The following is a 140,305-nucleotide window of genomic DNA, read 5'->3' as shown; positions in this document are numbered from 1 at the left end:
CGACTGTGTGCTTTTCGGAGCAACCAGAGTGAAAGAATGGTTAGAAATGCAAGAAATGATATTGAGGTATGAGAAAGCTTCTGGACAGTTTTTGAACAAAGAAAAAACTGCTATCTTTTTTAGTAGCAACAGAAGAAATGATGTTAAAAGGGAGATCCTAGAGGACGAGAGGCAGTAGTGTGTTGAAGTTATGAGAAGTATCTAAGATTACCAGCCATGGTTGGAAAATCAAAATATAACACTTTCAAGTGCATAAAGGAGGGAGTGTCGCAAAAAATAGATAATTGGAAGAACACTTTCCTTTTTTAGCAGGTAAGGAAATTTTGATAAAGGTTGTGATACAAGCAATCGCTACTTACACCATGAGTGTGTTCAAGCTCCCTAAAAATCTGTACAAAAAATTAAATGTAATGTTTTCAAAATTTTGGTGGAGAAATCAACAAAAATAGCAATGGGCAGTGGAGAAGTTGGGAAAAGATGGGGAAGCATAAAGGTAAAGGAGGATTGGTCTTTAGGGACTTAGAAAGCTTCCATTCAGCCTTGTTAGCCAAGCAAGGATGGAGATATATCCAGAACCCCAACAACTTGGTTGCAGTGATCTTTAGAGAAAAATGTTTTAGAACAACATCTTTGCTCGAGGCAAAACTAGGTGATAAACCATCTTTGATATAGAAAAGTGTGTGTGTAGGATACAATAGGGTTACTAATAGTGAGTCTGAGATAGAGGGTTTGAAATGACAACATTATTCAGATACAGTGCCAAAGGTAATTATCCTCCCCAACATCTTTCAACGTACAATCCTTGACCTCTATCGATTTTGAATGGAGATGCAAGAGTAAAGGAGCTCTTACTATAGCAAAAATGTGAGTGGAATGGAGAACTGATAAGAAGTATTTTTAAGAAGGAGGAGGTAGATCAAATATGTAGTATTCCACTTAGCAGAATGAATGTAATAAAATATGTACAAAAAGGAACTTGTTTAGTAAAAAAGTTGTAGAAGATCCTTAATGACCTATCCTACAAGAAGACGAGACTGTGATGTATGTTTTATGGCAATGCCTTGCAGCAAATGATGTTTGGGCAATGGCTTTGAATCTATTTCAGAAGTGGAGAATTGCATAAGATGATTTGCTTAATGTTTGGGAAAAGCTAATGGTGAAGCTAAACAAGTCAAAACTAGAAGAAATATCAACAATAATGAGAAGCCTATGGATTAGAAGGAATGGATTCATTTTCAAAAAGAAGTTCCACAATTCTATCATGTTTGTTGTGGATTTCTTGGTGGTTATGGTCTCCCTGTGGGTTTTATACTATATTGCACATATACTAAGCAGCTAGCTGATAGGAAAATAAAAAGAGTGCATGAGAGAAAAAAAGTACTCCAGAAAATAAAACATGGTTCTTTTTTTGGTAGAGAAAAATAATTTGAGTACCAAAATGTTTTGTTTTTTAAGTCTTAATGATATATCTCTTTAACAAGGGTGCATACAAAGCTCATAGTTGTGTTCCTAATTTTAGCCATGGAATTGGTTGTGGTTCACTGTCTTAACAAGGGTGCATGCTAGTGAATAGAGTGCAGGGACCAATAAAATCACGGTATATCTAGTTTCTTCATCTTTAGCATGTACAGTTTTGAAAAATTTTGTGCATTCTACCTATATTGATTATGGTTTGGTGCCTAAAAATAATATTCTTTGATGCAATTGATAATAACAATGTGGATAATAAAGGTATTGATCAATTATTCTAAGCAAACTAGGGTTATAACAATTCATGTCCTCACCATTTTTAATGTTGTATTGCTGCTGGTAGTTGTCTAGTGATCATGTCCTCACCATTTCATCTTTACCAGGATGCAATGATTCATTAAAAATGGGATCAGGAAAACAGCTTGCATGTCAACTTTCCCATCCCTCTGGAGCTGTGGAGGAATGTATTGATTGAATGAAGCAGACTCATTCTAAGCATTTAAAGACAGAGTAATATTATAAATGTTGTTAGTTTTTGTTGAACCAATAAGAAAGTGGAAATGCATACTCTACCAGCAGCTTGATCATATGCTAGCCATCTAGCTAGTAACCAATTCTTTCACATTTATATCATGGAGTTTGTACTCATAACTTATTCAAGTCGAATGACTGCTGGTTTTTGGCAGTGAAAGCAGTTGCTTTGGTGTTAATGTAAATGTAACTTTGCTTCTATGTAATTGTAAATGCAAATGTAAATGCAACAAGTACTTCTGTGCAACAAGATGATCAAATAGTTAAAAATTAAAAAAAGGAAAAAAAAATCCAGTTCAAACTCGGAACCCGGAATTCGGGTTTTTAAAAATTCGAATTCATCCGGGTTCAGGACCGAGTCTGACCCTAGCTAACCCGATTCGGGTTTCGGCCCGGGTTTGAAACTCGGGTTCCGGTCTAGGTATACCTATGTTCCTGGGTCGAAACCTGGATAAACAGTCATACACATATGGTTAAGTGTGTTGGCCAGTTAGACAAGTCAGCTAATCTAGATAAGTTAGATAATTCAAATCAGTCAATATACCATAAACATTTTCAAGTCATGTATGTCATTAGCATATTTATGAACAATCATGATTTTAATTCTCAGCATGAAATATTTTATGAAAACTTTATATTAAATATGTTTATGTTATGATAGGTTTCTTATTGAGTCATTGATTCATTTTAGTTGTTTTTATGTTTTTAAACCACCACATGTTAGAATATTTATAAAAGTAGAGCTACAGGACTGGACTTGGTCCAGGGATGCCTGACAGAGGCTTAGATCATGTATAAATATTTTAAGTCATGATTTTGATAGTAACAAAGTTTGAAAAATTTTAATAGATCCTTCTGCGTATTCTCATTTATGATTTCAGTATTTTTATTAAAGAATAATTGTATTTATTATATGGAATCTTTGTATCTAGAGTTTCATTAAGAAGAAAATTTTTAAGTCACAATCAATATTTTAATTCAAAACGACTCTATTTATTATAAAGAATTTTTATACTTGGAGTCTCCTTTAGAAAAAAATATTTTTAAGTCAACTTCAATAGTAGCACTCCAGCTCCCGAGAATTTTCTGAAGTGACTTTATTTTTATATGTGGGGAGCAGGGTGTTAAATATCTTCTTGCTTCACAGGTATTTCAGGCAATGGTATAAAATCATGAAATTTAATTTCTTGATAGATGAGATTGTTTACTCCGTGCATGATGTAAAAAAAATGATGTTGTTCTTGAGAAGTTTACCATGGATTTCCAGGGATATCTTTGGCCCTCGTGTTGTGAAGGTTTTATGAATGATACAAGATGAAATACCGTTAGTCATCTTGTCAGCATAGTCTTTTAAAGATGGTCATCCACCATGGCAGAAGTATGTTGATCCTTGGGGGGCATTTTCTTCATAATTCTCTAAGTATAAAAAATGTCCCTTTCCAATTTTTTTTTATATAGAAATGTCTAATACTTGCAGCCACTATGTGATGAAATGGGAAATGTCCAAACACCAGAATGTATTAAATGGAGTGGTGCAGAGCGTTGTTGAGTAGAGTTATGAAATGGTAATTGTTTGTGCTTTGCAAGTTGCATGACAGGAAGAACAAAATGGAATTTTATTAATTTAGTGATTGGAAGACTGAAACATTGCAATATTTTTCTGGTTACAAAAAGATGAAGGTGGCCTAATCGAAGGTGCCAAACTGAAGTAGAGGTCTTGATGCCAAGTATAGCAGTGATTTGACTAATCTTATTTTTGGAGATTCTTCCCAGTGCATTGGATAGAGTCCATTCTCACTCCTTCCTCGCAGTAGGATCTTCCCTGTGGCAATGTCCTTAACAAAAAAATATCATATGTGAGTAAAAATTAGCAAGAATTATCTATGCAAAACTTTTGGATGGAAAGTAGATTTGCAGATGCTTTTGGACAATGTAATATGTTCTGTAAGTTAAAAGATGAACCATTGGCTTGAAGGGTAGCAGAACCAGTGTTTGCAATGTAGAGATTAGAACCATTACCCACAGCTAGAGAGTTATTGCCATGGAATGGATGCTGTAAGGTCAGATTGTCAAGTGAGGCAGTGATATGCTGATAATTTGCTCCACTGTCTGCAAACCAAGAATCAGTTTCTTTAAGCTGAGCATTGGTTTGAGCAACCATGGCAACCCGGTCTGTATTCTGAATCAAAGTTCGGAGTGCTTTCAAATAACAGTCCCCATGCAATAGATGATCATAGAAACTCGCACCTCACCTCAAAATCAGGTGCCAATTTTCTTAAGAATTCAAAGGCAACTTGATCTGCATCATTCTCTCCAGATTGTAGAAAACCCTGCCTCGAATTCAATCCCCATCTCATGAATATCCATCCCATCAATGGGACAACAAAACTTTGGAAGTTGAACACATTGGACCTTTGAATATGACTTAGGAAGCTTCAATCGATAGTTATTGGATCGATCGTTTCAATAATGTCTAGCAGCCGAATCTTACTACCCCATTCAAAGTCATCCTCTTTGTTGCCATTCGCTTTATACATAGCCACAAGATTTTACCACTTTCAAAGATCCACCATCAAGCTTCGAAGTAAAGCTCTCAACCTCCATCTTTCCAATAGTTTGAGGTTTCTGTGTGTTACAAAGGATTAGAAAATTATTGTGCCTATTCATCAGATGTGGGGCTCGAATCCAATATTAATTCCTGGTTTGTTTTCTGTTTCTGTTGGTCAAAACTGTTCGATCTCCCCCACACCCTGATAAATATATGCTCTTTTCACTTTTTCTTGGTGCGTCTTTTACGAAACTTTCTTCTCACTGAACACTTCAGACGAGGAAAAATACACTGAAATACAGGATCCCTACTTATCCCACGAGTCACGACATATAAAACATACATGATATGGGTGGTGTTGCTTTGCATCCCGGCCACGTGCTATACGAAGCAATTTATAGCTGTCAAATTGGCCGTTTTGTATCAGGCTCACGAAGTGGCACCTGAAACCTCTTTCAAAAACTAGGCAATCCACGCTTAACGAAGAGACCATCTACTTACCACAAAACTAGCTATCTCTTCTTTCTCCCTTCTCTACTGCACTCTTCTGATCTCTTTCGGCTCTGAACCCATGGCCTCTCCCAGACTAATTATTACTCTTCTTCTTTTTGTGCTTGTTCATGTCTTTGTTTTGCTTTCTCCCCCGGTGCACTGTAATGGTATTTACTCTCTCTTTCTCTCAGCTTCTGGGTCTGTAGTTGTTATGATATTAATTGAGTTGTTATGAGATCTTATTAACTTCCTTGATATAATCAGAGTAATTAAAACCACCCCTTCTTCATATAAAATTATGTTTATTATGTTCAGACTAGACTTTTTACTTTTTCATTTTATTAAAGCTCAGATCAACAAAGTGCTTGACAATAATAGTCTACAATGGCTTCTTAATTGCCTGAGGTCTTCTATTATCATTTTATTTGCACAGAGAATGAAGACAATCTTCTTCAGGGCATTAACAGTTTCAGGCAAGCAGCAATACAGCCGCCCCTCGTAAAAAATGGGAAAGCAGATTGCCTCGCCGATGAAATTGCCAACGAGTTAGAGGATGAGTCTTGCACCAGCACCACCAACGGCGCCAGCATTGTGCCAAGCTCCAACACCCGACTTTCCGATTTCCCCAAGCACTTAGACAAGTGCAAAATCAACGCCAACTCCACGGCAGACGCAATCATAATGTCTGTTTGTGTGCCCGATTTGGTCCCAACTCTTGTGCTTACTAACTATACGCACACACCATTAGCAAAGTATCTAAACAATTCCAAGTATACTGGAGTCGGGGTTGGTTCTGAGGATAATTGGATGGTGGTCGTTTTGACAACAAACACCACGACAGGAAGTTTTTCTGGGGCTCTCTCTTTGGTTCCAAAGGTTGGTTTTGGTCACTACATGGTGTCTTCGTTGTTGGGGTTGTTTTTCCTCTTTGCAAACTGAAATTGCTCTGTTGGGGAAAAAGGGTATATGTTTATGCAGTTTCTGGTTGTGTAAATTTGTCATGACTCATGAACTTGGACTTACTACAATCTCTTGACATCTCCTCGATCGTAACAGACTATTTTCCCTTATGAGGTGTGTCGGAAAGTGATCAGGCTAGATGTGTGAGAAAAGCAGCACAGTATTATACGTTGCAGGGCATGTCGGTGTGGAGTGTTCAAAGCCAAACACAACTACTGTCACAGTCGTGGAATTCGTTGGTGAACTGATTACTTTCCAGGGAGAAAACATAGAAAATACTAAGATGGCTTGGTTTTAATTTGGGCTATTTTTTGTTTAGATGAAAAACATCAACACTGGACGAAATGCAGATAGCTTAAGAAATGTCGCTCTGAGATGGGGTGTTTTGAGGTAATTGATGTTACTCAGTTGATTTCAACTGAGCGAGTGCTCGGCCCGTCAAGTTATTTGTCTTAGGCAAATTGGGATTCTGTTTTTTGAAAGAATTACGAAATCTAATAAATAAACTGAATAAATTTATTTCCTTGTACTTACGAAATTCAGGATATAAATAAATTCGATGATCATACGATCGGTATTTGAATTCAATAACAACAGGGTGCCTGGCATTCACACACAGAGGGCTCCATCGCTATGAAAGGACTGTGTCCACCGGAAATTAACCCCAATACAATTCACTTAGAATGCATATTGTGGCCATGCATATGAATGCTTTCCAAACACGTTTCGGATTTTTAAGGATTGAATTTATACTTACTGGGATGCTGCTCTATTTAATTCGATTAAAGGTAGTGAAAGAACCTTTGATATAACAGGCCGTAGGAATTCTTTTGAAAGGGGAATACTTTGGAGAATACTATGAATTTTGTTGAAAGAGGTGATGGCTTTTGAGAAGGCAACACGGACGGACAAAGGTAGTGTGCATAGCTGTCGCCTGCCATATGGCTCCTGCTAGAAGTCTTTCTATGCACAAGTGTGCAGCACTTTACGCTCTTAACTTGAAGAATCTATCCATGAAGTAGGCAACACTATATCTCGTGAGTGCGGCAGGCTTAATGAAGAGCGATAGACTATGTAGGTTATCAAAGCGACATTTTTTCGCCTTTGGTTGCTATTGTCGTCGAAGAGACTTCAGTTCAGTCTTTACCAAAGAACAAAGATATACAGCAAAAGTTTCCGAGTCGAAACAAAAAAGATATAGCACCTGGAGAACCCCTTGACACGCAATTACAGCAACCCAGAAAAGGAAGACATTCCAATACCAATTATCTCCAACACTCATCTTTTGTTTATTCTCTTCTCTTGAGTTTGTATAAATCGCCCTCGTCAGGCTAGCTCTTTCGTTGACACTACTGAACCATGGCCTTCGTTAAACTTGGCCTCTCCCTCGTTTTGCTCGTCCTAATTCATGGCCTTATGTTTCTTTCTTATCCAGTACATTGTGATGGTAATCTCTCTCTCTCTCTCAATTGCTTTTCTAAAGTTTAATAAATGTTCGAGGGAAATGATCACTGTTGTAAGATTAACATTTGTTCTGTCACATCAGAATTGATTACCTCGTGAAAGTATTAAAGTTGGTAGGTAGTTTTAGAGCCACAAAGAGAATTATAATACCTATTAAATTGCTAGTGTGATGTATTACTCATCATCTTTGCTTTAACTTTGGGCTATAATCAATGCAATTTCTACACATCTGCATGCAGATGAAGACGCCACACTCTTCGAAGGCATTAACAGTTACAGGCAATCACTGAATCTCCCCAATTTCACTGAGAACGACAATGCAGGGTGCCTAGCTGATGAAATCGCAGATCAATTAGAGGATCAACCTTGCAAAAAGGCCCATGACTACAGCTCTGGTCCCGGCACCAACCCCAAGTTCAGCAACTTCAACAAGCTCCTGCACTCGTGCGACATAAATGTCAACACCACTGTAGATGGCGTCATAATGCCTGTTTGTGTACCCAAATTAGACCCAACTTTAGTGCTTTCCAACTACACCAATTCTCAATATGCAAAGTATCTTAATGATTCCAGCTACACCGGTGCCGGGATTGCCTCTGAGAACGACTGGATAGTGGTGATCTTGAGCACCAGCACATCGACTGGAAACTTTTCTGGTGTTGCTTCCTTGGTTCCCAACATCATGGTTAACTACATGGTTGCTTTGTTATTCAGCTTGCATCTTGTTTTTCTGAGCTGAAGTGTTCCGGTCGGGTGTGTTGTCATATAAATAAATGTACCTTTTTTTTTTCTTTTTTTTTGTACCCTGTTTGTTTTTGTTCTTGCTTTTTTCTTTTTTGGCATAAGTTTCATTTACTCTTTGTTTGAGTGAAGCTGTGAAATTGGCAGCGATTGTGTTTGATTCTTGCTGGAGATGTATAAGATCTGCAAAACAAAATCATGCATTGGATTAATACGTTTTTATGTTTGGTTCTGATGATCTAGTACACTAGTACTCACTCTTCTCGTTTGATTTTATGTATCTAGTAGATTGATCAAGTCAAAATTTCTTACCAACGTATTGATATGGGTACTTATCTACAAATGATTTTTCATTTTACAATTTTTTAAGATTCTGTTTTGTTTTGTTTTATTTTATAAGTAAATTGTATTAAATTACAAACAAAAATACAGAAGGATCGGAGGAGGTGGGATTTTCCGAACAAATGCCTAGTTACAGTGCTTGTAGCAGTTGAAAGAAAAAAGGAAAATGAACCAATAGTGGTCCGAGCCCTTGCTCTTTGGTAGAAAGGAGAGATCCCATTAAGTGGTTTGGTGATGAACTGTTGTTCAACAAGTGGGAAAAGGTTATGGTCAATGGCGACAAATGGAGCATTACAGGCAACTATTTTGACGCATTTGTTGGGAAATTCTCATGTCCACTACTTCCATATCCTCGTTCAAAGAAAGTGAGAATATAGTCAGATATCTAGAGTTACAATGACAGGATCGTTGGCTGCTCACTGGTACTGGCACACGACATTGTACCCGGAGGGGTGACGAAGACTGTTTAAGAAATATTGGAGTCTGGAGAGTCGAACAATACAGCGCGTGTACTATTTAGATGCGCTTTGTCTGACATGTGCCTCTTACCTGCTGCTCTATTTGCCAAGAGTACGTGGCTTACATGGTATATCGAGCCTAAATTTCTATTCACAACAGGAGAGTACAGCAAGAAGAGGAAAGGGAGAAGGTGAGTAGTTTGGTTTGTTTTTATAATCTATCTCAATTTAACTTATTTATTATAATTTTTTTAAATTTTTATATAAAATAAAATAAATAATTTAATTTTTTTAAATTTAAAAAAAATAATAATATTAAAAAATATATTTTAATAATATTTTATTTAATTTTTAATTTTAACCTTTTAAATATCCTTTATCTCATGCGTGAAACCAAGCTAGTCATTCCCTTCCCTTCCCTCTAATATAGTGTTTTCTTGTTTTTAGTAGAGTGCACGGAGAAATTTTTGGATCAAAGAGTTCTGAAATGACACTGTCGTTTTCGATTCGCGTGTTACTTTTGTCCATCTAGGCCCAAAAAAATTCCATAAAAGCAATACTTAAGCTGAGTTGGGTTGCGTCCACGTCAGACTGCAGTGCGTTCTAACTTCTAAGTTCTAACATGCACCACGCGCGCACCGATTCGCACCAAAGAAGTCTAAGGCCACCCTCGGACAGCGAGAGAGAGAGAGAGAGAGAGAGAGAGAGAGAGAGGACCAGAGCTATGGCGGAGGACGACGAAGACGAGAGCTTCGGGGACTTCCATTCAGCATCGTTCCCTGATCCCACCGTCCATTCCTTTTCAACCCTAACCAGCCTCCGAAAATCATCCTCTTCTTCATCATCCTCCCCCGTTGCGTGGGGTGAGTTCATCACCACCCCCAAACCCAAGCTCCCCGGCTGTCCTGCCCACACTCTTTCCCCTCGGACCAATAATCCCAATGAAAAAGAACCCCGTGAACCGGGTTGGGTCAATCCAGGGGAGGCCCGCTGGGTGAAGCCAACGGGAGCTCTGCCTTTGTCGATATTCGGGGAATTTGAAGAGGAAGAGGAGGAGGAGGGGGGATCTGCGGCCGAAGCTACAGTTCCCTATGTCGTGACCGTTCTATCTAACCACAAAAGGACTGATCCTGGGAGAAAAGGATCGGATTTGAATCGTAATAATTTGATTGCAAATCTATATAATCAGAATCAGCAAATCAAGAACCATTACGGGTCGAGTTTGAATTCAAATGTATCAGAGCTGAATACAAATGGGTCAAATTTAAATCTAAACGGGTTGTATTTGAATCCGAATGGGTTAGGTTCGGACTTAGTGGAAGGGAATGATCGCTTTGATGACGATGATGAGTATGGCGAGTGGGAATTCAAAGCTGCGAAGGCGGAATCTCTTATCGGAAATGGAGATTCTATAGTAAAGGTACTTATAAAAGTTCCTTTGTTTGGTGGCGAGAAAACAATCAAGGAAATATTTAATTGAAGAACTTTACAATAAATTTCAAGTTGTATCTCTAGATAATTAAAGTTTTGCATAGAGTGAAAGTTTGTGGATTAAAACTTCGTCTTTTTCGTTTGTTTTTAAAATTTTATCAGGGACAATGAGGGGGATGTTTTTGTTTCGTTAGCTCCTAAAGAATTTGCAACCTTGAAAAGACTGAAAGAATCATCAGGGAAACTATTTGCTCTTGAATTTTGATTTTTTTTTTTTCCCCCATTTATATCAGGGAGTGGGGGTTTTTGAATCATCAGGACTGAAAGTGGAACCAACAGCGTGGATTGACCAAGGAATCCAGGCGGGTATTGTTCATGTTTCTGTATTTGTAGGTTGATAATGTTTGTAAACTATTGAACTTTCCTTGGGAATTCAGAAGCAAGTAGCTATCTTTAAGCTACATGGTTTGACAGTAAACTGTGTTGTGGACTTGAAATAGGATGTTATATGTGTAATAATCATGCCCTTAAACGTATACAAATACTTGTGCTTGCATGGGGTTGGCATTCAGTCTAAATCAAAGTTTTTCTTGTGTAAAGTCTGAAGGGAAAGTACTGGAAAATACTGATGGCGCCAGACTTACATTTGCGCTTGGAAATGGCGTCCATGGTCCTGGTGATTTGCTTGTGAAGTCAAAGGGGACTTCTCCCAGTAGTGGTGAATCGGATCTTGGGTCTGATTTCAACTTGAGCCATATGTCTAAACAAGATGGTTTTATCTCGGGTTTCTTCTCCAAAAGCAAGGACAATGTTAATGCAAAAGTTGAACTTCAACAGAATTTTTGGGAACTCAAGGATGCATTCTTGGAAACTGGATCAAAGTATAAGTTGGTGAGTTATTTTATTTCGTTTACTTATGTCATAATGTTGATATCAAAGAATGTGCTTTGTCAGGCTTTAAGTTTGGCTGCAGGAAGAGCCAAAGTTTACCAACTCATCTCTTGATGTTGGAGAAGCGCAAACCTTTGATGGTAATGGTGTCGTCGGCCGTGATGATTTATTTGCTGTATCAGATGGGATCTCTCCAAGTTCTAGAAAATGGGCCTCTGGATTTACTTTCAACCAGAGTTCTATGAATGGTAGCGTCTCAGATTCATACTTTACAAGCAACCAGAATGCTTTCGTATCCTCTCTGGGTGATGAGAATATCGGTGGCATAAATAACTTCTGGGAATTTAAGGATGCATTTACAGAATCTGGATTGAAACATAAATCGGTGCGTCAGTTCGATTTTAACTTATTATGCCATATACAATGTTGAAACTTTGGAAAAATGTGCTCAAACTTCCTTTTGTTTGTAGGAAGGGCCAAAGGCTGCTGATATTTCTCCTGCTGGTGTAGAAGCACTTACCTCTAATGTCAATTGGGCAAGCAATTCTAAACATCCTTTGGTAGCATCAGATGGGATATCTCACCAATCTGCAGGATGGGAGGTTGAATTTAATTTCAATCCAACTTCAACTCAAGAAAATATGATCTCTGGATCTTACTCTAAAAGTAAACAGAATGGATTTAAGTCCTCTCTAATTGACGAGAATGATGAATCTGATGAGAACTTTGGGGAGTTCAAGGATGCATTTTCAGAAACTGCATCAAAGCATGAGGTGTTATATCCTTGTGATCTGATTCTTTAATTTATTTTATATGATAAGATATGTAAGAATGTGGATAATACTAAATTTTAGTTTAGGATGTAAAAGAGTACCTGTACAACGTTGCTGATTATTCTCCTACTGGCGTGGAAACACCTGCTTTTAGTGGTGAAATCCACGTAGCAGTCAGGTTAACAGGCTTATTTTATTGATTAAAATCCACATATTAGGTTTCCTGCAATTCAAAATGTCAATTTAGTAATTATGGTGGAATCCTTGTTCTCAGTTCTCATCTTCCACTTTCTTTTCTCTTGTTTTCCGTTTTTTTTTTTTTTTTTTTTTTTTTGGGGGGGGGGGGGGGGGGGGGGGTGGTTTAAAATGATATAAGATACTCATTGATTTTGACTTCAATGTTGCTGGTATACAAAGGCAATCCTTAGCATGTATGTCAGATGATGTTGGTTTTTAAGCATATATGTGCTGCCTTTTTTCATAAGTACGTATATGTGCTGCCTTTTCTTGATCAGTGTATATGCGTGCCTTGATGTTGGCCTGTTTTCTCTTTTCTTTATCTGATTCTTGGTTGCAAAATTATTTAGGTCTGTCTTTTGAGATTTTGGGTTGGCAAACTCCTTTTCTTCTAATTATGTGACCATCCTTCATTCTATTCTTCCCAGAGGAATGAGATAGGGTTCAAGAATCACAGGGAACCCTTGCCCATGTCTATTTTCAGTGATGGAAACCTTGATTTGAATGAATCCTCAATCCTCCAAGACATTGCTTCTTTTACACCCATTTCCAACCCAAGAGATGCCATTAAAAGTCCCAATTCTAATATGTCTATCAATGATATCATATCAAGTTTATACAGTCAAGCTGAGCAGAGTGCTTCTTTTAATTATACATCACCAGCAAGTGACTATGGGATGCATTCCAACACAACAGTGTTTGAATCGGATTTAGTGAACGGTGATGATGATTTTGATGATGGTTCCTGGGATTTTAAAGCTGCTGGTTCAGAAACCGGAGCTGAAGATCGAACTTCTGATATTGATCTCGGAGATTCACAAAAAACACTTTCTACTGCATTAGAGCTTAATAATTGTATGGATCTTTATAGCAAATTAAAGGAGGGTTTAGTGAACGGTGATGATGATTTTGATGATGGCTCCTGGGATTTTAAAGATGCTGGTTCAGAAACTAGAGCTGAAGATCGAACTTCTGATATTGATCTCGGAGATTCACAGAAAACACTTTCTACTGCATTAGTGCTGAATGATTGCATTGATTTTTATAGCAAATTAAAGGATGAACTGTGCTCAATTGCACTGTATCATCTTGACAATCTGAAGGTTGGTAAAGTTAATACATTTTTTTTTTAAATGTTAAATTTGTTTACCATATTAATCTTGTGAAAATGCAATTTGTTAGAAAGCTCAAAGTATTGCTGTTCTTTCTGGCGAAGAGGCCAAAGCGAAATCTCTTGATGAGGATGTTCAGGTTGGTGACTATACTTGGTCTTATGCTTTCATAACATGCCTTATCATTCTTCTCGCAATTCATATTTAGCTTTATGCTTCGAGTATGCACGACAAAAGAGCTTAAGAAACTTGCACAGAAGCATGTTAGGTTAACATGGCAACCCTAGGGGTTGGCTCAAGTGGCAAGGGCCATGGTCTCGGTGGCATGCTCCCTCCTGGTTTAAGGTTTGAACTGTTAGGTGCAAACAATTTCTAACAGTGCAAACAATTTCAAGGGCTTTATCTCATTGGTGAAAAAGCCGATTATTTTCCTGACTTGTGTGATGGGGATGCATTACATAGGTCTGGGGTTTATGCACGGTCATCGGAATTCCTCGTCATAAAAAAAATTAGCATGGCTTTTTTTTTTTTTTTAATGAATAAGAAATTCATTTGATACGATCAAGGCTTTAGAGATTGGGTCCTCTCTCTAGTTGATTCACACAAACAGTTTAGGAGTGGGTTTTTTTTCACCTCTTTTAACCTTTTTTTTCATAGCTCTGGTTCTCTCTCATCATCAAGAATGGAAGAATGATGAATATTTTTCTCCTTATTTGGATTTTGTTTTCTGATGCTCATCTTAAATCGTGTTTAGAATTATGATTATAAATTCTTTGATGAGCCAAATTTTAAAAGGGTCTTAACTTCGTTACTATTTATTGTTGCTCTGTTGTAGAAATTGTATAATGAACTGCACAAAGATAATCTGATATCTACTAAAGAAGTCCATTCAGAGAATCTATCAGCAAGAGAGATTCACTTGAATGAAATTCTTGAAGTGTTGCTGGAACCCAAGTTCCAAGTGCTTGAGTCAGAATTTCAGATATCAAGAAGATTGCCATTGGTATGCATCTTTTGCAAGGATCTGGAATGAACAACTGGAAAATATCCAATATTACAGATTACAGCTTAAAGCTTCCATATTTGAAAGTTGTGTGCTGGTTATATTCTCATCACAACATGCGTCTTGATATATGCTAGTAAAAAACATGCATCTTGATGGATAAAATTGTTAACACAAATAAACCTGTGCTTCTACTGATAGTATGATATAAGCTGCTCGGCTTATTTTTCAGCCTATGTTAGGATGTGCTTATGCAAAAGTATATCTGCTGGTGATAGATATGTTGTACAGAACTGTTCACTTGCCAGCTCTAGGAACTGTTCTGATCTTGTTTGCTGTGATTGTTGCCTCCCCTCTGATTGTTTCTTTCATTTGGGGAGAAAGTAATCAGTGTTAGATTTTCTTATCATTTTTTGTTAATTGTTTAAGTTGGTATTTCTTATGTTTTGTGGGAGTTCAATTTCCAGTATGACCTTAAGAAAAATATTTGATGAACTTAAAGTTTAGATTTATAAATAACTGTGCATCTCAGAATAAATGCAGTTCCAAGTGAGGTAATAAGCTTGGTTCTTACTAATAATGCTTACAACCAACATTATGTATTTGATCTCTCTCTCTCTCTCTCTCTCTCTCTCTCTCTCTCTCCCATAGCTTTTTTTCAACACAACAATTCAAGGAATACCGAGTAAAACTCAGAAAATACTTTTAATTTTGAATTGGTTGCAACACTTTGCATATTGGTGCCTATGGCTTGTAACCTCCTTGTGTATTTTGTCATAATAGGCAGAAAAGGATGCGAGATCAGCTATTGAGCTCCTAAAAGATGTGGCATCAACACTAGCAATTCTGAAATTGGGATCAGTGGAGGAGCAAGAATATTATGTTTCTACATGGTCTAGTATACTTTCTGTTTGTGCTCAAGAGCTGAAACATGGAGTCTCAATTTGGAAGCAGTCATTGCAAAAGAACGTACAAAGTCAAATACTATCTGAACCTGAAGGTACTGGTTGGCTGTTGTGGCAGATTTATTTTAGCTTGTCTTTTCCTTGTAAAAAAAGTTTCTTTTTGTCCTTAAATTTTATCCTTAAATGCACGGGTGGTGTTGTGTATTTGGGTTTTGCTCTTTGATGAGATTCTGTGTCATCAAAATTTTTTTATCCTTAACATAATATTTCTTGCCCTTGGGAGAGAATACAGGGAAGCGGTATATCCTTGCCCTTGGAGAAATTTACAGAGTGATTGAAGTTCTCGGAGCCTCAACCAAGCTTTATAAGCCATGGATTTTAACTTCTGGAGATGCGACTGGCTTGTATGGTCTTCTAAGCGAGTGTTATAGCATATGGTCAGGTTCAGGACTTGAAGATGCTCTCATGAGTATTCGTGATGATATTGGTGTTGAGTACGATGAAACTATAAAGGTGCTACAGGAATCTATAAAGTATATCCATGATATTGATGTAGTTGCACTTCGAAATCATATTTTCTCTGATCAACCTATATGTCGGTTATCAGCCTTAACTGCAAGCGCTGTGCCAGGTACGTATTGAGTGTATGAGGAATGCTACACATCATCCCACACCACACACTTTATATATTAAAATATTATTTTTTATTATTTATTATTTTTTTATTTCATTTTATTCGTATTAAACTAATTGAATTATTCTATTTATCATCCACACACTATATATTTATTATAGAAAAAATAAAAATAAAATAAAAATAAGTATTGTGTGTGAAGTGTAAGGATGACAAGAAGAATTTTCTTTGAGTGTATAGCTCTCAAGGTTTAATTAAGGTTATCGTTTTCCTCTACTCGGGGTTTTGGAATTATCACCGGATGCTGTTTTATATATCATTCTAAAATGCATGATAAATTTAATGAGAAAACTTAAAAGAACAATTTCTTTTTATACATGCTGCGATGCAAATTTCCTAGTTCATTGAATTCAAGTAGTTTGAAGGGTTTTTTTTTTTTTTTTTTTAATCTTCTTTCATTGTGGTGGGTGTGGGCTGCGGGGGAGCCTGGCGTTTTTTAACCTTCTCTAAAACTGCCTGAATCAGGCTTGAAACTGGTGGTTTGGAATGGGGAGCACTACTTTGTCACGCTTGCAAACTTGTGGGCAAATCTAATATGTCCAGATCCTCCTAAGCTGCCTCAAATACATCGTAGCTGATGAGAAGGAACTGTACCAAAACAAGTTTGGATGCTTTTTGGTAGCTCTTTTGCTGGGATCAAAATCTGAATTGTTTCCTCTGGAATGGGGCTTTTGAAGCATTAACTGCAGCTGCTTAACCATAATGATAGCACGAGAGAACTCAAAAAACAGAGTTTTATATTCAAGATCCAGGTGGGCTTTTTGATCAGGAGAAGTATACAATTCATTCTCTTTCTTTTTCTTTATTGATTACCATTCTTTTTGGGTACCAATTGTAAGTGTAATTATTGTATTATTTTGTTGTTTAGTCTGTGCAATGTTCAGAAAATGGGGAGAGGAAAAAAAGGAACAACTCCCATAAACATAGATAAAATAGAGCTGTGAAACATTGAGGACAATCATTGTTTTCTTCCTCCACCTATTTTCCCAGTTCCATCAGAGTTCACAGGCATTGAGAAGGAATAATGAGAATGTTGAATAATACATTTGTGCAACATGTGGAATGAGTAATGGTACAACTCTTTTATAACTTTTTTACAATTAATCAAGCCACCTCATTAAAATTGAATTTTAATATTACGAAATTATTTTTTAATTATTTATGCCTCCACTTATTTAATGAAACTGTCCAAATAATAACTTGTTTTTGGCATATTTAGTGACAACTGGCAAAGAAGTAAAGAAAATATTTTAAGATGTATTGGGAACTAAAAATTATGGTCAGACTTTAAAAGAAAATATTTTCTTGTTACATTGTTGAACTTTTTAGTGCAAATGGTATATTTGTTCATGATATAAGGTTTAGTTTGGATATAGAAACGGTTTTATCTCATCTCATTTTATTTCATTATTAGAATTTTTTTAAATCTTATAATAATAATAATAATATTAAAAAAATAATATTTTAATAATATTTTATTTAATTTTTATCAAAAATTAATCTATCTCGTCTCACTATTCAAACTACGCCTAAGTTCCTCCTTGACTCATATTAAATCATTGCGGCCTTTTGTCTGTTTTTCTGTTTTTTGTCGCTTTTGTTGGTTATTGGAAAGGAAAATGTTCCCATGCTGCCTGAGTCTAAGTGTACCGTTCAGATAAAAAAAAAAATTTTTTTTAATGATTAAGAAAATAATTTTAAGTGAATTGATGTATTTTTTATATTTAAAAAAAAAAAAACTGAAATTTAAGAAACCAACGATAATAACTGTAAACGAGATCCGTACATAAACCCAGCCCGGTATTGATGCCCCGGATAAGGTTTAGCGTCAACCCGCATCCCAAACAAAACCTCTTTTCTCACAGCTAGGTTTTGTAACTTTTGTTCTCGGCTAGCGAAGAGAATACCCACTGCTCCTGCTTTGTTCTACAGTTCTACCTTTCCATCTCCGCAGTTGCAGAGACACATTCACTTCGAGAGAGAGAGAATGCTGGACATCAATCTCTTCAGGGTAGAGAAAGGCGGCAATCCCGACGTCATCCGTGAATCTCAACGGCGTCGTTTCGCCAACGTCGACCTCGTCGACGAGGTCATCAAGCTCGATAAAGAATGGCGTCAACGTATTGTCCCGCGCCCCTGCCCCACATATCTAGATTATGTATACTTATTAATGTTTCTTATTAGTTTAATTTAGCTTTTATTTCGTTATCATTTTTCAGTTCAATTCGAGGTCGAGAATCTTCGCAAGGAGTTCAACAAGATCAACAAGCAAATCGCTCAACTTCGAATTGTGTGTCTTTCGTACATTTCCCTTTGTCATTTCCTTACGATTTTTTTTTTTTTTTCCGATTTGCTTGTTATTGTTTGCTTGCAAATAAGCCAACTTGGAATTGTTGAAAACATCATTTTCTGTAGAGGAGTTTTGAACTCCAGAATTCAGGTATTGAATCAGATTAAGTTGTGTGATCATAATATGTTTGGATTGAATTTTTGAGTATTTCGGTGATTTAAATGTTGTCAATTTTTACTTATAAAAAAAAAAAAAATGTTGTCAATTTTTTTTATTACTTGATTATTTGGCTGGTTTGATGTGAAACCAAATTGTGGGCTTGTTTCTAAAAAGGCGGGTAAAGACACCACCGATATGATTAAGAATACAGAGGAAAATAAGAAGTCGGCAGCAGATAGAGAAGCCGAAGTTCGGGAAGTTTTAAAACAATTGAATTCAAAATTGGAAACAATTGGAAATCTCGTTCATGATTCAGTTCCAGTTAGCAACGATGAGGTATATAACTTGGAACTTTTCGTTTCTTTTCATTTTACCTAATCCTTATTCTGAAACTTCATGGATTTTGTAAATGTGCTGCAGGCAAACAATGAGGTGATCAGATCATGGGGTGAGAAATGGTTGGAACCAAAACTAAAGAATCATGTCGAGCTTGTTGAGCTCCTTGGGATTGCAGATTTGAAGAAAGGTATTAATTACAGTCGTCCAGCTCTAAGGCAGCAACATTTATTCCAGGATTGAAAGCATTATGGTTTATTGTAGTACACATATGTTGGTGCCATGTATTCTTGCGTCTGTTACCATTTCTAGCTAGGTGTTCGTCTTTTATACTTCCAATGTCCTTGGACCACCCCTTTTTCCTCCACTTTCATCTGTATACTTCTTTTCCCAATAAAATTTTTAATCACTTATAGGAGAAACAAGCGCATTGTGGGGGATATAATGGTATAGAACTTCACATTATAATTATAAAAAAAAAAATGTTATAGAACGTAATTGATGCATGACACTGATGTGACATTGATTCTCCTGTGCATGCTAAAGATTCTTTTTTATTTTTATTAATGCATTGATTGAGCTGGTTACATGTTTTCACTTTGTATTACAGCTATTTTTGTAAAACCTAACTATGGCTTTGCACACTTTTAGTACCAGAATAAATATATACTGTATAGAAAAGCATCTATATCGACATGAAGTGTCTGATTTTATTCAATGTAATTTGATCATCTTTCAGTTTTGAATATCTGTAATTCTATGAAAAAAGTAAAACTCCTAAGATTCTGCAATAGGTTGTCACTAAGATTTATGATTCTATAACTGGACAAAACTTAAATATATGCTTCTTCATTTTGATCTGAGTTAGGAGGTTCATTCTCAGTATTGTGGCTAACTTGTTTCCTCTTGTCTAGGATTAGAATGGTAAAGTTGTCAACAAATTCTTGTATATGTCCCGTGTACTTGGGCTATGCCTATTTATATCATCTACAAAGTTCTTGTTTACTGATAAAAAAAAATTAAAGTAAAGTTTTCAACAAATTACCCTACTTACTCATCTAATGTGGTCAGCCTCTTGAATTTGTATAATAATATTCACCGAGTCCAGAAAGGTAAGGCATTAATTGGTGATTTTAAGTTATACAAGTCTCATTCACATTCTTTTGTTCCTTCACTCTTCTGTATGGATTTATAACTCTTCTGCACTGTGATAGCTGGGCTTCACGGCACTAAATCTATCTCAATCTGTCATCGAACTGGTTTGATTGTTAATCCCAGTATCTCAATGTGTAGGTGCTGATGTAGCTGGAGGTAGAGGTTTCTACTTGAAAGGAGATGGAGTGCGTCTTAATCAAGCTCTGATTAACTTTGGTCTTGACTTTTTGGAGAAAAGAGGATATACAGCATTGCAGACTCCATTCTTTATGAGAAAAGATATCATGGCAAAGTGTGCTCAATTAGCACAATTTGATGAAGAACTTTACAAGGTAATGTCTGTTTACTTCTGCAAATATCTTTAGTACTATGGTTGAAAAGAATTATTTAATGTCAGCTTATTTATTTTGCATTTTAAGATTTAGGCCCCGTTTGGATTCGGAAAACATCTCATCCCATCTCATCTTATCTCATCATTACAACTTTTTCAAATTCCCACACATAATATAATGAACAATTCAATTTTTTCAAATCCCAATTCAATTTTTTCAAATCCCAAAACATAAATAATATTATAAAATAATATTCTAATAATATTTTATTCAACTTTCATCTTTTATCTAAAACCATCTTATCTCATCTCATCTCATCTTTTGGTTTCATTTGATGGGTATCTACTTGGAAATTTTACCTTATACTAAGTTGGTTTCTTCAAAGATAGTGTCTCAGTAGGTGACTTCTTATGCACATCTTATTTTTTGGGCTCTAATTTTGTCTCTTCGATATTATTAATTTCTTGGAATTTTGGAATTTTTCTTTTCTTTGTTTTTGTTTTAACATGGGAAGTTGGCTCTTGTATATTTTTGTGTGTGCTCGCCATCCTCTCGGTGCCTTTTCAATGTAAGTAATTATGAGAAAAGATGAGAACAAAAGAAAAACAGAGACTGTGCCAGAGAATCTTACATCAGAAAAAGATTAATCATCCATTAAATTCTTTTCCGACAATATATTTTCCAGTGTAAGAGCTAACTGATATAGTTAGCATGTGATAGGTAACGGGTGAGGGAGATGACAAATATCTGATTGCTACAGCTGAACAGCCACTGTGTGCGTATCATTTGGATGATTGGATCCATCCCTCTGAACTACCCTTAAGGTTGTAATATCTCCTTGAAGCTTGTTCCAATGTCTAGAAAAGTATGGTTGTTGCCTCTTGCTCATGATTATTCAATTTTTCCCAGATATGCTGGATATTCATCCTGCTTTCGTAAAGAAGCTGGTTCACATGGTCGAGATACTCTGGGAATATTCAGAGTTCATCAGTTTGAGAAGGTGGAGCAGTTCTGCATTACTGGCCCAGATAACAATGAATCCTGGACAATGCATGAGGAAATGATCAAAAACTCCGAGGATTTCTACAAGACGGTATCATTTTCGTAAATATGAGAATGTATTTAATTTTACATCATTTGAAATTCTTGATTTGAATACTAATGATTAGGTTAGTTGTGTGCCTACCACTTGACCTTTGGGATCCACAGATGAATTGATGGTCCAATTTCTGTGTTTTCCCTAGCTTTAGCTTCTAAGATTTTCTTGACCTCTTACTTTCTCTAGTCAGGTGTACCTATGCATATCCCATGTGTAATCAGATCGTGAATTTGTGATAATTAAAAGAATTTAACTATCTTAGAAAAAAATTCTGTGGTTTCCCAGTTAAGAGATGCCATCAAGTGTTTAATCTGTGGACATGCTTTTTTCGGGGAAAATTCCATCAGTCAAAAAGGGATGGTCTTGGGAGAATGCTGCTTTAGAAAGTAAACAATGAAGAGAAAAGTAATTCCATGAATTAGGAGATGGAATGCCCTGACCCAAATTGACTTATTATGGATCGATCTTTGGACAATTCTAAAGAAAGGTAAGATATGGATCTGGATTCAGTCAGCAGTAAATCTCAAGCTTTGTTGTTGTGTCCTGCTTAGGAATTCCTCTTGCTAGTGTGATGGTTCTCAATTTAAAATGCCTTGCTTTTTTCTTTCAAAATCTGATTTGGTTGTTCATATTGCAGCTGAACATCCCCTATCAAGTTGTTGCTATTGTTTCTGGTGCCCTGAATGATGCTGCTTCAAAGAAGTATGATTTGGAAGGATGGTTTCCTGCCTCTCAGACGTACAGGGAGCTGGTGTCCTGCTCGAACTGTACAGACTATCAGTCCAGAAGATTGGAGATTCGATTTGGGCAGAAAAAGGTTCATTATGCTAACTCTTAATAGTATCTTGGAGCCAAGCCATAGGGTCATTATGCATTCCTCATTATTAATAAAGATACTTCTTTAAATAATAATATGGAGTATATTCATGAAATAGAGTTAATGGAAACATACAATTTACTTGTAAGTCTTATTTTTATTGACGTATAAAAACTTTAGAAAGGAAAAACTGGGAGTCTCTAGTAATTCATGACATTGTTCATATGATGTTGAACTTTCTCTTTTAAGTTTCTACTATCATCAGAAATTTTAATCATGTGTAAGAAGCATAGTTGAAATTGCTTTGCGATTTTTGGGTTGATCCAAAATGAGGATTATCAAAGAATGAGGGAATACTTTTGTATTGGAACTGTATGCCTTGGACCGTGTCAAATATAAGAAACATCAGGGTGTGCTTGCTGCTACCAGATAGATTATAATAATGTCTTGTTGATAAATCTTACTTTGGAAAGTGAATCCCATTCTTAGATACTGAAAAAAGACGGTATGCGAAAGAAATATTTTGGCCATTGAACCTAGATTGACATTTTTTCCTTCTTAATATGATGATTTCAGCATTGAATGCAATCAACTACTTCTATGATATGGCTTTATAAGATTTATTTATTTATTTTGCCCATTCTTTCTTTAAACTGTTGCAGAGCAATGAGCAAGCAAAGAAATATGTTCACTTATTGAACTCAACACTCACAGCAACCGAGAGAACAATATGCTCTATACTTGAGAACTACCAGAGAGCGGATGGTGTTGAGATACCAGAAGCCTTGCAACAATTTATGGGTGGAAAGACCTTCCTACCTTTCAAGAACAAACCGGCTGATGAAGCCAAAGGGAAGAAACCGAAGGCCTAGTTTCTTGCTTTACTAAGCTTTGACTGAGATATTATCCACGCCACCCTCTTTCTTAAAAAAAAAAAAAGGCAAAAACGAATGCATGTAAACGCCACTAAATTAGATCGTTTTAATGCATTTTTCAGAAATTGAAAAAACATTTTTTTTTACCTTTTATTAAAGTTTTATTTTAATTTTTGGCATTGTCTTAAATCTGATTTTGCAAGGAGAATAGTTCTCACATTTATTATATAAGTGTTTGTACTATTTGAATCTGGTTTGTAAAATATACATGCATTTTTCACCATTTTTTATGCGCCTTCACAGCCTTGGCTACTTTAGCCTATCTAAGCATAGAGTCAATGATTGATGTGTAAATATGGATTTGTTGGGTTCTTTTGGTGTTTGTGCAAACAGGATGAGTGCGATCATTCTTACATTTCTCCATCATTTACCTAAACGGATTGAAAATTTGATGAGAAATCTTGGAAGGTTGTGCTAGGGATGGTGTGAAGAAATCTAATTGCCTTAAATTGATTGAACTTGGAATTAGCATGTTCCACTTAATTGTAATGCTAACGATCTCTTCAATTTTTAATGGAAGAAGCACTCCAAAATTCTGAAAGATCCTTTGTTTTTCACATTTTGCAGGATGCGCAAACCCATTCACGAATACGGTCAAGCTGGCAAACAATTCACTTCAATTATGAAACTGTTTCAAAAGAGGAAAATGGTTTGGAACTTTGGGAATAAAATATTAGGCAAATTTTTGTAACGAGGCAGTACTCGTTCTTTAAAGCCATCTTTTTCTAAAGCGTTATGCTTTGACTTCTTGCTAGCTAGTAACATATCTAGCTTACTGTTGAAAGCGAGACTTTTTGAACGAGAGTCCACAACGTTCTAGCGTTTTGCCCTCCAAGGATCATATATATCCAAAAATCTCCATATCTTTCCCTATGTTGTATGCTCAGGGTCGGAATAAGGATGACATTTGAAGCATTGCTAGCCATGTAATTGCCAGTCTCTCGTCAATATATTTGGACAACGTACACTTCGTGGTCCACAATCACATTATCTTCAGATGATGGAGAGATCTTTAGTTATCTCAAAGCCTCTTACCTCTTACGTACGTGTTCATTGCTTCTATTTTTTTATTTTCTAATATTGCAGTCAATATGAAAAAGTATACTTACAAGCATGCTGATATGGCATGACTTAATTTATAAAAAATAAAAATAAAATTAATTTTAAAATTTTCTTATAAATCAGATTTTAATATGTTAGAGACTCACAAGTAAAAAAAACTCCCATCAATATTCAAGTTTTTACTGTTGAAGATGCTGTTGGACATCCTCATTGAACAACTTTGAACATTAGGCATGCATACTGCCAATAATCTTCTGCACACACAAACCCAAAGGCAAGACCATTGCTTCTCCCTCTCCACAACTCCCTGTTCTGTTTACAACAGGCAGGCACTTGTTGAGATCTACTGAGATCGCTTTTTGTCTTATGTTTCTCATAGATCATCAAAGGTACTGCGCATTAATATCACTTCTATTCAAAAAGCCATTTCTGAACTGAGCATAAAAAGTCCTACAGATCATAGACTGCCGTACTAGTTTATGCAGTGGCTTGACTGGTTTGAGAGAATAATTTGCATGTATATATGATTTGAAACCCAATCTAACACAACTATAAACAAATTAAGTGATCGATCGAAACTACAAGTGCTGTAGGCAATATTATTAATTACACTGTTATTTTGCATTGACATAACTCATGCATCTTCGAACTTCAAGTGTTATATGGAAAAATAAACATCCCTGTTTCCCTGTATATTCGTTGTTGTATCACGCAGAAGCTCTCGACCAATCTCCCATGTAAGCAGTACTTTTATATATATACATGAGCTCTGATATAATCACTTGTACGCAGACTTACCTGTTGTGTAAAGGGTCGGGAGAAGAGGGTACTTCTCTATTTATGGTTGCAAAGAAGTCCTGATCATCTTCTGTATTAGAGCCTTGTTTCGAAACTTGAGTCTTCTCTAAATTCTCCGCCTTCTCTTTTGGATGTCTAGCCCCCAAAACTTCACGGTTTAAGGCTGAAATGATTAAAAAGGTGAGTAAAAGACACCCTACTTGACTCCTTGAGATAAACATGGCTTTCCAAGATCTAGAAAAATGTCTTTCTTTCCCTTGCTTTTGTCCCCTCTTTAACTTCCTCTTCGAGCTAAATCTAGAGATCAAGGATGAAGAGTTGGGGGGAGAGAGAGAGAGAGAGAGAGAGAGAGAGAGAGAGAGAGAGAGAGAGCTGAACTTATAGGGCAATTTGGTTAGGTTTAAAGGAGAAGTGATGGGTGCTATTCAAATGGGTGTTAAAAAGGGTAACCATTTCAGTCAAATCCCCAAGCATGGATTATTGGGGATAGGACATAGGTGATGCACCCAGTGTTTTGACTGGTGTGTTGGTTATTGCTACGTAATATACTTGTCCGACTGATCTAGATTTTTTTCCTATCGTTCTAATATTAAGAAGGTACGTTGTGCAAATGGTTAATGATGTTAATTCAAATCGTTCATTGGGTACTGTTATTGACTGATGTTTTCTAACTTTGGACGGAAAAATGGTTCAAGTTCGATCCTCAACAACCAGTCCTCTCAAGAACTCTGATAAGTGCTGCATCCAAATTGTATCATCTCCGATTCTCCAAAAGTACCTCAATTTCAGGATCTTGGATTTGACTTTTCCTTTAGATGTTACTGCCTTTCTTCATTTCTCTCTTATAATGTCTGAAATGCTGATGTCCATGTTAATGCACTTATCTAGGGCTAGCTGTTTGTACGTACTTTTTTCTGTTTTCTTATCATAGTTTAATTTGTTAACTATGTTTTTCTTTCACAAACTTCGGTGCTTGCCTTTTGAAGTAACAACATGGTCTTGTTCAAAATTATTATTTGCTTTGGCTTTGTTGGGATTTAGGTTGCGTGTAACATATTTTTCTCTACTTTGTTTCTTGTTTTTGGACTGCCTTATGGCAGCTCTGCTCTCCTTTCTTTAATATTTAACTGGGATCTCTCTCTCTCTCTCTCTCTAATCTAAGTAAAGTCTTGGATCAAAAAAAAAAAAAAAGTAAAGTCTTGTGAGTTACTCTGCTACATTTAGTATTTTTTTTTTAATACAGTTACCGGCAATTTGTTGACTTTCATCGTTTGCAGTAAGAAAGAAGTATATGTCTGTATCAAGCTGGCTGAATCCTGAAAAAGAAAATAGAGAAGTTCATGCAAAAACGCGGGCTAGCTTTTCAGGATACGTTGTCGGTGTCGGTGTCGATCGACACGCTTATATGAGACAACTTTCTGAAGCTCAAATTGAAATATCAAATGGCCATGCTTTTTCGTGTGAATATATCATCAAGAATGGGAAGAAAATATTCAGTTGAATGTACTTGGATTCAGCAATTCAATAATAACTGTTCATGCCGTCTTGTTTACGTAGATAGTTGGTTTCTAAATTGGCCGGTGGTCTCTAAACTAATCCATTTGCTATCTCAATTACAATTCGAGCAAGAAAATGAAGAAAAGGAAACATGACAATTTTCAGACTAAGAAACTGTCGCCACTTTTGCAAGATAGACTCCAGTCAATGTAGAATTTTTCATACAAAGAAAAGGAAACACAATTTTCTACCTAATACAGGGAGCCAAACGCTTTTAATTGGACCTTGGAGATATGAATCTATGGTCACTTTAGGGTTGGTAATTTGACTCTAAAAATTACAAGTCAGGCAAAAGTTAGGCTCCTGTTCTTGACAAGCATTAACAAGATGATCATGAAGTTGGTGGGCAGCGTCAGGCAAATTAGTCCAAACTGCCGCCAACATCTTCATCATGATATTAATTGCATGCTTGGACTTTAAAGATCCCTAAGAAAGATTAGGGACCCAAATTTTGACAAAGTGTAGTTATTAAATGCTTTCTAATTACGTAGTGATCACTCCCTTTTGACAAAATGATTTCGAAGTTACTATGGGGCTTTACTTTCTTCAAATTCACCTGTGATGCATGGGGGCAAACTCTTCCATTAGGTCTACCCAAAATTCAGGCAAACCAATTCCGGCTACTGCAAATGCCTATGACCATAAAGAGCCTTCAATTCATGTGAATCATGCATGACTACAGCAGGCCTTCAAATGAATCCGATGCAATTGATCAAGTAATGAAAATCCAAAACTTATCCAGAAAACTGAGTTATGCTGGCACCTTTCAGGAAGCCCTCCATCCCCTTTTTTGTTTCCATGCCCGAATTGTCTGCTATTCAATATACCCAGGGAATTGCATTCATCCTTGTACCATGACCCATCCATTTTATTCATCTAAAAGGGCAAGATCCAAAAATTTCCGTTATGTTTATAATATCCTGAGGAACACATCCATAGGCTCCAATGCAATCTCCAAATTATATAAGAACGTGAGAGAAAAAGCGATTAACAATTAGTCTTGAGGCTCTCATATTTGATCTAAGAAAGATACCCGAAAATACTCGTAAATGTAAACATTCAGAACATTTTTTTGAATCAGTACATGCAGAAAAATATTCCCGCACTGCATTATTTCTATCACTTAAAATACGGCTCCGTAGAGGATTGGCATCTTTCATTTCTGATGCATACGTAATTGCTCTCTAACTTAGAAGAGCCCCACTTTTTCCAAAATAAAAAAATGATTAGTAAAAGAGAAGTTTCTACCTGGGAAATTAAACCCACCTCTTTAAAGTACAATTGTTCCAACAAAACTTCATAAAAACTCACTCTTTACATCTGATATTATGTGAATTCCCATCCATATATTACCATCTAAGTACTTTTTTGTCTCCCCCTTGTGAGCAATAGATACCTTCTGGTTGCAAGTATAAGAACCCAAGTAGTTGCAGAGATTTTCTCCTTAATCATCAAAAGTACTGCTGAGCTCAGAACAGTCTTCAAGATCTGAGCATGCAAACCCTTGAAAAAGCCAGGTACTCCTTCACTTTTCCATATAGCGTAGATAACTCCAGGAACTGTTTTTCTGGATTTTTGCTGAGCTGTCTTAGTTCCATCATCATTTGAGTCCACAGCTTGGATCATGACCTTACACCTGTATGCAGTAAAAATCCCAAATAGTTCTTAACACCCAGGTTTAACAGGTAACAGCATGAGTGAGGGAATATTTACATTATTTAGAGAGGAGTGAGAAGCAATTTTCTTTATAAGTAGGAGTGAAACAAATTATGCACCTTATTGCGGGGTATGTCAGAAATGTCGCAATACTCTTTGAAATTGCACCTACCAAAAAGGCCGAGAAGGCAGAAAGGGTTTCTTGGGACGAATCATTCCTGGCTATATTGTGTTTTCCCTTCAAGAGTCTTTGTTTCAACTGATCGAATACTGTATACTGCAGTATTACAAAATTTTAAGTCTGTTTTATTCTCTCAAACCAAATGTCTGATAAGGTAATTCATGAATGACACATCCATGTGAAGTGAAGTATCAAGTGTTTGAGATGATATTAAATATACTTCTAAACCAGAGGGCCACGTCAAATACCTGAATTGCAGGGTTTGAGGTCAGCAGAAGAGAGATGCCAAGGCCATCAAATGCATCACTCCAAGTGCCCTCCGCAAGGGTCTTCCAAAGCCCTTTGGATTTACCAAAGGCGCTTGTCTGCATCCTAGAGGAAGCTGTATCCAGGGGCTACACAGCGATAAACGAGATAGTCTACCATTAATCTTCAAGATATCTACATGTTTCAGCTATGAAGGAAAGACGAGGAAAATGAGAGATATGAATGTTGGCAATAAGATAACAATATTCATTATCCCTCCCCCTCCCTCCTCCTTTCTTTATTTCATCCAGATTTATGTAAACAACATTTGTTTAGTTTTTTTTAATAAGTTAAAAAACTATTGACGTGCTGTATATTCAAAATTATGTAACACAAGATAAGATAGAAGTTGAAGTGAACAAGTGCTTTGTCTTCATATCGAACTACAATCCCAGGCTATATATTCCAAAACCAAAGACCAAGGTTGAATCCGTAATCTACTGGCAGAGACTCATTTGTGTCCCATTTCTTTCCGTATTCCAATTATCACACTTTGTTGTTTCCACCATCTTTATAGCAACCAAATGGAGCATTATGTGAAAATATAAAGCATACATATTTCTTCATATAATTGATTTTGGTTCCAACTCCAAATGCTATGATCATGATGTGTGTATATCATATGATGGTAGTTTTGATGCATATTAATTTTAAATTTTAAATTGTTTACTAAGGGATCATTCTCAACCAAAATCAAGAAGATCTGCAGTAACAATGGGCTTACCTGCGTTACAATGGCAGTACAAGCTCCAGCTGCAGCAGCAAGAACCAAGTTTGCTGTCGTTCCAATTCTTTTGGCACCACTCCTTACCAGATATAGTCTTTTGACGTAGCTGTACCCATAAAAGTAGACAAACTGTGCAATGAAGGATTGCAGGTTTTTTGTACCTAGGCCCTGGTACAGTGAAAGAACCTGATGGGTAGATATTGCTTCCCTTAAGACATCCAAAAGGTTCCTGCATAAACCAGAAAAAGAACAATCAATATAACTATGAGCCACTTTTGACTATAGAATCCTTTGCTTTCATGATATATTTTTTTTTATGAAAGCTTTCATGATATATTTGATCTGAGCTTTATCCTATAATCTACCAAGGACGCTGAAACTATGGAATGATCCAGATGCCAGATAAGTATAATTGGGGACCACAAAACAGACTTTGTGGATGCATTGCTACTAGAGCATGAAATAAGCATATTCCATACCCATCTTCAATTCAGCTAAGAAAACAAATAATAACAAGAGCAAAGAGAATATTGAATGCTAAACAGAAAAGGTTCAAGTCTATTAACTTTTCTAAGAAAAGAACAGTAATAGAACTGAACTTAGGTTGCATTCGCTGATATAACTGTAGAAGAGCCAGAAGAAAATGAGAGTCTGGCAAGCAAAAGACAATTTAGAAAGCAACCTCAATACGAATAATCTATAGATCAAAGCAATGTTACATGCACTTGGAACGAGTGGTTAACAACAATTTATGTGTTTTAACACGAAGATAGGTGTCGTTTAAAGAGTCAAAAGTTTAAGAATTTACTAGATACAGAGTTAAGAGGCAAGAAGAGTAAAGTCTAGAAGTTACGTTGTATTTGTAACTTGTTTTGTCACAGGACCATCATGGATCTACAGTGCACCGGGAGAGTCATTTGAAATCAAATGATAACCATTGGTGTCAAACCGTTTTCCCATTGAATGCCAAATTTTGGGACCATAGGCATATGACCTAAAACTAAACTTCTCCAGCATAAAGCAACTGACATGATATCAGTAGAATGGCTTCAGATGGGGAAACCATAAAGTGCAACTATAGAGAAAAGTAAAAACCAGACAAGATGATATCACTCTTGAAAATAACCAGATGAAATGGCTTTGGAACAAAGTCTTAATGTCAAAGCTTATCACAGAGCAATAAAAAACATATGAAAAAGAGGAGGAGAGAGAGAGAGAGAGACTATGAGTTACGGGTTGCCTAACAAACAATACTCACAAAATAATGGAATGGTCCACTATAATCTTAATACTTTTTCCTTTTGCTAGTTAGATGGATGTATTTCTATGTTTCCTGTGTACCAGGATTACCTCTCTTTTGTTATTAATAATATTTGTTTTGCTTGTAAAAATTATATATAAATATATATCTATACACACAATGTGCGCATGTTTTGTATTCCAAGCAACTGCATCATAGGATACAACATAACTTTAAAATCACTTATAAATATAAAATCAAAGCTTGTTTGATCGATCTAGGAGACCTTTTAATTCCACCAATAACATCACAAACACACGGAATTTCTTTCATTTGCTCACCGATCATACAAAAAAATAAGCATGAAAAAAAAAAAACAGCGTACGAGCTTAATTGGAGCTATAAACGAGTTGCATTAACACATACATATAGAGGCAAAATCCAAACAACACAATCGTAACAAATAAGCTAAAATAAGATCTACCCAGATAAAGAATTTTCGGGCAATGATGACAGGAAAGATTAATGACAAATTATGATGAATGATTCATGAAACAAGGAAATGATAGATTGAGAAAACGCAGATATGGGTTACCTGTATTTTTGCTGGCCATGGGCCCGAACCTCGGCTTGGTACTTGGTCTTACAAGTGTCAAGTGGGTACAAGATGGTAGTGCTCAATAGGGATCCTATGGCCCCTGAAGTTGCCTCTGATAGAGATTCCAGATCAAGAGCCATCTCCAATGTTCAATATTCCACAATATTCGAGATCAAAAAATACACACAACAGTGCATGTTTACATTTGTAGAGAGAGAGAGAGTGGGGGTAATTGGTGGAAGAGCGAGAAGCAAGAGCAAAGGAGGATCGCTTTTCTTGGGAACTGGAAAACATCTTATTTTTATTTTATTTTATTAAAATTAAATTATAACTAAGGAGATAAGAAAAAATATTCAAACACTTAAGAATAATATTAATAAATAATTATTAATAAATGTTTAAGAGGATTAATTAATAAATATTAAAACTTTTAAAAAACTTGACACGATTTCAAAGTATCAAATTATTAGTTCGAGTAAAGAACAAAGAGTACGAAAATGCCGTGCTTTGAACGCACGCACGCTCAAGCTCGAAGCCAAGAGTTTCTCCAGTTCTGAAGCTTCTCCCGGACCCTCACTCGCGGTCGGGCTTTCTTTGACAGAGATTTTCTCCGTGGACTCCACTACAGAGGCCAGAGCTTTCTAGCTACTGTCTTTTTGTGCTTCGCTTATTTTTCTTCTTCTTCCAGCTCTCCAGCATAACGCTCGGCACCAGGTATCATCAATCTTCAACCCCTCCCCTCGGTTCCACGTTTGTTTACATCTGTGCCTTTATTGCCTTTCTTTCCGTGTAAATCTTCAATCTGCTCAAATGCACAAGGGTTTTTGCACTTTCCCTTCTCTACCGTTTTACTCAATTCTCTCGCAATTTCCATGTTCCAAGGCTCTGTGTCTTCATATTTCTGACGTCGTTTTTGCGCGAGCTTTTTTATGCTTTAGGGTTTCTTGGGGACGAGGTCTGTGAAGCTTCTTCAATGGCAAAAGCTTCGGCCGGACCTACAAACCCGTTCGGCCGGACCGGTGTGCGTATCGTGGTTGCCGGAGACAGAGGTACCGGGAAATCTAGCTTGATTGTGACGGCCGCGGCTGAGAACTTTGCAGCAAACGTACCGCCGGTGTTGCCGCCGACGAGGCTTCCAGAGGATTTCTTCCCCGACCGCGTGCCCATTACAATCATAGACACTTCATCTCGGTATCATTTCCTCCATTAATGATTGAATTTCATTTTCTAAATCTATATTTGGTTTCCCAGAAATTTCAGGAAATTAAAGGAAAGGACAGGTGTTATATTGGTGTTCGATTGTAAAAGTTGCATATATTATCGATGTGATTCAGCTTATTCATGCATTATTCGAAATACCTGTATGGTTGCTGAGGAATTGCAGTGAAAGGAAAGAAAAGAAAATGGGATTCCAAACCATGGTTAGGTTTTTATTATTTAGTGCACGTGAAAATTGTCAAAACTGCAAGAATTTGGGGCTCGTGAGTCTTGCTATCAGTTTGTCTTCTTGTCAATTTGGAGAGTGGAATATGTATGTTCTCACTTAAAATAGGAAAAATGCCTTGTTCAATCTTAAGTTGTGTGATTTAGGAAAGAATGTTGAAATGGATTACAAGGAAAAATCTTGGTGGCATTTTTTTTTTTTTTTAATTTTATATTTTTGGTCTTTAAGAAAAAGAGAACCGAATCTTATGCAAATTTTCATTTTAGTTTTGTTAGTGTTCAGAGTATTGGAGAGGCTTTGAAACATTGCACTAAGTGGATTTATTATGGCCCTCCTACTGATGCACAACATTTTCTGGAACCAGACAGCATTAAGGTTTACTTGATGATTTTGTCCTTTTTTTGCTGTTACTGTTATTTTTTAATATCAGGGTGGTTACTGTTATTTTTTGCTGTATTTGACATATGGAAAATAATGCCTCTGCTTGACTGACCTTAGTACAATTGGCTTGATGTGAAGCTGGAAATTGTAAAATCGGAAAAGAATTATATCATTTTGGATTTTGATGTGGCAATCACACAAATTTTTCAGCTTGATATTGAATCACTAATTTTTTTTTTTTCCCTGTTTTTTCTCAATCAGTGTGGAGGATGATGGTAAGGTGGCCAAAGAATTGAAGCGGGCTGATGCAGTCGTGTTTACTTATGCGTGTGATGAGCCTTCTACACTTGAACGATTGAGTACTTTCTGGCTTCCTAAGCTTCGTAAATTAGAGGTCTCTATTTTTCATTTCATTTAGTTTTCATTTAGTAAGAAATCCGCTGAAGCACTACGGCAATTCGATGAATCTTATCAAAAAGTTTTCATTTAGTTTTCATTATCCTCTTTGCTATTGCATCATGGAGAACTTATCGTGGAAGATAACTTTTATAAAAAGAAAGAAATACCCTACTGGAAACCTTGAGGTTGACTACATGATTGTGCATTGTAATAAAGTGAGCCCCTTTGGCTTTCTTGCTTTTGGGGGTTTTTTGGAACTTGTTTTGCATGAAAATATGTGGAGTCACCAGAATTTTGCTATTATTTATCTATGATTTGTCCATGTGAAATCAAATGAGCAGGTGAAAGTCCCAGTCATTGTGGTGGGTTGTAAGCTGGATTTGAGAGATGAGAACCAGCAGGTGAGCCTGGAGCAGGTGATGTCACCAATAATGCAGCAATTTCGGGAGATTGAAACTTGTATTGAGTGTTCGGCACTTAAACAAATTCAGGTGTTATGCATTGATGGCTCCTTTCTGTTATTTTTTGTAAAATTATTTGGCACCTGTGTTGTTGATTTTGTTTGTGGTTTAAACACACAGAAGCATAGCCCTTCTACTTGGGCCAAGCCTTGGCACTCTTTGATAAAAAAATTTATTGGTTTTTAAAAAATCTACAGAGAGGAGTAGAGCCACATATGTTTGTATTCCATGCATATATTATCTCCTGCTTAATTTTCGGTATTGGGAAACATATTTTAGGAGATGATAATGAGACAAGGTTTTGGGTCATAAGACCACTATGTTTTTTTGTGCAAAATTTACTGTGGAAGATTGGTTTTTTAACTCAAAAACCAATATGCCAGCTGCTACTGAATAGAACTTTAATGCTAGACTCAAATCCCTTATAGATGTTATTTTCTGATTTGTCGAGAATTTTCCTCCGATACCATGCTCTAAAAATTTATATGGTTCCAATGGGCTTTTGAGCACAAATCTACTTCGTAAATGAAATGGAAGCCATGCTAGAGGAGAAATTTAGATATGTTCCTTGTACTGTTGTTGGGAAAAAAAAGTAACGGTTGAATTTGAGAAATTGACTTAAAGATTGAGTATCAAGGATTAGAAAATTTTGAAGTAGTCTAATTTATGTAGTTTTTTTTTTTGATAGGTAATAAGTTATTATCATAACTTTGTTATATTTATGTAGTTAATCACAACAAATATTGTTATATGAATTCTGGCTTGAGTTTGGAGTAGGAGTTTATATTGAGTAAGTTCAATTCTAGGAGAAATTTAGCTATGTTCCTTGTACTGTTGTTGGGAAAAGAAAGCAACGATTGAACTTGAGGAATTGACTTAAAGATTGGGCATCGAGGATTAGAAAATTTTGAGGGAGTATAATTTATATAGTTAATCACAACAAATATTTTTATATGAATTCTGGATTGAGATTGGAGTAGGAGTTTATATTAAGTTCAGTTCTAATAAAGTATGAAAATCACTCTCATCATCTGAAGAAATGCATGGAATTCTTACTTATAAAAGAAAAATATATGGAATTCTTTTGTTGTCATTATAATTTTTAGAGTTTAATGTCAAAATATTTCTACTTGTAGATTCCCGAAGTTTTCTACTATGCACAAAAAGCTGTGCTTCATCCAACAGGTCCACTTTTTGATCAGGAAACACAGACTTTGAAGCCTCGATGTGTGCGAGCCTTGAAGCGGATATTTATTCTTTGTGACCATGATAAGGATGGTGCCCTCAGCGATGCAGAGTTGAATGATTTCCAGGTTTTTTTTCTTTTTCGCTTATTTGCAACTCTTGCAGCAGGTTTTTCATCTATCAAAGTTATGATAATTTTTGCTTAAGATAAATGATGGATCTAAATACTTGTAAACAGGTCAAATGTTTCAATGCTCCTTTACAACCTTCAGAAATAGTAGGTGTTAAGAGAGTTGTGGCAGAAAAGTTGTCCGAAGGAGTCAATGAACGTGGGCTTACCTTGACGGGATTCCTCTTTCTTCACGCTTTATTCATAGAAAAAGGTCGTCTTGAGACTACATGGACTGTCCTCAGAAAATTTGGATATAACAACGATATTAGACTTTCAGAGGAACTCATCCCGTCCTCTTTCAAACGAGCCCCTGATCAGGTAATATCTTGTCTATTCAAATCACATTTTATACAATAACCACAATTTTATTTGGAATATGGAAATAACTATATTACATGCGGAAATGATGTATTTGTTTTCTTGAAGTTTTAGACTTTGAAAGGAGGAAAGGGAGTAATAATATTTTCTCTCCGTACATGTGTGAAAAAGTTTTGGTTTTTTTCTTGCCATCGAGGATGGTCGTTAGTTAGGGCTTTTTTTTTTACGTTGATCTTCAATGGTTTTTGCTCGGGAGCTTGTGATTGAAACTAAAATATTTTCTGTTGTGAGAGAAGGTGGTTTGATACGCATTACTGAGAGATGTAGGAGGATCAAGCAGGAGCTTTTGCTAGGTCTTGGAGGATTGTGCGACGGGAGAAAATAATTTTTACTCGTCTAGGAGGGAAGGCTATCGGAGTTTTATAGTGCAGAGAGGCTCAAACGGCAGAGGTAGATTTCTGGTGGTGTTCGTCTACGGTGAGGGCAGACGAATGAGTTTTATCCTTATTCCAGAGGAAGGGGGGGTAGGGGTTGGAGAAGATTGAGTGAGGTGTTGAGGGAGGGTACTCAAGTGGAAAGAAGCAAGAATTTGATCTTGTTCCCCTCTCCTAAACGAAGCTTGGTGAACCGAGAGAAGACCCCCTATCCTTACCTGATATGTTTCCACAATCCCACACCATGCGCCCCTCTCACTTCCTTAGTACACCATTCATCCCATAATCCACCGTACTTACTCTCAATCACCAACTTCCAAAGAGCTTCTAGTTCTATATGGTATCTCCATAACCACTTTTCAAGTAATGCCTGATTAAAGTTCTCAAATTTCTAATGCCCAATCCACCATTCGAAAGAGGCCTACACACCTGCTCCCACCTGACTAGATGAAACTTAAACTCCTCACCCATTCCACCCCACAAAAAGTCCCTTTGAAGTTTCTCGATTCGAAGTGCCACCCTTGCTGGAATAGGAATCAGGGACATGAAATAAGTCGGAAGGTTAGATAAGGTACTCTTTATTAGTGTAGTCCTTCCCCCTTTTGACAGGTACATTCTCTTCTACCCTGCTAATCGATGCTCTACTTCTCAATCACTGTATCCCAAAGAGCAGCTGCTCTCAAGGGGGCCCCCAACGGAAGGCCCAGATAATTCATAGGGAGTGAGGCAATCTTGCACCCCAAAGTATTAGCCAACTGTCTTAAATGCTGAACGCCTTCGACAGGCACCATCTCTGCTTTGTCCAGGTTCACTTTCAACCTTGAAGCTACCTCGAAGCAAAGTAGGAGTACCTTCAGTACTCGAACTTGGATTTGGTCCGCCTCACAGAAGATAAGAGTGCCATTTGCAAACAATAAATGAGAAATGTTAATGCTACCCCTTCTCGGGGGACCAATTGAGTAATCGGTCATTCGTCCATTTGCAACCAGGACTTGAGATCATTTTGCTTAAAGCCTCCATCACAATGACGAAGAGTAGCGGGGACAACGGATCTCCTTGTCTTAGACCTTGCGTGCTATTGAAAAAACCAGTTGGGCTTCCATTTATTAGAATTGAGAATTTCACTGTAGATATATACCAACGGATCCAAGAACGCCATCTCTCCCCAAAACCACACTTCCCCAAAATGTCAATAAGAAAGTCCCAGTTAACATGGTCATACGCCTTCTCCATGTTTAACTTGCATATAATCCCTGGATATCCAGCAATCCTTGGATATCCAACTTTCAGTATACTGTCCAGACATTCGTTAGCAATGAGCATTGCATCTAAAATTTGTCTATCCTTTACAAATGCATTTTGGGACTTTGAGATTATCTTTCCCACAGCCTCACTAAGGAACTATTCCCGACATTGTTCAAGGTTGCAAGTGCCAAAGAGGCATCAGTGGTAGAGGTCATGGTGTTAGTGGGGGAGCAAATCCAATGGAACATCAATTTTAGCAGGGTAGCACAAGATTGGGAAATGGATAGTTTTGAAGCCTTTTTTGTTTTGTTATATTCAACCATACCAAGCAACCAACCCCTAGATTTATTGTGGTGGATACCCTTAGGTAAATGCATGTTTTCGGTATGTGCGTTTTACAAGTCTTTAACACAAGCGCATCCTTCTCAATTTCCATGGAAAAGGCTTTGGAAACACAAGTCGCCTCTCAAAGCGACTTTCTTTGTGTGGTCCCGCTGCCTTGGGCAAGATCCTCACAACAGACAATTTGAGAAAACGAAGGGTGATCATTTTATATTGGTGTTGTATGTGCAGAAAAGGGGGGGGGGGGGGGGGGAGAATCTGTGGATCATCTTCTACTACACTGTGAGGTAGTTCGAGGGTTATGGAATGGGGATTTTAGTAGACTAGACTTGGGTTGGGTTATGCCTGAGACAGTAGTGGTGGCACTAGCTAGCTGGACTGATCTAAGAGGCAACAACCAGATTAAGGCTTTATAGAAGATGATTCCAATTTGCATTACGTGGTGTGTGTGGCAGGAGTGCAATGAGCGGACGTTCGAGGACAAAGAGAGATCGATGGAGGAGCTGAAAGCTTTATTTTTTAGAACTCTTTGTACTTGGGCCATTGCCGTTAATTTTAATGGCCAAGATTTACATGATTTCCTTATTTCTAGTGCTCCTACGTAGCTAGGACATTTTTTGTACTGAACGTGGCTTTTGCCTATTCTTTTATTAATGTACTTCGTACTTTTCTCAAAAAAAAAAAAAAAAAAAAAGGTTTTAGACTTTGAGGTGAAATTAACTGTCACGTATAGCCAAGCTGGGTCTGTCAGTAATTAGCTGACCAAACCCCACCCTTAAAATATATTGTGGCTCCCAAGTCTTGTTGGCCTTGGCATTGACATCCAGGATTATTCATCTTGCTAAGGTTTTGAGGTGGGCAAGCCCTGAATTTCCCACCCTAATCCCCTTATGTGCACATAATTTGAAGTTCTATGAAACTTCTTTGCTTGAGTATAACATAAAATTTAGTTCTAATATCATGTAATATGTCACTAAATCATACACGAACCATATCCACCCTCCACCCCCAAAAAAAAAAATCTGTGAAGCATACAATGTTTGTTAAAAATGCTTACTGCTGGTTCTCTTTTGTAGAGTGTGGAGCTGACAAATGAAGCCATTGAGTATCTAAGAGGAATCTTTGAATTGTTCGACAGTGATCATGTATGTCTTTTTATGTACTGTCTGAGTATTTTCTTTTCCAAGTTTGTTAATTATATTATCATATAACTTGTGCAATCAGTATTTACTGTGGTAGCCACATTTTATTCAAGTCGGTCTTTATCGATCACCAACTTGAAATCATATATGATATTTATTTTTTCTACTAGGATGGGGCCCTTCGACCTCGTGAAATTGATGACTTGTTTTCCACTGCTGCAGAAAGGTAGTTTTGTTTCTGTTAAGATCATTTGTGGCTATGTGGCTTGTTTTACCTTGTTACAACTCTTATGAAATCCTGTACAGCTTCATGTTCATTTAATTTACCTGCATGGGGTTCTTTCCTTTGGTTTATGTTTATTAAGTGGTTCATCGCGATGACCCTCATCAATCTTGTTACCAATGCATCTTCTGTTAATTTTCAGTTACTATTGATCACAGTCATTGTAACTTCACAATGCTTATGGCTTGGTTACTTTTTGAAGTGATGCTTTATGGCTAACAATTAGTTGCCTTGCATATATGCAAGATGCATTATTTATTTGCATGCACAGAAGAAAACATGCTCATTTGTTACACTAGAAATGTAATTTCCTGGCCATTTTAAATTGCTTGTCATTTTCACATATTTTATTTCCATTTACTTGTCTTTAGAAATATTTTTTCAGAAAGATGTAATTATTGTCTAAAATTCCATCATTCGGAAGCTTTCATCTCATAAGTGAACAATTAGGAATTGGAATTTACTGCTTTGATTATGAGTATAAACCTTTTACTTCAAATTCTTACTTTTTTTTATAAGTATCTTCTTTTCTTCTCTCTCTCTCTCTCTCTCTCTCTCTCTCTCTCTCTCTCTCTCTCTCTCTCTCAACTATAGTCTGGTCATTTCAATCTTTCTGTGAGTTTGAGATAATTCTGATATGAACATATCCATATGCATATCATCTGTCTGCATCCTCACATCCCATCCCCTGTGAAGGGCCCTCCTCCTCAGGGTGTTCTGAGGTTTTGTAATGTTTAGAGGGATTTTTGGTATCTTTGATTTATTTCTTTCTTAACAACTATTATGATTAGCATCTGAAAGGTTTGGATGTTTGACATACTTTTTTTTCCAGTCCTTGGGATAGAGCCCCTTATGTGGATGCTGTAGAGAGAAATGCATTTGGTGGGCTATCACTTGATGGGTTTTTGTCAGAGGTATGTCTTTCATTCGTTCGTTCTTCCCTTTTTCCTTTCTGTTGTTCATAGTGGGGGGGTTTGGATGGAAATGTTCCATAATCATACAAGACAACTTCCAATTTATTATGTTCTCAATGTAGCTATTTGGCTGCCTATTCATAGGTAAAGTTTTAGATTTAATATTTTTCTCTGGTGACCTGTGCTTAAATTTTGTGACACGTGTGGTTGCAGTGGGCCCTTATGACTCTTATAGACCCAGCTTGGAGCATGGAGAATCTGATATACATTGGTTATCCTGGTGATCCTTTGTCTGCGTTCCGTGTAACCAGAAGGCGGCGTGTGGATCGCAAAAAGCAGCAGACAGATAGAAATGTTTTCCAGTGTTTTGTTTTTGGGCCCAAGAAGGCTGGAAAGTCTGCAGTACTGAATTCTTTTCTTGGAAGGTCTTTTCACACTTTTGAATCATCCTTTTAAATATAATATATCTCAATAATTTTAGTTGGTGATCATATAATATCACTTATCTTTTATGAATTGGAAGTGCAGGAGTTTCTCTGATAATTATACTTCAACCACTGATGAGCTATATGCAGTGAACGTTGTTGATCAGCCTGGGGTGAGTGCAATTGCATTATGCACCCCCAAAATGAGTGTTGAACATGTGCATTGGTCCGTCCAGTTTTGATAGGTCGCATAGTGGAGAAAATATTCTTAAGCCACACCATGATATAAGCCCCGTCCACCATTGGTTGGTTGCAGAATTAAATCAAACAAAAGAACTATTTGAATCAATAACTTTTTTGTCTGAAATATGGGGAGCTGCTGTCACCAATGTAATTCTTACTGAGTCTTATCAAGTTGGCGTTACATAATTATGCTATATCGATAGCCAAATCATGTTGAGGTGTATGTAGATTTTGCGTAAGCTTTTCTAGATGTACAGACAGCAATTTTATGAGAGTTTTTGCAGCCTGAATTAATTCACAACTGATGTCTGAATTATTTCTCAATGGAAAAGTTTATTTTGTGTTTTATTTTTGGCTGGTTGAAGAGGGTTTCAAATATGTAGTCATTGTTTTCTCTCTGATCAACCTGAATTGCTGACATCTGATCGGAATTTGTAGTTTGATTTTATTACTAAATTCTGTTTTCCCCTTATCTGATGTTTGCTATTTCTTTTGTGTAAATCAAAATGCCGTCAGTTGCCATAATCACTAATCTTGTTCATATTTAAATTATTTATCTGAGTATTTGTTTGTTATTTTCTGTCATAAAAAATAAAAAACTTGTTTGTTATTTTCTTCCCAGGGAGCAAAGAAAACTCTTGTGCTGAGAGAGATACCTGAAGATGAAGTTTCGAAACTGCTATTAGAAAAAGAATCTTTGGCTGCTTGTGACATAGCAGTGTTTGTTCATGACAGGTAAATAAAAGGCTGCAAGTATTGTCGTATTTAGTGATAAGATGAATTATAATTGTCATTTCAGTGTTCTGCATGGGATGAATTTTTATAAATGTTGTAAATAGGGGTTAAGATGAATTTTTAACCCCTTTGGGGGTGGTTCAAGTGGTGAAGGCCTTGGGTTGGGGGTATGCTCCCCTCAAGTCTAAGGTTCAAATCCCCTTGGATGCAAACAATCTATAGGGGCTATCGGATCGGGGGGATTTTTCCCTTGAATTACCCTAAGTGCACTTGCGGGAAACTCCTTACCGAGGGCCTATGCATCCCCGGGATTAGTCGGGACGCTATTCCCGGACACTCGGTGCCAATAAAAAATAAATAATAAAAAAATAAATTTTATTTCAGTGTTCTGCATTGGATACATGTTTAATCATCTTTTTAATGAATACTTGGGCTTTGCCTATTCTTAGGAATAAAGTTTCTTATTACTTATAAAAAAAAAAAATCATCTTTTTAATGAATTTTTATTACTTATCTTTGAAAAATAAGCGTTAAATTTTCACACTCTGGATTCATGTTTTTTTATTCCACTGTATTTTTTAGCTTGATATATTCTTTTAACATTGTTCTATTGTATGTCAGTTTAGGCCTGTATATTAATATTACTGGTAATCTTGAGATGCCTTTAGTGATGGTTTACAAAGTTTTATGGATGGGGATGCTGGATAGCTACTATCTTTTTGTTATCCTTTTTATTTTCTGAATTTCATAGGAAATTAAATTATCTTTACTGGTTGTGTAATATATTGTCACCCCCAGTTTTTTTTTTTTTTTTTACAAAAATTTCTCCATTGAGATAATTCATATATATATATAGTTAATAATTATAAGGCATTTCTTCCCAGCCTACATCCACAAACATCTTCACATCTTCTCAGCAACATGACCAATTGGTCAAACCAATTATATGGCCTTACGTTAGGTTTTGAGCCAACTTTGCCATGTCCATGCTACTGTTACAAACAAACTTCACATCGTATTTTGAGTTGAACACTGCTACACTAACAAGGCTATTTGAGTGTTTTTTTTTTTTTTTCGTTTTTTTTTTCATGGATTTTTTTAATTCCTTCAGACATTTAAAAAAAATACAACATAATTAAAAAACATTTATTCAATCATTAAGTTAAAAAAAAAACAATCAGGACCCATTGTCGAGACCCAAAACATTTTCCTTTTGAGTTTCTGTCCATTTAGTTGCTAGAAAGGGAAAAAAAAAAAAAAAAAAAAAACATCAAAACATTCAAACCAAGAAAAACAAAAAGAAAAACTGGGTACCGCCTTTTAAACCCGGGTTCCGGGTTTAAAACCCTGTACCTGAACCAAGTGTACCCGGGTTTTTCTATGCGGGTATCGGCCCGGGTTTGTTCCGGATGAACAGGCCTAATGTTATGTGGATTTTGGGTCTCTGACCATCTACCTTGGAAGCTACTAACTCTATTGACAAGTGAACTTTAAGTTTGCTCTAATTATATTTCGACGTGTATATATTTATGACCTGTTTTACAGTTTGCTGCCTTTGCATTTGGAGATTCCAAGGATTGCCTTTGCATTTGGAGATTCCAAGGATTGATTCGTTTTACTTTTACAGTACTGATGCATTCTCATGGGAGAGAGCGACCGAGTTGCTGGTAGAAGTTGCTAGCCATGGTGAGGATACTGGCTTTGAGGTGCCTTGTCTCATAGTTGCAGCTAAAGATGATCAGGATTCATTTCCCATGGCCATACAAGAATCTACCAGGGTATTTATTCTGTTGAAAATTTTGCTTATGCAAGCTAAATCATCCCTTAAAAATATTTACTGAGGTTAGTTGTTAGCTTGTTCTGAACATAATGGTTTCTATCATTGGCGTATTGGTGTTACTACCCTTGTTTATGCATTCTTTTTTTTTTTTTTTTCTCTGTAATGGGATTGTAAATGGTTGAGTGTTGGTGGCAAGAACTTGACATACATGGACAACATTTTATCAATTCTAAATTTTACATAAAATTGTCATAATTAAAGGACTTGAGCACCTAAAATCTGAGGTCTAAATAATGACATAGTATTACTGTAATAGTGTTTTTCTTTCCCTAGACTGTCAACATATTTTCAATGCAATTTTGTATTTGTAGGTTAGTCAGGACATGGGAATAGAGGCTCCTATACCCATCAGTGTGAAGTTGGGTGATCTAAATAATGTTTTCCGAAGGATTGTAAGTACTGCTGAACACCCACATTTGAGCATACCTGAAACTGAAGCTGGGCGAAGCCGAAAGCAATACCATCGGCTTCTAAACCGCTCACTTGTGTTCTTTTCAGGTTCGTCTGAAACTGTTGTTTTACTATTATATCAGGTCTTGTCATCTTTGATATCTTATATGAGTTCTCCAAGTTTGTGATATCTTTCCAGTCACGCATTTTCCCATGCTGCTAAAATTTACTTTATCCTTGAATCTTTTCCTTATGGATGATCATTTTCCTATGACAATGAAGATGAGTTATGTTGTTCTGTGATCTTCTTGTTTTAGTTTGTCTCTCTGAATTATCTTGTGCCTTTGACAGTTGGAGCTGCTGTAGCCATTGTTGGGCTTGCAGCTTACCGTGTCTATGCCGCAAGGAAAAATGCTTCCAGCTGAGGGTTTGAAGTTTGCACGTCAAACAGCGTACTTGTCCTCTCACCAGTTTATATTAAATTGGCTGTTCAACTCTTGGCACCTTATTGGGCTTCTTGATAAAGTTTCTGCTGAAAAATCACCACCTCAATTTTAACTTATGTTCTTCTTTGGCTTGTACTTAAAGAGGGCTGTGCATCCTGCTCCCTGAATTGTTCCTTGAAGGATTTTTTCTTCCCCTTCTTTGGGAGGCTTTTCAAAATTTAGAATTGAATAGTAGTAGGAATTGTGTAAAATATGAAGAGTTTTGCTAAAAATCTTCCAATGTGTATATGAAGCTTCCTAAACCCATTTTGTTGATAATTTCATTTTTTATGTTTCAAGTTTTTCTGGTTTACCATAATGGAAAGGCATTAGGGCTATTGCCGTGAGACCCTCTATGCTTGGGTATTGGAATCAGTTGAAGAAAAAGGAAGCAAATTTCCTACACTATTAACGAGCTATTTCCAGGATGCATAAAATTTTAGGAAGCTCCAACACCATCATCCTCAACCTCTCCAAATTGGTAGCAATCTTTGATCCACAACCGCCAAAATGTATCTTTGGGTTCCATAGTCATAAAAAATCAGCATTGGTAGGTTGTAAAATAGTGGAAGAACAAGGAAAACCAAAAATATAAATTATTCCTAGCAAAGGTGTTAATTTGTTTGCTTTGTTGTCATTGATTTTGGTGAAATATTGCAGCACTTTTGTAGGCAAATTTATAGATGATTTCTGCACGCAGACTAGGGCCCGCTAGCTGAAGGAGAAAGCTGTTCTCTAAATAATTATTCATTAAACTTTGTTGCCTATACTATAGGGCCTATATAGGAATAAAAAATTTAAATAAAATTAAAAAAGAAAAAGGAAAAAGGACATACCATATTAATGTGTACCATAGAAGCCTTTGCAGCCGGAACCGTCAGGTACAAACTTGGTGTCAAAAATCGTATAAGAGGCCGGAATAGGAGAAAAAATCATTCTCCGCCAACAGAGGTGGCCCAGGTCTCGATCAAGTGATCTGAAGCCCATGGTGGTGGTTGAGGATGTCGGTATGCATGTACATTCATATTAACAAATAGAAAAGAGTAATGTTAGATACAAACTCCAAATAGACAAGTTTCACGCAATCTCTTTATAAAAAATTAGATTTCACAAAAAGAGGATGAAACATGATACTAACAAGTAGGGCTGTTAAAAAAATGGGGAAACCGGTGAACCAAATGGATTTGGTCTAGTTCTAAATCGGTCTGGCTCAATGCCAGTTCTTATTTAGCAAAATCGGTTAAAAATCGATCTACTTTCTGTTTTAATAATTAAAACACTAATTCGAACTGAATCAAACTGTACACATATATATTATTTTAAACTTTTTATATTATATATAAAATATTTTGTATATGATTTTTTTATATTATATTATATATATTATATGTTAAATTGCTAATTAATACAACATGAAATTTTAAAATTTTATTATTCATGTCTATTAATCTTATAATATAAAATTAAAATAACATTTAATTTTAATATAACATAAATTAATCTTATCATTTTTAATATAACGTTTTCATTTTGATATAACATATAAATTTTAATTTTATAACATAAAATTAATATAACATAAAATGAGAAATATAGGTCAATCACTTACTAAAGTTTTGTTGGAGTATGATTTGTTTATCCATAAAATCGAAAAAAGGGACCGAAATCGAAATAATCGAAAGTTCTGATTTTGGTGGTGAATTGGTCTAGTATCGGTTCTTAAATTTTCAAAATGTGTATGCCGATTCAGTTTTAAAAAATATCCAAAACCGAACTAGACAAGTTACACCCATACTAATAAGGCCTAGGGGTTAAAGGGAAGATATAATAAAATATTTTAACCCAAATTATTTTCACTACAATTCACAAATTATTTTACTACTATTTACAAATTTCTCATATCATCTTAATATATAAATGAGACCTACTGTTCTAATATAAATTATAAAGTCATCCCTCTTCACTAAATGAGACTTATATAGTTTTAATTCCAAAGAAGCGGAGACCTCAAAAGATGCAAGATTTCAAACCTATTAGTTTATGTTAATGTAGTTTACAAAATTATTGCAAAAATGATAACTAATAGGCTAAAACTTATTTTATCACATGTTATCTCCTCTAGTCAGTGTGCTTTTGTACCAGGGAGGCTCATCACAAATAACATATTTATTGCCTATGAAGCTGTACATGCAATCCAACGTCGAAGAAGGGGGCATCGAGGTGTTATGTCAATAAAGCTTGATATGAGTAAGGCATATAATCGCATAGAGTGGAAGTTTCTTGAGGCAATAATGTTAAGATTGGGTTTCAATCCTAGTTGGGTGGCGCTGGTATTATCTTGTGTTAGCTCGATATCCTACAAGATCTTGATGAATGGGTAGCCAACATCAAAATTTTCAGCAACACGTGGATTATGACAAGGTGACCCATTATGTTCCTATTTATTTGTCTTGTATACTGAAGGTTTATCCCCTATGATCCAAGATACAGAAAATAGGAGATTGCTAAAGGGTTTGAAGTTGTGTAATGGAGCTCCAACACTGAGTCACCTATCTTTTGTTGACGATTGTTTGTTATTTTGTCAGGCTACTACGGATGATAATTCTGTTTTAAGGCAGTTATTAGAAGTATATGAGGTGGCATCAAGGCAACAATTAAATACAGAAAAGATTTGAGTTATTCATTAGCAAAAATGCTATGGAGGAAGAGGTAAATAATATCAAGACGGTTTGGAATGTGTAATCAGTACACCAACATGAGAGGTATTTGGGACTACCATCTTTCATGGGTCGGGCTCGATCTTCAACATTTCAAGAATTGAAGTCAACTTCCAGCTTATACAATGAGTTGTTTCGTATTGCCAAAGTTGTTCTGTAAAGATTTAGAAAGCATTTTTATGAGATTTTGGTGGGAATATTGTGCATCAGAGCGAAAAATACATTGGGTGAGTTGGACAAAGATGTGTGCTTCAAAATTGTGTGGAGGAATGGGTTTTCACAACATGGAGGCTTTTAACCTGGCTTTATTGGATAAGGATAAACAAGGCTAGAGATTGATTACTAATCATGAATCTTTGTTGTTTAGGATATTTAAGGCAAAATATTTCCCTCACACTACTTTCTTTCAATCATAACTTGGTAGTAATCATTCCTATGTGTGGCGGAGTATTTATGCAGCAAAGGATATTCTCTTAAAAGGTTGTAAATGGCGATTGAGAAGTGGTAATTCAGTTGATATATGAAATGATAGATGGCTTTCAAGTGATTTGCAGCCGTTTGCTTCTATAGCTTCTTCTTTCTTACCTTTGGAGGCAAAGGTGAGTGATTTGTTTTATCCAAATTCTAGAATTTGGAATGTGGATTTGCTTAAGAGGGATCTTTCCTCCATATGCTGTTGGATAAATCGTCCAACTTCCTATTCATTCTTGGTCTGTTGATAAGCTTATATGGGGTGGTAACTTTGCTGGAAATTATACTATTAAATCTGGGTATCATTTTGCAATGGGGTTGGCTCAACAAATGAATCCAGCTACTAGTTTATCCTCTTCAAATCATAGTGTTATGTGGCATAAATTATGGAATTTGAACCTCCCTAACAAAGTACCGAATTTTGCAGGAAGAGCATGTTCAAACAGCTTACCTACAAAATCCAAACTGCTGAGAAGAAATGTGACCAGCAAAGGTTTTTGTATCCACTGTGATAGGAAAAATGAAGATGTCCCTCATGCTATTTGTTTGTGTCCCATTGTTCAGCAGGTGTGGTTTTCACAATGCAGTAGACTTGTGAGGTTGTTTTAAAGCAACCCGTATGATCATGAGAAACGAAACTGTTTTACAATGGAAACTTCCACCATGTGGTAAGCAGAAACTGAATTTTGATGCGGCATTATTTCATGATATAAATTTTGCTGGTGTTGGGGTTATTCTTAGGAATGAAGTTGGGGAGGTGGTGTTTGCTTTAAGTAGGAAGGAAATTGGGGTTTCTGCAGTAGATGGTATTGAAGCTCTAGCATTTTTTAGAGGGTTACAGATGTTACTCAACATGGGTTGTAATGGGCTGATTATAGAAGGAGATTCAATGCATGTAATTGATGATATTAAATCAAGGGAACCAAGGTTTACATCACAGGTGCCTATTATTAAGGAAATACAGCAGATTCTGAGGCATTTGTCAGATTGGGAATTAAGCCATGTGGGTAGATGGGGAAATGAAGCCGCTCATTTTGCTAGCAAGACATGCTTGTACGGTGGATGATATGGTTCAATGGTGGCATACATGCCTAGAAGTTACATTTAACAGGGTGTTGATGGAAGTTAAAACGTAATAATGTGTTTTATTGTTAGAGTTGGTTGAGGGGTTCTCAAATATTACTGTATTTTTTTGTTGGCACGGGATTAAGGGTCCAGTTTTTTACTTGTGCATGTATTTGTTTCTTGAACTTTCAAGTATGAATGAAGTCTTATCTTTTATCAAAAGAAAAAAAAAAATTAAGTCATGATTTTCTATGTAGTTAAGAAGGGTTTTCGCCTCTTGTTTTGGCATAAACATCTTCAATTCATATTTCTTTCCAATACAATTCCGCAATACAAAGATAAATTTATGAAATTTTAATTTTCTGAAAAGGTTGCATTTTTTCATTCAATATGGCTCATAATAGATGACACGGTTGTTGAATCTATGCTCACATATTCCAAGTTTTTGTTCAAATTTAATCAAAAGAAGCTCACTTTAAAAGAAAAATGATAATGATACGCTTACTCCTCATTTATTATTGGTTTGCTACTCAAGTATTGTTTTTTCTCTTTTTGCAATTTGAATTTAGATTAAAAATTTCAGAACATGACCTTCTTGTATAAACTAAAAGAAAATAAATTTAATCAATCAACGTAATCATGTAATTTAATTAAAAATAAATTCAATTTTATAAAAATGAACTCGAATAGAAAAACTAAGTATTAAAATAATAGTAAATGAGGTGTAAGGATATCATTACTTAAAAAAATATGGAGATGTCTATAATAAATATTTGAATTTAATAATATTATAGTCTTAGATAGTTGATAAAATTCAATGTCAATTCCGACATTTTAATCTAACAAATAGAGTTCCCAAAATTGATGAATGATGAGTTCTGTAATGAGAATACTTCAGACCGGTCGGGCTGTCCAACCTAAAAAAACAGCCCTTCAATGACAGCCCTCCACATAAGTTGTTTGATATACATATCTTGCGCCTGCCAACAGCTGATAAAAAAATCACAAGCTCTCCAATCTCTCCAATCTTTCTCCCTCTTCGATGGACTCTGAGAAAACCCATCTGCGTGTTCCATCTGGAGATTCAAAATGAGGGGAAAAACCCATGTTCCATCTCAGCTAGGAACCCATTTGCAAATTATTATCATCTTCATTTTAGCTGGAAGGCATGAGTTTTGAAAGCAACCATGCCGTAGGCAAAGCAACTTGGCTCCTCTGCTCCAATTTAACTCTTTCCAGGATTTTTAACATTACATTGCTCCAATTTAACTCTTTCCAGGATTTTTTTTTCCTGTTCTTTTTTTTTTAAGCAAAAATATTCATACTCCCATCATTGAACTCATGTTAAACATTACATAGAACTAAAACTAAAATCAAGACGTTTTTCACACTTAAAACCCACAAATCATATCATGCTTTAGCCAAAGCATTCGCTCTTCTGGAACAGACGGACGAAACCCATCAACAGTACCTAGGGAGGAGTCCGGTCTAGTCTCGAGAGATTTTGTAGACCGGATCGGACCTATTCAGTCTAGGGTTTTCCCATCCTGGATCGGACTGAATTATTTAAGGACCGGGTCAGGCCGATCGGTCCGGTCAGCCCACCCTTTTATATATATTATATATATATATTTATATCCAATGACATTTTATTTAATATCTATGTAATTCTATTGTGATATATTTAATATATATACATGTAGTATATGTATATATATTAGTAATACACTAATACTATTAGTCTGTTAGTATGTAGTAAATTAGTAATAGTTATTAACTTATTTACTATAACTAATAATACATTAATACTAATATTATAACTAATAACTATATGTAATATACTAGTATTACTATATCTCTTCAAATTCCACACATTTATTAATACTTTATATAATACTATATTAAATAATAGTAATACTCTTATTACTAATACTCTATGTAGTTATACTATAGTTATACTAATACTCTATATAGTTATATTAAATACTATATTACTAATACTCTATGTAGTTATAGTTATTTAATACTAACATATTACATATTAAGTTAACTATACTAATACTATTATAAATTTATACATATATGATATATTATAATTTATATTATAACTCTTATAAAATGTTAATATATTAATATATACTAGTACTATATATTATAGTTATACATTAAAGAATATAATAATACATCCATAATAAACATATGTAGTTATAGTGATTTAGGTATTAACTTATTATGATTACAATAACTATATAAATTATAATAGTATTAGACTATTAATATAGCTATATATTAGTAATATTAGTTATGGTGAATTAGTGATTTAATATAACTATATAAGTATTAATTATAGTGATTAGTATAACTATATAAATTATAGTATAGTGATAATTATATTAATTAAATATAAGTATAGTGATAATTAAATTATATTAATTATAGCGATAAGTATATTGTATACCTATACATAGTATTAATTATAGTGATTAGTGTAACTATATAAATTATATAATAGTATATTAGTATTAAGAGTCGTGCTACAGAGCAGCCACTGTAGCAGTGCACACATTGCACACACTACGTGGATGCTTCTGCTGCTTTCTTTCTTTTTTTCAAGCAGAACGTGTTTCAAGCAAAACGGGTTTTACTTTCTTCCTCCGTTTGAATTTTGCATCCATCCCACCTTGAAACTTACCCTCTTCCCTTGCCAGGAACCTGCGTCTCTTCCCAGCGCCACCCGCGACTCGTGTACTGGCATGCAATCCAACTCTTTTGAAACATAGATGCTTAGATTTTCTCAACTCGTGTCTATTTAGTTTTGTAACCAATAGATTAATAGTATGTAATGAACTTCATAGAAGTTGAAAGAGATATAACTCAAGATTCTCATATGGAAATAATGACATTGATTGAACTTGATCTCCACGGTGAAGCAAAATTTGTGAGATTTCTATCACTAATGACATCTACTCCGCACATCAGCTAGTAATACGATCACTAAATTCAAATCATAGCCAAAAACCCTAAATTATTATCAATTTGGGACAAATTACAAAAACCAAGAAATCAGTGAAATCACAGAGAAGTCGTAGGTGGGGTGGGGCAAATCACAAACAAAAACCCTAGATTATTATCAATTTGGGACAAATTACAGAGACATTCAAAGAAAAAAAAACCAAGAAATCACTGCGACGGGGAGCTGCTGAAGAAGGGTTGCGGGCACCGTCGCGGGACTGAGGGGACACCGTCACTGGACTGAGGGGGCAACCGCGTCGCCATCGCGAGATTGAGAGAGCTACTGCGTCGCCATCGTGAGACTGAGGACGTTGAAGGCTCGAGCCGCCATCGTGAGACCAAGGGAGCAACCACATCCCCATCGTGAGACTGAGGACGTTGAAGGCTTATGGGTGAAGGGAGGGGGAGCCACAGAAGAAGAGTCGTGCCGTAGACGACGAGTCGTGGAACTGAGTGGGCAACGCGAGATTGAAGGGGTTGAAGGCTGTGAAGAGAGGGGGAACTACAAACGCTTGGGTACGTGCTGTATCTACTTCTGCTCCTGATGTATCTGATCCTCGTGTTCTTGACGGAATCTGGGTTGTGCTCGAAGGGATGGGGTCGGTTTAGGGTAGAGCCGGTTCACTTGTTAGTGAACCTAGTTTACACGTAATGAGTGCAATGGTTGCTGCCAAATAGTGGCTCCTCTCAAGATTTATTCTAGTATTAATAGTAGACTATTAGTATAGCTATATATTAGTATTAGTTACAATGATTTAGTATAACTATATTAGTATAAGTATAACTACAGTCTATATTAGATTAATTATTAGACTATTAATATTTTTTTTATACCATATATAATTATATAATTAATTATATACAACTATTATATAAATAATATATTTTTTTTAATTTCGATTCGGGGTGAAAAACCCCTAGACCGGACCGAATGAATTCGGTCTCTTAAAAATAAGACAATTTGGTCCGATCTGGTCCAATCAATTTCTCCAATACGGACCGACTGACTCTCAACCCTAGTTATTTAATCAAGTAAAATCTGAGTTGGTGGCAGGAAGTGAGATATGGGATACAAAATGAGTGCCAAGAAATGCAAGGAAAAATTCGAGAACGTCGACAAATATTACAAGCGAACAAATGAAAGCTGGGCTAGTCATCAAGATGGGAAGAGGTTTCGAAGAATCGGAGCTTGGGAAGAAGGTATTTCAGATGAGTTTTAAGATTTGGGTGTTGAAAAATATTGAACTATGTTGTGAATATTAATGAAAAAGTAAGTAAAAAGTAATAATAAAATATTGAATAATAGTAAAAAATAATAAATAATAATAAAAATTAGGTAAAAAATATTAATAAAATAATAAATAATAATAGAATATATTGAGAAGTGTCGAAGTATTCTCAAAACATACTTATATAAAATATTTCTAAAATAATAAAATATTTCAGAAAATCAGGTGTGATTTTCTGTAATGTTTATTTGTACATATTTATAGGTCCTCTTCTGTAATACTGCAAGAAGCCCCATTCCTTTCTGAATTTCATTTAATTATTATTTTTCTTCCTTTTGAAAAAACAATCTTCTTCCACCTTTTTCCCTCCTCTCTCTCTCTCTCTCGTTTTCTCGCTCTTGACCAGGGACTGAAAACCCACCAATCCCAATACTCTCTCTCTCTCTCTCTCTCTCTCTCTCTCTCTCTCTCTCTCAAATGCAAGATATATTTGAATCAGTACGCCGATCGCGAGTATTTCGAACAGCCCCACCAGACAATGAAGAATCACCACTGTCACCATCACCATCAACATCACCATTGGCTCCATCAACCATAGTGGACAAGTTCAATTCTTGCATTCGCAAATCCAGAGTCTTCTCGAAATCCTCTCTTCCACCGCCACCCATCCGATGGCGAAAGGGCGAGTTGATTGGATGCGGGGCGTTCGGGCATGTCTATATGGGCATGAATCTTGATTCAGGGGAGCTACTAGCAGTGAAGCAGGTTCGTTTTCTTGTTCTTGTTCCGTTCATGGGGTGTCATTTTTGGTTTAGGAGTGTGGTTTTATGGTTTTTGTGGATAATGGCAGTAGCTTTTTGCTAGTTATGGTTTCGGTGGGAAGTTTTGGGGTTTTTTCTTGTTAATTATATCTTGATTTTTGTTGGTTTTTTTTATTTGGGAGCTCAATTCTTAGTTCTTTTCCTTGTGATTTTATATCTGATTTTTGTTGTTTTTAAGTTTTGGAGTTTGGTTTTGAGTCTTCTTCTAGTCGGTCGAAAGGGGTTTTAGACCGTTGGTTAATTTGATGTTAAGAGCTCCACTTTGAGGTTTTTTTTTTTTTTTCTTTTCTTTTTTGATACGTAAGAAGTAATTTATATTGATATGAATGAAATAAGTATAGCCCAAGCCCATGTACACAGGAAGTATACAAAAAAACACCTAGATACATTCTAGATTAGGGAGAATTTTTTTTCTTGCTCGATTTTAATGGTTTTTTTAATAGTTTCAGCTTCTCACACCTGTTGCTTCTAATTGTGTTCCTTACTTTTGTGCCTGAAGTTGGTGTATGTAACGGTTACTTGGTGGTGTTTCTGGGATTTGAATTAATTCTGGGTTTGGGGTCTGAATTTAGTTGTGTTGTGCTAATTATTTTCCAGGTTTTGATTGCAGCAAAAAGTGCTTCAAAGGACAAAGCCCAGGTTTTCTTTTCAAGTTCCTGCGTTTATTGTGATGACTTTAATATCAAAGCTAAGATTATGACTGACATCAATTCTGTATTGTTTGCGACTCATTTCATTTCTGTTTGGTTGGCATGAAAACGGAGGGGAAAGAAATCTAACTAAATTTTTAGATTTCATTATTTCTGACTAACTGGAGATCTTAAGACATCAATGCAGGCACTTAGATTAGCTGCATTAAGTTCAACTGATTGGTAGCCCTGGTCTTCTAGGTTCCACGAAATGCAGTAGTTAACATTCATAAATATTTGTTTGTTACTGATCTCTGTGTTTGATTAGCTTCTTCCTGACCCATTTACTGCATTTTGATTGGTTCTTCTCTAAATTGCTGTGAGATTGTTTCATATTCAAACTTCATGCTCCATATTGATTTATTCTGAAGAATGACGAACTTCTATCATTGAAGGCAAATGGTTGTGTGAAGCTGCACTAAGTGGAGGTGGTTGATTTTACTTTTGCATTGAACTTTTTTTTCAATATTTAAAACTAAAGACAGGATTTGACAAATAGGGCATTTCTTTATTTATGCTAATAAATAGAAGCATTGCTATTTACTTAAGGCCTCGTTTGGTTATAAAGATAAGATGAGAAATTTGTGAATAGTAGTGAGATAGTTTGAGAATAGTAGTGAAATGGTTTGATTTAAGATGTTTTATGGGGTTTTGGAAAAGGAAAGAGAAAAAGTTGAATAAAAATATTATAAAGTTAAAATATTATTAGAATATAATTTTTGTTTTGGGATTTGAAAAAGTTGAATTATTTTTTGTGTTTTGTTTGGAAGTTTGAAAAAGTTGTAATGTTTAGGTAATGTTTAGATGGACAAATTGAAAAGTGTTTGTGTTTAAATGGTGTTTGGATGTTGAGATGAGATGGGTTGAGACCATTTTTGAAACCAAACAGGGCCTTACTCTTTTAATAGTTAAGAGAGGTAAAAAATATAATAACAAAAATATACAATTTCAAGTCTGAAAACTGAAAGTCAACATCATGTAACAGAATATTTTGTGGTTGACGTTGTTGTTGTTGTATTTTTTTTTTTTTACTAGTTTCCTTCCTCAATTAATTTTTTCAGCAGCCAAATGGAGTTCATAGCAATTTAGAAATTTGAAATGTCTGGGGTCTTTTTGTTTTGTGAAGAGTTTGGGATTTGTGATGATTGATCTCCTTATTTCGTTGTTTAATATCGATTTACTGAATACTAGTTTTAATGTTATAAGTAGGCTCACATCAGAGAGCTTGAGGAAGAAGTGAAGCTTCTAAAAAATCTCTCTCATCCAAACATTGTTGTGAGTATGATATGCTAGTATGCATTTAATTGATGAATCCTATCACTCTTCTGATGGCGTGCTTTGTTTGAGTTTATTAGAGATATTTGGGTACAGTGAGGGAGGAGGAAACCTTAAATATTTTATTGGAATTTGTGCCTGGTGGATCAATATCTTCACTTCTGGGGAAATTTGGATCTTTCCCTGAGGCTGTAAGTTCTTGCTTGCTAAACTTAAAAATTAGGTGTTTCAAATGCAAACTTTATGGTCTAATTTTAAGCAGGTTATAAGAACATATACAAAGCAGTTATTACTAGGGCTGGAGTATTTGCACAAAAATGGAATCATGCATAGGGACATTAAGGTGCCATTTCTAACCCTAATTGGGATATACATGTGAAAAAGCATCCGTTTTCCTTGACTCATTATTTCCTCGATTTCAGGGGGCAAATATTCTTGTAGATAACAAAGGGTGCATTAAACTTGCAGATTTTGGTGCATCCAAACAGGTTGTTGAGCTGGTACTACTGCTGTCTTTCCCATCACTTTCTGTTTAGATATCCACTTTTTATTTTGTGGAAACACTCATACTTCTTGTACTATCTAATTGGAGATGTACGCTAGTGTAGGCTACTGTTTCAGGTGCCAAGTCTATGAAGGGTACTCCGTATTGGATGGCTCCTGAAGTCATTCTCCAGACCGGGCATAGCTTGTAAGCACAATCAAAACCTTCTTGTTGTCTAAATAGTTAGCAGCACACAAATTTATTTTCCATATGCTTTGAAAAAGGGGGTTTCCTGAAGTTGGTAGTGAGAACTTTTTTATTGCTAAAACTACACGTGCACCTGGTGTGTATGGAGTCCATGGTTACACCCTTCACACTGTTAGATCAAGGTGACAAGTTATCGGAAGTCTTCTTTTTCCTTTTCCTATGTTGATTTAATTTTTAGTTTGACAGTTTATTGAAAGAGTTAGAAGGCATAGGAAGGTAAAGAGGAAAGCGTTCCCCATAAAAGCTGCAAAAGAGGTTTGGATATACTTTAAAAAAATAAAAACTTATCCCTTGCTGATAAAAAGACCTCAAGTGGTAAAGGCCTTGGTTTTGGGGGTGTGCTCTCCCGAGGTCTAAGGTTCAAATCCCCTTGAGTGCAAACAATCTCTAGAGGCTATCGGACTGAGAGGTTTTCTTTTTGAATTACCCGAGATGTACTTGCGGAAAACTCCTTGTCGAGAGCCTATGCAACCCTAGGATTAGTCAGGACGCTGTTCGTGGACACCTGGTGCCAAAAAAAAAAAAAAAACCCTCAAGTTTAAAGGCATTGATTTACCTGACTGATCCTAAGTAAATGCAGCATTGCTAACATCTGTAGGCACCATGATGGCTACATTGAGAAGATTTGATTAACACAAAGTTTACACTCTATGTTCAACAATTTATTGACGTTAGGGTTATATCCTTTCACAAGAATCCATTTTATTTAATGGTTCACCTCTCTCTGTCTTTGCTCCGTTGTTGTCTTTCTCTCTCTAATACATAAGAGATCAGAAAAAGTCTACCTTATTCATAAAGAGCATTATAGCCATCTCGTATAGATTTGAGAAACCAAAATCTTTATATATATATATATATAAGTAAAATAAAAAAAACCATGGTTGTAAGCAAGGAAAGACCTTGGAAAGCGAGGATGTGTCGTTCTTTGACAAACAGTAAGTACTCCGCTTATTGGACCAACTCAGTTTGGCTGGTAAAACCCTTTCTCATTTGGTTGCTTAAAGACATCCTCGCAGAAGAAGCACATTTATTATTAGTAATTAATTAGACTTTCCTTGGTCCTCTGGCTCTAGGAGAAAATGGAAAGTGGATTGGGAATGAAAATAGGTTTGTCTATTTATTCTATTTCTGTTAAGCTTCCAAAGATCTCACTCCACCTCTGGATTTTGCCTAACCCAAACAAAGTATACTCTTGAATTCTTATCTCGTCCATCCTGCCCTGCACTACACCTATATCTCCAGGTGCCAAGCTATCCGTCCCTATGGTTATTACTATACCAGTTTAACATCTAGCAGAACTGGATACTTTATATCATACATGCTCCTCTATATCAATATATAGGAGGTTTTTTTTGGACTTTTAATTGAGTAATATGTATTAGCTTATGCATGCACCCTTCTCTGATTTGGGTCATGCTTACTGTATCTGTAACTCTGTCTTAGTCTTAGTTATATGGTCTGGGTCATGCTATTATATTCTTTATAGTGACTCTTTTGGCGATTGAAAGTTTCTGATGTTGTATGAGAACACTCTCTAGCTCTGCCGATATATGGAGTGTTGGATGTACTGTAATTGAGATGGCCACTGGAAAGCCTCCTTGGAGTCAACAGTACCAAGAGGTATTCCTTCTGCTAGATTGTAGTAATTTTTGTGAGGGCGTTCTCACATGCATTGTTTTAACAACATGTTTGTTCAGGTTGCTGCTCTCTTCTATATCGGGAAAACAAAGTCTCATCCACCAATCCCTGAACATCTCTCTGTTGAAGCAAAAGATTTTCTGCTGAAATGTTTGCAACAGTATGTCATCTTGGTTGCCTTCAACTTCTTGTCTCATTCAAGTAGTTTTGGTCTGAATTGAAGATGTCCTTAACCTATGTTGCACTTGAAAACTTTCTTTTTCTTGACAAAAATTATTTCTTGAGTAAATTTTGTGGGATCTTTACATTGAGAGGGGTAAAACTCCAACTGCAGATTTGAGTTTCTTCTTTTTCTTATCTAATACTTTGTGATGCACAATCAAATGTAGGGAGCCAAATTTGAGGCCTTCTGCGTCTGAATTGCTGCAGGTTATTTTAATTTTATTCACATATCCTGGTAATAATTGCAACATTGTAGGTTGCAGTATCTGTGGTAACTTATCCAGTTTACTGTTGACATGTGCTTCTGTTGATTGCCACAAAGTTGACCATTTCATTGTTATATTTCACTAAGGTTTGTTCTTATGTGCTATTTATAAGCAGCATCCTTTTGTAACTGGTGACCAAGTCAAATCTCATCCTCTTCATTCTTCTGTTATGGTCAGTACTGCTCAATGATACCATGTTATTCATACGTTTCTCTGAACCATTTTCATTATATTCTTTTTTCCATCGTCAGGAAAATTCCGAAACCCCTTCTCTGTCTAGCGTCACAAACCTGGAAACCTCGTATGTTCTGTAATTTCATTTCCTTTGAATTCAGAGCCATGTATAGTGTCTTTTATTATGCTAGTATTCTCTTTGACATGATAGCAATTACTCTGTCACCAGTAAAATGTCAGCCTGCCCTGGCTCAACAGATATTTGTAATTTGGATATGCTGCGCTGCACAGTTGAATATCCTGTGAAATCTCCAGAAAATAAACATATTTGGGGACTGAATAACAGTGATGATGACAAGTGTCAGATTGACAAAGATAAATTTACCATGGGGGAAATCAAGTCCAGTTCTTTGATTCCTGAGAACCTCAAGGTAACTGCTTTCTATGTCCTCATTGTCAACTTTGTATGAGCACTTGAGAAATACAGATTTAGTTGTTTAAGTTTTATTCGGATGTAATCAGAGTTTTAACCCCATTTCTGAACCCTCCAATGACTGGGGGAGCAAACTGGATGGAAGACCAGAATTGGAACAGAGGGGTACAAATTTGGACACCGATGAACAGATTTCTGAGCCTGCTGGCTGCTCTGGAGTTTCTGGCAAGGGTGACAAAGATTTTTCCTTTCCCTGTGGACAGTCACTTTCCGTGGATGATGATGAACTTACCGAGTCAAAAATTCGAGCCTTTTTGGACGAGAAGGTACTGCTTTCAGTTGAAGAGTCAAAATTAGCAATCGTGTTTAACACTTTCAAGCACTGTTATTGCGTGTTGAACTTGAATTCAATATGTTAGGCTCTTGAGCTGAAGAAACTGCAAACACCTCTATATGAAGAGTTTAACAACAGTTTGTTAACCTGCTCGCCAAGTTTTGTCAAGAGCACATGTGATGAGGCTACCCCAAAGTACTTGAAATTACCCCCAAAAAGTAGGTCACCGAGTCAAGGTTCAACTGGTGTTCCATCTCCAGCAGTTGATGCTCTTAATACAGGAAGCCCAGGAAGTAATAGCAGGTGTGTGTCAAATAATATCAATGCAAGTGATCACAGTTCACAGGACATCGCTTCTTCTCCACTCAATGATTGGAAAAAGCGTCTAGTTGATGGTCAGCAAGAACCAAGTAGCCCAAGGTTTGTTCTTCAGTTAGTGGTTTCCATAGCATGTCTTGGTGTGATGTTCTGTTAGATGTGGATTAACCTGAATTTCTATATGCTCACAGTATGAGCTTTTCAGAGAGACAGAGGAAGTGGAAGGAAGAGCTTGATCAAGAACTTGAGAGAAAACGAGGTAAATATTTCCTGCCTTGCTTTGTATAATTTCAAATGTGCTAAATATTGTTCCTCCCAATGATTTGCAGTTTTGCAATTCGTTGGTTTACTTTTGGGGGTACCATCTTCACTTTCAGTCACCATTGCTTTGCTTCAAAAGAAAAAAAAAGTGGCTCCATTGTTTAATTTAATTTGCTCAATTGTTTTAGGAAATTGTACCTTTGGGGTAACATCTTCACCTCAGTATGCTAGCACTAAGTTCTGTTTTGTTTTACTTTGGCTTAAAGGTTTCAAAAGTCTCTGGATTTCTGGTTGGCGTTGTGTTGAAATAGATGTACCCTAGTCTGTCTGAAGTTATTTTGTAGGATAAGTTTATGTGCACAATGCATAAAAAAAAATTTAACAAAAAAAAAAAAAAAACTGTTTTGTATACTTTATTGGATAATTTCGAATCTGTCTTGCAGAGATGATGCGCCAAGCAGGTGTGGGAGGGAAAACGTCATCACCAAAGGATCGAGCTCTAAATCGGCAGAGAGAACGGACGAGGTTTGCATCCCCGGACAGATAATTTGTGCCTGAATGTTTGTGCTGGTTCATTGATGGTTGAATTTCCCCACCAGGCGTTCCACAGGAGCTGCAGTTTTGGCCAGTGGTACACTAATACTAGATGTTGCCAGTTTGCCAGCTTTGAATGAATCCATGATGCATCTCGTGTACTATTCAATTACCGTTGTTCATACCATGAATCAGTCCTTTCATTAGTGAGGCCTGGCTAGTGTATGTTGATGCTCCATGTAAAGCATTGTTGAAGGTGGCGTTTTGGAACAATTGTGTTTTGTAATGCTGGTTGGTCCTTGATAATTGTCTTTTTTCTGAAATTTGTCTCAAATGCATAGAAATTGTAATACTAATATAGAGATATAATATGGTCATAAACAGAATGGCCTAAAAAACATTTTATTATGCCACTCTTTCTGTGATAACTTGTGTTGAATGAACTCCATTTGATTATAATCTATTACGTTTAGTAGAGATACATGCACCGCCTGCTTACATAGTTACATATAAGCTAAGCAGGATATATTAACAAATAGAGTTTTCGAAGCAAGAGTTGTCCTTATTGAGTCGTATTATCCATTCATGTGTTAAATAATCATAAATTTAAAACTATTTGGTGTTACATTTGGCATTGTTTTATCTCTGTTTCATCTTTTTTCCTTAATATTTGAAATGGCAACTTTGTTCATGTTGGACCATAAATGTCGAATAATTTGAAAGATGGTGGAATTTAAAAGGTCTTGCACTACTAACATCTTTCCCTCTATATAAAGTTCATTAAAATTAGTAATAAAAGAAGCCACATGACATCTTTCCATACATGTCACTTCAAGTTGCCTCAGGATTTTGAAGACAAGGCAGTTTATATGGTATGAGTGATTTACTATTCTTCTTAACATTATTGGCCAAAACTGCTTTCTAGTTGACAGTAACAATTAAGAACTATATATGTTATTGATATCGGTAACTCGTTTCTTTCTCAGATGAATCAGATCCTTGCAAACTTGAACGTCAACCAATACAATGGAATGCTCAGACACACACCACACCAAAGTGAAAGAAAAAAACTATGGACAGCAAGAAAGAATCACAAACCAAATGCTCCAATATTCACACGCAAAACAAATCGATTACTCGAACAAGTTTATAATCGCATTGTTGTCAAAGTTGGACGCTGTCTCAATCCACTCATTAGCCCATCACTCTTCTGGGCACCTCCTTTTCTACTCCTCAATGGAGACGCCAATTTGGTTGCCAGTCTTGAAGGAGAGAAAGAACGGACACCCTTTGTGCTCCTCAATGGAGACGCCAATCTGGTTGCCAGTCTTGAAGGAGAGAAAGACCGGCGAAATTTCGAGGCAGCTGACATCTTTGGTGACTTCTGGGTCAAACTCTTAGGCCTTGTCGGAGAAAGAGACCCCACCACCGGCAGGCTCTTGATCTTGACTTGAAACTTGGAAGAAGCCGAGGACGGGGACTTAATCAAGAACTTATGTGGTGTCTCTTTGTTTCTTGATATAACGGGAGACCCTGTCTTGCAAAAATTCTGTTGCTTTGCAGAAGCTGTAGACAGGAACAATGGGTTGGGGAATAGAACAGTCTTTTTCACCCACGGCCTATTCTTTGGGGATACCCTATTTGCCAAGTATCGTTTGTTTTCTTTTCCCAGTTCTCTGACCTTTGGAGGTGAAGAAACCTTGAAGTTGATTCGTGATCGAGCCCTTTGGAGTGATGGTGAATCAGACTCCGATCGAATTAATTGCAACTTGTTTTGCTTCTCCCTCTTTCTTCTGCTCCTTAATTCTGTGTTTTCGAGTTGAGGCTTCTGGTTTCTCTGATGAGTTACCGGAGTTTTTGGATCGTCAAGGGTGGTTTTGTTGGCAACTGCTGCTGCTATTTCCCTCGCAAATTGGCTTGCTTGTAGAATTTCTCCAACTGTTTCTCCTACAAGCATTGCTGGTAATGACATCCTGCGCCACTCCCCTGTTAGGAAACATTAAGGTTGTCAAATCCAATTAGTCCTCAACTTTGGTTTTGTGAAAAGTATATGAAAGAAAGGAGATTTGAGTATTTGATTTTGGTTTGATAACCAAGAGAATGTATTCTCAACATAAATGGGCTTATAACAACGCATTCAACTTCAGTTATTTCAATAGGAAATCCAAACAAAATAAATTCTAAGAGGAAAAAATGTTATTTTCCTCCGCTCTCTAAGCAACCAAAGGGAGTCTTAAGTTCACATTTTGGGAAAATCCCCGACATAAATTATAGACATTAGTTCACATTTTGGGAACTAATGTCTATAATTTATGTGAGAGAGAGAGAGAGAGAGAGAGAGAGAGAGAGAGAGAGAGAGAGAGAGAGAGAGAGAGAGAGAGAGAGAGAGAGAGAGAGAGAGAGAGAGACCTGCTGATTGAGGAGCTGGAAACTTCCCTGGAGATATCTTGGAAGCAGCATTCTTGATCCTGTAAATCCATGGGAAAAAAACCCAGAAGAACACGTTCAGAGTATTGCTAAATAAAATAAGAAAAAAACAAAAGAAAAAAAAAAAACTGTATTTCAGATAGACGAACAAAACCGACGCAGACATAGGTGTACCTTACAGACTCTTGCTTGCATCTGAGACTAGTCTTCAGATAGCCTCTGGTACTTCGAGGGCTGAGACTCACCCCGGAGATCACCTTTGTCCCGCCTGCCACAGTATACTGCAGCTCCTGCAACCTAGCCATACACCTATCCACCTTCACAGACCCATCAGTACACGGAAACCCATCAGTTTGAAAGAAGATCGTCCGCCGAGAAAATGAGGGAAATGGAAAGAAACTTGAGCTTTTGAGTTGTATGGGTTAAATGGAGCTGATTTTTCCTTGATTCAAACCCGATATACCATTAAATTCGATAACCAAGATCAAGTTTTCTTGCTACAGTATCGAGGATTTGCACTAACACCCATCGATCAATCAACAGCTAAAAGAAAAGATCGTTTTTCAAAGCAAAATGATTTTTATATCGTATCGTTTTCCACTTATTTATCAGAGACAGATGTAATCTGACCTTTTTTACAGTTTCTCTGAGTAGGACCGGATTGAGAGGGGCTACCATTTTCGTCTGCTTCGGTGGGGTTCTCGCTACCATTTTGCAGTACTGAAGAAAACCCGAAGTGGGTCTCAAACCTATATCTCTATATGACCCCCCATGAATGACCCAGAGATTGGAAGTCGATTACTTTCAGCTACACACGCTCTCTGTCTCTCTCAAACTCTTCTTTTCCTCTGCTTTTCCTCAGTTCGTTTCCGAAGTGGAGGAGTCAAAGCGGGTGGTTTCGACATAAACTCTTTTAACGGATCTATGTTGGTCCAACGGTCGACTCTATCCTCCGCAAACGTAAGCACAACGGCTACTTTTATTTTAAACTCGGGCATTACTCTTACGTTACTTTAATTCTCATCCTTAAATGCAAAGGACTAATACTTTTCGTATTAAAATTGAAGTATTTTATAGTACTAAAAAGTTGAAATTTACATCAATCTAACCACAGATTTGACTGTCAAAATCATATCACATTCACTTATTTTTGTCAAAATCACAATGGATCACATCAATATGATATCGAAAATGGAAATGCTTTATCTCTCAATAAATCATTCTGATGGTATGTACGATAAAATATTTTTATGTTTTTTTATTTAATGATTAGAAAAGTATTTTTAAATGATATTGTGAATTTTTATTTTTTAAAAAATATTAAAGGTGATTAAAAAAATATACGAAGAAAAAGAAAAGAAAAAAAAAGAAAATATGATTGTACTAATCTGGAAATTGAGAATCTCTCGATAGCCGTAATGTTGCTATAGCGAAAAAATGAGTTTTTTTGGAAAACTTGATAAATATGAAAAATAATATTTGCAATTTTAGATTGTGCAAATTCTGCGTACTCTTTTTGAAAAAAGTGAGTACATCTAAGACTCACATGAAAATATTATTTTTTTATTTTTTACTAATAAACCATATTTTTTTAAAAAGAAACACGAGATTTTTATTATTGTACACTCTATTTATAACACATTACTCTAAATAAATATGATCAAGACTCTAATAACTTACTGGTTTGGTGTTGCAAAGTAAATTTAACTTCTTTTCGAAAGTTTGACAGTAGTTTTAAGATGTTTTTATTGAGTAATTTTATATACAATCCTGAAATGCGTAAAAGTAACGTAATCGCTTTGAAAAATAGTAATGTTTGTTATTAAAAAATTAATTTTTTTCACGGTTGCAAATATCTTTTAATGTTTTATAACGTGTTAGTTGGTGAGCACAGAAGGATTGTACATGAGCTTCTAAGTTTTCAACCAACTAAGAAAATCCTTGAATTAGATACAAGAAAAAAGAACTGACAAGTTAAGGAGAACAGTAGGAGATACATGAAGGTTAAGAAAATGCTTGATATAAGGGGGAGGGGACAGAAAATGCAGTCCAACCTCATTGGTAAGCAACCAGCGTACATTTGCAATGATATCCAAAAGAGAACTAACAAAAGAAAACGATATTTGACGACTGTATGAGCTGTGAAGAAGCCATGGTTCATTATTGCATAGAGGGCCGAGAAGGCAATAATGAGGGTTTCCCGTTAGTTTTCAAGCTTCTTAACTTCAGTGGACTCCACACCAATGCCTTCCGTTGTAGTGCAACAACTGTGGGATTCCTAAATTTCGATGAACCAGCATGTGTTGGGGGACTCCCCATAAACTTACTACTGCTCCTCAAGGCAGTCGGCGTTGTCTCTACTGCTCTTCTTGACTCTGGCAATGGAGAGAACAACCTTGAATATCGTGCCTTCCGTGGGTCCCTCACAAATGACTGCCTGCCTATTGCACTACCATGTTTGAATCGAGATGCAGAGGGGTGGAGTGGTGTTGTCATGTGAGAGCTGGATTCTGGACGAAGGGTAGCAATGGATACCCGTCTCCTCGGCTGAAGAACCTGTGTTGTTGTTGTCGTCGTTGAAAGAGGAGGTGGCCTCACGGCAACAGAAAACCGTCTTGGTTTCATAAGGCTTTTACTGTTTGTTGCCACCATTGTTGTTGTGTAAAAGTTCTCTTTTCCAGCAGTTGAAGCTGGGACGATAGAAGTGGTTGAGCCAGTCTTTCTGGGTGGTTTCGGAGATGGTGGGGGCAGGAAATTGGTAATTCTTCGCAGTGGCAACCTCAACTTTGAAGGACCCAATGGTGGCTTCTTCTCTGTTATAGACTTCCGTGCTGCTTGTTTTAAAGATGACAATGCAGACGGCTGAGCAGAACCGGTAGACAAAACTCTAGCTTCCTGTTTTAGTCTGGTTTTCCTTTCCTCTGCCAGTTGGTTCTCAAGGTCCCGAACCTGTTAAAAACCCAGTTGAAACCGGTCAAGAATCAACAAGTAGAAAAAATCAGTAAATTAATAACTTTACTACTTTAAAAAAAAAAAAAGTAGTTACCTTCTCTTGAAGATTCCTGCAGATATGTTCTCTGGCAGAAAGCCTTAACTGCATAGACTGCAAGTTATCCTGTAATTTCTTTGTTTCCTTCTCATCATGCTTGAGCTTTTCTGCCTGTTAGTTTAAAAATGTTACATAAGCAAATCAAAACTATAAAGAAGGTCAGCTTTTTCAAAACTTGACTTATTGAACATGAAAAATTATACTCGTCATCCCTACGCCACAGTTGTTTTTTTAATTTTTTTTCCTTTAGCAAATGTGTGACATATGGACGATAAGTAGAAGAATTCCCTTAGTTTAACAGGTATAAAACAAAATATTTAAAAAAAAAAAAAATTAAATCAAGTGTGGTGTAGAGTGTAGGGATGATGAGTAGAAGGGCTCATTGAACATACCATTTGCTTGTACTTGAAAAGCTCATTAATGTCCACCTGTTTGCGAGCGGGGCCACTCTCGATGCCACGGACTCGGCTGGCAAAATTCAGTGAACAAAGAGTTTCTCCTAGATCTGCTGCATTTGGGCTGATCTGGACAAACATCAGGGTCTTGCAATCTCCTCCTACAATTCAAGCTTCAGTTGGCATGGGAGTTGAAAAAGAAAGAGTATTGAAACACATGAAAGTTTTCAATCAGAACATTAATTTTTATTTTCTTTCTTTTTGATATCGAGCAGCTGATCCTGGTGATTCCAGGACCGCAGGATTAGAAGCAAAATTAACCCTCATGGATTGAGTCGCAGTTAGCTAATATGATATGATAGTGGAAAAAAATACTAACCTAGAGAGCTTTGCAGCATATGAGTAAGCTTGGAGTTCCTGATTTCAATCAAAAAACATCAGATATCGTATGTCAATAGAAGATTGATAAACATGTGTGTGTGTGTGTGTGTGAGAGAGAGAGAGAGAGAGAGATGCCTGTAAGGAATGTGAGCTGTTTTTGAAGCGAGGGCAGAAATAACATCGCCAAGCGCTGAGAGGGATTTATTAATGAACTGAGATTCTTTCAATCTTCCACCTTCAACTTCAGTCTTCCCCACACGCTCACTACCAGCCAAGTCTACGAGCCAAAGATGACTTTTTGTGCACTGTCCATTTATTAAATTTTCCGCCTTAACTGTCACTCTTAACAAGCTACAATAAAAGAAAATTCCGTCGATACCATAATAAAAGGAATATAACACAAGGACTGCATCGGAACAGCATGAAAACACATTATAATATTCATTCCCATTATAAAATTCAAAGGAGTGCTCAAGTTCTATAGATGAATTTTTATTGAGATTCTTTCTCTTTCTTTTTCTTAAAATCACAGACAGATATTAAAAAAAAAAAAAAAGGAAAAAAAAAAAGAGAAATCAAGATAACCAAGGGTAGAAAATTTACCAGTGGGAACGGCTGCTGAGCTCATTAGCATTGGTGGACCCAACAGATCTCACTTGGCTTCCAGACTTCAGCATGTCCCAAACATCCTCAGTACTATAAACACGAGCTTCAATGAGTCCTGGGACTTCCTGTGTTCCCTCTGCTGCTTGCTTTATCTCCAATCTTCATTCAAACATTAAATATCCAATAAAATCACCTTATAAATCATGAAAAAATCTCTTGGATTAGTTTCTAAGACAATATAGGAGCTGGGGGGGAGGGGCTTGCTTTGGATATTTTTTTCTATTACACCGATCTTATTTGCAAAGTAAATATTCTATATAAGGTCGATCAGTATAAAGATATGGCTGCTGGTTAAGCTTAAGAGATAACTATGACATCCATTCTTTTTTTTTTTTTTTTGATAGATAACTATGACATCCATTCTTTGAGCTCATCATTATGGTAATCATCATCCAAGTCCACTGTCATGGCGATAATACTATTCTTTTCTTATGCATAATTTTTCATCTGGCAATGCAATATATTTTGGTAGCACCGCAGCTTGTAATAATCAAATTAGTCATCTGATTCAAATGAAAGTTGCAAGGCCAAGTCAATAGATAATAAAGTTGAGAAGAACTCACTTCTTTACAGGCTGATGGGCGTTTTCAACCAGTAGGTCCCGTATCTTCTCATTGTAAACTTCTAGCATGCTAACAAACAATCCATATCTCATAATGCCACCTCTCTCTTCAGAAATCCGAAACAACTCCTCTAGTGTCCTGTAGTTTACTCCCCTATCTTCAGGTGTTCCCTCCATTGTAAATGTCTTCCCCGTTCCAGTTTGTCCATAGGCAAATATGCAGACATTATACCCATCCAACACCGAAGCAACGATAGGCTTAGTTTGAGCGAAAACAGCATCTGCATATTGTAAAAGCCCAGAATAAAAAATTCAAACAATTAAAACCTATTAGATTATCTGTACAGTAACATGATCAGAAAATTTTATTTCTTAGCAGTGACAGAATCATCAGTTATTTCCAAGGTACCTTGGTTGTCCTCAGGCCTAAAGACATGATCAAACTTAAATTGCTTTTTTGAAGAATCAGAGCAAATGACCTGCAGCTCATTTTCTTGAGATGAGTCAAATTCAACAACAGAGGTACACTCATCACTAATTTCATTTTCGTTTAATGGTCTACATCTGCAGAAGACCCTGATATTGCCTTTAAGCTCAATGAGTTCATTGTAAAGCCTCTTACGTTCGGATGACTCCTCAGTGTACTTCTTCTTTAAACGCTCATAATCAGTACCTAATATACCACACAAGGCAGCAAGACAACCTATTACATCTTGATCGAGAAAAAGTGTTGGAACAAAGATTCCATGAATCAGTATTGAAGGCTTACTTAGAAGACGAAGAGTGTTCTGAACTTCACGGCCGGGGAAAGAATCTGTAGTGAGCTTCACTTGATCAGATAGGATAGTGTGCTCTTTCTTCAGATCCTGAAACATGAAGAGCAGAATCAAGCGACAAACCAAACAGTACAAAAGTCTTCTAATACAAATCAAGGCCAAAGTTTGGTAGCTAAGAAACTATGATGAAATTTTAATCAAACCAAACACATAGATGGGCACGTTCTTATGAGTCACTAATAAAAAATTAGAAAAACATAATTTTTAAAAAAAAAAAAAATATTTTATAAGCAATTTTAAAAAATTATATTTTCTATTCAAACTTTGATTTTCTCATAAAAATAAAGGGGAGTTGCTTGTAACTAAATTTACCTGCACTTTGGTGCTCAAATTTACGATTTTCTGCAATATGGGAAGTGTCTGTCCCGGGTCTGGAGAAGTTTCTTGGATTCCATTTGACAAGCTATTCTCATCCGGGAAATTAGAATTTCCCTCAGTTTGTTCTAAAGAAATATTTCAAAACCATCTCAATTAATAAAATAAAAACTATAATCACTATTTTTTATAAGAATAAAGCAAAAATTATCGAAGTCAAATAATTACTACATCCAGTCGTTGAAAAATATTTTAGATGTGTATATAACACATATCATTTTAATTTCAACATTAATCGCCAATTAACTTTTATCTAGCACAGCAGATTGAAGCAATTCTAACTTTCAGGGAACAATAACCCCAAGGAACATAGAAATTTATTTACCATTTTTCAGCAATCAAACTAATAGTTTAAACAAAATGACCTTGTAGTGGCACTTCCATGCTCCAGATGCCAAGTAAAAATAAAGATGCTTTAAACAAAAACATCACAAATGAATTTTTATGGCTTAATGTAAAAGGAGGCTATGGAAATCTAAATACCCAATTTAATGTGTTAAATAAAGCCAAAAAAAAAAAAAAAGTGAGAGAGAGAGAGAACAAAATACAAACCGTCATCAACGCCTGATTCGCTAGTTTCAGTCTCTGGAGTTTGCTCTGAAGAAAAGAAAAATACAAACACGTTGATTCTATATTTCTTGAAATTTATTTATTAATAAGTCATTTTCTTGATAAAGAACAGAAATACTAATAGAAAAGGCCTAACCTTTGACACAATTTTGAGTTTCTTGATCTGAAATGTAAAAATAACCTGAGTTAGAGATTGAATCCCCTAGGGTTTTAACTCAAACCAAAACAGATAAACTTCAAAGCAACGTTTTCTTGAATTTAAAAAACCAAATAGAGAGAGAGAGAGAGAGAGAGAGAGAGAGAGAGAGAGAGAGAGAGAGAGAGAGAGAGAGAGAGAGAGAGGAGAGAGAGAGAGAGAGAGAGAGAGAACGAAGTGAACAGAAATGAGAAATGATACCAGAACAGAAGAAGGCAAAAATATTTTTCACACAATGCTACTAGCGCTTTAATTAAACACAGATTTGCTCGAGAACTCATCTTATTTTCTAACATTGAAGAAAAGAAGTAAAAGCAAACTTGAACCTGAAGGAGATGGCGACGAAGGCTTCAAATCACAATTAGATGCGAAGTAATCACAGTTTTCTGAGACCATTTCCACGCTTCGATCTGATTATAAAACACCGATTTTTCGCAATTTAAACAAATCGATCGAGAAAAAAAGAAGTAATTAACCATGGAGAGAGAGAGAGAGAGAGAGAGAGAGAGAGAGAGAGAGAGTACCATCCATGGCTTCAAATACAAAGCAAGAGTGCAGATCTCAGAGAGACAGAGGGAGAGATTAAAGAGAAGCGAAGATCTACGAGAGCAAGAGCGTGAAAGAGATCGAGAGAGAGAGAGAGAGAGAGAGAGAGAGAGAGAGTTGGTGCTTTAGGCGTTTAACGAAGACGAAGGGTTTTGATTCAGTTCAAGTTTGAATTAAGAGAAGTGTGAGCCGTTAGATTGAAATATGGAGGAGCTGCTTGTAACGGCTATAAAACTTTCCGGAACGTTGCCGTGTAAATCATCGTTTAGTTGAGAGAGCGCGACCCGGGAGTCAGCCGGAGCCCCCACCCACTCGGGCAAAAATTCTGCCGCTCTAACTCCGTTCGATGCTCGCTCCGATTTCAACTCTAACGAAGTCAGAAAAAGAGTTTTGAGAATCGAAGTCCCAACACTTAAAATAGTCAGAGTCGGAGTTTGAAGTTCAAAATTCAATAAGACTTTGGGTTATCGACTTTGATTCTGACTCCGATAATTATATTTAATATACTTTAGAGAAATGTTACTATGTCGTCCTAGTTATACTGCTCACTTTGCCTCATAAACGTAATACTATTTTTATATTTTAAGATACTATTTTATTTTAAATATATATATATATATATATTTTGTTTATTATAAACTATAACACCATATGTTGGTATGTCACTAGGGCAAAAGGAATTTAGATGGTCTAGTAGCAATACTCTATATTTTATATTATAACATAACTTAGAAGGTCGAGGAGCCTAATGGTTGAGCTAATTTTTGTTAAATGCATGAATGGTTTTAAACCCCCATGAGATCAAAATCATGCCAAATTTTTATTATATTTAAAAAAAAAAAAAAAAAAAAAAACCTCAAAACGACACCGTTTTGATACTCCTATATATTAATCTCATTCAATTAACCCTACCTCTCTTTTGTTCGTCCTCAACCGTTATTCCCATTTTGCTTTCTCTCTCTACTTGGCTGCCTCTACTTTTCTTTGTTCTCTCTCTCAGCTCCACCTTCTCTCTTTTTGAGTCTCTCATTCTTAACATCTTGATTTTTGCTCTTATTGATCAGGAATGGGGTGCAAAACCATTTCAAACTTCTCATCCAAAATTCATATTATATAAAAGTAAAGACTATCGATTTTTAACTCAAAGGATCGAAACAACGAAGGAGGGAGTGAGAGATAAGCTAGTTGAAAGTAACAACATCCGTATTTTCATTTCCTCATTTTAATTATTGCCCTTAATAATCTAGTGCTATATTAGAAATGTTTTTGGTAGTGTAGAAATTTTTTAATTTTTGTTTGGATGCTGGAAAGTGCAAGTAGGTTAAAAAAGGGGATAGAAAATGCGAGTCAGTGCGGGCAAGAAAATGAAAAAAAATAAAAAAACTTACTCCGAATAGGAACTCCAACTCCATTCTGATATCGATCAAATAAAATGGAGTATGAGTTAACTCGCATTCATAATCAGAATCGAAATTATTTTTAGACTATGATTCTTATTGAAATTAGAGCTTAGAATTGAGAAATTCTGACTGCGTCGGAGTCGAAGCCCACACCTACTCAAATGGTCCATCTCACTCTACTAATTTCTTCTTTGAAAAATACTATTCAATGAATTCTTTAATATTATAGCTTTTTCAATACATATGCTGTGAAATTTAAACATTTCTAGTCCCACCGTTAGCAACTTATTAGTAATTCATTATATATATAATCCGTAATGTCAACATCAATAATTCAATGACACGTGTACAAAAGTTTTTAAAATTATTTTGACACAAAAATTAAAAATCGAAACATAAAACACCTAGGGCACTGACTTGTTTGCACCCAAGCAGCGCAACAAAGTCATGCTAATGCATTGTCTTAGCATGACTTTGTTTTTAAATAATTTTGAGATTTAAATAAATTAAATTATTTTTTTATTTTTATTTGAAAATTGAGAAAAATTATAATTATTAATTTAAAAAAGTTATAATGATTAGTTTGAAAGCGTTTGAGAAAAAGATGAAACGGAACGAAATGAAAAACTTTTCCAAACATCTCTCAATTAACCAAGGTTGCATATGGGTCTCATGGCCTCGGTCATGTCCGAACGCAACTCGAGCTCTATTTTTTTTTTTTTTTGAAATACAACTCGAGCTCTATTGAAGTCGTATGTTTAAGGTCTTTTTTTTAAATGATTTAAATATATATATATATATATATATATGATTTATTAATGATTTACTAACTTGAAAGATCAAAATGTTCAAAGTTTAAAACACACATGTTGTAACTCCTACACCAGCCCCATGATCCATCTACTTCAGAAAGAAACCCTCCAACCATCGTTTGACTTTGCCGACTATCTGTAACCTCCGGACAAAAAAAGAAAAAAAACCTCATGCCCTTCATCTTTTCTTATGTACAGGTTACATCGAGGCCATATCAAAATTGTAAAAAATTAAAATAAAATAAAATATAGAAAAGAGAAGGGAGAAAGAAAGAGAATGAGAAAGATTTTGAGGATTACATCTTTATTATTCTCTAGTGTCTAAATACATAACATGTGTTACTATTTATAGGAGAATGAGGCTAGAAAAATAATGGAAATACAATCAATCAATGATATTAACTGATATTGATTGATTTACATAATAAACTAAATATGGTAAAAAATAATTCATGTTACCATACTTATTAGAATATTATATCTTCTAAGTATGATAATATTCTAACATAATATTACAACCCCTCCCCTTTAAATTAGGGGTGAATACTGATATTGTTGGTGTGGTTTCGGTCCAATAGTACCCACACCGACAGATTTCTCAAAAGTTTAGAACCGGCTGAATCGGCCAATTAAGGGAGAGCAAGATCAGTTCTTCGGTTTCTTGTCAATGAAGCTATGAAGAAAGAGGGGAGTGAAGGGTGTTGGGACTATGTATGATTGTGTGAGAGATATTTTGAAGAAAGAAGAAGAATCGGGAAGAAGTAGAAGAGGGAGGGAGGGGGTGGGCTTATTAAACCCTAGTTGAAACAGAGTTGTTTTATATAATTTTTTTTGTAAACATAAAGTCTAAAACGACATTGTTTCACTCACTTAAATGAAACGACATCTTTTTATATACATATAATCGGCTAGTTCTAGGACCGAAACGTCCGACATCAATTTTCATATTTTTCTGCTGTCAGTCAACCAATTCTTTGCCAGTTTCGACTAATTCTAGACTTTAGCGGCCGGTTTGCTTCAGTGACGACCGGGGTGGTTGGTTTTTGTACAACTCTACTTTAAACTCAGCATGAAGAACTTTAAAATATTGAGTTTAAAATTTGAGTGTAGCCTTCATATTCATTATAAATTGATCAACAATGAGATGGTGAAGTTGGAAGCAAGGTAAGGTAAGATTGTTGTGCGTGTTGGATGCGTGAGTTTTCTATCATCTTTCTCTAGCTTTCGGTGTAAAGAAAAAGTCGATCCCACCAACAGTGCTGACTGTTAATGCTAAAAATTGCACAACAAGTCGAAACAGGACAAATAGTCATTCCTAGCCCACTGAAATGGTCTAGGTCTCGATGAGGCGGTATATAACTCATGATGGCGGTCCAAAACGGTGGTACGATGCTCGTACGTACATCCATAGCAGTGAATAGAAAAAATATAGGAAATGTAAATAGAGTAGACACACATATGGCACTAGGCCTACATTCATAAGTCTTTTGGAAGGAAAATCACCATAATATGAGTATTTTATATTCTCTTATTTTTCTCTATACAATGAAGGTTGAATACCTCTTTTTTGGAGAAGATCCATTCTAGAGCTCTCGTCGTCCGATTGAAGATGATGCTATGTATTCTCGTAATAGTCGCTCTTCCCTTCTCTCAAATCTCAGTCCATTTTATTATGGTTGTTGAGAAAATCAGCTTTATGTCATTTCATCATTTTCTTTCCGTTTGGCTTTACTAATCATCCATCTTTTTCGTTTTTTTCTCTTTCCCGTCACCTCCCTCTTTTCTATCTGACACTTGCTTTTTCTTATCCCCTCCCTATCTCTTCTATTCTAATCTCTTCTAATATCCTTCTTCCTTCCAAACATTCTCCAGCCTTCGTACCACCGAAGACATGAGTGGTCGTTTTTGTGGATCTTCCTGTGTGCACATCAACCCTGAGTCAAGCATTTCCACGCAGCATTGCTTAAACCTTTGTAAAGCACAGCTTGAATCCCCTGAATTTGCCTCCTGCTTTAATGAGGTGTCCAGAACATCCATAATATGATCTGGAAATGCAGAATCCACCCAATTCCTGAGATCAACCCCATCTGAAAATAATTCACTTGTGGGCTTCTTTCGAGTCATCATCTCTAGCAGCATGATTCCAAAACTATATACGTCTCCTCTAGTGGACACTTCAATTCCCTGTCCATACTCTGTTTGAAAGCAACTAGATTCGTTAGCGGAAAGTGTTTCACAATTTAGTTCCTAAGTTACTGTGTAAACAATTTTGGAGCCTTGACAAATATTTTCTTCTTAGAAACGATATGTTGCTTAGGATTCTTGTTCACATAGATCTTGTAGTAATGGACCCTATTTTGACAGTAATCTGCTTGAGAAATCTAAACAATTTTTGAAGTAACGATAATTTGAAAATTGACTAATTTCTACTTAGAAATTAAAACAGATCATCTGTACTTTAAAGGTAATATGTTGGGAAGAAATACGAGATGAAAAGCTTTCTTGAGTAGAAAGAAAATAATCGAAATCATTTACTATAGACGACGCATATAAAGAAACGACATCATCGTAGCTCATCACATGCACACCTGGGGGTATATAACCAATAGATCCTCGTAGGAAATCTGTTGTGCTAACATGTTCTCTTAGTTTGTCAGCTAAAATGAGCTTTCCAACCCCAAAATCTGCAACATGAGCCACCATATCACTGTCCAGAAGCACATTTTGTGGCTTCAGATCACAATGTATGACTTGAACTGAACAGTACTCGTGTAGATATTCCAATCCATGGGCAACATCTATAGCTATTCCCAGCCTCTCTCTTAATTTCAATTTACAGCTGCCTATCTCTGATCCCTTCTGATAAAGATGCTGTTCCAAGTTCCCATTGCCCACATACTCCAGAACTATAGCCATGAACTGTGAACTCCAGGCGGACCCAATCATTCTGACCAGATTGCGGTGCTTGACTCCAGATAATATCTGGCATTCTCTTTTACAGCTTTTCAAACTCTGAATAGACTCTTCATGCAAAACCTTTACCGCCACAACAGAATTTCCATCATCAATGATTGCTTTATAAACTGATCCATAGCTTCCCCTTCCCAGTAAGTTTGCCTCATCGAACTCAGCTGTTGCAATTTCGAGTTCCCTTTGAGTAAAAGTCCGGTTTCCAAAGTTTATTGGAGAAGACATTAGTTTTGAATGTGATAGATTTACAGTTTCTTTCTTGAAGAAGAAACGGCAAACAAAGACAGCAACCAACACCAAAAATAATAGGGTACAGCTCAATGTAATTGCTAAGACATGGTAAAACTTTTTGTTTCTCTTTTGCTTTTGCTTCTGAGCTTCACAGCGAGGAAGACCAAGTAGTTCAGAGCCACCACACAACCCCAAATTCCCCATGAACGAGCTTCTATTGAACCTTCTAGTATTTGGAACTTCTCCTGTCAAAATATTGTAGGATAAATTAAGATGCATGAGAAATTGACCATTAATGATCCATATTGGAAAATCCCCAGTTAATTGATTGTGAGCCAAGTCCAGCACTTTAAGATGCGTGATCAGCTTCAAGGCCTCAGGGATTGTCCCGTCAAGCATGTTATGGGACAGGTTCAAACGCTCCAATGATATGCAACTTCCAATTAAACTTGGTATGGCACCGGAAAGCCTATTCTCTGACAAGTCTATTGCCAGCACATACACCAGTTTCTCGATGCCTGCAGGAATCTCTCCTTGAAAGTAATTGTTTGACAGGTTGAGTGAGAGAGCCAACTTGGAAAAGCTGCTGATCTCTCTGGGAATTGACCCTCGTAGGGCATTGAAGGATAAATCAAGAAGCATCATAAGAGAACATTGGGTGAGTTCAATGGGAAGGTTTCCTGACAAGTGGTTTTGAGACAAGAAAAGATACCTCAGTTGAGAGAGATTACCAAGTGTAAAGGGAATCGACCCAGTAAGCAAATTATCACTAGCATCCAGCCAACCAAGATTAGTCATGTTCCCCATGTCCTTAGGAATTGTCCCCAAGAGCCTGTTTCTTCCCAAGTCTAACGTCTGCAACTGCCAAAGCTTTCCCAGTGTTGCTGGTATTCTTCCATCCAAAAAGTTGTACCACAAATTTAAGCGCACAAGGCCGCTCAAGTTACCAATACTTCCTGGTATCTCTCCTGTTACTTTGTTATTCAAAATGTTGAAGTAATAAAGTTCTTTTGAAAGCGCGCCAACGGAAACAGGTAGATTTCCTGTGAACAGACATGAACCCAAGTGCAATTTCTTCAGAAACGAACAGTTTGTGAGTGCTGTTAAGAAACTGAGGGGAGAGTTGCCAGATCTGCCTCCCAGATTATTGCTATGAAGGTAAAGATTCTCAAGGTTCTTTAACTTCCCCAATTCGTGTGGAACATCCCCACTGAAGTTGTTCACGCTAAGATCAAGGAGTGTCAGATGGGATAGATTCGAGAGGGTCACTGGAATTTCCCCAGAGAGACTGTTATTTAGCAAGTACAACTTCTGCAAGTTTTGGAGCTTTTCACCCAATTCTGAAGGGATGTCTCCACTTAAAAAATTCTCAATCATCGAAATTTCACGTAATGAGGTGCAGTTACTCAACGAGTTAGGTATCGTTCCCTCAAGAGAGTTAATGTGTAAGTACAAAATCTCCAACTTTGCGAGAGCTCCAAGCTGTGGAGGGATCTTCCCAGTGAAGAAATTTGCGGCCAACTCTAATTTTATTAGGCCTGTCAGGTTTGATAGAAATGATGGTATGACTCCAGTGAGGCTGTTTTCAGCGAGAGCCAAGTGCATCAGGTTCTTCATCCACCCAAGTTCTTTCGGAATTCTAGATAGATAGTTGCTACTCAAATCCAAGATTTTCAAGCTTTCACAGCCTTGAAGTGAGGGTGGTATGTTACCTTCAAGCAGGTTTATGCTGAGATTCAAATATGCTAATTTCAATAGCCTTCCCAAGGTAGTTGGGATTTCTCCATGGAAACGGTTACGGTACAAAGACAGGTGCTGAGAAGGGAAAGATTGGAAAGGAATGGTGAAATAGTTCCCTGTAAGCCCATGTTAATGAGCTCAAGAGCTATGACACGATCTTCGAGATGTGGATGGCATGTAATTCCAGTCCAGTTGCAGAAGGAATTGGCTTTGTTCCAATCTTGGAGATAACTCTTGGGATCACTTGTTATGGCTTCTTTGAACTTCAGAAGAGCTAGGCAATCGGTGAGATCTTCACAGACAGTTGTAGATGCAGATGCAGATGCTGATGGAAGAACATGAGAGATGACTAAGATGAACAAAATCTTTGCTGTGGTGATACAGAGCTGATTGCATTCCATACTTTTATCTCTCTTGTTGGCTTATGTTCTTGTGTTTTTGGAGGCTTCTCTTTAAGGTACTTGGGAAAAACTATCAAATTCTTATCCGAATTCAGAAATTCAAACAAACAAGAGAGAGAGCTTCAATTTTGACTTCAATGTGAATGCTTGGTACATGTATCAAATGCGATATACAATTTGTATTTACTCTAGTTTTAGTGGGGTTTTTTTTTTCAACCAAATGCATTGAAGCCAGATAAAAAGTGCATTTAATGGGAAACAATGTGATCTGATGGCTGGCCAACTTTGCTCAAATCAACTAGTCTATTTCCCCTTCTGGCAGTTCAAAGGGGTAGATGAAGAACTGGTTTTAATCAATGCATAGAAGCCTTGGGAGTTGCCGCACAAGGATAGTCTGCTGCCTTGATATTCAACTCCAGACTACGAAATGAATGGTAATGCCAAAGACCCAGGGCATCTAGGCCACTTCTTGACAGCGAAGTCTGAATAGCTCCACCAATTCCCAAATGCCTGATAGCCCAAGTCAGTGTGTGAGGTCGACCTCAAATCAACTTTTTTTTTTTTTTTTTTTTTTTTCCTTTTTCTTTGATGCTAAGTTGATTTTAGATAATCCGGAAATAGTAATATTTTGTGAGTTCTATTGAAATGTATTTAAATGTAAATACGTTAAAATGTATTTAAATGTATAAAATAAAAGGTGATGATTTTAACTTTTTATAAAAAATTTAAAAAGTAATAACTCGTATTAATAGTTTTTTTTTTTTTCTAAAAAAAGTAATGAATATTATTAATAGTTAATTTGAGATAAATTGAAATAATCTTGACATCCAACATAACCTAAATCTACACTCTACACATTCCTCACCCACTACATTGTCGTCGTTGACTATCCCTTGTTGGGTTGGAAAATATCTACCAACATCCACCTACGCCACGACTAAAAACTGCCGTAGAGAGACAATTATATGATTACCCTATGTTTGAAGTGAGAAATACCTTAATTATAAAGTAAGTACATAAAAGTAATCTCATAAATTGATATGACTTGATATGATTTATTAGATTATAAAACTATTTTTATTGTAAAGTAAATATGATGAATCACATAAAACCATGTCAGTTTATTAACTCACTTTTATGTAATCTCTTTATAACACTTCTCTTTTAAAAAAAAAAAAAAGATCTTCCAAAATTTGGAAGCCTTTAACATTAACAAGAGAAACAGAGCAAATTCGAATCCTCATAATGAAGTAAAAAAATTTCAAAAACAAGTAGGCTATTCCAAGAAATTCTCAAATGATTTGCATATTTACGAATTTGTATGGAAAATGTTAGATACATCCTATGTAATGCCTCGCACCTAGATAGGTCAGGGAGTTACTACCTGTTACCTATAATCATGCTTTTCAAATACAAATATAATCTCTAAAGGCTCCAAAACGAAACATAAATTCATCTAATTTGGCCAACTACACAAATTCATCTACTAGGTCATCAATACAATAATCCAATAAAATAGATCAATTACTTTACAAACTCCAAATAAACTCAATATAATGCACTAGTGTTTACATAAGTGTCCATAAACCACGTAGACATACTAAAATCCAAACTACTAGATAAAAATTCTCCAATATCAATAGTTCTATAAGCCACTCAACTCCCTATCCTCGGCTAATATCGTCCATGCATTCTATTCCTGATCATTAGCTGAACTATCAAAGTCATCTAAAAATATTGTGAAGATAAGATGTGAGTTATCAACAACTTAAAAAGTAGTGCACATATACTAGTATGTAAACATGAACATTTACAAAGTATCGAATACTGAATGTCATATCTTATCAAAATTAGGGGTGACAATATGTAACACGATCCGTTAACCCAACAAGAACACGAGACGATAAAAGCGGGTTTGAGTTTAGCCTTATTGGGTTCAGGTCAAAACGAGTTGACCCGTTAAGACACAATTGCTTAACGAGTCACTAACGGGTCAACCCGTTATGTATAGTTAAGAAAATAAAAACTACACTTCTACCCTTCTATCTAAAAACATAAAAAAGACAGAACAAAAAGCTTTTCTGATTGGTTTGTAACCCCTTCTTTTTCCCTTCAACCTCTCCATATATATCTTCCCATCTCTTTTTCTTCCTTCTTTTCTTTATTGGTTTTTTTTTTTTTCCTTTTCCTTTGATGCTAAGGTGATTTTAGATAATCCGTAAATAGTAATATTTTGTGAGTTCTATTGAGATGTATTTAAATGTAAATACGTTAAGATGTATTTAAATGTATAAAATAAGTGGTGATAATTTTAAATTTTTATAAAAAATTGAAAAAGTAATGAATTGCATCAATAGTTTTTTTTTCTATAAAAAAGTAATAAATATTATTAATACTTAATTTGAGATAAATTGAAGTAATCTTGACATCCAACATAACCTAAATCTACACTTTACACATTCCTCACCCACTACATTGTCGTCGCTGACTCTCCTGTGTTGGGATGGAAAATATCTACCAACCTCCACCTACGCCACGACTAAAAACTGCTGTAGAGAGACAATTATATAATTACCCTATGTTTGAAGTGAGAAATACTTTAATTATAAAGTAATTATATAAAAATAATCTCATAAATTGATATGACTTGATATGATTTATTAGATTATAAAACTATTTTTATCGTAAAACAGATATAATGAATCACATAAAATCATGTCAGTTTATGAACTCACTTTTATGTAATCTCTTTATAACACTTCTCTTTAAAAAAAAGATCTTCCAAAATTTGGAAGCTTTTAACATTAACAAGAGAAACAGAGCAAATTAGAATCCTTATAATGAAGTAAAAAAATTTCAAAAACAAGTAGGCTATTCCATGAAATTCTCAAATGATTTTCATATTTTCAAATTTGTATGGAAAATGTTAAATACATCCTATGTAATGCCCCGCACCTAGATGGGTCAGGAAGTTACTACCTGTCACCTATAATCATGCTTTTCAATACAAATATAATCTCCAAAGGCTCCAAAATGAAACATAAATTCATCTAATTTGGCCAACTACACAAATTCATCTACTAGGTCCTCAATACAATAATCCAATAAAATAGATCAATTACTTTACAAACTCCAAATAAACTCAATATAATGCACTAGTGTTTACATAAGCCTCCATAAACCACAGGCATACTGAAATCTAAACTACTAGATAAAAATTCTCCAATAGCAATAGTTCTCTTAGCCACTCAACTCCCTATCCTCGGCTAATATCATCCCCGCATTCTATTCCTGATCATTAGCTGAATCAACAAAGTCATCTAAAAATATTGTGAAGATAAGAGGTGAGTTATCAACAACTTAGTAAGTAGTGCACATATACTAGTATGTAAACATGAACATTTACAGAGTACAGAATGTTAAATGTCATATCTTATCAAAATTAGGGGTGACAATATGTGACACGATCCGTTAACCCAACACGAACACGAGACGATGAAAGCGAGTTTGGGTTTAGCCTTATTGGGTTCAGGTCAAAACGAGTTGACCCGTTGAGACACAATTGCTTAACGGGTCAACCCGTTATGAATCGTTAAGAAAATAAAAATTACACTTCTGCCCTTCTATCTAAAAACATAAAAAAGACAGAACAAAAAACTTTTCTGATTGGTTTGTAACCCCTTCTTCTTCTCTTCAACATCTCCATATATATCTTCCATGTCTTTTTCTTCCTTCTTTTCTTCATTGGTTTTTTTTTTTTTTTTTCCTTTGATGCTAAGGTGATTTTAGATAATCTGTAAATAGTAATATTTTGTAAGTTCTATTGAGATGTATTTAAATGTAAATACGTTAAAATGTATTTAAATGTATAAAATAAGTGGTGATAATTTTAACTTTTTATAAAAAATTGAAAAAGTAATGAATCGTATCAATAGTTTTTTTTTCTATAAAAAAGTAATGAATATTATTAATAGTTAATTTGAGATAAATTGAAGTAATCTTGACATCCAACATAACCTAAATCTACACTCTACACATTCCTCACCCACTACATTGTCGTCACTGACTCTCCCTTGTTGGGATGGAAAATATCGACCAACCTCCACCTACGCCATGACTAAAAACTGCCGTAGAGAGACAATTATATGATTACCCTATGTTTGAAGTGAGAAATACTTTAATTATAAAGTAATTGCATAAAAGTAATCTCATAAATTTTTATATATGACTTGATATGATATATTAGATTATAAAACTATTTTTATTGTAAAGCAAATATGATAAATCACATAAAATCATGTCAGTTTATGAACTCATTTTATGTAATCTCTTTATAACACTTCTCTTTAAAAAAAAGATCTTCCAAAATTTGGAAGCCTTTAACATTAATAAGAGAATCAGAGCAAATTAGAATCCTCATAATGAAGTAAAAAAATTTCAAAAACAAGTAGGCTATTCCATGAAATTCTCAAATGATTTGCATATTTACAAGTTTGTATGGAAAATGTTAAATACATCCTATGTAATGCCCCGACCCAGATGGGTCAGCGAGTTACTACCTGTTACCTATAATCATGCTTTTCAAATACAAATATAATCTCCAAAGGCTCCAAAATGAAACATAAATTCATCTAATTTGGCCAACTACACAAATTCATCTACTTGGTCCTCAATACAATAATCCAATAAAATAGATCAATTACTTTACAAACTCCAAATAAACTCAATATAATTTTACATAAGTCTCCATAAACCATATATGCATACTAAAATCCAAACTAATAGATAAAAATTCTCCGATAGCAATAGTTCTCTTAGCCACTCAACTCCCTATCCTCGGCTAATATCGTCCACGCATTCTATTCCTGATCATTAGCTAAACCATCAAAGTCATCTAAAAATATTGAAAAGATAAGAGGTGAGTTATCAACAACTTAGTAAGTAGTGCTCATATATTAGTATGTAAACATGAACATTTATAGAGTACCGAATGCTGAATGTCATATCTTATCAAAATTAGAGGTGACAATATGTGACACGACCCGTTAACCCAACACGAATACAAGACGATAAAAGCGGGTTTGGGTTTAGCCTTATTGAGTTCAGGTCAAAACGAGTTGACCCATTAAGACACAATTACTTAATGGGTCACTAACGGGTCAACCTGTTATGAATCGTTAAGAAAATAAAAATTACACTTCTGCCATTCTATCTAAAAACATAAAAAAGACATAACAAAAAGCTTTTCTGATTGGTTTGTAACCCCTTCTTTTTCCCTTCAACCTCTCCATATATATCTTCCCATCTCTTTTTCTTCCTTCTTTTCTTTTTTGGTTTTTTTTTTTTCCTTTTCCTTTGATGCTAAGGTGATTTTAGATAATCCGTAAATAGTAATATTTTGTGAGTTCTATTGAGATGTATTTAAATGTAAATACGTTAAAATGTATTTAAATGTATAAAATAAGTGGTGATAATTTTAACTTTTTATAAAAAATTGAAAAAGTAATAAATCATATCAATAGTTTTTTTTTTTCTATAAAAAAGTAATGAATATTATTAATATTTAATTTGAGATAAATTGAAGTAATCTTGACATCCAACATAACCTAAATCTATACTCTACACATTCCTCACCCACTACATTGTCGTCACTGACTCTCCCTTGTTGGGATGGAAAATATCTACCAACCTCCCACTACGCCACGACTAAAAACTATCCTAGAGAGACAATTATATGATTACCCTATGTTTGAAGTGAGAAATACTTTAATTATAAAGTAATTGCATAAAAGTAATCTCATAAATTTTTATATATGACTTGATATGATTTATTAGATTATAAAACTATTTTTATTGTAAAGCAGATCTGATGAATCACATTAAACCATGTCAGTTTATAAACTTACTTTTATGTCATCTCTTTATAACACTTCTTTTTTTAAAAAAAAAAAAAAGATCTTCCAAAATTTGGAAGCCTTTAACATTAACAAGAGAAACAGAGCAAATTAGATCCTCATGATGAAGTAAAAAAATTTCAAAAACAAGTAGGCTATTCCATGAAATTCTCAAATGATTTGCCTATTTACAAGTTTGTATGGAAAATGTTAGATACATCCTATGTAATGCCCCGCACCTGAATGGGTGAGGGAGTTACTATCTGTTACCTATAATCATGCTTTTCAAATACAAATATAATCTCCAAAGGCTCCAAAACGAAACATAAATTCATCTAATTTGGCCAACTTCACAAATTCATCTACTTGGTCCTCAATACAATAAGCCAATAAAATAGATCAATTACTTTACAAACTCCAAATAAACTCAATATAATGCACTAGTGTTTACATAAGTGTCCATAAACCACATAGACATACTAAAATCTAAACTACTAGATAAAACTTCTCCAATAGCAATAGTTCTCTTAGCCACTCAACTCCTTATCCTCAGCTAATATCGTCCACACATTCTATTCCTGATCATTAGCTGAACCATCAAAGTCATCTAAAAATATTGTTAAGATAAGAGGTGAGTTATCAACAATTTAGTAAATAGTGCACATATACTAGTATGTAAACATGAACATTTGCAAAGTACCGAATGTTGAATGTCATATCTTATCAAAATTAGGGGTAGCAATATGTGACACGACCCGTTAACCTAACACAAATACGAGATGATAAAAGTGGGTTTGGGTTTAGCCTTATTGAGTTCAGGTTAAAATGAGTTGACCCGTTAAGACACAATTGCTTAACAGGTCACTAACGGGTCAACCCGTTATGAATCGTTAAGAAAATAAAAATTACACTTCCGCCATTCTATCTGAAAACATAATAAAGACAGAACAAAAAGCTTTTGTGATTGGTTTGTAAGCTCACACGCATTGCAATGCTATTTGTAAATAGTGAGGATTTTAGATAAACAAAAGAATTTGGTTATGAGATAGTAGAATTACAGATAACCTGGTTATAGGAGGACAAGAAATGAATTTGGACGAGTTAACTGAAAATATAATGGAATTGAACATCAACAAGAGAAATGAGGACGCTACACCATCTTTTGTGTGTTCATAATTTGTTTAGATTTGTATATGTATAATCATATTTGGGATTGTAATATTAATATTTACAATGCATTATGTATACATGGCTTTGTGAGTTTGTTACTTTGTTTTATTGTTTATTATATTTGGTATTGTTTGGATTTTCATTTTAATTTCGGTATATTTATTTTTGGATTGTAATTTTGTAATTTTAGTTAGTTTTATATTTTTTTATAGACATTGTGATTTTAATATTTATATAAAATTAATCAGGTCAAACGAGTTAACGGGTTATGTTCGTATCCATTAATATAAATAGGTCATAACGGGTCGTGTTAACCTTTTCGTAGGATTCATTAACGGGTCATGTCGTATCAACTCGTTATCTTAATGGGTTGTGTTAGGGTTTAGGATTTTGACATGAAACCCTTAACGGATCGTGTTCAGGTTGACCCTTTAACTATAATGCACATGCCTTGACACGATACGAACACGACCCGTTAACACGATTTGACACCTGTAATCAAAATCTCAGAGTGACGGTTTCATAATCTTTCATAAACAAAAGTCTTTTGGCACAACATAACTAAAACATCATCTTATCAGAATAGAGACCACTACTATTAACCTCAGTCCAATCATTTTATGCAAAGTTTAGCATAAAAATTTTGCTTACCTAACTCTTGTAGCGTATTATCTACGTTTTGGGATAGTAATCTAGTCGTGTCACAATAGCCTAAATTAGAAAATATTTGTTCACATGTTAATAGCTCACACCCACACATAAACCTAGATAACAAAATTCCATCATCCTAAGAATAGAATAGAACAACTCGTAACCAAATTAAATACATAAAACAACCCCTAAACCGACAAATCCAACAATCAAACAACACCCATTTACTTCTGATATGTAAATCACCTGACCATTTCACAGGCTATGCTATCATGCAATCTCTACCATTACACCATACTACAGTAGCTACTCTCTACATTTACACACACAAGCAACAACATCATACTCAACCAACCCACAAGTCAAACCCACACATCCACATGATTTACAATAGTTCCAGCACAACTAGTCCAACACATTTCATCACACAATTAGCCAATAAACCACCCCGACAGCCAACATCAACTCAAAAACAGCCTGCATACAAATCCCAACAGTTAATGTAAGAGGTGTAAGAAAAAACTGAAAAACCAGTTGAACCAGACTGAACCAAATAGGTGGGTTCGATCCGGTTTGTAATTGGTCCAATATGGTACCCGTTCTTAAAAATTGAAACCGGTCCTAAACTGATGGAGTATCAGTTTTTATATTTTGAAAATCAGCTTAAACCAGACCGGTATATGTATATATATTAATTTTTTATATTATATATCATTTTTATATTATTATATCTATTATATTCTAAATTCTAATCTTATTATTTAAGTCTATTAATATACTAGTATAATTAGACACTAATTATACTATTTTAATCTTATTATTCAAGTTTATTAATCTCATTAATAAGTTAGACACTACTTATACTATATTAGTATAATTGAACATTAATGAATTTGTAATTGTTAATAATAAATACTAAATCCTCACAATTAAGTTTAGTATTAAAACATTATAATATTAAACTTATATAATGTCACACATGTAAATGGTAAATCAGAAAACAGGACCGGACATAACCAAAACTGGAAAAATCGAAAGTTTTGGTTTCAGCGATGAATTAGTACGTATCGGTTCTTAAATTTTCAAAACCTATATATACTTGTTCGATTCTAAAATTTCTCCAAGATCGGACCGAACCGGACTGATTACACTCCTAATTAACGTGGACTCAAACAATCACCATCATACACTTCTCAATCCACTACACCCAACCAAGAGAACTTCCCAAAGGCACCATCCAATAATAAATCACACAAACTACATGCTCCATTATTTAAAAATATATATTTTCATAATATTTTTCCAGCAACTTACCAAATCATACCAATTATACATGTTTCAATGCAAACAATGAGTCTAATACTCTAGCTATCATAACTAATCTCGTTGGTGGCCAACTGAGTTAGCAAGTGGAGCGATGCTGTTTAGTAGCTTAGATACTGCCCTATGAACTAGCAATAATACTAATTTTTAAGTTTGTAATTGAGAAATTCAAGCAATGAAATAACTCAAATTGGGCAAGCCGTGGAAAGAAAATTACCTAAGCGTTTAGAGGCGTAAATCGACTTTGGTGGCCTAAGTTAATCACAACTTAAATTTAGTGGAAGTGTGCTGCTGTGAACATGAAATCCGATTCATGGAGAATATGAAACAGTTAATTATAAATTAGAGAAAGACAATTACACTAGAAGATACATATAGAATTTTGACAAGGGCTTACCAACGTTGGTGAGGGAATTTCAGCGGTTCCAAACAGTTGTGATACATGGCAGTGTTGGCAACGACAACCCACGAATGATGACAATAATCTGTGTCCATAAACAAGGAAGTTTATATGTCGAGTAGGGAGTGAGAATATAATGTTAGGAGTGTTCTAAAAATTAGAGAAAGGGAGGGCACTTATCGTCGTTTAGCCATAAGTCCGACGAGAGGGTTTGACGGCAACCAATACCCTCGAATAATGGTGGCATAGCATGACTAAACAATGGAAAGAAAGAACTAAAAATAACAATAGAAATAAACATATAAATCTAGAATAGGGAGATGATCACAGAGTGGGATTTGAGAGAGAGAGAGAGAGAGAGAGAGAGAGAGTTACCACTGTGAGGAGGGTAGTAGACAGTGGAGGCTAAGCTGCAAAGACGCAGGATAGGGAGGATGATCTGCTAAGAGCTTGAGAGTGAGAAATCAGAGTGGCATGTGTGTGTGTTAGTGGAAACAGAGAGTGAGTGAGAGAATGCTCATTGTCGTTCTCTAATTGTTCCGATGAGGTGGTTTGATGGCGACTCAACTCTAGTAGAACCCACGAAACCACAACACTCAAATCTAATGAAAATCGTAGGAGAGGAAAGTGGAAGTGAGAGGAGTTTGTTGAGAGAAAAATTTAGGGGGTGAGGGAAACGGTTGAACAACTAAAAGGGGGAGTGGGAAGGTTGAATCGAAGAGGGGGCTAACAGGGGAGGGATTATCGAGGAAGAAGAAAAACTAAAAGAGGGAGGGGCACAAACCGAAACGGCACCATTTTTGTCCTGTCCTCCATGGTTGGGCTCCTCATGGGCCTGGGCCTGGGTCTCAGCTTGGGCTTAGGTATTACATCCTATACACTACTACCATGACAAGATTTGATTCCAAACAAAGAACATTTTAAAACATTAAGTTCTATCGTAACAATATTAGTTTAGCATCTAAAGTTTTTTTCAAAATGGTAATGCGATATATTATACTATATTTTATTTTTTATCTTACCATATATGAATCATATAGCAGTATCCAATAATTAAAAGATCAGTTCCTAACCAACAAGTGAGAGAAGTGAAGTCTTGATTAACTAAAAGTGATGAAAAAAACCAGGATCTCTCTCCTAGATGAGTGCTCTCTACCTCATGGGTGAGTTATTCCTCTCTCAATAACCTTTCCAAGAAAATTCAATATCTTTCCATAAACCAGAACACATCCACCCCACCAAACACGTACATCTCCCACAAGCCAAGTCTCTCCACCACCAACATCTCTCCACAACCCTCGTCCATTCCCCACCAAACATACAAAAACTCCCAGCCCCCCATTTCCAATCCCTCCAAAACAAAACCGTATCCTCTTTGACATAATGACGAACCAACAATCAGACATTGATAAACTCATAATGCAAGCACAAGCGTTGACATGGAGTGACCTCCAACTAGAGCTAGAAGCAGCCCTGTTAACCATTTCTCAAATCTTACTCTCGTAGGTAAGTTGATATCTTCAAAATCATTGAATAAGTTCACCTTTCATGCAACCTTTAAGCTGTTTAGAGCTTCATCACTAGTCTTATTATTGAAGACATTGAAACCAACACCTTTCTATTCACAGTTCCAAACCAACAAGATAGAGAAAAGGTGTTAGTCAATAGACCATGGAACTTCAAAGGTTTCCACTTTGTGCTTAGACAATGGCCACCAGGGTTTAGTATAAATAAAGTGGCACTTAAATTTTCTGTCTATTGGGTCCAAATCCATGGCCTCCCAATGGAAATGCTTACAAACCACAATGCAGAGAGAATAGGGATGGTCCTTGGAAGGACAGGGTGTCCATTTTTAGTTTAGCACTGAGAAGATACCTTCGGATAAAAGTGGAAATCAACATGGAGAAACCTCTCCTAGAAGGCTTTGATCTAGCAAGGCCAAATAAGGAGATGAAAAAAATTATCATCAAATATGAAAGACTCTCTGATTTTTGCTATGCATGTTGATGTTTGGAACATCTAGCACAAGTCTATCCAACCTTCACAGTCATACCCAAAATATCCCAATATAGGCCATGGATGAAAGTTGAGAACAACACTCTCATAGGTAATGATCAGCACATAGGAACCCAGTGAGCTACTGCAAGTCAGCTTGAAATGGAAAACCAGACTCCTCCAAGCATCCCGATGCCTCCAGTTTGTATTAGAGAAAATGAAGACCAACAAGTGAAGGCTCAACTCCCTCAAAGAATCTCATTACCTCCTGTCCAAATTAGAGAAAATGTTGATGCTAAACATGTCTAGACCCAACCCGACGCAAGACTACATAAAGGAAAGGGAAAAGAAAAAATGTACAGGGAATTGGGTCCATGCATTAACTTAGCAGAAAAACAGACCAAATCTATCCACCTTTTTCAAGCACCCAGTGGTCGGGACCAAGAGAAACTATAGGGATCATGAGTCAATGTCCAGAAAATTTCACAGAGAAGTAAAAGGAAAATGATGAACAGTGGCCAACTAATAAACGATGGCTTCATTCATTGCCAACAATGCATTCTCCTATCAGTCTGAAATCACACATGAATCCCACCCTCCATTAGTCACTTCTCCAATTAATCATTGTTCCCTGTAGGATTCGCATCAGAGATTCACCACACTAATTGTTGACCAAATCCCTTCCGAAATCTCCACTTTTAGTTCTTCAACAACAGATCCAAATGTACTTAGTTCTATTATCATGGGCCCACTGGTTTATCAAAAATTTATTTATCAATTAAACAAAAAGACTAACCTATCAACGACCTAAACCCCATCAAAATCATCTCTGGCCCACCTAAATTTCTAGCCTACTCACCTTGGAAAAAAAAAAAAACTAACTCTGCTTTCTTCCCATTTCAACACATTTCACTGACCCAGCCCAAGACAATTACACCGACCCAGCCCACAATGGTGACCCAACTTAGTACACCAACCCACCCTTTAAACCGACACAACCCTCAGACCCAACCCAGCCTGCTGACCCTACACACTACATAGACTCTCACCATTACATGGACCTACCAGAACTTGTGCCACCCATCACTCTCCCAATTTACTCAATTGAATCCACCATTCGTCCTCACCTCTTGCCTGCAACCCCTGTATCGACCCAACTATTGAGTGCAAATAACCCACCCTCCCCACGTAGCAGCTTCCCAGCAAACTACAACATCCTAACAGAAACTCAGTCAAACCAGAAAAAGAGAGGAATAGTTCACATAGAGGTTGGATTGTCACCGAAGAAGAGGTTGGCCAACAAGCAATCCTGTACCACCATAATAAATAAATAAATAAATAAATAAAATAATAAAAAAAACCTTGCATTTGGACAAGATTCAGATGAAAATGACTCCCTGGCAACACTTTTGAACGCAACAAAAAAAATTCAAGAAATCTCATTCCAACAAGAAGAGCTCGCAAGAAGCACTTCTAGCTCAAACCACTTAGGTTAATCCTGTAATAGCCTCAGACTCAGACGATAATACTCAATCCCTTAGTCCAAAATCACATGTTGAAATGGCAAAGGTGGTAGAGCCAAATCTAACACCAAATAAGATATGAGGATGCTATGCTAGAACTGTTGAGGGATTACCCGACACTTTGCAATGCGTTCTTTAAGGGTTCAGATCAGGTCCCACCAACCTGACATTGTTTTCCTAGAAGAAACTCTTTTGGCTGATGTAAAAATAAATGGTGTTGTGAATAGTCTAAATTTTTCGCTTTTCCTGCATGTTCCTCCCCTGAAGAAATGGGAGGGCCTTTTGTGCATGTGGCATCCAGGTCTAGACATGGAACCTGTGTATACATCTACTAATGTTATGGCTTTTATGGTGTACTCTAACCCTGTGCATATACCATGGTTACTCATATTTGTTTATTGCCTTGCTGAGCATAATCAAAAAAATGATTTTCTGTAATTTGATAAACAACTCGGCCTCTAAATTTTCTAGTCCCATTCTAGGTCTAGGAGATTTTAATCAAGTCCTCAATTAATTGGTGGAAAGTCCTTTGCTTCATCCTCTTATCCTTATGGTCTGAGGCTCTTTATGAACCAGAATGGTCTGGTGGAATTAGGTTTCTCTGGTCCCAAATTCACTTGGTCTAACAAAAGATATGGCAAACACCACATTAGGGAGAGAATAGAAATAGATGTTGCTAATACTAAATGGACTGTCCTCTTTCCGGATGCAAAACTTCTTCACATGCCTATTCACTCTTCGAACCATGCACCACTACTCTTACATATCATAGGAACCAAGAAAGTCCCAAGACCTTTCAAATTTGAGGAATTTTGGGTACGTGACTCTACTAGTTTTTCAGTTGTTGTAAAAGCTTGGGACAAATTCATAGAAGGTTCTTCAAATTTCATTCTTATCCAAAAACTAAATGTTGTTGAGAAAGCCTTAAAGATTTGGAATAGGCAACACTTTGGCCATATTTAATCTAGAATTAGAGACATGAATCAGCAACTTATCACTGTTCAAAATCAAACTCCTTATGATTCCTCTCTAACTCTTGAAACCAATATGATAAACTGTCTCAATGAGCAACTCAAAAGAGAAGAGATTCTTTAGAAACAAAAATCTAGGCTCCAATGGCTCACAATCACTAACCTAAATACAAAATTCTTTCACATGACCTCTACCATTAGAAAAGGGATAAATACCATCCACAGCCTCAAGAATCATTCGAACTAATGGGAACAAGACCCTTCTGTCATTCAGAATATGTTTTTGGAGCACTTCCAAAATATATACAAATCCTCTGACCCACAATTCCTTAATGATTTTGAAGGCCTCTTCCCTCATAAAATCTCTGCTCAAGATAAAGTTGACCTCTGTAAAATTCCTGATGACAATAAAATTCTTTCCACTCTTAAACAAATAGCTTCTTCCAAGACCCCTAGTCTGAATGGTTTTACTGGCTTCTTCTACAGATCATATTGGGACATTGTAAATGACACTTTTAACAGAGTCATCAAAATGTTTTTTTACCATTGGTCAGGGCATCAAAGAGCTCAACCTTACTCACATTGTCCTCATCCCAAAGATTGACTCTCCAAGTACGGTTCACCAATATAGACCGAACAGTCTTACAAATGTTTGTTATAAGGCGATTGCAAAAATTTTGGCCAACAAACTTAAAAGGGTTCTTCACAATCTACTTTCATCCCTGGCAAGATTATCCAGAAAAATACTATTATAGCCCAGGAAATCTTTCATCATATTAAAAAGAAGAGGGGAGAAAAGGTATTATGGCTATCAATATTAATATGAAAAAGGCTTTTGACTTTATGGAATGGAGTTTTCTCTTGAATATCCTTAAATGCCTAGGATTTCACCCCAAATGGATTAAGCGGATAGAAGAATGCATCACTACGGTCTCCTTCTCTGTCGTTATAAATGGAGAGCCAGTAGGGAAGTTTAGCCCCTCTAGAGGATTAAGACAGAGAGATCCCATTTCTGCCTTCTTATTTATCCTAGGAATTGAAGCATTATCTAGACTCATCAACAGAGAAGAAAACTTGGGCCGGTAATCTCCAGGGTATTAGAATTAGTAGGAATGGGCCCTCTATAACTCACTTGCTCTTCCCTGATGGCCTGATTATCTTCAGTAAAGCCTTTACCCAAAATGCAAAATCTCTTCTAAGCTACCCGGATAAAAATTCATCTTGGTTTGGTCAAAAGATCATCAGATCCAAATCTTCTATCCAATTCAGCAGAAATTCTTCAATTCCAGACAATAGATCCATCAAAGAGATTCTTGATTTCAAAACCCCCTCTAGGCTTAAATATCTGGGTCTTCTTTTAAGTTCTGATAGATATGTCAGGAATAACTATAAGGATATCCTGGAGGAAATTCAAAAAAAGCTTTTACCTGGAAATTAAAACTCTTATCCCAAGCAAGTAGAACAATGTTGATAAAGTCTGTTGCAAGTGCCATCCCAACCTATATGATGTTTAGCATGATGATTCTGAAGAAAATCTCTCACGAGATTGACAGATCTTTCATAAGGTTCTGGTGGGGCTTTGATTAAAAAAAAAAAACTCATAATTTCACTCCAAAGTCTTAGAAATCCATTGGGCATTTGTGTTAGGGTACTGAAAGTACCTTAAGTCTTCTCAACATATTTCACTACTATTTATTATTTTATTATTACTTTTCACATACTTTTTATTATTATTAATTACTTTTTATTACTATTTAGTATTTTTTACTACTTGTCACCTACTTTTTCATTACTATTTACAACACTTCTCAACACCCAAACCAAACCAAATGAGAGGCTTAGGGATTAGATTGACCTCTAACTTTAACCATACCCTTCTCTCTAAGCTAGGATGGAATCTTCTCGGCAGTGATTCTAGCTTGTGGAAGAATATCATTATTGATAAATATGTGAAACAAGCTTCCTGGTTGAACATTTCTATGAAATAAGTTGACTTCGCCTTCTGGAAAGGCCTACTCAAACAAAGTGACCTTTTAGCCTCTAGCTTATGTATGCAGATTAATAATGGAGTTAGCACAAAAACCTGAATTGACCTTTGGATACCCTACTTATCCCCCCTAATCCCAAACCCACTCTCTCCTGACATCATTTGAGACCCACAATTAAAAGTTTCCAAATTAATCCTTGAGGAACCCAGAAGGTGGAACTCCCTCCTTTTAAATGACCTTTTCAATCAGACTACGGTCAAATAAATTGAAAAAAAATCCCTTGCCCAACTTCAATTCCATAATATTAGGGAGAATCTTAAATGGCTTCACCACTCCTTAGGAAAATTCTCTATCAAATCTACTTACTTTGCACTTGTTGACCATGAAAACAACAATATTCCTCCTGTGGTCTGGAAAAAAATGTGGGCCCTGAAAATTCAAGATAGACTCAAGCTCTTCATTTGGAAAGTCTTTAACAATATCCTTTCAACAAAATCCCTTATTATTAATTTCATCTCTCATCATGCAGAGCCTTTAGCTTGTCTTGTTTGTAACTCTACAGAAGAAACCATTTTCCATTTCTTTTTAGAGTGCCCATACTCTAGAGTTCTATGGAGACAATCCCCCTGACCTCTCACACATCTCATCACTTAGATGGCAAGATGTTAACAGTTGGATTTTGTGTATCCTTGACTCCGTGACTAAACTCCAAATTGTCAAAGCTGGTATCTATAAATTTCAATTTATTTGCAGTGATAGCTATGGATAACCTTTGGTTCTATAAAAACTAAATTGTTCACAATTCCAAAAGTCTTTCTATAGGTCAATTTGTCTTAAGAGTCAACCAGAAAAGCACTTGGGACTAGAAAGCACAAGACCAAAAAACCAAATGGACTCTCCTTCCCTAGAAAAAATGTCAATAATCTTTGATGTGGTAGTTAGGGCAAATGGTAGTACTTCAATTGCAATATGCATATCACATAGCAAAGATATGTCATTCATAGTAGCTGAATACTCAATGAGCTGCAACCCAAACCAAGGGGAAGCCATCATAGCATAAATAGGAGTGAAAGAAGCATAATGTAAATAATTGAAAAATATCAGAGTGGAAGGAGACTCACAAAGAACTATAGCAACTTTAAAGGAAGCAACAAAACCTCAAGACTGGATTGCAGAAGGCATCATTAGGGACACAAGATTAATGTTGAGCAAGTTTGAATCCTGGAAAGCTGTTAAAATACATCGATCTCAGAATCGATGCGCACATGCAATTACACAATGGGCAGCATCTGATAATACAACTGGAAGCATATCCTTAATTATGATTCGTCCATATTTATTAGATTTTTACAGTGAAAAAGACTCACATTCTTATGTATAATTAATGCTTGTAGTATGACTCTAATTATTAATGAATAGTTACTCCTTTGAGGGAAAGAAAAGTGAGAAGTAGATTTTTAGTTCCAACACCTGACCACTAACTATCATGATTACCTCCAATTAAAATGTCTAAAACCATAAGAGGGTAGCATAAATTATTTTATTATCAAATCGATGTACAAGGTACATTGTCTAGATTCAAAATTTAATTTTTTTAAAAATTAAATTTATCCTATAAATATTTAATCAAGTGTCATTGGCTTATAAAAAAGATTTTTCTATGCGCATCGTTTCTTACCCAAGGCTTCAAGCCACGAGTTTTGTTATTCATAGGTTTTATACATTACACATTTTTTTTTAAATTTATTTTTTTTAAAATTTATTTTTTTAAAATTAATTAAATTTTTCTACTTATTATCTATATATCAAATATTTGATAAAAAAATTATAAAAATATATAATATGTGGTAAATGGCCTTATGTTTAGAATTTTTCCTCAAGCCACATCTGGCATTTACATGGTGGCGTGAGACGAGGTCTTCTGCTTATGATCGGTTGCTACGAAAGATACGTTCTTCACAAAATCTTTATTGTCGGAGGTGTGGACACCAGTAAAAATATGATTTTTTTTTTTTTAAGAGAAAAGGATTGTCCTTGTGGATTTATCTGGTAAAACTCATGCTCAATATAGCCGGACATCCATCAATTGAAACTTTGAAGGCCCATGACGGTCAGAAGGGGTCAGAAGGAGCGACTCAAGCTCATCTCTAACGCAACCTATTTTTCTGAGCCGAATACTAGTGGGCGGTAAACTGATGTTGATGTCAACATCAGGCATTAAAAAGCGTGCGGCGTGCCCCCTCTTTCACTTTCCCCGGAAAGCAACATAAAAAGGCACGAAAGAAGGATCAATCATCAACCAACTTTCCCACCCTCTGATTTTCCGAGAAAATATCTCCGCGAGGAAATCTTTATTCCCATGGAATCACAGGCACGGCGTCGCCTCCATGCCGTCCAATGCCACCTTCTCCCCGCTTACCCCACCTCCAATGATCCTCACTCCCTTGTTCAACCGAACTTCACTGCTGGAAAGTTCGTTCAAGGTACTCCCCCTTTTCTATATCCATATATTTGTGTGTGTGTGAATTTAGATTTCTATGTAGTGCTTATGCGTTTCAAGCGAATCAACAGTTGAGCTATGGAAGCTCAATGTGATCAGATGAACTTTGGAGCTGTGGTAGAAATTCTGGCTGCGGTGTTTCATAGCTTCTGTAAGCTTGTGATTGTGATTTTTCGGCCACGTTTTTCCGTAGCTCTGGAAGACTAAAGATCTTGCACAAGCTAGCTGTTTCCAATAACTGATTTGCAGCGAAAACAATGAAAAATCGTTGTTTTGATTGTTCTCTTTTATAGTGTTAAAATGCGTTTTCGTCTTTGAGAGTAAGGAGAAAATTAGTTATTTTTTTCTTTTCCGTGGCTGATCTATAGTTTCACAACCTACCTGTAGTTTCTAAGATCTTTTTGTTCTTTTCTAGTGAACTATTATCACGGACTAGCATATTGTTCTGTTTTCTGAGTTTTCAACAACAGAATTCGAGTTTCTCTAAGCTTTTGTTTTCTTTATTCCTCTGTTTTTCATCGAAAGAACAATGCCTTTTCCACTTCTTAAATTGAGTTTTTGATGCATTTAAAAATTAGTTGATTAATCTTGCTTTCCTTTTTATTTTTTCAATTACTGGTAACTTACACACTCCCAATAAGTTGTGGACCCATAACCTCGCCATCGTTTGTTCTCACAAGGAAGCAAAGTGAAGTTTCACCTAGAGCTCATTGGCAGTTTAATCACGCTTTTATCATGCCTTTTTAGCTGAAGGAATACAAATCTTGGATCTTTTTATTGCTTTGTAATTATTGAAATTAAAATCCTACACATTTGGCTGAATGGAACTAGTGTTACTCAATATGACTTCATAAAATTTGTCAACTTCTCTTTTTGTCCTCATGTTTGAATTTCAGTGTCATTAATTTTTTGTTCTCGTGCATCAAAGTGTTTGTATTCAATTCTGAGCAGGCCAGGGGTATAGTGTAGTTCTTCCAGAAAAGTTGCAAACAGGCAAGTGGAATGTGTATAGGTATGCTTGTTGGTGTTTTTACTTCAGCTGGTTACTCATATGTACGCTGCTCTTTCTTTCATTTTTTCCTCTGATAATATGTAACTTTGTTACTTTTGGGTTGCAGATCAGCGTGTTCTCCTTTGAAGCTCGTAAGTAGATTCCCTGACCATCCTGAAATTGGGACGTTGCATGATAACTTTGTGTGAGGGTTCTAACTCCTAAATGAGTTTTTCTTTCTTTTTTGTTTACACATTTTGCTTTTAAGATAATGATGGCAACTACATGTACTTGGACGTTTTTGCTTTAGCCTAAATTTATTATTAAAAGGGACAGATAAGATATTGTTCAAAATGTTGTGAAAACAGGCATGCTGTTGAAACTTTCTGTGATTACAAGTATTTGGGTACGCGAATTCGGGTAGATGGTACTGTTGGAGAGTAAGTTAGTTATCAATTACTTTAGCATGTATCTCAGGTTGATTAAGTTTGCATTCTCCACATAGCATTGTCTGACATGTTCTTCACAACTGAAGGTACAAGTGGATGACTTATGGGGAAGCAGCAACTGCTCGCGAAGCAATAGGTTCTGGCCTATGGCATTGTGGGTTACGGGAAGTGAGTCACTCTTAGAGAGAAAAGATTCTCAATTTTTAATTATACTATTTTCTTCAGCATAGTTACAATTGGATAAGCTCATAATTGTTATTTGGACTGCGATAATCTTCAACTCTTTATCTGAATTGGATGGGTTCAGTTTAGAATCAGCTAGATACATCATGTGGATTTACAACATTCAGTGCTATCTGTGTGGCATTCGTGGTCATGGGCCCGTATGACATCCATAAGTTGTGTTTATCTTTCTCAGAATTGGAGCATTCAATCTGAACAGAAAAACAGAGAGAAATGTTAGCGATCCCTTTGTTGCATACTCAGCTAGAAGTCATCATCTCACATAATTTATAGGACTGCAAATATGATTGCAGCATTTGGTCTCTCATGGAACAGGAAGCTTGTATTGGACTTTATTTGATAAATAGACCAGAGTGGCTGATCGTGGATCATGCTTGCTCAGCTTATTCATATGTCTCGGTTCCCCTTTATGACACTCTTGGTACGCATCTAATTGTCTAAACATATCATCCAACTTTGTTCATCCTATTCTGACTGTGTTTTTCTTTGTGCAGGTCCAGAAGCTGTCAAGTATGTTGTCAATCATGCAGACCTACAGGCCATTTTTTGTGTACCCGAGACGTTGAACAGTGTGAGATTGATCTTCTCTTCTTTAAGCTTTGCTTATATGTTAGGGAAACTATACCTATGGATGGGTTTATTAAATTGTCATGTTCCAAAATCTGTTGTCTTCTAAATCCAATATTGCACCCTATATATTTCAATTTGATCTCATAGATTATTTTTTGAGTAATGCTTACATCACACTCCCATTCCACTTTCATCCCACTATGTAAGATATGGCACATTTATCACCATTGGATGATGATAGTATGGTATCCCTTTTCGCTATATAACAGATGTTACTGCTAATTTGAAGTTCATTAAGCTGTTGCTTTTTTATGGGCTTCGATTTTCAATTATCTCTTTGGAACTCGAATCCCTTTTCAGATTCATTTTGCTTCTTGTTTTTGTTTGTATCTCAGTTATTCGTTTTGATTCCCAATCGGCAACATAATTTATATCCTTTCTCTGGAACTTGCAGTTGTTGAGCTTCTTATCTGAGATTCCATCTGTACATCTTATAGTGGTTAGTACCCCTAAAATCTCATGGCAATATTTTCTTTTAAAAAAAGTTAAAAAAGAATTTTTGATGATTGTCAACAAGTTTTTTATTTGTTTTTCCCTGCATCCATCATGACATAGGTCGTGGGAGGCATAGATGAATACTTACCTTCTCTTCCACCAGCATCTGGAGTGAAGGTTATATCATATCTAAAACTAATCAGTCAGGTAAAACTGGATTTTATGTATAATATTCTGGTATTCTGAGGCTACTAGTATACTCATGGCCTGGGTAAAGGGAACTGTATGCTCAAAGTTCTTTTGAATTGCGACATTTATTCATTATTGGATAGTAAGCCCAAATCTTGGAAAACTCCAACATGAATAGCCATTTATTCAACTTGGCACTTTTCATGTTGAACACAACTAAATTGGCTGTGTTATAATTGTGGGAGTTTTTGGCTTTACTCCATCACATGGCATCTTCTGTATATTTCTTGATTCTTTTGATCCTATATGAATGTCTGTATGTGAACAAAATACTATAACTTGCTAAGCTTTTACCTCATTTCCATTCACAGTCTATAACTAGTATCATTGATCTGAAATGAAAAACAAAGATTCCAAATCTTTTCCTGACAGATTGTGAATATTTTTTGTGAAGAATTTTGTATGCTTCATCACCTTATAGATGGTTTTCTTTTAGGGCCGCAGTGGTCTGCAGCCTTTCTGCCCTCCCAAGCCTGAAGATATTGCAACCATATGCTATACTAGTGGTACTACTGGAACACCAAAGGTGGCACATTTGTTGTATGCGAACTTTTGCTCTCAATTGTGGCCAAAGCGCCTTTTGTGTTATTTTATCACCTACACTTTTATCATGTGACAAATGACATTTTTGTGTGCTTTTTTTGCTACTTTTCTTATACTTTATCCTTCTGGACAGGGAGTTGTACTGACACACAGAAATCTAATTTCAAGTGCTGCTGGGTTTTGTCATGTGATCAAATTCTACCCCTCTGATGTGTGAGTTCTACACTTGGTTGCAGATACCACCAATTTTAAAGTTACTTTAATTTATCAATTCTCCAAATTATTTTTCATTTATATGTTTCTTTTCTCAGTTACATGTCATATCTTCCTTTAGCACACATATATGAACGAACAAACCAAGTTGTCTCAGTGTACTATGGCGTTGCTATTGGTTTCTACCAAGGGGTACGTGATGCATTATATTGAATTAATAAAAGTCTTATTGCATTTCTTACCCAGCAAAAGGAAAATGACTTCTCAGTATTTTCGTATTCAACTAGTGTAAAGGCACCCTATTTTTAGTGCATTTCATGTATTACAACCCTAGTGCTGAGGTAGTATGACACATTAGTAGTTCCTGTTCTTATGACCATAAAGCAAAGGATAATGTTCACATTAACTGGAGATAACCAAACTAAATCTAGCAAGGGGATATGTAAATATAAAATAACAGCATAGCTTTGTTCCGCATAGATTCCTCAAGGAATGTAATGTGCTCTGATGGTTGTACAAAAGTTTATTCATTTTCAAACAGAAAGTTCTCAGTGCTATGCGTCCTCAATAGATAGCCAATTTCCCCTGATGTAGGATATTATAGGCTTTTGAACAAGTTTAAAGAATGTTCATATGTTTTCTTTGTAAAAGCTTTATGAATGACTGTCCTTATTTTCAGGATAATTTGAAACTGTTGGATGACTTGTCGTCTCTTAGACCAACAATATTTTGCAGCGTTCCCCGTTTATATAATCGAATATATGCTGGGTAATCATTATTGTGTCCTGCTTAATACTCATTTTATTGTTATTTTATTTTGACTCCATCAGGTCTGATTCAGTTTATTTTGACAGAATTATAAATGCCGTAACAGCTTCTGGAATGCTAAGGGAGAGAATATTTAGAGTTGCCTACAACTCCAAGAAGCAAGCCATAATGAGTGGTATGTGTGCTAAAATTAGACCATCCTCACACTTTCAGGAATCCTTGTATGGACTCTCTTGCCACCCACCATAATACCATGCAAGAAAAGAATTGTAAAATCCCAGTCCAAGAGAGTTCCCACAGGCTGTACTACATAATTTCACTAATGTGAACTGGCTTACTGCCGTTAGAGTCTTTTCTTGATTCAAGCATACAATAATTTCAGGCCAGAACCCATCACCAATTTGGGACAGATTGGTATTCAACAAAATAAAGGAAAAGCTTGGAGGCCAAGTTCGTTTTATGGGATCGGGTGCTTCACCGTTGTCTCCTGATATCTTGGACTTCTTGAGGGTGTAAGTTGATTATTTTGGATATGCACTGTAGAAGTTTAAATGTACAATGGTTCTGTTTAAAAGTTAGTAAGGACCAATTATGTTATCATGGTGAACATAACTGCAAATCACAGGTGCTTTGGCTGTCAAGTAATTGAAGGATATGGTATGACCGAGACTTCTTGTGTAATAAGCATAATGGACGAGAGTGACACTTCATCTGGTCATGTTGGGTCCCCTAATCCTGCCTGTGGTAAGTTCTTATGACAAATTATTTCAAGAAAATTATGTTGCACATGCATACTTGATTGGATTTCTGTTTCTGGTTACAAGATTCTGATTTTCCCTTTTCAGTATGTTTGCCTTGCTTTGTGCTTAGTTTTGTTTCCCTTTTTTGCGTCCAGAAATAAAACTTGTGGATGTTCCTGAAATGAACTACACCTCTGAAGATCAGCCTCATCCTCGAGGTGAAATCTGTGTGAGGGGTCCCATCGTGTTTCAAGGCTACTTCAAAGACGAAGTCCAAACGTACTCATCTTGTATATGTTAATTGCTTTACTTCACTAAAATATTACTTCTTGAATCTACCTGACCGTAGAGTTGATTGATCAGGAGAGAGGTAATTGATGGTGATGGATGGCTGCACACAGGAGACATTGGGTTGTGGTTACCTGGAGGCCGCCTTAAGATTATTGATAGGTAAATTTTACTGTACTTTATCATGTTATTTAAAACAAAAAAGAAAAAAAGAAAGAAAAAAAAAAAAAAAACCCGACACTGATTGGGTGAATATTTCTGAATATCGATGACTGTCAGTTGAATTTGATAAGTATTTCTTGAACTACATCTTAGATCATTTCTATTAAAGACAATTACCACCAGCTACACGTGGCTTCTCAAGAATACCTATGCACTGAATTTTGTAGGGGATGGGGGAAAATAGACACAACACAACTCTTCTTCCATCCTCACTGAATACCTATGCACTATCATGCCCAATGCGGCGCAAATACCCTTCCCTGCATGTCATGTATGCTAAAAATCACATCGATCACGTGCCAGTAGAAAGCATCCATATACTCACATATTGGAGTTTGAACTTTGGTAACTAGGATGACTGAATGAATAAGCTGTTTCTCTCACAATAACAACAAAATATATGCCATGAATGAAGCGCTGGTGAGAAAATATTATCCAAGTCCAACTGCATGCTTGGAAAAAATGTGCACGATACAAAAAAATATGTAGCATGGCTTCGTCCATCAGCTATAAACTAGTTCTGCCTTCGAATATCAACATCCTGTAGTTCTGCACTGGTAAATATGGGCAAACTTAAAGAAATAAAGCCTATATTTTCCTATTGTTTTCCTGAACGAAGAAAATAAATCTCTGTAGGCATCCATCTAATTAGGCCAATGGCTTTGACCATGTCCTGGAGGCAAGTCAAACCTTACAAAAATACATCTAATGACCCGTCTCCTTTTATGGGGGGTTTTCTACTGGAAATCATTTCATTATAGTATGCCAATTTTACAGACTCTGAATTTATACTGTTGAATTTCTGTTGCAACTTATAACAGGAAAAAAAACATATTTAAGCTAGCACAGGGTGAATATATAGCACCAGAGAAGATTGAGAACGTATATGCCAAGTGCAAATTTGTTTCTCAATGTTTCATATATGGTAAGGAAACGGATGTTACTTTGTATATCATACTCTTCAGCTATGTTCTAATTTCTATGTTAACTGCTTAAATTTGTTTTTAGGTGATAGCCTGAACTCGAGTCTAGTTGCTGTTGTTGCAGTGGACCCTGATGCAATGAAAGATTGGGCCGCATCAGAAGGCATCAAGGTGGTGGACTCTGTAAAACTCATTCTCGCATTGCTTTCTCCTTTTAATGCCATGTAGAAGCCCACCATACGGTGCCATATCTTTTCATCACTATGCATTATGCACAGCATGATAATTTTATATTATTGACTCAGTTTCAAGCTAACTCTGGATTTGAGTTTTTAGTTGGTTTAGAAAGTATGTTTTGAGGTTTGCATGGCCCGCTCTTTCCATAATCGGGCAACAATGTCGATGGGTATTCTGCATTTGTTCTATAGGAGGATATTTTTTCCCTGTTTGTTTGTACAAGAAGCTGACTTCAGCTGGCATGAGTGCTTACATATGAGTGGGAGGCCAGATTCATAACTAATTATTACTTCTGTAAAGTGCCCAGAGTTATTATGCTTCCTTATGAAGCTGGTCAACAATGTAATTTTCACTCTTTTTCCTATTTTGAATGGTTTTCTCTTATTGCTTTCTTCAGTTTGAAAATTTAGGACAATTGTGCAATGATCCACGAGCGAGAGCTGCAGTTCTGGCGGAAATGGATGATGTTGGAAGGGAAGCTCAGGTAGGTAATTGTGTTGAGAAACACTGATTAGTTTCTGAAGTTCTTGTTTTTTGATGTATTTCTTATGACTGTAGCTGAGAGGTTTCGAATTTGCAAAAGCTGTAACTTTGGTGCATGAACCTTTCACTTTGGAGAATGACCTTCTCACTCCAACATTCAAGGTAAGAAGTTCGCTCCTTTTCCTCTCCAAAGCCTCCGAGCCCTGATAACCCTAATGCACCATTTGAAGACAAATGAAAATTAGATTGAACATATTTTACATAATTTTCCTCGGCTCTGTTTGCTCCAAACAAAGCACAATGAGAAGGTAAGAGTATATCACTGTATTGACATGAATTGTGATGCAGATCAAGAGGCCTCAAGCAAAGGCATATTTTGCCAAAGCAATAGCAGACATGTATGCTGGGCTTTCTCAATCAGATCCGGCACCTGTAAAAACGTCATGACCTGAAGTTTATAGAAGTAACATAAACGAAAAATAATTCATACTTGAAGGTTCATGTGAGATCACGAGGCTGATTGTTGTAGTTCCATATGATCAGAAATCGTATTTGCTGATGAAATAAGATTTTCAGTACATTCTACTGTATGGAATGTAGTTTTCATGAGTACATTACTTTATACAAAAACTTCGCACCATTTTCCATAACGAATTGGGTAGCTGCGTTTTGCTGTCCTCGCTTGACCCAGAGGCAGCGGGTATAACAAAACCACGTAATGCAAAGAAAGAAAAGGGGGAAAATCATATCCCCAACTTTGCCAAAAATCATGCCTGTGTTTTCTTCAAGCGTGTGTTATGCCACACGTTAAAGCCATGAAGGTAAAACCACAGGAGCTGAAATCACAATGTTTTAGTTGCGGTACTGCAAACACGTCAAAATGAGTTGAAGGAACATAGGCCTGAAGATGGATGATATACCATTAAACAGATCTCGTTACATCATATACAGGCCCTACTTCGGCCATTATACAAGCTTTTAACTTCGGCAATTATACAAAAGCTTGGAATGCACGTCTATAGTTCTCAAAAAATAAAGACGATCTTGAATAATTTCTATAGTTTTTTGTCCGAGAAAACAAAGCTAGTAATTCCTATAATGTTTGTACTGTACAAGTTGTAATCTTTTCCCAACTGGTAGAGTTCTACATTGTACGTACAAAGGATTTAAAATAAATAAGACAACTCGTTATAAATTGAAGTACAAATAGAACAAAATGAGTGGGGAATCACTGTTTGACAAGTGGCCGAGTGTTGTTCCAAAGCCAGTGACGAGCAGAACCATCCAGCAATGGTGAGACCTGCAACTTGTCTAGATTAGTTATCATAAATGGAAAATGATATAAGAGCAACTATGTTATAATCTGTTTACAACTGAGTAAAAAAAAAAAATTGTTTTTTTAATTACTTGGAGCCGCTGCAAATACAGAATTTTTTAATTAAAGTAGAAAATATTAACATTTTTATGTCAGAAAACATTAATATTTTAATATATAGTAGTAGTTAAATTGTAATATAGTTGGTGTTGTATCATTGTCAATTGAGAAATAACAAGTATTCTCTTTTTCCTACAAAAATTCACATAATATTGGAGGCTCCAATCCTCTAAATTTTATGAAACCACAACCTTTCCTAACTCATACATTCCGGAAGCTTTAGGGTACGTTTAGTTCGTGAAATGGATTTTCTTATTTCCAAAGGGACCAGAATGCCCATTCCAATTACTTTAGGAATGGGAATAGACATTGATATTCTTTTGTTTGGTGACAACACATTTTGTTGATGACGAGGAGTGCCGAAAGACCTTGTAAACGTAACATGTCATTTACCCGATTAAACTCCGGACTCATGTAAAGTGTCCACATCATACATATCACGTAAATCAAAGGCTTTTCACAGATTTGACGTGGCCCCTTGAAATTGTTTGCCCTAAGGTTTGAACCTTAGAAGTGAAGGGAGCATACCACTAAGACCAAAACCCTTACCACTTGAGCCAACCTCCAGGGGTTTGGTGACAACACATAAGGTCTTGTTGGCATCGGAGTAAAATTCCTAAAATATCCAACCCCACAAATTTTGTAAAAACAATTCTTTCAATTTTGTAAGCCTAAATATAAAATAAAATCACACAGTGGCCATTCTGAGTGGGGTACAGGCTTTCTGAACACCCTATTCCAGTAGATGCTAGACAAAAAGAAGGCATTTGAAAGATTAACGCATCCTAGCAAGAACTCGCAAAAAGCATCCTTGATATGAGTCACCGAGGGGAAAGTTACACTGTGTTTCAACAACAAAGAGGCTATCATTTTCTTTAGCCTCTTTAGCTGGCCACCTACAAAACCTACAAACCTACAAGGGTGGCCCTCGAAATGGACTTCCAGGGTTGAGACGACATGGGGATGGTCTGGGCATCGTGGGTGTTTGTAATTTGCCAACCACCAGGGCATTTAAAGTTATTCTAAAATAATTAGAAATAAGGAATTTAAAAACTTACTACTCCAACGCACCAGGAATAGCTATTCTTCTCATTTTACGGAGGAATAGTTATCCCTCTCAGTTTGAAGAATAGTTATTCTTTATTCTTCCTTGTCCAAAAAAAAAATATATATATATATATATATAATCAAACTTAAGAATAACTATTCCATGGGAAGCTATTCTATTTCAGCATCCTATTCTGTTAACCAAACATACCCAAAAGGCTTAAACTCAATTATGACCACTTCAATCCTGAGGTCCAATAAATACATTTTGGAAGCTTATAAGCCAATTGCAATTTCAGGTTGATTCTCCTATACTTGAAAATTATAGTTTTATTTAAATCTAAGTTTATACAATTTATAAAAACTTATATATAACACCCAAAAAGTAATATGAACTTGTATTCTTTATATAATTATAGTTTTCTTGCTATAATTTTAAATAAATTCCTATTTTCTTTTCTCTTTACCTATCAAAAAATAATTTTAATAAAGTTCCTATTTACTGATCAAAAAAACAATTATAGTTTTCTTGCTACGTCTTCTAACAATACATATTCGCCCATAAAGTCATGTTGCATTCTCTGGGGTTTCTGGTCATCAGGAAAACCAAATAGAACAAACTTAGAAAATATAAACTATTTTATTTATTTTATTTTTCATTAGATGAATTATACTTCTCCCAACACAATCGAGGATCTACAACTAGTTTCATTCTAAACTAGTGACAAAACCAGGTGACCTAAAGTAGTAACATTTCATCTTTACTAGTCGATTAAACGTACAGTCTAATAAACCAATTGATTTCAATACTCTACATGTGACAAGGTACATTAAAAACAGATGTGCCCTTGATGAAACCTACTTCTAGGGTCCAAAGCTATGAGAAATAACAGATCATTAAAACTTGTTTCAGCAGTTGTTACCAAAAGTCTGATTTCCATGGAAGACAACTGCATGGAGCTAGAAATAGTTTCTAGATGTGGAATATTACCTTTTCCCAAACTTGTAAGTGGTACTCATTAAGCCAATCGACTTCCGCAGTTGAGAGCAAAGATAAATCGATCAATTTACTCTGCATGATGAAACCAAAAACAAGCAGTAATTAACTAACTTGTTTTAGACAGACTATTAAATAACATAAATCTTTTGAGGATGCTCATCTATTATTTAATTATAAATCATGCTCTTCTAACAGGCAGCTAGCACGAAATCTTAAAATGCTTTCTGAATTATTCCAGAATCCAGGTTAATAATTACTGAGATCTAGATTTCCAGAAAGAAACACAGGTAGTCATATATATATATATATATAGTCCTTTTGTGCATTTACCAATTAAACTTGATTAGGGTGGTTGGGGTATGGGGACTTTGATCCCTGGACATCCCTCATGAGAGATGGGGAGCAAACGCCAATAGGCTACAAGGTCATTGGCTACTTATCCCATTTGGATGTTGAGAATGTTGCCCAAAATTAACATCGTTACCACAGGAACTCCGCAACTAGTTCTTGGGCTATGCCTAATTAGGTGGTTTTAATAAATTTCTTACTTATATATTAAAAAAAGAAAAAAAAAAAAAAGAAGAACTCCACAACTAGCTACAACCATTTTTTTTTATATTCTTTTCTGCTCATTCTAAGCATGCCATAATTTTATGAAAAAAAATTAAAAAAAATGTACGAAAAGAATCTGAAATAAAAAATGTATGAAAAGAATCTGAAATTTGGTATGTTATAGTCACAAGTATTGCAAAATGAACTAGTATCCAAGTAGATAGGTATAGAGATGTCTTGCGCATTAGTGCTGAGTATCCATTTATTAGCATATACATATATGTGTTTGTGCACCCACATATCGTTGTGGGATGGGTGACTGTTATTTCACTTCCCATGCATTTAAACCATCACTAAGTCCCTTCGATTGCAGAAAAATTGTCACTTCTACGAAACTCGTTGTCAGCCCAGTAGAGCCACAAAACCAGGTATGTATGATCAAATATTATGTAGACCAAATTTCAACTAAAAGCCCATTGAAAACTACCCAAACAGTTGACGGAGACCTCAGCAAATAACCCCACATTGTAAACAAAGCAGGCTTTGTCCACTTTGAAGTTAACTTCTCTTACCGGGCCAAGAAATGATATTCTACACTGATATTGATTTTTCGCACAACCGTACCAGGATGATATTCATGACAAAGCTACGTTTACAGGTTAAATATTAGCATACCTGAATGGGGACAAATGTAAGTTTTTCAAATCCCAGGTATCCAACCCCTCCGAATCGATTAGGTGTGTCAACCTCTTTCACATAAAGGAGGTTCTGCAGAAAAGAAAAAAAAAAAAGAACCTAAGCTACAATGCAACAAGCATGTGCAAGAACAATAAGAGAGAAATAGTCTTTCTTTAACCATCTAGAGGATATCTGAACGTTTATAACAGAGATCAACCAGCATTACGAACAAATATATGCATATCTCACCCACACACGCACACAGAGCTTTCTTTATCAGAAAAAATGTGAGTAAAAAATTCAAAGCATTGTGCTCCCCCTCCCCCCGCCCCTCTTTTTCGAGAAAAAAAGCTGAACCTCTTGTAAAATCACAAAATAAATAACTAAAGATTTTTTTATTTTATTTTATTGTCGGGAAACCTCTCCAAGGCAGGGCCCTTTGGACCCACCCTTGCAGAGTAAACCCCGGTCCCGTGCACCACACCCTCGGAAGTTTCCCTACACGGAACTGATTAAATCGCTAGCTTTTCACTAGAGGATGTGGCCCCAAAGGATTGTTTGTACCCATGAGGTATTGAACCTTGGACCTTGAAGGGAGTGAGACCCCAAGACCAAGGCCTTCACCACTTGGGCCAACCCCTTGGGGTTTCTAAAGATTTTTTTTGTAAGTAAAAATTTATTAATTCCAATAGGCATAGCCAAGTACATTGGATGTATAAATAACTAAAGACTTCTGAAGAATCTGAACTACTGAAGGTTTTAAATTTTAACATCTAAAATGAAGATACAGGTCCTTTCAGAAAAGTATAGAAAATAACAGCTGTAATCAAGTTCACAAAAATTATTTATCCATCCTCGTCTTCACCACCATTTTCAATAAGAAGGTAATGAGAACCCTCTTAAACATAGTTATCCACTTAGAACTTAATATCTATATATATATATATATTCTTCTCCACCCCGAGAAAAACATTGGTTTTTGTCCAGCTGATGATGCTTGGAAGCATATCATTAAAAAAACCCATGTTCATCTACTAGAACCTTTTTGTTTTTTACTATAACCTAACAAAAAGAGGACATCACTAATAGAGAGTCCAGGTATATTTACAGCAAAGTTGAATTTTGAGTTTGTAAAAGAGCAGCTGAAAGAGTACCTCAATTCGAATACCAAAGGCATGGTCTTCATAATAGCCAGGTTCGTTGCTTACAATCATGCCTTTCAATAAGGGGGTCATATTTCCATATCTGTAGCTAATACTTTGAGGGCCCTCATGAACATTCAGTGCAGCTCCTACTCCATGCCCAGTTCCTAAAGATGGAAGGGAAAGAGAAATCATTTGATCATGTCAACAGATTCATTTAATTGGTTACTTCACAACTTCATAAACACATACCATGCCGGTAATCAAGCCCAATCTTCCAAAGGAAAGAACGAGCAAATGCATCCAACACAAAACCAGGGGTACATTCAGGGAATACTGCCTGATCGAGAGCTATGTGACCCTGCAACTGGCCACTATCAGAAAAATCCAAAAATAAAAAGTTCATAGTCAAAATTGACCCTACTAACCCTCAAGAAGTACAAGATGAAAATGAAAGCCACACTACATACACTACAATTTATAATCTACTAAGAGATCATTGGGGAACAAAACCCACAACTATAATGCACAAGAGTTCTGCTACTTGCAGGTAGGCCTGCAACCCAACCTATCCGGTCAGTATCTGGGCCCGCCAGCTCCCAGGTTAGTACAAACCGACCTGACCCGACCATAGTCTGGTCAACCCCCCCCCCCCCCCCCCCCTCTCCTCCTCCTCCTCCTCCCTTTTTTTAAATATTTATTTATTTTTCCAATGACATTTTCTTTCTAGGTATGTTTTTCCTTTCTTCAACCCGTAAGAACATGCTGGAAACTTGGTGCCTGGATTCTGGAACCTTCAGTGCTTCATGCCCAAAACCATCACTTAATGATCCAAACTCATTCATCATCTATCAACATTCTTTGGAGTAATACCCAGAATCTCTGTTCTTCGGCATACCATATTCTTAAATCTCTGTTCTTCAGCATTTGTCCACCGAAGTGAAACTTCCTCCCATATTCAACAGAACCTGGGAGTCGACAGCCACACAAGTATGGTTTTCCTCTCTGAAACCACACTAGTCCATTCAGGTACCTCAGCTTGGAGGTGAGAATCCACACAAACAAAAACTGGCAATGACGAACAGAAACAAAAATCATCTCCCAAAAGAAATCAGAGAAACAGAAGCAGAAATCAATGGAGCTGTAACCGAGCACCCATTTCTCGGCAACCAAACAGAAACTGGCAATGACGAACGGAAAAACCAGGTCGGACGGTGCAGAAGCGTTCCTGGCTGGTAGTGTCCCAAATCTGAGCCTTGACCTCCTTGCCGACAATTTTCGAGAAGTGGTGATGGCGAAGATAAGTGGGGAGGGGGGGAACAGTGGCGATGCAAAGAGAAGTGAGAGAAAGGGGGGGGGGGGGGGGGGGGAGCTGCTAGGGTTTCAATGTTTCATCTGAAGCATAAAACGTGGGCTTGTTTTAAGAGGCGGGTTGTACAGGTCGAACCCAATCATTAGTTAAAACCTATTTTTTTGGTTCGGTTTGGGTTTCACAGGCAGGTCGGGTCTAGCAGTTTCCTGCACAGGCCTACTTGCAAGCATGTCAATAAACACAGCTTATAGAATTCTTCTTCTTTTTTTTTTTTTTTTTTTTGATAAGTACTTGTAGAATTCATTATAGTTATAGAAAAGTCAAAACACCAATACTTTTTATGATAGCTGATGTTAGCCTTTCACATCAGCGGTTTGTTGGGTGTGTCAATAACCAAACTTGCAAATTGATTTTTTCAATGCACCAAATACCAGATTGTTGCCTATTCTTCATCAATAAAATCTTAACTTACACATAAAAAAAAGACCAGATTGCTTAAATGTAAGATACAAGAATATTCTGAAGTGCAAAAAGACCTGTACTTAAAAGGAGTTAAAAAATTATGCATATATTGGGATGAATACACCTTTCACCTTCTAATTAACAGGGTTTTAAACTTTTCACCCTTAACTACCAAAATCGACAAACTTCACTCTTCAACTGCCATTTTTTGTCAAAGCACCCTTAATCCAGGTCTAGCCATTAATGGAGAAATAGGTTACATCACAACATTGACCACTAATGGTCGGTGCTATATTAACAGGTGTTGAAGAATGCAAAGTGTAAAACGCCTGTTAGTTAGGGGGTGGGAAGTGTACTTTCCCTTGTATATATTTTTGTCGCATCATGCTATTCTATCGTGGTAGTTGAAGAGGACAAGAAATAGCATAATGGCAGTAAGCAAAACATCAGTGGTTCACAACCAGACAAACATTTTCCAATCAACATTTGAACTTAAAACCTGGACCCACTCCACCCAGATTCGTTTTAGCATCTGAATTCAGACAGAAGCCAACCTTAAAAAAACCATCTCTTCTCTTTACCATATAAAAATAAATAAATAAATAAAATAACAAACATTTAGCTACCTGTAACACTCGAGTGAAGCATTCTTTTTGTCGTGCAGTAGGTACACCAAAATGTACAGTCCTTGTTATGTCAGTAGTACCATCAACATATTGACCTCCACTATCCAATAGGAAGAGTTTCTTTGAATCCAACACAGCGCAACTTTCTGTTTCTGGCTTGTAGTGTATGATAGCCCCATTTGCACCAGTAGCTAGAAGAACATACTAACTGTGAGCAGTGAGGTTTAATAAAAGATAATAAAACATCTATATACATTATTATAAATATACACCATTTGCAAAGAAACTAACACAATGATCCTTTGCATAAGCACAAAAGGAATTGAAGCATATGATTTTATTTCTACATATCAATAAATAAATAAAAAGCATGGAAAACAAATTCAATCCATAGCCAAGCATGTTACAGAGATATAACCTCTTAAGTTCTTATTCCATAGGAGGTGGAACAAACAAAACCATACTTCAGAACTACAATGAAAGATTGCACAGTGGACATTCACCGTAACTAATTATTACCGTGATACACCACTTGGGAGGTTTGGCCTTTACACTATGACTCGAGAACAGGCAATCAGAACAAAAGAGGTTCACAAACCTCTTATAAGGTTATTTTGATCTAAACTCTAAAAGTAGAAAACAAAACTGATAAAATTGTAGAACAGGAGATACCACTGATAGTGTCAAAGCTTGTATCAATGAAACCGTACTGCTTCGAACGAAATTCAAGAAGCTTGTCAGAAACCTCGACCTCTGTTAGTTTCACGCCCTTGTGAATTTCATCTTCCAGCCAGACCCAAAACTGTGCTAGAGCAGCAGCATCCCTGCACAGAAGACATAAGACACGTCTTCCACAGTTTTTAGCAAAATTCATCTTTGTAAATGATAATATATATATTATATTTTATAAGTAAACGATATTATTGATAAAGATAGGCATAGCCCAAGTACACAAAATAGTATACAAGAGATAAGACCTTTCTAGGTTGCAGTAGTGAAAACAAGAAATCATGAAAATTTAGGCCTTGAAAGTCTACAGCTATGGCCCATAGAAATAAAGTACGGAAAAATAAAATTTAGGTCGAAGTTCCTCTAGTGTCCGCTCCTTATCTATGAATGTCCGATTGTTATGCTCGTGCCATATGCACCACATAATGCAGATAGGGACCATCTTCCATATGACTTTGATTTGTGAAACACCTCCTGGAAGTGTCCAGCTGGCCAATAACTCAACCAGTGTGGCAAGTATTACCCAAGTTAACTCTACTCGGCTGAACACTTCAATCCACAAGGCTCTAGCTGTCTTGCAATGTAACAAGAGATGATCCACTGTCTCGACGGATTTCTTGCATATGCAACACCAATCTAGAATAACGACCCGGCACTTCCTCAGATTATCGGTTGTCAAAATCTTGCCCAGGGCAGCTGTCCAAGTGAAGAATGCTACTTCGGGGGGCGTCTTAATCTCCATGGGAATTGAATATTCAGTAATTGTGTGAGAGACTTATAGAAGGATCAAATCGAGAATGCACCCTTACCTGCAAGTGTCCACCACAACGTATCGGCTCGTTGTCCATTCAGCTTCACGGAATACATTAGGCTGAAGAAAGCCTCAAAGCTGTCTGCTTCCCAATCTTGGGCCGCTCTACTGAAAGTGATGTTCCATTGGACTTGGTCCCCTGATCGAACCATGAGGTTCACCACTGAAGATTCTTGATCACATGCCACCTGGAAAATAGATGGAAAATAATCCTTTAGAGCCTCATCCCCGCACCATATATCCCTCCAAAATTTTATCCAAGAACCCACACCCAACACTAATTTACTATGGCGAGTAAACACCCCCCACCCTCGTCTAATGTGCTTCCAAACCCTCACTCCATAGGCCCCATTCACCTCTCTAGTACACCAACCACCACACAAGCTTCCGTATTTGCCATCAACCACCAATTTCCTTAGGGCTTCTGGTTCCATATTATATCTCCATAGCCATTTCCCAAGTAGGGCTAGATTGAATGTTCTCATATTTTTTATACCCAACCCACCTGAAGAGATTGGCCTGCACACCTTGTCCCAATTGACTAGATGGAATTTGAATTCATCCCCCACCCCGCTCCATAAGAAATCATGGTGGAGTTTTTCAATCCGTGCCGCCACACTAGCTAGAATTGGAAATAAAGACAGAAAATATGTTGGTAAGTTAGAAAGAGTATTCTTAATTAGTCATCCTGCCACCTTTCGACAAGTACAATTTTTTCCACCCTGCTAATCTTTGTTCTATCTTCTCGATAACTGCATCCCAAATTGATAAAGCCCGTGAGGTAGCCCCCAACAACAATCCCAAATGTTTCATGGGAAGAGAGGCTACCTTACACCCAAGTGTGCTGGCCAATTGCCGAGTGTAGCTGACGTTCACAACTAGCACTAACTCTGATTTATCGAAGTTCACTTTCAAGCTTGACGCTGCTTCAAAGCATAATAAGAGTGCCTTCAATGCCCTTAGCTGGTTTGGATCTGCCTTGCGGAATATTAGTGTCATCTGCATATAATAAATGAGATATAGTAACAAGGCCCCGATTGGTGTCACCAACCAAAAATCCAACCACAAGACCATTCATAACCATGGCCGATAGCATCCTACTAAGGGCCTCCATGATGATAACAAAGAGAAGTAGAGACAACGGATTTCTTTGTCTCAAGCCACGAGAACTGCTGAAGAAACCAACTAGGTTCCATTAATCAAAACTAAGAACCTTGCCATTGAGATGCACCATCTGATCCACGTACACCATCTCTCCCCAAAACCACATCTCCCCAGCAAATATAGAAGGAACTCCCAGTTTACATAATCGTACGTCTTCTCCATATCTAGCTTACATATAATCCCTGCGATACCAAACTTTAATCTGCCATCTAGGCATTCATTGGCTATAAGGACTAAATCCAGGATTTGTTGACCCCTTACAAATGCATTTGGTGGCTTCATAATTATCTTACCCTAAGCCTCCCTTAATCTGTTTGCGAGCACCTTGGAGATAACTTTGTACACCCCATTAACGAGGCTAATGGGCCTATAATCCTTAACCTCAGATGCTCCAATCTTCTTCGGGATCAATGCAATAAAAGTAGCATTTGCCATTTAGGCTTTTCTCGAACTTCCCAACCGAGAACAATTCTTGAAACATGTTCATTATGTCCTCTTTCACTATGTCCCAAGATGTTTGGAAAAATCTCATCAAAGAGCTATCTGGACCTGGTGCTTTATATTTAACCATTCTTCTTACTACATCATAGACCTCTACTTCCTCAAAAGGTCTCTCCAACCAAGACGTTGTCTGTGACTCAATAGAGTCGAAACCAATCCATCAAGCTTTGGCCTCCACCCTTCTCGTTCTGTAAGCAGCTGTTCGTAGAAATCCACCACATGATCCCAAATCACAATAGCCCCCATGCAGTCTATACCATTGATATTTAGCATCTCAATGGAATTATTTCTCCTATGAGAATTAGCTACTCTGTGGAAGAACTTTGTGCTTCGATCCCCTTCTTTCAACCACAATGCTCTTGACTTCTAACGCTAAGAGATCTCCTCCTCTAGAGAAATTAATCTCTCCAACTCTGAAGCTAGCTCTACCTTCTGCGATAATTCTTTTGGGGAAAGGACTCTATCCTCAAGTATCCTCTCTAACTCTTGTAGCTCCTCCACCATTTTTTCTTTCGCTCCCCTATGTCTTCGAAGGATTGAGAGTTCCAAAACTTTAAATCATTCTTTAAAGCTTTTAGTTTGCCTGCAAGTATGTAGGAATGGTACCATGAAACTGATAAGATCACCACCATCACCTTATGTTGTCCACAAAGCCTTCACTTTTAAGCCACATGTTTTCGAACTTAAAATATCGGTGCCCGCCTTGGATACCACCACAATCTAACAAGATGGGAAAATGATCCGAGCAAAGACAAGGCAACCTCTTTCGACACACCTCCGTGTAATGCATTTCCTAATCCGGTGAGATTAGGAATCTGTCCAGCCGAGACCAAGTTTGATTATTGTACCAAGTAAAGGAGCCCCCCATGAGAGGAAGATCCACCAGATTCAAGTCAAAAATACATACTGAAAATTCTGTCATTGCTAGGCGCATTTTGCTATCTTCGGATCGTTCACTGGGGAACCTTACGACATTAAAATCTCCACCTACGCACCAAGGAAGGTCCCACCAGCTATGTATTCCAGCAAGTTCTTCCCATAATAGTCTTATGATATTGTCTACATTTGGCCCATATATACCTGCAAAAGCCCACAAAAAATTATCTTCCACACTTTTAAAGGAGCATGCCACAGTATACTCCCCTACAAAATCCTCTATTTTCTCCACCACCCTTCTATCCCACATCACTAAAATTCCACCCGAAGCCCCATTCGATGCAAGATAGACCCAATCTGCATAAGGACAACTCCAAACACTTCGCACTATTTTCCTAGAAACAAATTTTGGCTCGGTTTCTTGTAAACATACTAAGTCCGCCCTCCATTTCTGAAGCAAATTTTTTATATGAAGACCCTTATTTGCCTCATTCAACCCGCGGACATTCCAAGACACAATTTTCAACTTCATAAAGGAGATACAATTCCCTTCCCTTTGGATTTATCATGGCTTGAGTTGCCCTGATAGTGCAACGACCATTTGAGTCTCTTAAGCTGAGAGTGGCCCACCTCTATGGCAGTGAGAAGAGCCATAAACTGTTCCTCAAAATCCACACACTCCATTTCCACACAGTGTTGAATTTCCTTTACCTTGCAGAGCACCCAGTCAAATACATTGGACTCGATTGGTAATAAACAATTTAGAGGAAAGGGCTCCCCTTTGCTAGAAACCCACTGTGAATTCGATGACATCCCCCTCTCCTCCTCCCCAAACAGATTTTTGCCCTCCCATTCGACCACAGTACCCACATCAGGGACCATCCCCTCGTCACTACCACCAATAGGATTGAGCATCTGAGATATCCCCTCTACAACATCCTTAACGAATTCCAGCTTCTCCTCACCATCTCTTTCTAACAGCATCTCAAGGTGCTCCTCAGGTTGTTGTGGAGCCTCCGCCTGGGTAGGTGGTGCTTCCAGAGTGTTTGTCGGCATTTTCTGGCCACAATAAGCCGAGATTACGGCACTCGGTGGTAGGATCTCCTCTGTTTCCCCATTTCACTTCACTGCCGTTAGTTCCACCATCATCGCCGGCACCTTCTGGACCTTTGTCAATGGTCCCAAAGCTGGTCGCGGTGCACCCAATGCTTTTCCCGGCAAGGTTGCAAGGTTTTCGTATGTGGTGGGCCAATGGTCACCCCCCTTTCGAATTCTACGCACGGGAAGGGGCCCAACAGGCTGAGGCTCTCCCCCTTTTTTCCCCATGGGCTAAGGCCCAGCAACTCTTAACTAATTGGGGCCGTCAACTAACGGGCCTAAGCCCTTGATACGCTGCCCATCTCCCTCACCTAAGTCCACACAAGGCCCACCTATTTCCAAGCCGCCCCCCCCCCCCCCCCAAAAAAAAAAAAAAAATCAGCATCAAGTTCAACGCACTGTATTAGCCAATCCACCTTATTCTACAAAGTACCCAGCTAAGCCTTCACTTCCAACAGTGTACTATGGACTTCCCCCTTTGCCATGCCAACTGCAGGTCTGCCACTGTACAGGACAAAAATCTATGCCAAAGCAGTGTCCATTACCTTTCCTAGTAGTAGCACCTCTCCGCAATTCCGTGCCGCCATCCCCTTTTCAAAGTTCACGAGGTTGCTCCACCATCAACAGCTCCCTGTAGGAGTGAGGTTGTGGCTGGACCTTCGCCGCCAGTGGTCTCTTCAGTCCTCCATCACTGTAAGTGACTCTCCCTTCATGAATAAACTCCCGCAGTGCCTCCCCCATCCTTCTCCACCCTCTGCCCTCCTTCTCCTCATGAACGAATATAAAGTTCCTTTTACCACCACCACCATATTTCACCACTGCAATATAATGGCTGTGACCATTCAAACAGCGCTACACTATAGAACTGCGGCTACCTTCCTTGACTGTGGTGAAGAAATCTATCTTTTCTTCCTTCATGCAATCCTCCAAGGCCTTTGCCAACCATTGCACAGTTGAATGTCCCAGTACTAGCTTTGTCACCACCCTCCAGCTTCTCTCTGTAATAACCAAGAGATCCCCCTCCTACAGAAGTGAAAAAAGTTTTGATTCTATCGCAATGCCCTTTGAAAAACCCATCCTAAGCACACCAACACCCCAAAGCTCAGTTGTATAACGCCATCACGGACCACATAAACTCAGCGGAGAGAACGAGTGTTTGTTTTCCATCATCAAGAGAAATTGGATGTGGCAAATTCTAAATATATGCTTCTATTTATTTGTAGCACTCGGAGAAAACAAGAAATGCGCCAGCACTGATAGTTTGACCAAAAACAATGAGAAAAAGTTTAATTCCTTCATAGTACTTCTATTAGTTAAAAAAATTACTATTCATCAAAATTAGTTTAAAAAAACTACTAAAACAAGTTGGTAAATAGCAAACGTGCTGACTTTAACGCTTACATTCTAAATCACTCTATGGTCTGCATATACAAAACCGATGATTCAAGCTTAATATTAAGGCATTGAAATAAAATGATAAGATGAAAAATATAAACATTAAATCATCAAAAGATAGCAGGTCCCAAAGGAAGCAACGAATTACCTTAAATGAGAATTCCTCATCCCTTCTAGCTCGGCATGATTTTTTACTGCCTTTGCCACTGAGATAGGGGATGACTTATATACTCCACTGTGCCCCTCAGACTGACCATTGGAGCTATCATGCATCTTACTCTTACCCTTGGCTTTATTCCCACGGCTCCCAGTAAATCTCTCGCAGGAAGACTTATAGGTATTGACAATAGCCGCATTAACAGATGATGTATCCAGCCATAGGTGAGTATCTTGTGCTGCCAAACTGAGAAAACATAATCATCTGGTATTCTTTTTCAGTTTATAGTGCTTATGAACTAAGTTTACTCCAGTATGCATGTAAAAGCAAGCCTACAGACACCGTAGTCTCCATATAGGTTGGTATCTATAACAGATAAAGCTGAAAGGATGCATTTGCAGCACTAAACATGTGAATAAACCAACCAGAAGTTCAATTCCAACTACAGCAGCATTTTTTTATGTCATTTAGTTCCAACCTTTGACTACAAAGCTACCCCTTGAAAGGTGGATTTTTATACACGTGCTGTCCAATGTGAGAACAAACTGATTTCCTCGCAATTTCGTTTTAAAAAGCCTGTCTAACGTAATGATGACCTCATGAATCAAAATAAGGGATTTCTGACTGCTGAAGAACTTCTGACCACAGCAGTCTCTAATCGCTGCTGTTTGGGCCTTCCTAGGATACTTGATATTAAACCCCTGTCCCAGTGCTGGAATAACATCAACAGCGTTCCCGCGTGCACACTTAGCAAAATCTTGAGGCTCAAAAGTTTACTGTTGGAGCCCAAATCCAGACCCAATCACTAGGCTTTAATTTACCTTTAAACCTTCGTATTGTGTACAAATCACTTCATTAGACGGCCTTAAAAATCACCTAAATCGAGTGCATGCTTGCTGGAAATGTGCTACACATACACTCTGCATCATTCAGCCTAGGGTCTGAATGCAACAAAATACAGCAGTTAACCTTTTAAGGCGTTAGTAGCCTAAAGTGGAGGAATTGCAGGAGTTAGAGGGGAGGGAATTATCGGGAGATTCCTCGAAGGAGATGATTGTGAGGAAGGGTACAGTCTTGGCGAGTTTGGAGAGGGTGTTGTTGTTAGAGGAGACCTCTTGGTGTCAAAAATCCAGGGCCCTTTGGTTGAAAGAAGGTAATAAGTGTACGAAGTACTTTCACAAAGTGGCAAACTCACATCGACGCAATAATGCTATAGAGCCGCTACACTCAGGTACTCAGGTGTTATCCTCTCCCTTGGACTTAGAAAATCATATCGTGGATTATTATGAGACCCTTCTCTCAGAACCGGCTGAGTGGAGGCCGAAGCTTTATGCTTTATCTTTTGATGCTATTGACTCTCAGAACGCGAGCGTTCTGGAGAGACCCTTCAATGAAGATGAGATCTACAAGGTCATTGTTGGGATGACTAAGGATAAAGCATCGGGCCGGATGGTTTTTCTATGGGGTTCTTTCAAACTTGTTGGGACATTGTCAAAGGGGATGTTCTAAAGGTCTTTAGAGAATTTCATTCTTTTGAAAAGTTTGAAAAATCCCTTAATGCAACTTTCATTGCGCTCATTCCTAAGAGACACGGGGCTTCAATTATTGAGGACTTCCGTCCTATAAGCTTGATCAGTGAAGTGTATAAGATTATCTCAAAGGTTCTTGCTAACAGGCTAAGCCCGATGTTGGAACATATTATTTCCAAGCCTCAGAACGCATTTATTTGTGGAAGACAAATTCTTGACTCGGTGCTCATTGCAAATGAATGCTTGGACCATAGATTGAGGGAGGGAGGCTCAGGCATCTTATGCAAGCTTGACATAGAGAAGGCGTATGATCATGTGAATTGGGAATTCCTCTTATACCTGCTCAGGAGGTGTGGTTTTGGTGATAGGTAGATTGCCTAGATGAGTCATTGTATTTCGACTGCTAGTTAGTGGTACACCTGCTGGATTTTTTGATAGTTCTCGGGGTTTGCGACAAGGAGATCCCCTATCTCCCCTTTTGTTTGTCATAGTTATGGAGGCTCTTAGCCCAATGGTGCAGGCCGCAGTTGGTGGAGGTATCTTATCTGGTTTTCAAGTGGGTAATGGTACTGGTGGCTCGATTATTATCTCTCATCTTTTATTTGCAGACGATACTTTACTTTTCTGTGAAGCAGATAACAACCAAATTCAAACTCTACGTGCATTGTTACTTTGCTTTGAAGCAGTGTCGGGACTCAAGGTGAATCTTGGTAAGTCTGAGATGGTTCCGGTGGGTGTGGTCTCAAATATACACAGTCTAGCAAGCTTATTGGACTGTCAGGTGTCCTCTTTGCCTTTGAAATATCTGGAACTTCCATTGGGTGCAACTTTTAAGGCTAGAACTATATGGGATGGGGTGGTGGAGAATATAGAGAAAAGGTTGGCTGGTTGAAAACGAGTTTATTTATCAAAAGGGGGCCATCTTACTCTTATTAAGAGTACCTTTTCAAATCTTCCCACATATTTCTTATCTTTGTTTCCTTTACCGGTAGGGGTGAGGAACAAGATTGAGAAAACCATAAGGGCATTCTTATGGGGGGGCTTGGGGGAGGAGACGAAATTCCATCTAGTTAGTTGGAAGACAGTTTGTGCTCCAGTTACACAAGGAGGGTTGGGAGTGCGCGACTTGAGAACTTTTAATAAAGCCCTTTTGGGGAAGTGGTTATGGAGATATCATTTGAAGGGGGCGTCTTTGTGGAAAGAAATTATTGATGCAAGATATGGAGCTGCTTGGGGTGGTTGGTGCTCCAATGAAGTGGGTTTATGGAAATTTATAAGGAGTGGGTGGTCTTGTTTTGAAAGACATGTTCGCTTTGTAGTTGGAGATGGTAATCGTATCAGCTTCTGGAGGGATGTGTGGTGTGGAGACCATACATTGGAAAGAGTTTATCCAACTCTTTTTCGTATTGCTACTAATAGGGAGGCTTCAGTGGCAGATGTGTGGTTATTCCTTCATGGTGCTCATCAGTGGAATGTTCTTTTTATCAGGGACTTTCATGATTGGGAATTGCCTATGGTTTCAGATTTCCTCAGCTTACTATACTCCATGGGAACTCCTATGGCACAGTGTGAACACTTGAAGTGAAGGTCTAATAATAAGAAGAAATTAATTGTAAAGGCGTATTATAAACTCTTATCATCACAAGACCACTCTCTCTTTCCTTGGAAGAGCATTTGGAAGTCTCGTGTGCCTTCTAAAGTAGCATTTTTTGTATGGAATGCAGCCCTTGGGAAGATCTTGACCACAGATAACCTGAGGAAGAGAGGGTGGGTAGTGATGGATTGGTGTTATTTGTGTAAAAAGAATAGAGAATCTGTTGATCATCTCCTACTACACTGTGAGGTTACGGGATGAGATTTTCCAAAGGGTTGATGTTGCGTGGGTTATGCCCTCGAGAGTGATAGATTTGTTGGGTTGTTGTAGGAAGATGCAAGGATGTCATCAAGTGGCAGCAATGTGGAAGATGATCCCGCTGTGTATCATGTGGTATCTTTGGTTGGAAAGAAATGCACGCTGCTTTGAAGACAAGGAACGCTCTTTGGTAGAGTTGAAGAACTTTTTCCTACACACTTTATTGCTTTGGTTGTCCGCTATTGTATTAAACGGGGACAATGTTCATGAGTTCCTGTCTTTAATTCATCGCACATAGAACGTCCCTAGGTGTTATGTATACTTCCTATGTACACGGGCTTTGCCTATTTTCTAATTAATAATATTTTTCTCTTACTTATATATAAAAAAAATAAAAAAATAAAAAAAACTAGCTTGATAACATTTTTCTGAATGCTGGGCTATTTACTGAGTATTTGTCTAATTCATTGTGTTATAACTACCTAGGTAACGATGAGGACAAGTTTGCAGGACAAAATCAATAGAAAAGACAGAGATCCAGTCAAAACTGAAATGTGTGTTATTCACATGAAATGTTATGGAGTAACATTCCTAATCTTATCAGGAAGGGGATGCTACACACACACACACACACATGTGTAGAGGTAGATAGATAGGAGAGGTCTCAAATTTACCTTTCTATTTCAGAAAGAATAGAATCATATGGCCTCAACTCTATGCCTGCATTCTTCAAGCGATTCATCACATCTGGCGTGACCTTAGAATTATCTATAAATAATTTTGCTCTATCAATCTCCACAATTAAGTATGCATACATGACGGGTGAATGTGGAACGTCACTTCCTCTCTGCAAAACAAAAATTGAGATTTCAATTTAAAGATTAGAGATGTAAAGAGGAAAAATCATTGGACAAATTATTAGAACTTTTCATTTCAATCTTGTGAGGGACAGGGCAGCCCACTCAAAAAAAAAAAAAAAAAGAAGAAGAAGATGTTGCTGCAGAGGATGTCCCATGTCTCTAGATTTCTTCCCCAGGTTCAACACCTCATAGGTGCAAACAATCCTTTGGGGCCACACCCCCTGGTGAAAAACCAACGATTTAACCAATTCCGTGTAGGGAAACTTCTGAGGGTGCGGTGCACGGGACCGAGGTTTACTTTGCAGGGGTGGGTCCAAAGGGCCCTACTTTTGAGAGGTTCCCCAACATAAAAATAAAAATAAAAAGGATTTCTTTCCCAGTTTTTAAGGAGAAGCATAAAACAGCAAGAATTTCCAAAATTTCAGTAGACATGTTTTCCAAAATTTCCAATCTAAAGGTGCTGTGCAGAAACATTACCAAGTTCAACAGCCATGCAACTTCATCAAGCATTGATATGACAATGGCAGATGAACCAGCATCCACAAGTTCAGATCTCAGCAAAGATAATTTCGATGCTACATCTAAACCAGCATATTTTAGGTCATGCATTCTGATTGGTTTGTTTGGAGGTTTAGGTCTTGATTCTCCCCAAATTTCATCCACCAGATTTAAATCGTATAAGTAAACCAGCTCATGATTCTTCTTTGCAATGGCCTCTTTCAGTTCCTCTGCAGCATCTGAAGAAAAAAGAAACTGCTCCCTTCACAGTACCAAAGACAGAAGCATCAGAGGCAGTCAAGTCTGGAAAATGCTATAGTAGGCATGAATAAGTTAAAGCAGATATTGCATGCATCAAAAGGTGTTTTTTTTGGGGGGTGGGGCGGTTAATAACAACCCAGAGAAGGCTCATCCCACATCAAGGCCATTTATTCCAAAAGGACTAGTTAATAGTACAATCAGAGCCCACTGGAATTACTAAAGAACAAGAAGTTCTCCCTCTCAAGTAATGTGTAATCCTATTCACCACCTATACTCAATCTATACGGGGTATCATAATCTCCTCCCCTTAAATTCCCGACGTCCTCGTTGGTACTGCTCAAATCCCACATTTTTGCTGGAATTGATTCTGATGCAATTTGTAATGATCCAAAGAAGGCTCAAGCCACGTCTGGGCCATACTCCAGAAGGACTAGTCAATTATATAATTGGATCCCATTAGAATCACTATAAAGAGCAAAAATTTCTCCCTCACAAGCAATGTGAGATCTCATTTGGCCTATACTCACTCAATACGGGGGTATCACAGGGGGAGCCGAATATGGGGAGAAAAGCAATGGATATAATCTAACAGATAGTATATGGAATAACATGACAGTCAGGTATGAATCAGATTATTATGTATAATATCCTAACTTTTGAAAAAGTCCCATAAATAATGAAAAGATGAAATTCAGCATACTCTCCATGATTGTAAGTGCAAAAGATGACTGGGATCTAAATTTTAATATGAAAAAAGAAAAAACCAAATGAGTAGTCAAAATCAACACTTGAAACAATGGATTGCACTGTGCTAAAAAAGAATAAGAAATATGGTGCAGCCATTTAAGCAGCAACGTATTGCTTACAGGATCAATGCCAACCCTACTACCAGCAGTCAAAACATCATTAAGCCATTCACTTGTGGTAGGAACTCCAAGATTACCAGCCCGCATAAGAATCCAACTAGAACTCAGCTGCTTCTCAGCCTAATCATTAGAGAGAAAAAAAATATTTAATATTAATATCGTCCCCACCACCTATTGTTAGACTGGACCAAAGAGAAAATTGGAGAAAAGAAAAAAACATTTTGACTTGCATATGGCACAGAGCTAAAGCTGAAGAGTTGAGACAAAGATTATCCTTTTCTTAAACCTGGAGAAAATAACGGCCATCCGTCCAAAGAGCTGCTTTATCCTTTGTGACAACAGCAGTACCAGCACTGCCAGTAAAACCTGATATATAGGCCCTCCTCATATAACATTCAGCTATGAACTCACTCTGGAAGCCAAAATGAAGGCAATTAAGATTTGCTGGAGGCAACATTTGAATTCACAAAAATTATTTCTAGTCCCATAACAAAGAAACATAAACCTCATAAAGACTAAGAGATTTCAGTTTGTCCTCAACAAATATATGTTTTTCTTTTTATTGGCACTTGGTGTGCGAAAACAAACAACAAATGTATGCTTGGCCAATAAAATCTAATACAATGAGGAGATAGTTGGAGAAGTTGAAAAACCTATACTTTTTTTATCACAAATGCTGAAGGCATTCAAAATAACAGACCAGAACACAGGGATGAGGTTTTTGTCAAGCTTGGCATTGCTTGGGTGATGCCTAAGAGTGTGGGGAACCTTTTGGCCTGTTGGAGAGGAATTTGAGGAAATCATCAAGTGGCGGCTGTTTGGGAGATGATTCCTCTTTATCTTATATGGTGTATTTGGAATGAGAGGAATGGTCGCTGTTTCGACAATACAGAACGCTCAGTGGATGGGATTAAGGATTTCTTTTTTCATACTTTGTTGCTTTGGCCTTCGGTTATTGTAATGGATGGGTTTAGTCCCAATGACTTTCGAGCGGCTTTTCAACTTTAATTTGTAATTAGGTGTTTTCTCTTGTATTGGCTATTCCTAGGTACGTGGTTTTAATAAACTTCTTACTTATAAAAAATAAAGTGAAATAAGCACGAGTTCAGCCTAATCATTGAAAATCCAGCTGCAACACATCAGCAAAACCACCAAGACTTCGACTAAAACCCAAGAATCCAACCTGGTGAGCGTCCTGAGAGGGAATGATATACGCGTCGATGTTAACCCCGGGTATCGAGAACAGGTCCCGGAGCTTGCGGAGCTTCTCGTCCGGTTGTGAGCCGGTGCTGTGCCTTTTGATTTCGGAAGAGGGCTTGGCCGTGATGGGAGTGCAATTCCGGATGGTAAGGATTGGGGCGTTTGGTGATTTAGTGAAAAGTTTGGGGCGGCTTTTGAATTTGTGGAGAACTGGGAATGAGAAAGAGAGAAAATGGAGGTAGCGAGGGTGTGTATGAGTACACATTAAGGGTGATGGTAACAAGCCCATGGTAACCATGTTTAGAGAGGGAAACTGAGTTCTAGAGAGAGATACTGAGAAGGCAAACAGGAAAAGCATCACAGGTGGTGGAAGAAGAAGGTGGGGCCTTGAAGAGTGATGAAACGGTGACGTTTGGTGGATAAGGTCTCCTCCAATAAGCTCCTAATGGCTAGAAACCAGAGGGAAACAAACGACAATCGTTTAGTGAATGTACATATATATAGTTCATGTTTATTAATACTTTTATCTTAATTAAGTAAATAAAATGTAAAATATTTCTTAATGTGATTTCATTTTTTAAATAATTTATGAACAAATTCAAATCATTCAAAATAAAAATAAATAGACCGTAATTATAATATAATCGAATATTGTTTAAATTTTAAAAAATTAAACGAAGTTACAAACTGAGTTTGAGAGTTCAATGATTATTCAAAACTCAACTCGCCCTTGATTATGAACTTAGTTGTTTGGTTATATCTCTTGCTTCTCTTGTGATCAAGTTCACATCCAAATGTTTAGATAGTTATAAGAAAAAAGTGGAGCAAAAATCACGAGAGACGGTATATTGTCTAGTTTGTGGAAAGTCCATTTGCTAAGTTGTAACTTGAGCTACATCTTTCAACAAATCATCTTCGGATATTAGAGCATTGGCTCGATTTGGATTGGGATGGGCTCTCAACCCATCGTATCTCATATTATCTTATTATTATAATTTTTATTAAATTTCACATAAAATATAATAAGCAATTCAACTTTTTCAAATTTTAAAACAATAATAATATTAAAAAATAATATTCTAACAATATTTTTTCAACTTTTAACTTTTATCTTAACTCATCTCATTTCAACTCACTATCCAAAACTAACCTTAGTAGTGGCCTAGCCATTCTTTAGCCAAATTTTAACTAGAAAATTCACTTTTATTAATTTAGTTAGCCACTTTTCAACAATACAAAATAATAGGTTCTCTAAACTATCACTATTCTATTAAAATATTGGTTTTCTTCTTTTCATTTATTTTAATTCTAATTGTAATTAAAATATGTATTCTTTATAATTATAATTAAAGTACACTTTAATTTTCTAACGTTCATATTATTCCAATAGATATAATTTTTTAACGGTTTTTTTTATAACAATCATATTCTTCTAACGATATTTTTTAACAGCTATATTTCTCCGACGTTTATATTCTTCCACTATAAAACATAAAATTTCTTCAACCATTTCATTCACTTCAACTCAAGTTTATCTCTGAAATCATTTTTTTGTCATTTTCTCCTGATCAATCGTTCGTTTTTTCACAAAATGGCATTTATCTATTCAGATTCTAATGAAGAATTTGAGATAGCAAGACAATTTATTCTTAAAGAAGAAAGATCAAGCTTACGTGGTTTTTCTAAAAAATCACGCAGATTCATCAGGCCCGATTGATTACAAACCAATCAAAATCTTTTTCACAACTATTTTGCTGATCCTCCAATCACAAATACTTTCGAATGAGATTTTAAATGAGTCATTCTCTATTTTTTTGTATTTAAACTGCAGTAGAAACTCATAAACCTTATTTTGTCCAAAGACAAGATGGTTTTAAAAGGCTTGGTTTTTCTTTCCTTCAAAAGATAACAGCTGCTTTGATGATGCTTGCATATGGTGTCACGGCTGATTTATAGATGAATATTTGAAGATTAGAGAGACTACCGCATTAAGAAGCCTAAATTTTTTTGTCAAAACAGTTGTTTCAATTTTTTCTGAAGAGTACTTAAGGAAACCCAATAATGATGACATTGCTAAAATACTCACAGTTGGTGAGAAACGTGGATTTCCAAGTATGTTAGGGAGTATCGATTGTATGTACAAGAAGTGGAAGAACTAATCAACTACTTGGCATGGTATGTACTATGGTAATATCCACGAACCGAAAATTATTTTAGAAGTTGTGACTTCTTACGATTTATGAATTTGACATATTTTTTTGGATTACCGGGATCTCATAATGATATAAATGTGCTTTTTATATTTTCTAACATTGCTCAAGTGCATACTCCAACTGTTAATTACAATATTAATGGTCATGATTATGCAACGAGGTACTAATGTTTTATGGTTATATTAATGTTTATGGTTATATTAATGTTTTATGGTTTTATTAATGTTTACGGTTATATTAATGTTTTATGGTTGTATTAATGTTTATGATCATATTAAAGAAGCCAACAAGCATAAAATTTCTCCTAACACATCAAATAAATGGTACTCCATAAAACATTAAAAACGTTGGAGTTAAAGAAGCTAACAAACATAAAGACTTGTAAAATGTCAAATACAATCCAAGGTTTAAAACATCAAATAAACATTACGCCACAACATTAAAAAAAGGCCAACAAACCACAAATAAAGCATTATTCCATAAAATACATGATAGCTAGTTTCTCCAGTACGACTTGCAAGTATTTCCATTTTTCGTTGAAGATAGTATTCTTGTAGCATTAGAGGCATGGTACTTGTATTTATCGTCATAATTTTTTCCTATTCTTTTTTTTTTCTTCATTCCATACCTTCTCTTGCTCAAGTAACACCTTCTCTTTCTAAATAAATGTTTCATCTTACCTAAGACTCACTTCCTCTTGCATAAAACAATACTTCTTAATGTCATGATCACATGCTTTTGTTTTATTCTATATATTATTACATTGTAAATTGGGTGAGGACTTTGGTGAAGTTGGTTAGGATTGGTTGTGATTGTGGTGTACAGGTGGTTGTTTGGTGGATATTGAGATTGTAATTGTGGTGGTTGACAGGTTGTGAGTTTGTGATTATGGAGGTTGTTTGATTGTGATTGTGGTGGTTGTTTGGTGGTTCCGAGAATTTTTTATTTACATTGTGATTGTGCATTTTTTCTCTTTGGTTTTGTAATGTATGTAATTTATTCATTGTATTTATATTTTTTAATTATTTTTTACAATATTTTTCAAAAATAGAAAGCCCACTAGGCTGCTGATGATTTTTACTCCTTTTTTTTTAAAAAAAAAATTAAACAGATTTTTCAAAAATGGTGAGCCCAAACAGAGATTGGACCTTCGGAAGGCCCAACTCTGACCTCCGATCGAAGTCAAGCTTTGACTCCTATCGAAGTTGGAGTCCAAGTCTGAAATTATCTTCGTCTCCAATCGGAGTTGGAGGTCGGAGGTGGGTTTCCAACTCCATCAAAGTCTGAGCCCACCCCTACATCCATCATATTTTTCATTGATCTCAACTTCATCAGTGAGGATTAATTAGTCATGCATGCATGCACATGACTAAAATATTTAACTCCAAAAACTACTTCAATTCCATCAACTCCAAGTTTGATCTTCTTGACAACATACGGTAACGAGTCAATGAATTCATCAAGTCCTAAATCTTCAGAGTCCAACACACTTACTAACCAAATACGCTCTTTATCCTTAAATTCTCGTACAAACGTTTCATCTCTATTTTTCTTGTTTGTAGCACAGATAGGGTGGACAAGAAAATCGCAACTTGAGCACTAGCTAATCCCATAATCTGTGTCCACTGTTGCATTAATTGAACACTAGTAATTTGTATTAATTAGCTAGCCTCTATGATATCATGTTAGTCCTTTAAATGCTTGTATTAATCATTAAATACCATGTAATAATATTTGATAGTTTCTTATTTAGTATTTTTGTTTTGCTCATGTAATAATATTTGCTTGGAATTTCGCAACAAATAGTTATTTTTTATATATATAAAACTATTTTTCGTGAGAGTTCTTTACACAAATAATTATTCATAAGCGAATTATTTCATTGCAATTAAGCATTTTCGGATAATATCTCTCACCTTAAATGTGAAGCCCAAGTCTGTTATGTATGAGTGTTTTTCTTTGGTGAAGTGGAGCTCAGTATGTTGTTGATTTAAGTGGGCTCTTTTTGTGCAAAGTGGATGCAAATTTCAGCCCGGCCCATGTGTGTGAGCCCAGCCCCTCCCTTCATGTGAAACGACAACGTTTTGGACTAAGGTTTTAACTCTAGTCTTCATTTTTTCTTTTCTCTTTCTCTCCAGCACTGCACAACCCTTCCCCCCCTTCATTTTTTCTTTTTCCTCTCTGGCAAGTAGTGCCTGTTCCACCACCCACGCCTGCCACCAACTCGGCTCCAAGTGTTAGCGTCGTCCCGTCCCCTCCTGCCACTATCTGACCACCTTTCCACCACCCAATACATGATCCCCATTCACTGCCACCCCTGAGGTGTTTGGCCTCATGCCTACACACCGCTGCTGTGTACCACCAGTTGCAAACCACACATGCAAAGCTTAGCCTTCCCCCACCGTCTTGCACTGCCAATCTCAACTGAGGTTGCATCTACCAAGCCCTAGCACCATGACCTATAAATAAGTTGGATCTCCCCCTTTCGAAAACCATCTTGAGCCACTCTCCCTCTCAATCCTGTCCTCCATCACCAAATCCCTCAAGCTCTCCCTCTTTGGTACTTTTTTTTTCCATTAGTTAGGAAATTTCTTCCTAAGCTCCAACGTGTGCCGCCGCAGTCAACCACTTTCAGTAGCTCCCTAGTGGTCGTTCGACCACCCCCTCACCCTTCCCCCTCTACTCGACATTTCTCCCTCTAAGATCCACCCAACCCAACCATAGATCCCTCTTTTCTTAGTGTTGCATCGTCGCCTACCACCACTATCCACAACGAGATCCCCTTCCTCCACCCTCTGTTTACGTTAGTTTTGCCAACCTTTAATTTTTTCCAGTTGTAGATCCCCCTTAATTGTCTAAATCCGCCCCAATTATCATGCACCGCCACTGTTGCCGTTGTGCTCCGCCCCTCTAGACGCCATCACCAGTTGTAACGGCTCGGCCCAATAATTCTAAGGTCAGAATATTAAGAATTTTTACTGGACCTAAATTATATCTAATAGGCCATATTGGATAAGCCCATAAGCAATAAATGATTGAGGCTTATTAAAATTTTTACTTAGACTCAATAATTAGGTTAAATCCTATTTATTATTTATTGAACGAGTTAGACTTCTTTTAAAATTTTAAGACTAGCCATTAGAAATTTATTTCAATTTAAAATCATCATTGATTGAAGTCTCATACGCAATCTCAGCCACTACCAATCTTACATTGAATGAACTACTAGATCATGTTTTTAAATTCAAACTCTTTTTTTGAATGATTGCGACTGAGTCCAACTCAAACTCGTCGGCTATCGTGTGCGTCCCACATTCACCACGCCAATAGCCGATTGCCTCATTCCTCTCACAGTATCCTTCATGTTTTCTCCCTCATTCTCTCTTATGTGTGTTTCTCAAACTCTCAGTTAATATATCTCTCTCTCTAGCCAATGTTGAGCCCATAAAAGGAAATCAGTCGCGCCATGAAATTATCGAATTAGCGCTACAAGGTAAGTGGCTTGATCATAAATTAGGATTATCATACGTTAGCTAGTTATATATATTATTATGAAAGCCAATTTGTTGGAAGCCAGTGTTATGTACCACACATGTTATGATATTTGCAAGTATGTCATTTATCATGGTTCATTCTATATATTATAGTTATATATGTATTATGTATCTCAAGTTATATAAGACACATAAGTTTTCATAAGATCAAGTATAAGATAAGCTCATAACAATTAATTAGATGACCATTTAGATGCATGATACTAATGTGATTTATGGGTGGGTGTGCAAGCCACAAATCTAAGCGTGGTCCACCATAATATGCTAGAATACTATTAGCGACTCCCCTTGTGGCTGTAGGATGTAGAGCGGGTGCATAATCTTGCACACAAGGTTAAGTGTGTGGGCCAGTATGGTACATAAGATAAGTCAGATAAGCTAAGATAACTCATGCATATCATAAGCATGCATATGAATGATCATGATTTTAAGTTCTTGTCATGAAATATTTTATGAAAAACCTTATGTTAATATGTGTTTACTTTATGATATATTTCTTACTGAATCATAGACTCATTTTAGTTTATCTTTATTTTTTACACCACTCAAGGTCAAAATATTTATAAAGGTAGAGATGCAGGATAAGACTTAATCTAGGGAAGCGTGATAGTGGCCTAGATCATGTACAAAGATTTTCAGTTATGATTTTTATGGCATGGACTCTGAGAAATTGTAAATAAATGCTTCTGCACACTCTCATTTATGATTTCAGTATTTTAATACCAAATGATTTTATTTATTTTATGGAATCTTTTTACTTGGTGCTTCCTTTATAATAAAATAAAATATTTTTAAGTCAAGTTCAATAGTAGTACTCCGGTTCTCAAGAAGTTATAAAATTAACTTTATTCTTAACGTGGGGGAGTGCAGTGTTACAACAGTAGGCTCGTCTGCCACTCACCTAGTATTTTATTTTTAGGCTGCGTTTTGACTTCACTAACTGCTTTTTCCATCTGCACAACGACACATGCATGCTCAGACTTACAGTTTTCTCTTGATCCAGCAGGGACACTGTAAGTCAGTGTGCTTGATCATCCATAATTGCCCTTCTGTGTTGTAAGAAAAACCTCGGACTAACCATTGAACTACTAACATTGGAGAAATCATTAAATTGTGTTTTGCTGCAGTATGGTTGTGAATTATAAAGTGGCTGAGGGCCCTATGGAGCTTTGAGATAATAACTGTAGTTGGTAATGATAGTTGGCAGAGGGTCAGGTGAAGCGTTGGGAATCTCGTGTAGTTATAAAATTGTGAAACTATGAAATTGTGTGCTACACTGTTTGTTTGCCTTACTTTGTTGTGCCTTGTCATCCAATACCTACATGTTGCATATTTGCATTTTATTTATTGCATGTCATTAAATTGTATAAATTGTGCTATGTTCTGTGTTTGTATTGGAAACTTGAAAAACTGCGATTTTGGTGTCAAAAGATTAAAAGGGTGTTTTGTGGATGTGGGTGTGTCACGACCTTAAGTCGACATGGGGCATTATTTCGATGAAACTCTTATGGTCACTTGAGAGCTTATAAAACTGATTGACATGCCCTAGATTGTCACAAGGCGACAACAGGCTCAAAAGAAATGGTAATCCTTTAGTGCCGACTCTGTGGTGTCTCTGCTGGTGGAAGCTAGAGGGTGTCTGGTCATGTATACGCCGGGTATGAAACTGGGCATTGCTCGTTAAGAAGTCATATGCACGATCGTTACCCGTGATGTGACAAAAGGAGTCAGAGTGTGCATATGGTCCCTAGGGGAGACCATGATGCATACCTTAATTAAATAAATGGTGACTTTTCAAACAAAAAGGTGATTTTGAGTGTGTGGCCTTTTCTGTAAATATTGAGAAGGAAATTGGGTTTATACAATTCTGGTAATGCTAAAGATATCAATTTTCCCCTTTACTGTGAATTGTCCATTTTTTTCCGTCCTTGTATTTTTGGGTGTTAATATACGGCTTTACTTATTGAAATTGTGAAATCACACAATGATGTACCCACCTACGATTTTGTTTCGTGAAACTGTAAACTTTGATGCAGATGATGAATACGAACTTAGAGGATCGGCTCTGCCTGAAGAGTGAAGACTTGGGGACCTTTCCCCTTATGTAGCGTTGATTGGTGTTTTCCTTTTATTTAGTAGAATGACCGTATTAATTTTATGTCAATGTTTGGGAGTCTTGGTGACTTATAGTTTATTTTTCTAGGTGATATATTTTAATTCCTAGTACTTTTAATATTTTATACTACCTTTTTTATTTTCTGTTAGTTTCTTAACTACACACTTATACATTGCATGCTTACAGACACATGCTTCAACTTTGTGCATGGGGTGTGTGACCTGAGCGGCCAACACCCCGGCATTATGACTCCCGCCAAATCACATGTGGAGGTCGAGGGTGCCACATAAAATAACAAAGAGACATTTTTATGTGACCAAAATTTGACTATTTCCGGCAAGACTTTTTATTACAAAAGGATATTACTTTCATTGGCATTCAAATGTCGCCGCAAATGATCTTTTGAGACGAAGAATTTTTGGCAGTTCACTAGCGATGCAAAACGGTAGTAGAAGACTTTAAGCCACGTTTTTTCTACTATTTTCCGTGAGTTAAATCATGGCAAATAGCCTCATGTGTTGTAGTGAATTTATATATTAGTTGTAAAAAATTCATTAAATTGAATACTTTTTGTAATTTTGTATTTATATTATTTGGTTTTATTCAAAAATAAATAAATAAATAATATTTTTAAAAGCATGAGCAAAGCTCAAGAAATCATTCGACTTTGCTCTAGCTAATAAAAGAGCATGAGCAACCCTTGGGAAATAACTTGACTAGGCTCAAGCTTGTATTTTGACAAACTTAAACTTGACTGAGCTTAAGGCTACATTGGGGTACTCAGGTACTCTCAACACTTCTCACTACTATTTATTATTTTAATATTACTTTTCACCTACTTTTATTACTATTCATTACTTTTCACATACTTTTTATTACTATTCATTACTTTATTATTACTTTTCACGTATTTTTTATTATTATTCACAACTCTTCTCAACACTCAAAACCACCCAAGTCGACGAGCTCAAGTTACTCGAGTCAAACTGAGCATGACCACCCAAAAGACTATTGGCTTGACTCATCCCAATTCTAGCCTTAGGTTTTTGAGAAACAAAAATATTTGAACTTTTCATAAGCATCCTTTGATCATCTACAAATAAGCTCCTTGTCCAACAAATTCATTTAGATTGTAGAAGTTAACTTTGAAGTTTCTTTTATCTTCCAAACTTACATTAGGATTTGTTTAGCTGTAGAAATAAATTTATAATTTCTTAGCAGAATAGCAAATATGAGGGCATTTAAATCTAATTTTGTTTGTGCATAACGTAAACTTGTTCTCCGTTTCATTGTATGTTTGATGAACAGCTTACTGGTAGCATGTATGCATATCATTATTAATTGGTGAGAATTTTCCATGTCTCAAGGAAAACAACATTGTCACGCCACTTGAAGCAAACTCCTCTCTCTATTTTCATCTTCTAAAACCCCATTTGCACCAACAGAATTTGCCAACACCCAACACAATACCATATATCGCATATCAATATTAATAGTTTACTTTCAAATTATACCATCAGTTGCTACTGTTGTATATTTTGAAACAGTTATAAATAAGGTAAATTAAAGAGTGAAAAACTTATCGAAAGTACACTTTCGTCAATTTTTAGGCGTTTTGAACAGCCAATATGGATGAACAAGAACAAAGCTTATTTACAGAAAATGCTAGAAGAAGAATATATAAATAATTGATTTCTAAATGATTGCATTAGTGAGGAGATCTCTCTCATTATTGATAATAGGAATCATAGGAATAATCTCCAATTATTCTGGAGTGGGGGTACAGCGGGTGGCCAATATATATATCATCTAATCCCTCCAAGCAACTAACGTGAAAATTGAAATTACACTCGGCACATTCAAAACTCAATATCTCAGAAATACGGCCCTTGCATCCCTTGCAGCATTGAGTGTGGTCTTTGGACGAATGAACCAAAGTGAGAGGATGCGAATGCCCAGAGGATGTGATAGTCCTCCCAAACTTGATATTCGGGAATGCCCCAAGAATGCATCTGGGATGAGCAGGAAATTGGAGATCTGAACAATGATAGAACCAGTGCTCGTGGTCTCGTCTTTTTTCACAGATGTCACAGTAGTATTCACCAGAGTTATCTTCGGCAGAATAACAGAGTTTGAAGGGTTGATCAAAGGGTCGGTACCTTACATTGCGGGGTAGCGTGGCGCATTTGACGTCGAGAGTAAATTCACAATCAGCACATCTGAAGACTTTTCCTTCAGAATCACAACAACTACACTTCTCCTTGCATGGGGCACTCGAATAAGTAAGCGGATGCACGTGAACTTCATGGGTAAATTTATTTGGGATCAGACTACATTGCACATCAAGGTTGAACCTGCATTTATCACAATTGTAGGTGAATCCATTGCAAATACGATCACAAGCACGGCATAGAAACAAGCCACCTTTATAAGGTGCCTTTGGAAGGAGGGTGAGTTGGTGTCGGTGAAGCAATTGCCGTTTTTTTCTGGGCAATTTAATACAAGATTCATGAAGAAAAAATGGACATTGAGGACAGCTGTAAAATGGAGGTTGTATACATTGTATACACCCATCACATTTTTCGTCTGTCAGAAGAAGCTCATTTGTAAGCTTTAAGCTATGCTCATGACTGAAATGCTTGATTTCCACGTCTATGTCAATACTGTCCTCAATCATCTTCTTCTCGATGGCAACATAACTTTCCTCAATCATCTTCTTCTCGATGGCAACATAACTTACTGAGTTAATCGATTCATCAAACCTCGGATTTTCACTTTTGAAAGGGATTTTTGGGTACTGATCATCAAACCTCGGATTTTCACTTTTGAAAGGGATTTTTGGTAACTGATCATCAAACCTCGAATTTTCTCTTTTAAAAGGGATTTTGGGGGGATGAGTCTGTAACGGATCAATGGATATAGATTTATCAATACTGAAATCTTCCTCTTTAAGCGCAGCAGTCGGTACATCAATAGCTGCCTTGTGCTTATTTTCTGGGAACTCAAATGTTTCATCCTTGTCGTCCTCGTTCGTAGCACAATCTTGGTGGGCAGCGAAATCGCAAATTGAGCAATAATAGAACCTGTAGGTGTCGACCACTTTCACACAGAGCTGGCAAATCCGATGGTGGGATTGATTGACCTGAACGGAGGAGGTCAGTTTGAGAGGGTGTTCGTGACGTATGACTTTGACAGTCAATGGTAAAGGAACACCACATTCTGGGTGGATCATGATATGACACGTAGCACAGAAGTAAGAAAGCCATTGCCCTCCCTCTTGCACGCATAACAAGAGAACGAGATTGAGTTCCGTAGCAGCGTCAATGGGTGTTCGTGGATTTCAGCTTCTATGGTGACCAGTAGAGAAGCGCAATCAACATGTATGTTGAAATTACACTGAGAACAGTGGTAAGTGTAGCCACCTAAACGTTCACCGCAGCAATGACATGCAGCTTCTGCCCATGCACCAGCCGGCACACCTTCGAGGATAGTAAGAGGATGTTCCGGGTGCCATGGGTGTTGCAACTTGCGGGGTTGTTTGGCGCATGCTTTATGAAGTACAAAGTAGCAAGCATCGCATTTGTAATAAAAACCAAAGACATCACGGCCGCATGCCGTACACCAGGGTATTCCGTTTCCGTCGTCTTTTTTATGTTGATAACTTAAGGTCAACAGCCTCCCGTGCCCAAAATACTTCAGGCTCATCTCTCTTTCCACCTCTCACTGTCTTTCACACGGACAACTAGTTTCTCTATCTACTAGAAAACTATTTAACCAGCAATTGGTACTGGTCTATATATGCGGCATTTGGGATTGTTTTGTTCTGGGTCTGATGAAGCCAGAGGACCCCCACCCCCCTTTCTCTCTCTCTACAATGAAAGATTTAGATGATAGTGTACCTCTTAATTTTACCCCCAAAAGATGAACACAGATCCGGTACTTGCTCCTATCATTCCTTTGTCTTCGACCTGTTTTTGTCCACTTACTCTCATCTCATGGAACGCAGCCTTTAAACTAGCTTCCCTGCAAAGGCCCGAGTAAACCAAAAGAAATTAATAGAAAGAGTCAAGTCTCCGATTCAGTCGACCAAGTTGGACGAGAAATGGGGGAAAGAAGCTCAAAAAATGCGTCACAATTCAATTGAAAGAGTGTACGGTAGGTATAAACAGGACTCATTCGGTTTCCTAAACACAAGTTATAATATCCGATTTCCTATAAACACGAAAAAATATATCACACACCAATCGCAGAAGCAGCAGCCTCTGAGCAGAGAAGCAAGAATCTTTTTCGTTTCAGTGTCGATGAAACTTTCAAGATCAGAGCCACTTTCGGCAGTGATAAAGGTGAGATCGACAGTCAGATTCTCCATCTATAACCCTGTATTATTGAATTAAATTATCATCTATTCAAATATATATATATATATATATTTTGTAATTTTTTCAAATATTTTTTAAATCTATTTAAAAAATTTTAAAAATAAAAAAATACAAAATTATTAAAAAACATTTTCTTAATTATTAAGTAAAAGAAAAATATTTTTTAAAATTTTTAAAGATTCGGTACAAAATACGTGTACTTTTTTTTTGTGGCTCTATTATTTCTCTTATTATACAGGAGTACGCCAGAGAGAGAGAGAGAGGGAGAGAGAGCCTTGAAAAATGATAATAGAAAATAAAACAAGAAATAGTAAGATGATTCATTTACAATAATTTTATCAAAACTTAGAAAATTAATAGTTAGGGTAGTAAATGAACCAATTAGTTCCATAGCCTGCCTGATACTCGTTTAGTTAAACTCAAATCGAATTTTATTAATGAAAAAAAAAAAACTCATCCGTGAAAATAGATACCTACTCGATTATTATATGACACATACGAAACTAAACTCAATTCGAATCGGCCAAGGCTCATTAAAGTCTGTCCATTTATCACCGAGTCGACTCGTTAGCTCAACTAGATTACAACTTATTCATATATTGATAAATATATACATACTCATATGTATATATACATATATATGTATTAGCTAATAATATATGCATAGCACTTTTATAATTAGATATGTGATATGTAACCTAGTCACTTATGTCTATATATTGAATATGTTTCGTAGCTATTATTTTATAATTTGTATAGCAGTTAGTCGATAAGATTTAATAATTTTATATAATAATATGCGGAAATCATATATGAAATATATATACGCTATCAAATTATGTTATTAATAATATATGTAGGCATATAATATATTATTAATTTGGATAAATATCAATTAGTTACGTATTAATTTTATTATAAATTTTTAAAATCTTATAATTCAATGGTGTTAGTTGTACAAATTCAAAATTATATTTTTTATTTATCTAATTTATTAATTATTAAATCTTATTCAAAAAATAAATAAAAATAAACAACTTGAGCCGAGATCGAACAAAGATAAAACAGTCAATCTCAAGCTAGGCAAGTTAAAGACTAGCTTGGCTCGGCTCAATTACAGCCCTACTGATAGCTCATATATTTTAATAGCAAATTGAAAAGCCCACCCTAGAGAACTGGAAAATAAAGGGACTAAAGACTCAAATATTTGATTAAATGTAACCAACATTTCAATTACAATTCAATGTTGTGTATTTTTATTGGTTCTAAGAGTGTCCATGTAGAGTTTCAAATTGAAAACTTTCTGTATATAAAGCTCATCTTTATACCACTACGCACCCTCTCGGGTTAACCCAGCTAGGATGTATTTCTTAGGGCTTACCTAGAACAAAATAACATTCTTTAGAGCTATTTGAAAACCTTTACATCACACATTAGCTAAATGGCATAATTTGATTTGTAAGATTTAAATTGTAAAATTTATCTTCAAAATCAAATTATGCCACATAGATAGTGTGTAGTGTAAAAACCTTCACGTTGTATTATTCTTCCTATTTTTGGTTGTGCGCCAAAACTTCTTTACATTGATCATGTCTATGTATGGTGGCACTCCCTTGTTCAATGCTTTGTGTGTTGCCCTAATTGGATTACTCTATGTTTGGCTTGATGAGATGGACAACTTCCATCTTTATATTTAGAAAAATGCTACTTATTATCCTTTACACTGTACACCAACATATGATTTGTAATTTTTGTTATTCTATTTAAACAAACACATATTAATGTGTAAATATATGTATTTAAATAGAAGAATAAAAATGACAAATCACATATTGGTGTATGGTGTACATGAGGATGATAAATAACATTTCTCATTTATTTATCACTCTATGGCTTATGTTCTCCATGCCATCTCTTCAAAATTGCTTCTCTACTTTGTCCTTTCTATTTCTCTTGATCAAATATTCCAAAAACCATGCCTCTCTTCAAGTTAAAATAGGCGTCTTCTGAAGCTTCAGTACTGGTTAATTCAACCTCCGGCCTTTGCGCCTTTTTTCTAAGTTCTATGGTCCTAGAATACGGATACTTACTACTTTCATCCTATGATAAAATATAATGCCAATTAAGATTGATGTTTATGTAAATAATATTAATTACCTGAAATATTATGATAGAATTATAATATCACATCATTGATACTCCAAAATAATATTCAATGACGGAAATATCAAACACCTGGTTCATGCAGGGCACTTCAC

The 140,305-nt window shown here is 36.5% G+C and overlaps 13 protein-coding genes and 1 pseudogene across 23 annotated transcripts; 8 read left to right on the top strand and 6 right to left on the bottom strand.

Moving 5' to 3' along the window:
- The first annotated feature begins 5,013 nt into the window (after positions 1 to 5,013).
- LOC122318313 (uncharacterized GPI-anchored protein At5g19250-like) lies at positions 5,014 to 6,111 on the top strand. Its single transcript, XM_043135553.1, has 2 exons — positions 5,014 to 5,208; positions 5,475 to 6,111. Exons 1-2 carry the CDS (start codon positions 5,121 to 5,123, stop codon positions 5,978 to 5,980), a joined length of 594 nt encoding a protein of 197 aa, XP_042991487.1. The 5' UTR covers positions 5,014 to 5,120; the 3' UTR covers positions 5,981 to 6,111.
- A 993-nt stretch (positions 6,112 to 7,104) lies between these two features.
- On the top strand, positions 7,105 to 8,439 carry LOC122319055 (uncharacterized GPI-anchored protein At3g06035-like). The gene is made up of 2 exons (XM_043136930.1): positions 7,105 to 7,448; positions 7,705 to 8,439. Exons 1-2 carry the CDS (start codon positions 7,361 to 7,363, stop codon positions 8,202 to 8,204), a joined length of 588 nt encoding a protein of 195 aa, XP_042992864.1. The 5' UTR covers positions 7,105 to 7,360; the 3' UTR covers positions 8,205 to 8,439.
- Positions 8,440 to 9,587: 1,148 nt separating this feature from the next.
- Positions 9,588 to 17,106, top strand: LOC122318965. Of its 3 annotated transcripts, none has more exons than XM_043136766.1 (11): positions 9,588 to 10,426; positions 10,731 to 10,799; positions 11,038 to 11,328; positions 11,411 to 11,713; positions 11,799 to 12,101; positions 12,767 to 13,441; positions 13,521 to 13,589; positions 14,286 to 14,453; positions 15,237 to 15,453; positions 15,651 to 15,989; positions 16,518 to 17,106. In XM_043136766.1, the coding sequence occupies exons 1-11, from the start codon at positions 9,629 to 9,631 to the stop codon at positions 16,628 to 16,630; spliced, it is 3,345 nt and encodes a 1,114-aa protein (XP_042992700.1). In that variant the 5' UTR covers positions 9,588 to 9,628; the 3' UTR covers positions 16,631 to 17,106. The 3 variants fall into 3 exon arrangements, with proteins under 3 accessions (XP_042992700.1, XP_042992701.1, XP_042992702.1); XM_043136768.1 differs by having other exon boundaries at positions 10,357 to 10,426; positions 10,731 to 10,803; XM_043136767.1 differs by lacking the exon at positions 10,731 to 10,799.
- Positions 17,107 to 17,893: 787 nt separating this feature from the next.
- On the top strand, positions 17,894 to 24,194 carry LOC122317822 (serine--tRNA ligase-like). Of its 2 annotated transcripts, XM_043134858.1 has the most exons (10): positions 17,894 to 18,172; positions 18,272 to 18,342; positions 18,676 to 18,837; positions 18,922 to 19,027; positions 20,131 to 20,324; positions 21,045 to 21,148; positions 21,234 to 21,417; positions 22,061 to 22,240; positions 22,903 to 23,093; positions 23,743 to 24,194. In XM_043134858.1, exons 1-10 carry the CDS (start codon positions 18,040 to 18,042, stop codon positions 23,864 to 23,866), a joined length of 1,449 nt encoding a protein of 482 aa, XP_042990792.1. In that variant the 5' UTR covers positions 17,894 to 18,039; the 3' UTR covers positions 23,867 to 24,194. The 2 variants fall into 2 exon arrangements, with proteins under 2 accessions (XP_042990792.1, XP_042990793.1); XM_043134859.1 differs by lacking the exon at positions 23,743 to 24,194 and having other exon boundaries at positions 17,896 to 18,172; positions 22,903 to 23,398.
- A 3,428-nt stretch (positions 24,195 to 27,622) lies between these two features.
- LOC122317823 (peroxisomal adenine nucleotide carrier 1-like) lies at positions 27,623 to 31,597 on the bottom strand. Its single transcript, XM_043134860.1, has 5 exons — positions 31,298 to 31,597; positions 29,460 to 29,691; positions 28,678 to 28,824; positions 28,368 to 28,525; positions 27,623 to 28,228 (listed from the first exon to the last, which is right to left on the bottom strand). The coding sequence occupies exons 1-5, from the start codon at positions 31,438 to 31,440 to the stop codon at positions 27,949 to 27,951; spliced, it is 960 nt and encodes a 319-aa protein (XP_042990794.1). The 5' UTR covers positions 31,441 to 31,597; the 3' UTR covers positions 27,623 to 27,948.
- A 168-nt stretch (positions 31,598 to 31,765) lies between these two features.
- On the top strand, positions 31,766 to 44,440 carry LOC122317821 (mitochondrial Rho GTPase 1-like). 4 transcript variants are annotated; one of them, XM_043134854.1, is made up of 15 exons: positions 31,766 to 32,014; positions 32,239 to 32,491; positions 33,387 to 33,519; positions 33,866 to 34,015; positions 35,122 to 35,298; positions 35,409 to 35,660; positions 38,758 to 38,826; positions 38,994 to 39,049; positions 39,939 to 40,020; positions 40,234 to 40,445; positions 40,549 to 40,618; positions 41,311 to 41,423; positions 43,051 to 43,201; positions 43,575 to 43,761; positions 44,005 to 44,440. In XM_043134854.1, the coding sequence occupies exons 2-15, from the start codon at positions 32,274 to 32,276 to the stop codon at positions 44,076 to 44,078; spliced, it is 1,944 nt and encodes a 647-aa protein (XP_042990788.1). In that variant the 5' UTR covers positions 31,766 to 32,014; positions 32,239 to 32,273; the 3' UTR covers positions 44,079 to 44,440. The 4 variants fall into 4 exon arrangements, with proteins under 4 accessions (XP_042990788.1, XP_042990789.1, XP_042990790.1 ...); XM_043134855.1 differs by lacking the exon at positions 31,766 to 32,014 and adding an exon at positions 33,011 to 33,119 and having other exon boundaries at positions 32,364 to 32,491; XM_043134856.1 differs by lacking the exon at positions 31,766 to 32,014 and adding an exon at positions 33,027 to 33,119 and having other exon boundaries at positions 32,376 to 32,491.
- A 3,511-nt stretch (positions 44,441 to 47,951) lies between these two features.
- On the top strand, positions 47,952 to 48,392 carry LOC122274657. Its single transcript, XM_043083673.1, has one exon. The coding sequence runs from the start codon at positions 47,952 to 47,954 to the stop codon at positions 48,390 to 48,392; it is 441 nt and encodes a 146-aa protein (XP_042939607.1).
- Positions 48,393 to 52,931: 4,539 nt separating this feature from the next.
- On the top strand, positions 52,932 to 62,113 carry LOC122318639 (mitogen-activated protein kinase kinase kinase ANP1-like). 3 transcript variants are annotated; one of them, XM_043136188.1, is made up of 19 exons: positions 52,932 to 53,397; positions 54,051 to 54,092; positions 55,352 to 55,417; positions 55,498 to 55,608; positions 55,680 to 55,760; positions 55,840 to 55,917; positions 56,026 to 56,108; positions 57,707 to 57,788; positions 57,866 to 57,966; positions 58,196 to 58,235; positions 58,410 to 58,466; positions 58,546 to 58,595; positions 58,698 to 58,899; positions 58,991 to 59,227; positions 59,321 to 59,655; positions 59,745 to 59,812; positions 60,258 to 60,339; positions 60,414 to 60,445; positions 61,335 to 62,113. In XM_043136188.1, exons 1-19 carry the CDS (start codon positions 53,110 to 53,112, stop codon positions 61,406 to 61,408), a joined length of 2,109 nt encoding a protein of 702 aa, XP_042992122.1. In that variant the 5' UTR covers positions 52,932 to 53,109; the 3' UTR covers positions 61,409 to 62,113. The 3 variants fall into 3 exon arrangements, with proteins under 3 accessions (XP_042992122.1, XP_042992121.1, XP_042992120.1); XM_043136187.1 differs by lacking the exon at positions 61,335 to 62,113 and having other exon boundaries at positions 55,840 to 55,905; positions 60,414 to 60,807; XM_043136186.1 differs by lacking the exon at positions 61,335 to 62,113 and having other exon boundaries at positions 60,414 to 60,807.
- On the bottom strand, positions 61,287 to 63,691 carry LOC122318640 (microtubule-binding protein TANGLED-like). Its single transcript, XM_043136189.1, has 4 exons — positions 63,406 to 63,691; positions 62,950 to 63,092; positions 62,758 to 62,816; positions 61,287 to 62,334 (listed from the first exon to the last, which is right to left on the bottom strand). The coding sequence occupies exons 1-4, from the start codon at positions 63,484 to 63,486 to the stop codon at positions 61,496 to 61,498; spliced, it is 1,122 nt and encodes a 373-aa protein (XP_042992123.1). The 5' UTR covers positions 63,487 to 63,691; the 3' UTR covers positions 61,287 to 61,495.
- A 1,078-nt stretch (positions 63,692 to 64,769) lies between these two features.
- Positions 64,770 to 70,708, bottom strand: LOC122274338 (kinesin-like protein KIN-14S). Of its 2 annotated transcripts, none has more exons than XM_043083386.1 (14): positions 70,330 to 70,708; positions 70,132 to 70,215; positions 69,746 to 69,772; positions 69,592 to 69,636; positions 68,977 to 69,107; positions 68,598 to 68,694; positions 68,451 to 68,501; positions 67,830 to 68,109; positions 67,204 to 67,365; positions 66,736 to 66,951; positions 66,599 to 66,636; positions 66,217 to 66,380; positions 65,822 to 65,935; positions 64,770 to 65,724 (listed from the first exon to the last, which is right to left on the bottom strand). In XM_043083386.1, the coding sequence occupies exons 1-14, from the start codon at positions 70,334 to 70,336 to the stop codon at positions 64,936 to 64,938; spliced, it is 2,205 nt and encodes a 734-aa protein (XP_042939320.1). In that variant the 5' UTR covers positions 70,337 to 70,708; the 3' UTR covers positions 64,770 to 64,935. The 2 variants fall into 2 exon arrangements, with proteins under 2 accessions (XP_042939320.1, XP_042939319.1); XM_043083385.1 differs by having other exon boundaries at positions 68,238 to 68,501; positions 70,330 to 70,706.
- Positions 70,709 to 73,857: 3,149 nt separating this feature from the next.
- LOC122318076 lies at positions 73,858 to 78,272 on the bottom strand (annotated as a pseudogene).
- A 17,563-nt stretch (positions 78,273 to 95,835) lies between these two features.
- Positions 95,836 to 104,384, top strand: LOC122318315 (long chain acyl-CoA synthetase 7, peroxisomal-like). Its single transcript, XM_043135556.1, has 23 exons — positions 95,836 to 96,303; positions 97,272 to 97,332; positions 97,439 to 97,516; positions 97,680 to 97,751; positions 97,847 to 97,928; positions 98,319 to 98,424; positions 98,498 to 98,574; positions 99,028 to 99,072; positions 99,189 to 99,275; positions 99,754 to 99,843; positions 99,994 to 100,073; positions 100,172 to 100,265; positions 100,753 to 100,841; positions 100,928 to 101,016; positions 101,224 to 101,353; positions 101,467 to 101,585; positions 101,737 to 101,860; positions 101,945 to 102,031; positions 102,913 to 103,016; positions 103,100 to 103,185; positions 103,649 to 103,735; positions 103,810 to 103,896; positions 104,083 to 104,384. Exons 1-23 carry the CDS (start codon positions 96,180 to 96,182, stop codon positions 104,179 to 104,181), a joined length of 2,097 nt encoding a protein of 698 aa, XP_042991490.1. The 5' UTR covers positions 95,836 to 96,179; the 3' UTR covers positions 104,182 to 104,384.
- A 369-nt stretch (positions 104,385 to 104,753) lies between these two features.
- On the bottom strand, positions 104,754 to 126,156 carry LOC122318314 (aminopeptidase P2). Its single transcript, XM_043135554.1, has 13 exons — positions 125,769 to 126,156; positions 124,872 to 124,997; positions 124,586 to 124,705; positions 123,438 to 123,713; positions 122,775 to 122,947; positions 118,711 to 118,965; positions 112,661 to 112,812; positions 111,989 to 112,179; positions 109,841 to 109,949; positions 109,601 to 109,755; positions 108,444 to 108,536; positions 107,208 to 107,288; positions 104,754 to 105,034 (listed from the first exon to the last, which is right to left on the bottom strand). The coding sequence occupies exons 1-13, from the start codon at positions 126,141 to 126,143 to the stop codon at positions 104,963 to 104,965; spliced, it is 2,178 nt and encodes a 725-aa protein (XP_042991488.1). The 5' UTR covers positions 126,144 to 126,156; the 3' UTR covers positions 104,754 to 104,962.
- Positions 126,157 to 135,347: 9,191 nt separating this feature from the next.
- On the bottom strand, positions 135,348 to 137,035 carry LOC122318001. Of its 2 annotated transcripts, XM_043135120.1 has the most exons (2): positions 136,527 to 137,035; positions 135,348 to 136,478 (listed from the first exon to the last, which is right to left on the bottom strand). In XM_043135120.1, exons 1-2 carry the CDS (start codon positions 136,898 to 136,900, stop codon positions 135,398 to 135,400), a joined length of 1,455 nt encoding a protein of 484 aa, XP_042991054.1. In that variant the 5' UTR covers positions 136,901 to 137,035; the 3' UTR covers positions 135,348 to 135,397. The 2 variants fall into 2 exon arrangements, with proteins under 2 accessions (XP_042991054.1, XP_042991053.1); XM_043135119.1 differs by having other exon boundaries at positions 135,348 to 137,035.
- Between the last annotated feature and the right edge of the window lie 3,270 nt (positions 137,036 to 140,305).

The sequence above is a fragment of the Carya illinoinensis genome, chromosome 8, assembly GCF_018687715.1.
Source record: "Carya illinoinensis cultivar Pawnee chromosome 8, C.illinoinensisPawnee_v1, whole genome shotgun sequence".
Taxonomy (NCBI): Eukaryota; Viridiplantae; Streptophyta; class Magnoliopsida; order Fagales; family Juglandaceae; genus Carya; species Carya illinoinensis.
This window is presented reverse-complemented; position numbering and strand designations above follow the sequence as displayed.

Coding starts and splice junctions, on each gene's coding strand:
- LOC122319055 (XM_043136930.1), top strand. CDS start 7,361: ATGGCCTTCGTTAAACTTGGCCTCTCCCTCGTTTTGCTCGTCCTAATT. Junction 7,449..7,704: donor TTATCCAGTACATTGTGATG/GTAATCTCTCTC, acceptor ATCTGCATGCAG/ATGAAGACGCCACACTCTTC.
- LOC122317822 (XM_043134858.1), top strand. CDS start 18,040: ATGCTGGACATCAATCTCTTCAGGGTAGAGAAAGGCGGCAATCCCGAC. Junction 21,418..22,060: donor CCGAGGATTTCTACAAGACG/GTATCATTTTCG, acceptor TTCATATTGCAG/CTGAACATCCCCTATCAAGT. Junction 23,094..23,742: donor CCGGCTGATGAAGCCAAAGG/GAAGAAACCGAA, acceptor CACATTTTGCAG/GATGCGCAAACCCATTCACG.
- LOC122318313 (XM_043135553.1), top strand. CDS start 5,121: ATGGCCTCTCCCAGACTAATTATTACTCTTCTTCTTTTTGTGCTTGTT. Junction 5,209..5,474: donor TCCCCCGGTGCACTGTAATG/GTATTTACTCTC, acceptor TTATTTGCACAG/AGAATGAAGACAATCTTCTT.
- LOC122318965 (XM_043136766.1), top strand. CDS start 9,629: ATGCACCACGCGCGCACCGATTCGCACCAAAGAAGTCTAAGGCCACCC. Junction 13,442..13,520: donor ATCATCTTGACAATCTGAAG/GTTGGTAAAGTT, acceptor GCAATTTGTTAG/AAAGCTCAAAGTATTGCTGT. Junction 15,454..15,650: donor AATACTATCTGAACCTGAAG/GTACTGGTTGGC, acceptor GAGAGAATACAG/GGAAGCGGTATATCCTTGCC.
- LOC122318001 (XM_043135119.1), bottom strand. CDS start 136,900: ATGATCCACCCAGAATGTGGTGTTCCTTTACCATTGACTGTCAAAGTC.
- LOC122274338 (XM_043083385.1), bottom strand. Junction 69,637..69,745: donor AACTCAAAATTGTGTCAAAG/GTTAGGCCTTTT, acceptor TCTTTTCTTCAG/AGCAAACTCCAGAGACTGAA. Junction 68,695..68,976: donor ATTTGAGCACCAAAGTGCAG/GTAAATTTAGTT, acceptor TTCATGTTTCAG/GATCTGAAGAAAGAGCACAC.
- LOC122317821 (XM_043134854.1), top strand. CDS start 32,274: ATGGCAAAAGCTTCGGCCGGACCTACAAACCCGTTCGGCCGGACCGGT. Junction 35,661..38,757: donor TCAAACGAGCCCCTGATCAG/GTAATATCTTGT, acceptor TCTCTTTTGTAG/AGTGTGGAGCTGACAAATGA. Junction 40,021..40,233: donor TTGATGGGTTTTTGTCAGAG/GTATGTCTTTCA, acceptor GTGTGGTTGCAG/TGGGCCCTTATGACTCTTAT.
- LOC122318639 (XM_043136186.1), top strand. CDS start 53,110: ATGCAAGATATATTTGAATCAGTACGCCGATCGCGAGTATTTCGAACA. Junction 53,398..54,050: donor AGCTACTAGCAGTGAAGCAG/GTTCGTTTTCTT, acceptor ATTATTTTCCAG/GTTTTGATTGCAGCAAAAAG. Junction 59,656..59,744: donor CAAGAACCAAGTAGCCCAAG/GTTTGTTCTTCA, acceptor ATATGCTCACAG/TATGAGCTTTTCAGAGAGAC.
- LOC122317823 (XM_043134860.1), bottom strand. CDS start 31,440: ATGGCTCTTGATCTGGAATCTCTATCAGAGGCAACTTCAGGGGCCATA. Junction 29,692..31,297: donor CATGGCCAGCAAAAATACAG/GTAACCCATATC, acceptor TGGTTTATGCAG/GAACCTTTTGGATGTCTTAA. Junction 28,526..28,677: donor CCTCAAACCCTGCAATTCAG/GTATTTGACGTG, acceptor GTAATACTGCAG/TATACAGTATTCGATCAGTT.
- LOC122318640 (XM_043136189.1), bottom strand. CDS start 63,486: ATGGTAGCGAGAACCCCACCGAAGCAGACGAAAATGGTAGCCCCTCTC. Junction 63,093..63,405: donor TCAGAGAAACTGTAAAAAAG/GTCAGATTACAT, acceptor GGGTCTGTGAAG/GTGGATAGGTGTATGGCTAG. Junction 62,335..62,757: donor TCCAGCTCCTCAATCAGCAG/GTCTCTCTCTCT, acceptor GTTTCCTAACAG/GGGAGTGGCGCAGGATGTCA.
- LOC122318314 (XM_043135554.1), bottom strand. CDS start 126,143: ATGCTTTTCCTGTTTGCCTTCTCAGTATCTCTCTCTAGAACTCAGTTT. Junction 122,948..123,437: donor TTGCATGGCTGTTGAACTTG/GTAATGTTTCTG, acceptor TTTGTTTTGCAG/AGAGGAAGTGACGTTCCACA. Junction 105,035..107,207: donor ACTTACAAGTTTGGGAAAAG/GTAATATTCCAC, acceptor GACAAGTTGCAG/GTCTCACCATTGCTGGATGG.
- LOC122318315 (XM_043135556.1), top strand. CDS start 96,180: ATGGAATCACAGGCACGGCGTCGCCTCCATGCCGTCCAATGCCACCTT. Junction 97,333..97,438: donor GGCAAGTGGAATGTGTATAG/GTATGCTTGTTG, acceptor TTTGGGTTGCAG/ATCAGCGTGTTCTCCTTTGA. Junction 103,736..103,809: donor ATGTTGGAAGGGAAGCTCAG/GTAGGTAATTGT, acceptor TTATGACTGTAG/CTGAGAGGTTTCGAATTTGC.
- LOC122274657 (XM_043083673.1), top strand. CDS start 47,952: ATGAGAAACGAAACTGTTTTACAATGGAAACTTCCACCATGTGGTAAG.